Source organism: Oxyura jamaicensis, chromosome 1, assembly GCF_011077185.1.
Source record: "Oxyura jamaicensis isolate SHBP4307 breed ruddy duck chromosome 1, BPBGC_Ojam_1.0, whole genome shotgun sequence".
Classification (NCBI taxonomy): Eukaryota; Metazoa; Chordata; class Aves; order Anseriformes; family Anatidae; genus Oxyura; species Oxyura jamaicensis.
In genome coordinates, this window is record NC_048893.1 from 182,587,309 (window position 1) to 182,708,796 (window position 121,488).

General features: G+C 45.3%; 1 protein-coding gene and 2 long non-coding RNA genes across 4 annotated transcripts; 2 read left to right on the forward strand and 1 right to left on the reverse strand.

Annotated features, from left to right (window-relative positions):
* Window positions 1–39,001: 39,001 nt before the first annotated feature.
* On the reverse strand, window positions 39,002–45,950 carry LOC118166307. 2 transcript variants are annotated; one of them, XR_004750440.1, is made up of 3 exons: window positions 45,888–45,950; window positions 42,291–42,484; window positions 39,002–41,208 (listed from the first exon to the last, which is right to left on the reverse strand). It is a non-coding gene; the product is annotated as an uncharacterized LOC118166307 (long non-coding RNA). The 2 variants fall into 2 exon arrangements; XR_004750439.1 differs by having other exon boundaries at window positions 39,002–42,484.
* On the forward strand, window positions 45,950–102,606 carry UBL3 (ubiquitin like 3). Its single transcript, XM_035325112.1, has 5 exons — window positions 45,950–46,029; window positions 91,357–91,465; window positions 95,417–95,503; window positions 100,341–100,418; window positions 100,848–102,606. The coding sequence occupies exons 1-5, from the start codon at window positions 46,003–46,005 to the stop codon at window positions 100,898–100,900; spliced, it is 354 nt and encodes a 117-aa protein (XP_035181003.1). The 5' UTR covers window positions 45,950–46,002; the 3' UTR covers window positions 100,901–102,606.
* LOC118166314 lies at window positions 71,999–84,132 on the forward strand. The gene is made up of 3 exons (XR_004750441.1): window positions 71,999–72,147; window positions 75,331–75,336; window positions 84,120–84,132. It is a non-coding gene; the product is annotated as an uncharacterized LOC118166314 (long non-coding RNA).
* Window positions 102,607–121,488: the final 18,882 nt, after the last annotated feature.

Here is a 121,488-nt window from a genome sequence, read left to right on the forward strand (position 1 = left end):
AGGTGATTTTTAGCATGAGCAGCACAGACTTCATCCATGCAGACTTCAGCCCATCCCCAGCAGGGCCAGGACGAGGCCAGCATCCCCGCAGCCCCATTGCCCACCCGTGTGGATGCAGGGCTTCAGGAGGACACCCCCAGGGCCACATCAAGCTCCCAGCAGCAGGGCAGGGACACACAGATTGTCCCTCGCAGCCCCAGCGATGTGACAGACCCCAGCACAGATGGATGGATGGATGGATGGATGGATGGATGGGATGAGGAGCATCTTCCCAGCTCTTTTTTTTTTTTTTTTTTTTTTTTTTTTTTGGCTGCGAAATTGTCTGCCTCACCTTCTCATGCAGCATGCAAACAGCAGCTGCTTGCCCACAATATTTTGTGCGTTAGGCAGGGTGGAGCTGCCCTCTGCTGTCTCCGCTCCGTACTGTTTATTAGTTAGGATATAAAGGGGCCGGCACAGGCAAACTCCTCTGCGGCCAACCAGGCTTTCTGGAAATTAGTTGGTCTTCCCTGCAGCAAGGCATCTTCTCGTGGAAGGGTGCAAAAATGGTGTCTGGAGCTTCCCCAGGCTCAGCACTGCTGTATGATGAAGAAGGAAATTAAATCAGAGCCGTAAGCACCACAGCACCTGGATGGCACGGAGAGGATAGAGGGGCTCAGCTTGGGTGTCCCCAGATGTTTCTTCTGCTTTCAGGGTTTCCTGGTGGTCCTCTGTCATCCCCAGGGCGCTTCTGCTGCTGGCAAGGGAGAGCTGGCTGAGGGGTGGTATAGTGGGCAATAAATCCCTTGAATAAAATTTTAGAAATGAATTTAAATAGTAGCTTTTAAAACAAATCTCTTTTGACAGAAAGGAGGATTGGTGGTCGCATGCTGGTGCACTTGGCAGGCAGCGTGGCATTTTGGGTGACCAGAAAAGAAAGCAGAAGGCATGAATTCCCTGATGGTTACCCTGTGTCCCTGTTAGCAATTCTGGGGCGTGGGGGCTCTGTGCAGGAGGAGAACAACCACTGCAAGTCAGCGGTCCCATGTTTGGGATTTTCAGGGACCTGAGCCCATCGATGAAGCTGGGCATTTGCTTGAAGGCTTCAGCGCAGGGCTGTCCTCCTGAGAGTTGGAGATCTGCCCCCTCATCTCCAGACCTTCAGCCCTCCTTGGCTTGCAGGTACCTGGGGGATTAATGCTGGCTTCCTGAACCCACGCAGGGTGTACATCCACCCACACTGGCAGCGGCCGCTGCTCTGCTAGCATGCATTTTGGAAGCCAGCCCTCCTTGTGGCTACGCGTCTCGTCTCAGAGATAGCCCTGCCTCTGGCACCATTCCCACCGGGGCGGCTACATCGCAGTAGCAGAAGTGATGGACAAGCGAACAAAGATGCCATTATCACACCTTTGTTATCACAGCATCCATAAAGGTGGATGTTGGCAGTGATCTCACACCAGCCCCCCACGGGCAGCCCTGGCACACCTCGTGCCACGCTTTCTAACCACACCGACTTTTTCACCCGGCTGTGCTCCTGCAAAAGCCTCTCTCTTTCAGCTCTTTGCTCATGCTAGCGGCGCTGCGTAATGCTGCAGAGCCCACTGTGTGCATAATTACCCACACGGACGCCTGTGCCAGCGTAGGAAATTAGAGGACAGACGGCACATGGCAGCCTCTAATTGCGGCGCCAGCCTGGGTGCCCGCGCTGGGTGCTTCTCATGCCGGGTGCTGGAGAGGACAGCCCTGGGGACAGGATAATGGGAAGGGACGCGCTGTTCACCACCAGGGCTGGGTCTACCTTGCTATTTTTTTAATTTTCTCATTTTTTGGCTGGTTTGTACTGGCTAGGCATATGCTTGAGTTTCACTGCTCCAGCGCGGGCACCACTGCGCTTGACCTGCGCCTCTCTGCTCAGTGCATCTGGGGGCTCAAAGTCCATCTCTCCCTGCTCAGTGGGAGCACCCCTGCTCAGAGGATGCTTGGGGGGAGTTCTGCATCCCTGCTGCCCCCATACACAGGTATCAGGAGCCCCCAGGTGCCTGGCAGGGAGGCCACAGGGTGTTTCAATACAGACTGTGCCCGCTGATGGTGTCGGAAAATCTCCGCGTGGACACGCTCGGCACATCTTGCTGTGTCAGGGAGATTTTTTTTGCAGACATCCAGCCCGCATTTCTCCTTTCTGCATTTCAGTCCTAACGTTCCTTGCCGAAGCCCTGGGGGCAGTAAATAGGAGGCAGGTTAGCGGGAATGGCCCAGCAGCCGTGGTGAGGTTTCTGCTCGGGACGGTCTCGCCGCCCCGTTGGGCTGCGCAGTGCTGCTGCTGGCTGAGTCAGCATCCCCTTGGGACGCGCCGTCTGCCGAGGTCTTCCCCCAGGATTTATTTTTAGTTCTTTCCAGTCCGGACCAATTAGCTCCATACGCCTGCCTCTCAGTTTCTGCATTTCACCTGGGGCTGGCCGTAGGATTTTCAGGTCCTAGGAAAAGGCAAAGACCGTAGTCCATCCCAGCTCGAGCCCGTCCGTCCCTCAGTTACGGATGTGCCTCATGGTGTTGTGGTTTGCTGCAGCGTTTCTGAGTGTGGGAGTGTGGGCGATGATGTATTCGTTTTGGCATCTAGCTCTCACAGCCACGGAAGTGCTTTCGGAGAGCTCAGCCCTCCTTGCTGCTGTAACAGAGGCTCTGTCCTCTTTTTTTTTCCCAAGGATTCCTTTAGGACCCCTGTAGTTACTGTTTCCCAATCACTTTATTTATTTTTTCCCTTCCTTCTAGCCTTGCTCCAGGCTTAGTTTGCAGTGCTCCGAATTCCTGCCTGGCTCCTCCTCCCCTTTCACCCTCCCCGTTTCCTACCTGCAGCGAGTGGGACAGCCGCTGGGAAGGTCTGCAGAGACTTGCTGTTGGTATGACCCCCAGAATAAACCCCTAAAAGAGGGCTAAGATCCAGCTGGCCCCATTTTATCCCGACCTTAGGGCAAAGTACACTCAAAGAGCAATTCCCAGTAGTGCAGGGTGGGGAACGGCTGGGTGCAGGGACACTGGGGGGGGACACGGGGCCACCCTGTGCTGGTGGCACTAGCAGTGAAACATCCTAAGGCTCTGTGCTGGTGGGAGCTGGCTCCTTGTTTTCCACAACACTAAGCATTTTTCTATCGTTTCACACGATTTGGGCTGAGCTCAGGACCTGAGTGAGGCAGGCTGCCCCGGTCCCGCACCTAGCCTGACCTGTGGGTTGGTGGCACCAGCCCGGCCCCTGCATCGCTCTGGGGGCTGGGGATGCCCTCACTTCTGGGGTGGGAGCAAGAGCTGGAACTGACAGTAATAACAGCCTTGGAGAGCCCCTGGGACTAATGAGAGTCCGAGCAAAAGTTCAAGGAGTTTGCTTTCAGGAGGATGCCAACGCTTGCACCTCTGCACTAACAACTTGCTTGGCTTGCCCGCCACGATGGCCCACGTGGCACCAGCGCTGGTTTCCCCCCTCGCTGCCAAGCCAACCAACTCCCTTTGAGGACAGAGGGAGCACAAAGGGGGAAGCTTTGCCCCCCGAGCCTGGTGCTGTACCCCGGCAGCCCCTCTGCCATCAAGCCCTTTTACTGCACCCCAGGGCACACAAAACTCACCTGCGGTGCCACACTGAGGAAGCAGCACTGGCCGGCGATGACGCAGCCCTCTTGCTATTTCAGATGCTTTGAACTGGAAAACCACAGAAAAAAAAAACAAAACTACAATTACAACTAATGGCTGCGGGGCCATTGTGTGGGGCCCCAAGCCCAGGCCAGCTCTGGCACATGGGGATGGGATGGGGAGGGAGGTGGGTTACGGCTGGGGTGGGGTATGGATGGAGACTGGGATGGGGCTGAAGAGGCTTTGAAGAGGCTCGTGGAGGAGAGGGCTCCGAGCACTCTGAAATGGATTTTATTCAATATATCCCCTGCTATTGCAGGAGTTTTTGACATGGCAGGGTGCTCTAGCACAGCCTAGCTTTTTTTTTTTTTCTTTGCTTTTTTATTTTTTTAAATAGAGGTCTGAAATTTTTAAGATGCTGGAAGCTTCTTTTGGCCTGTGCTGTGCGGGGACACGTGAACGTGCCACCCTGGGGTCTCCGTAGCTCATGAGTGCGTGCCCTCCGATGGTTGCAGAGCCTTGCAGGTCCTTGCCTTTGCCAGCATGTTTCCAGCCTCCTCCCGTCGTGTTTATCACCTCTGGAAACACCCACAACACTTGAATCAGTCCCTTTGCCAGGTAATTGATGTTATCGGGTGTGTGTGTGTGTGTCAGAAGGAATTTGTCCCTGGAGCAATTAGGCCGGTTTGTCTTCCACGAGATCTCTCCTGATTTATATAAATTGCCGTAAATACAGGCCCGGCCTCCCATGAGTCAGGCCGCGACTGGCCCGACCGGGGTGATGAAAACCCTGGGGTGTAATGACCGAGCATTTTGTCGTGGGCGAGTTCCTATCTCTGCCGCCCGCGTGTTGGCAGGGATGGTCACTCGTGGTCCTCCCCAGGTCTTCTGTGTGGTGGCTGCAGCGAGGTGTAAAGCAGCCTCACGGCACTGCTCAAGAGCACAGGCATCACGTCTGTCCACACCAGGCCTGCTTGGTTCAATCCTTCCTCGGCGCCATCAGTGTTGGACACCCTGGGCCCCCCCAGCATTTTTCAGGGCAGGTTTCTCCTCCGTGGCAGGTTGCAACCACACGTTGTGAATCCCTCCTTGGCTGGCTGAGGATTTCCCCTCCTGCCGTGGGGACAGGCAGGCACTCAGAGAGCCCTGGCTCTGCCATCCCAATGGTTTCAAGAAATGGGAACCGACCAAAAAACGGAGCAGCACTGGAGGGCCTTGCCTGCCTGGGGCTGTGGGACAGCTCAGGAGCACACAACGTCCCCCGTGCTCATCAACCTCCGCCCTGACCTGCAGCGATGGTGACGGGACACCTCCTGTCCTGCCCTTAATGACTTCCTTCCTCCATCCCTGCCTCGTGTCCCCTGCCCACATCGCCAGCTCGTGATACCCACGGGCATGCTGTGGTCACAGATGGGGCACACGACCCGTGGCTGAGCTGGGGCACTAACCTACACGTGTGCCCTCGGCTTGCCCGGCAAAACGCTTTGGTTTAAGCAGATCCAGAAGCTCTGACCATCGCTGGCATCACCAGCAGGCACACATAACTTCCCGGGTTGAGGTGGTGTCCTTACCCGGGATGAGGAATTGCAATGTGTCCGGGGGGATAAATCCCAGCCCTGGCCAAGGGACACTGCCACTGCCTCAGTGGATGTTGCTGCTGGGGGTGCTCTCGTATCTCAGTGCATCTGAAGATAATTTTGAGCATCCTAAAATTCCTAAGAGATGAGAGACTGCAGAAGTAAATATCACAGGGGAATACTCATGCCTCCTGTAGGTGGAGGTACAAACAGGAGGTGACTACAGGGAGGGAAGCAAGGAGGACCTAAACGGTGGCTCCTGGGGCTTGCTCTGGGCTTGCACGGAGGCGATGCTCTGATTTTCGTTTCCTGATTTCACACGTTGCGCCCAGGTCCTGAGTCCTGTGCTGGGTGCTCCGGGGCAGGCTGGAGACAGGAGAGAAAATCTGAGCGTTTCTTACTGTGATGACTGAACGTGGGTATTTACTATTTGATATTTAATCAAAAAAAAAAAAAAAAAAACAACACAAATGCAATTATAGTAATAACGACAAAGAGCAACCCCAAGTGACGGAGCACAGGGAGACACCGAATGAGTCTGAAATTACTCAGGCTGCCAAAAATGAGAAAAATGCCAGCAGCGAGCGGAGCCCCGTCCCCACCCACCCCGCGCTGACACGTTTCGGCAGCCTCTAATCGCGCCGTGACGCACCGGGGCCGGGCGAGGACGTCCTGCAGCAGGGAGGTGCCAGGAGACACCAGCCTGGTGTCCCCTCCCCGGCCACCCCGGGGCTGTGTCTGGGACCTTCGCCTCCTTCTCACACCCACCTCCCGCTTTTGCTGTCTGCCTTCAGTGCATGGCTTGATTGTGGGCATCCCAGGAGATCCCTGATCAGGTGTTATGTTGATTATTTTCCTCCCAGGTGCTTCTTTAATGCTGTCACCGTGACACCCGGGTGATCTGCAGCCACCAACGAAGCCATCCCCCTGCTGGGGGGAAAGGCTACGGGTGACCCTCGTCACCCGAGCAGTGGTGCTCACCTTTGTTGGTCCCTCCGAAGCAGGGAGGAACACCACAGCTTCTGCCCTGCCTCCGGCTCTCCCGTGTGGTGGTTTCATGGCACGCCTCAGCAGCCCGTCAGTTTGGCAGGACAATTACAGGCTGCGTGATGACAGCTCCCAGGAGTGCTTCTGCACAGCCACTTTGCTTGCGGAGGGAGGACGGCCAGGGGCAGGTCGTGGGGATGCAGCTTTTCCAAAGGCAATGGGTAATGCCCTGCTGAAAGCCAGCAGATCTTATTTACCAGAGCCTCAGACCTGTTAGTGAGCGCTTGGATGGGGACCCCGGAATGATCCTGGGTGCAGATCCTGTGCTGCCAACGCCACCAGGTCCTGCCGCATGGCCAGAGCGTCCCCACCACCCCGCTGCCTGGTGTGAGGTTTTCCTGGCTAACGCACCCAACGCACAAATGGAGAATCATATTGAGGTGCTGGAGATGCTGTGTGAACCCCCCTGGTTTAAAAGCCCCCCATGCCTTTAGGGGCAGAGTGCTCTCATGTCTCTTGGTAGCTTTGAGAAGACCCTTAGCAGCAGTTAAGGGGCATAAACATATACAGGACAAATATGGAATTTATTTATGATGGGGACAGGTGAGTGGACATGAAAGAAAACCATGCTTGGATGGGGCTGGAGGAGCTGCTGTCACCCAGAGGCTCCAGCTGACCATCTTCTGGTGGGGGTCTCCTGCTCATATAGCAGCATTCAGACTTAACAACACATTGACCCAACATGATCCACTGTCACCTCACTCAGTCGGCTGCAATCACAGTGTCGGAGGAGCCTTTTCTGGAGCCAGTTCTCTCGTGGGGGTGCAGCTCCGTCGGGTACACAGGCACTGTTCTCTGTCTGCAGACGCTGGAGGCTGCACGGCAGCGGGAGACAACAGAGAGGTGGTGGTGGGAGGTGACCCCAGGGCAGTGCCAGCCTTGGAAACTGCAATACAAACAAAATGATGATCAAAACAAGAAATGAAATCTAGAGGGATTTTCCTGCCCCGGGTCTGAGCAGGGGCTGAAAGGGGAAGCAGCCGCAGCTGGTGCTGCTGTCCCTGCTCTCAGGAGCAGCTGCGGGCTGGCCCCGGGGCCAAACGCCTCGGAAACGCTGCAGGAGCAGCCCGGCCCTCTTTCTATTCTGAAATCACCAGCTGATAAATAGCTTCTGCTGCGTCTGTGGAAAGCTTTCGTGTAAGTATGCATTCACACCTGCACCCTGCGCCCACCCCAGCCCTGCCTGGCCAGGACACGGCTCCTCTTTCTCGGCACGAAGCACACCAACAAGAAGGACAGGGGATGAGGAGGATCACAGAATCATTGAGGTTGGACAAGCCCTCCAAGACCATCTGGTCCAACCATCCCTGTGCCACCAGTGCCACCCACTAACCCATGTCCCTGAGCGCCACGTCCAGCCTTGGGGAGGAAGCCTTGCACAGCGCTTTCGGCCGGGGATGCAAAGTGCCACGACCTGCATCTGATTACATGCGGCGTAGCGGGACGCAGCCCTGGGTTAGATCAGATAAGAGGCACATTTGGCTCCCACGGAGGTGTGGCAGCTGGCTGGGATCGTCTCTGCTCTCAGCCACCCATGAAAATGTCTAAAAGCGGGCGGTCACGAGTGCTCTGCGTAGCCCTGAGGCGTTTCTTATTTGCTTAGCGGTAACAAACGCTCCTATCTGACCAGAAAACATCCTCCCCGATGGTTTTCTCTTTTTTTTTTTTAGTAGCAAACCTTTAGCTTTTCCCAGGGGCTTTGGAAAAGCTACTTGTGAAATCCCATTTTTTGGGGGGTGAGAGGGGGTGTTTTGGGGCCTGCCCCTGCACAGCGTGGTGCTGCTGCCCCCAGATGTTTCCTTCCTTTTCCCGGTTTGGACCAGAGCCATCGTCCCCAGTGCTCTCCTGACTCACCTGGCCATCCTGCCCTGCTCCCCAGCCATGGTGGGGATGTGAAAACCCTGCCACCAGACACCTCCGGCATGCAATCAGGCCTTCACGGCCAGGGTGCTGCAGCCCTTGCCCCAAACGGATGGAGTCGGGGGATGCTGGGGTGACGGGGACCGCGCAGTGACATGGCAGCTGCCCCCTCCCAAAAGTGGATGCTAGCACAAGTCAGATGCCTGGCAGGCTCAAAGGAGAAAGCCCGGCTTGCCAGCCTGTTCCCTCTATTCACAGCCTACTAATAGATGCTAATCTGAGTTGTGTCTCCTTGTAGTGGACCCGTTCCAGAATGGTAGGAGACGTGAGGAAGAAAGCGCCTCCGTTTTAATAACTAATTAAAGAGGCCAGCTCAGCCAGGAGCTGCTGCCGCACACCGGAATCCAAAAACCTACACGAAACAGTGGCAGCCATCACCCGAAGCCTCTGCGGTGCATGAACGATGGAGCAGAAACATCTGCTCAACATGACAAGGTCAGGAAAGGCTGATAGCCCTCTGCCAAAGCCAGTCTAGACCAGAAAATTAAAAATGCCCCAGTGTCCCCTGGGTCACTCCAAACGGAGACTGTGCCGTGGGTGCCCTGCGCCCTCTGGGATGTGATGCAGGTGAGCCCGGAAATAAAACCAGATTGGTTTTATTTCCAGGACTGTGCAGCCAAGTCACCTGGGAAAAAAAAAAAAGACTCAGCAGGTGCACTGGGCAGAAAACTCATTTCTCGCTGGCAGGTTCCTCGGGTGAAGCTGGAACAACCCAGGAAGGATGAGTGGGGCGCAGTTTGTGCTTCGAGCAGGCAGGCATCTCGCCAGCGCCAGCGCATCGTTCCTCGCTGTGGGCATCGCTGCCAGGCAGAGCCATAAATCTGTCAGCTGCAAGTGGACCAAAATTTACCTTCCTCCCTGCAGCCCTCGGCGACTCTGCTCCCAGCCTGGTTATCCAACCACGGAGCCTCTTCAGCCGGCTAACTAAAGCATCTTTGACCCAAAAAGAGTCTGCTTGGTGTCCTGTCCTTTGATCTGCACACAAGATCTGGTGAAGGAAGACGGCTTCTTACTTTGAGCCCATCTCGGCGTCAACCACAACACTGGTCTCCATAAATCCGATTTTTAACTTCTGCTGCTTCCCGTGGGGGCCCAGGAGCTGGATACCCAGTGCACTTCCCTTTGTGGCTGCAGAAACAAGTCCCTGAGCCTTAGCCATGCGTACCCGTGCACCTTCCTTCTCCTGCCACTTGCCTACACGCTGGTGTTTTACTGAGCTCAGATGTTTGCCTGCACTCAATAATTCACCTTCTGTGCCCTGAATCTGGTCTCACATCATCTCCCGGGGGGACTGGGGCAGCTGAACTCGGAGCTGGGGCCAGGAGGGAGGCGCGGGGTGGTGGGGTGAGTCACGGGGCTCCTCCGCTCTCCTTAGGTTTTAAAATAAGGCGGTGAGTAAGCCGTGCAACACCCAGCTTAAAACACAACTCTGCAGTTAAAAAAACAAACAGCACAGATTGCAGGCTTGCTATACTGTATGCTTTCTTCTTATGGCTGTTGTTGTGTGTGCCGTAATCACTTAGTGTACGTGTCCGAGACAAGTGGGTGATAAATGAAAATATTTCGTTGGCTCCCCGAGCATACTCTGTGAAAGGCAGGTGCGGGAGGGGGAGAGGTGGACAATTTCACTCCTCATTACCTGCCTAATGATCAATAAAGTCTCGTACGATGCCGAGGCAATGCTCAAACTGAGCAAGTGGGCGGGCTAAGAGGGTTTTTCTGTTGCAAGGGGATTTTGGAGAGCTGCCTGCCAGCAGGACTCGGTGCTCTCCTATGAGCAAAGGCACGTCCCTGTGCCCAGGCTGCTGGGGCCAGGGGCTGGGCTGGAGCTGGTCAGCTCCTCCTGGGGGCTGCCAGTGCCACACGGAGACCTCCTGGGCACGGGTCGATTTAGATTTAGGTATATAAATGGATATGGATGTATCCCTCACGGTGTGTGGATCCTGCACAGGTTTCTCCCCAGTGCATCGCTTTGGTGAGATGTGGGCTGCGTTCCCTTGGTGCTGGCTTTGTTCTCGATATGGCAGGGGTAAAAATAGTAAAAGGGAAAGAAAAGGAGTGTGTGGGAACTGTCTCCCTCTGGCTGCGCGTCCCCCCTCACGCAGAGGCTGGAGGTGAACCCCGTGGTCCCGCCGCAGCATCCCACAGCTCCTCTGGTGGACCCCAGGGCCCCCATGGGTGCATCCTGGGGGAGAGGACACCAGCTCACAGAGCTGTGTGTGGCTGTGACAACGCTCCTGGGGCTGGCACCATGCCCATGGCACAGGGACAGGGCACAGACATGCTTCTGTAATTGCCCTCACAGTGACCCATCCAAACCTGTGATGGGGCCGTGACCTGGCCGGGCAATCTCGTTGCTATTTTTGCCTGACGGAGGCAGCATCCTTATCTGGATCTGCGCTGCAGGATGTCACATGAACACGGCTTGTCACCGTGATAGCTCTCTTCCTTCCTAATCTCTTGTCACCGCTGATGGTCACATCAGGAGAGCGACTCCCTTCCTGCGATGGAGAAGGACCATACCTGACGGATTAATTTCAGGCATCCCATGGGAGGTGCATCCCGGCAGACCCGTGTCACCCCTCTTACACCAGCCCTGTCACACCCCGTGGGCTCCCCAGCATCACCCACAAGAGATGCCCGCGCTCCCTGTTTGGCTTTCTCTGCTTCCCTTCAGGAGGTTCGGTGCCCAGCATCTCTGGGGGGCTGCAGAAGTCGGCAGCTGGTCTGTGGGACAGTCGCAGCAGGCACCGATGAAATCCTCAACCCCGGTGAAACCATTAGAAACGCCAGTAATAACACCAAAAACGGGGTCCTGAGCATCTCGCTGTCTGTAATATTTTTAGAGGTCCATGCTGAGAGTCAGCAGCAGGCTCCTTACCACCAGCTGATCGTCTCAGACCTTCCCAGCTCAAAAGCCTGATGTGAGCAGCATGCAGATGGCACGCATCAGGCGTGGCTGCTGCTGCGCCTGGTGGTGGGGAAACCACTGCCGGTGGGATGGGGAGGATTCCCTCGGCTTGCAGGAAGGCAGGGACCTCCTCCAGCAAATCAGAGATGCCACAGCCCCATGAAACAAGGAGCTTATCTAGAGAAACACAGCCTCCTGCTGGGAAATGGGTTTTTAGAAGCTCCTGCATGGGCTCTGCTTCCATACAGCAAAGCAAATTCGGGATGGGTGCAGCGAGGGAGGCAGGAGCTGCGTGTGTGAACTTGGAAAATAGTGAGGAAAAAAAAAGGGGGGGAAATCTTGCGTTAGGTTTAAAATAAACAACACTCAGCTATATTTTGCAGTTTTTGTTATTCCCAGGCAAAAGCAGCAGCAGACTCATCAGACTGAAATCATTTCAGAGCTGTAGTCAAGACTGCTGCTTTACTTTTTATTGCCGTCAAAAATGAAACAGAAACAACATGCTTACTCTTCTTTGTACTTCTGCAGTAATTTTTTTGATGTGAATAATGAAACTGCAGATCACAGAATAATTTAATCTGGGGCTAGCTTCAAAGTCAGAGCAGGCTGCCCAGGCCTTCGGTTTTGTACTTCGGCCACCGAGTAGGCTCCTGCCGAAGGTGACCCACGTGTGGCCAGCCCCCACCTCCTCAACAAAGCTCCCAACAAGCAGTGATGTGCTAGTCACAGAGCTGGGAGGGAAAAAGGCGTTTCTGGTAGGGCTGCTTCAATATTTGGCTTTTCAGGAAGCCTAAAGAGTGTATTTGCTGAGAATGAGATGAAGAGGGTGACTTGGGAAATGAGAAGGAAGGAAGAGGACATCAGCTATTGAAGATATTCAGCCTCAGGGAAAGGTATGGAGAAATATTCACTGGAGGTATCGAGAAACTTCAGTTTGCATTTGCACCAAGGATCTCCTAAGACTGAAGTGAAAAAACACTCTTGGACCCACTACCTGGCATTGCTCTGGCGCCGCTGGAAAGCCCTAGTTCCCATCCCATGCTCTTGGGCCGGCCGGCCACATCTCCATTGTGGCTGCTGGTGTTTGGTCGATGCTGATACGAGGGCTTGTGGATGTATCAGTGTCACTGCTGAACTGCAGACAGTTGCCATAGAAATCGAGGACATGTAAATCTGACTTCAGCAACTGATACCTTTGTTTTCTTTATTTATTTTTTTTTTTTTTTTTTTTTTTTCCTCTCTTTCTTTTCCTTCTCACTAAATAAGGCTAACTGAGGAGCTGGACCTGCTTTTCTGAGGAGCTGGACTGGGAACCTGTGGCTGTCAAGTTGGTGGTTTCGGATGTTGTGCTGCAAGTGGCCTTGGACGTGCTTACAGAGAACGGAGCTGGTGATGGAGAGAAGTTGGAGAAGGCTTTTGCTCAGCTGGGACCTCGCAAGGCTCCTGGTGACACAGAGCAGAGGGGAGAGCAGACCCTGCTCTTACCGAGCACCGTCTCTCTGCCCCCGAAATGCACGACCTCGTAACAGCAGGAATATTTCTTCCACATACTTCCACAACAAATACTGCTTGCGCACTACAGCTTGCTGTGACATGATCTGTAAGTATATCAATTCGATTCTTCCTGCAGAGTGTGGATAAAAGCAATATAAGGCCTTATTCACTTCCAATAACACCGACTGCTTGCTCATGGTGTATGCCCAAACACTGCTCTTTTAAAAATAATTATGCTGGTATTATTCTTGCTGCAGTTATATTTACAATGTGCCTGCTTCTTTTGCTTTGAAAGAGCGAGATCAGGGCACAAATCATTACACAGCAAGGAAATAGCTGCTATAACATTTTGCCAAATACCATATCAGAAGCATTTCAGAAAGTGCTGAAGTGTTCAGTGCTTAAAGCTTCCTGCACAGCCAGAGCCGTCCACCTGTGGTTTGTATGATGTCCTCCCAAAAGGGGGCTGCACCAGCACAGGGCTGCACCTGGCCGCGATGTTGAAATGTGAGACCCCACTGAGAGGGAAACCCCCAAGAAGAGGAATCCTTTTGCCACATTTCCCAGCTTTTCTCAAAGTTTTCTCCTCCCCACAGCGGGCTGCGGTGTGGAACTAGAAGCGAGGCTCAGCTCACCTTAGCAGGTCCTCGCTCATGTGAGTCCCGCCCTCAGTGTCAAAGGAAATGAGTGCGTGCCCGGCAGCATGGGAACACGTTGCACAGCCCGGCCTAAATACAAACCGGACATGGCAGATAAAGTCTCCACCACATATAATTGCAGTAGCTTCGGGGCCCAGCCAGCTCGCATTAATGTCAGCGGGCGGCGTGTCCGGGCGGCTGAGCCCTGCGAGCCGGCGTGGTGCTTGGGGGCACCCGAGCTCCACGGTGGGCACCGTGCCCAGCCCGGGGTGTCCGTGCGAGCCGGGAGGTGGAGCCCCTTTGGAGGGGGAGATTTGGGTAATTGCATCTCAGGGAGCCAGGCTTCCGGAGCGTGTAATTGAGCTCCAATTAAATTGCTCATCAGCAGGTAAGTATTTGCTAAGAGTCATGGCTGACGCTTTCCTGTGCTCGTGCTTTGTTCTTTGGCACGTTACTGAATTTAAGGTTAAGGTAGGGAGCAACCATCAGCCCCTTCCCAACACCACATCTTGGCTTCAAAATCCAGCCTCGCAAGATGTCGGAATGACTTTGGGCTGGAGGGTTCAAGCAAGGTTTCTCTGGCACATCGTTTTTCTGACTCTCCTCCAGTAGGACGCGTTGCTGGCCAGCGAGGACTCTGGACACCCCAGCCAGGATCTGGCAGACTCTGGCCGTTTGCGCAATATGCTGGAATGTGTGCGGCGGTGATGCTCGAACTTGCTTCAGGCTGGCCAGACTCTCAAAAAGCCCAGGCTTTACAACCACACCTCACTTTCAGACAAAGCCATGACACCGGGTGCTGGGCACAGCAGTTTAGGAAACGGTCCGATGTAAGGAGTGTCAAACAGGAGCTCTGAGGGGGTGAGCACATTTTGGGGAATAAAAACTCAGAGTTTTTTTTGGGCATGTATGCAGAGCCGTGGTGCAGTCACGACTGCATGTGCCATGGTCTGCTGCTGTGTCATTGTGTGTGTGCCTGTGTGTGTATACCTGAGCCTGAGCACTCACGGATGATGTTGAGCATGCCTAGATAATAATAAGCACTTTTCTTTGGTGATGGTTAGAGCTTATTCGTAAATATTACTAGAGGAATGCAATTTTCCTTGGAAAAATAAAGGATTTTTAATAAAGCTTTAATTACTATGTGTCACAGCTCTTTCTTAAACTGCAAATATTGAATTTCAGTGTGAATTGTGTTTTTAGGTGACTAATAGGGTATCGAAAAACTCACTTAGTGATTTTAAGGGATGCAGGAGAGAGAGTGCAAACAAGAGCCCGTCAGAAAAGCATTTGTAATCATTCAGTGCTGGCTGTGCAAAGAGATTAAAGCAGGAATCTGAAACGGAGCTCCTTTATAAACCAGCCTCGCCAGATTAAAGCATAAATCCAAAATTTTGTAGGCAGCCCACTTCAAGTTCCGAGTCACATGCTTGATCCGTTTTTAATGGTACTATTTTTGCTGTCAGAGAAACATCAGTCTCGACAGCCTATAAAATTAGCAAAATCCCTCTCATAAAGATAAAAGCTGGAGCCAGAGCTGCGTGGGGCACGGGTGGCCAGGCCACCACTGCACCGAGAGACAGGTCTCACCCTGGCTACGGCTGGAAGAGATGTCCTGTGTCACCATGGGGATGCTCCTGCCCTCTTCCCAGACCACCTTCAGGTGCGCTTCCCAATTTTCGGGCCCTGGACCAACCCATGGTCGTGTCTTGATGTTTTTGGGGGATAGGTTTTGGGTTGATGCCGACTTGATGGTCTGAGATACTGTTGTGCACAGGTCTGTTGTGCCTGTTTTGTCACTCAGGAGGCACAGTGCCAAAGAAGTGTGATGGTCGTGCATCACCTATGGACACACAATGCCCAGCGGAGAGGATGGGGACGCGGGGCAGGGGCAGGCAGCTCCGGGCTGGATCCGTGCCACGAGGCTGTGGGAAAGTGAGCAGTGATGCTGTTGTGAGAGAATGGAGAAAATAAAGGCCTGCCTTCACTGGGGAAGCAAAAATGCAAAAGGGTTGTTGTGGGAAAGCCCGTTATCAGCTTCTCAGCCTTCCCCAGACTTTCTGTCTGCTCATGAATCAGTGTCTGTGTAAGGGGCGCTCAGCATCCTCTCTGCCCTGGTCCCTGTGCCTCTCCACACATAGCCCCACCATGGTCCTGCAAACTTGTGTTACTGCAGTAAAAATATCAGGAAATAATGGAAAATGAAGCCTAGGTCAAAGGAACTGAATAGGAGGAGGAAGTTCAGCAAGGGCTGGTGCAAGGAAATGCAGCCAGGAGCTGGCGCTTCGTGAAGCATTCAGTGGAGAACCCTTTTATTTATTTATTTATTTATTTAATCTCCTTTTTTTATTTTTCTCTATATCTTTTTTATTGATCTGTGTGAGGAGAGAGTTGTGGACATGTGAGAACCAGCAGTATCCCCCTCCTTCACCTGCAGCCCCTGTCTCCATCATCATTTCTGACTTTGTGCTTTTCCTCACAGCTCCATTTGAGGCAGAGTGGTTACTGGACACAGAGCTCTGGCTCCTCTCCAAGCTTAAATGAACTTCCCCTCATTGGGAATATCACCTGCAATGGCACTTCAGCCATTCACATAGTGAATATATGGGAGGATGCTTTTCCAGGGGAGGTGCAGAGCTGCCCCAGGTGGACCCATGTCCTCAGGAGGTCTTCTGCAGCCCTGGATGGCCAGGGGAACCTCACGGCATGTCAATGGTGGGCTTTGGTGGAGATTTCCAAAGCAGTGGAAAAGGCCCGGGAGATGGAATGACCAGTCTCCCCCCATTTCACCTCAGCCAGTTTCGTGTGGGTATGTCATATTGCCATATTTTTGCTCAAAACAGACCCTCCTGGGACATGGCAAAGACTGCTCTGAGACAGAGTGTTGGGGAAGCAAAAGAAAACCCAACCAAATTAAGCTTGTTAAGTTTTACAGTAAACCACTACAAGTTTGAGGCATGACATAAAAGCTGGGGCTTTCAAAGAACCCTGAGGGAAGCAGACCGAGGGCTGACACTGAATTTAATTTGCTGTATGCTGAAGGAGGCAGCTTTGGAAAAATGCCCATATGTATACACTGCCCTCAAATAGAGGCTTTATCAGGTCTAGCAAAAATGATGTGTTCCAGAGCAGCCAGGGGGGCCTCATGCGGGATGGAGAGCAGCATCCTGAGATGGGGGCCCTCTGCCCTGAATTTCCCCACAAGGTGGGATGGGAATGATGGTGCTGTGCAAGCTGTGCACAGCTTTTACAAAGCCCTGAAGATGTGTGATTTGGAAGGAGTGGCCCCACTATGGGGCCGCACATTTCACTCTATGCTGAGAGGGGAAGAAGCACTGCATCTTATCTTTTAATTGAGATATTACTTTTTCTTGGGAGATGTAATGGGAATTTTCTCAGTGTACACAGAGAAGAGGAAACATTTTCAGAAAATTAAAAAAACCCTACACAACTCAACAAATTGCAGATGAAATCTATCTAGGAACAGGAAATGAATTTTCTGTTAATAATCCTCAAGGTTAGCAAATCCCTAAGAGCCATGGGGCGAGCTTGGCTCTGACATCTGCCCTCCAAAGCACATCTCACTTTATTTTATTTTTTTAATTGAAGGGATTTCTCTTTTTCTTTTCTTTGTGGGCGATGCGTTGGGTAACATAAAGAGGCACTGAGCCAAAATGAGCTGGAATTGAAAGAGAACTGAGGGAAGAGCAGAGCTTTGCTGGTTTGAGGATATTTCTTTTTAATGTGGGAAGAAGCAAACCAAACAGGCGGAGTTCCCTCAAAAAAAAAAAAAAAAAAAAAAAGAAAAAAAAAATCCTAATTCAAGTCCTGGCTTCAAAGCCTGGTTCCTTATCTAAGTGGCAGGATTTGTCATCACAACTATGGTCACATACAGAGAAATAGAATAATAAGAGTAAAAAAAAATGTATTTAGTGCTTTTAATACAAAGTTGTCAATCAAAGGATTTTTTTCCTTTTGAATTCTAGCATTTGAAGTTTTTGCTAATGACGGAGACGCTGCAGTTGTGCAGCCTTAGCAGCATCACAATTTTTCTTTCCAGCTTCTTCTTTCTCTCTTAAATGTGAAGGGAGAAAGCCTGAAACCCTAAGTCCTGAAGATTAGACTCCGAGAAGGCTGTGAACGGGGTGAACTGCTGTGTCCCAGCACAGGATACTCAGTACACAATTTTTTTCAGGATTTTAAGTTAACTTCATGATGGGAAGGAGATGGCGAAATGCTGGCAGTTGGCCATCCTGCTGGTACCTGGATTTCTCTTGAAAGCAGGATGACATGGAGATGTTGGAAGGACTCTTCAGCCTGTGGACAAAATGTTGCCTCTGCACTGACATCTGGATGCTGTTTGTAGTCTGCCCATTGAAAATGGTGCCTCTCCTGGGCCGTGCTGGTGATACCACTCTGCATGCAGCCAGGGCTTTTGAGCCACTTAAGGTCCCTCCTCTCTCCCAGGTAATTCTGCCTCAGTTTGTTTTGTGATTGGAGTTTTGATTTCTGCCACAATTCAATTTCATTATAAATTTGCTTGGAGATTAATCTAGTTCCTCTGAGTGCCAGCTATTTACAAAGAAAAAACTAAGTTGTGGGTTTGAGTAGCTCTGGGTCCAGTGATTAGATTGTCATCCTCGCCTCCAGTTGCAGACAACACAAGATGAACACAGCATTGCAATGTCAATATGCTTGGTACACTTCTCAAACCCACTGAGCAAACACGCGTGAGGAGCATGCTGCAGGTAGGTTTGCTTGCCAAGGGCTGTTGCTTCTTGCCTTGGCTGTGCTTTGTGAATGCATGGCTCTGTTTAAACAGGAAAACACATTAAGAGGCACTTCATCTCCAAGTGCTCCTGCCTACGGCTCCTGCATTCCTGGCCAGGTTGTTTAGCAAATATTAAGTGCAACTTGCTCATGGGACCATCTGAACCCAACACTGGCAGGCCAACAGGGCTGTGCTGACATCAACAGGGTGACTGCTGAACTAAGCCAAGGCCAGGCGTGTGCAGTATTTTGTCACATTTCTTTCTCCTTACTTCTTGTGTCTGTTGTTTGAAGGTCTGTAGGCTTACTATAGAGCCTCTGACGGTCACTGTGATAGAATTATAGGGTCTTAGAAGATCCCAGTTTGGAAGGGACCAAAAAAGACCAGCAATTCCAACTCCCAGCTCTACACAAGACTGCACAAAAACCAGACCCTATGTCTGAGAGCGTTGTCCAAACGTTCTCTTAACTCCAGCAGGCTCAGTGCTCTGACCACTGCCCTGGGGAGCCTGTCCCAGTGCCGACCACCCTCTGGGTGCAGAACCTTTCCCTAACACCCAGCCTGACCCTCCCCTGTCCCAGCTCCATGCCGTTCCCTCGGGTCCTGTCGCTGTCCCCAGAGAGCAGAGCTCAGCGCCTGCCCCTCCGCTCCATTCGTGAGGGAGCTGCAGGCCGCCATGAGGCCTCCCCTCAGCCTGCTCTGCTCGGGGCTGAGCAATCCAAAGGACTTCAGCCACTTCTAATATATCTTGCTCTCTATACCCTTCACCATCTTTGTAGCCCTCCTCTGGATGCTTTCTAACTGTTTTATGTCCTTCTTTCATTGTGTCACCCAGAACTGCACACAGTGCTGGAGGTGAGGCCGCACAGCATAGAGCAGAGCAGGACCATCCCTTCCCTCGCCCGGCTGGCAGTGCTGGGCCTGATGCACCCCAGGGTACAGTTGGTCTTTTGGGCTGTCAGGACACACAGCTGGCTCACATCGAGCTTACCATCAATCAAAACCCCCAGATCCTTCTCTGAAGTGGCACTCCAGCCACTTGTTTGCCAATCTCTTCTGGGGCTGGGTTCATTTAGGTTGGGCCATTTGAAAGCTGACACCTGTAGAAGTCGGGAGAGCCAATGCTCTCTCCGTGTCCATTTTTCTGCAGTCTGTGGACAGACACAGGACTGCTTACCAAGGAGATGCCTGCCATATGGAGGGGTAATGGTGCACAAAGTGAATCCCAGCTGAGGTCACTCTATTTTCAGATGCTCAAGCTGAGAGGGGTCAAGGTGCCCAGCCTTTGAGGGAGGCTCAGCTCTGTCCACAAATCTGGTGCCCTCACAGTGACTTGAGTTGAGTAAAGACACTCATCAGCAGAGAAGGCCCTCATCCTGACTAAATTTACAGTGGAAATCTAGTTTTACTCTTTTCTGTTCAATGGCATAACACAGAGTTAACATAATGCAAGGACTTGCTCAAATGTGAAAATGTACAGATGCTGCTATTCCAGGAGTATTATGCCAAAACCCGTTCTTGACTATTACTCAATAAAATGTAATCAAAAGACCTTTCCTCAAGGTTACTTTGAAACAGATAAGCTAGCTGAATGTAATCCTTACTTGACTGAATGAGTCCCAGATATCAGATCCACATTCCCACAAACATCTCAGTGTACAAAGTGAGAGCACAGCCGCTTACTTGGGCCTATTAGGCACATGTCCTGGGCACAAGGCTTCCATCTGCTCCTACAGAAACCCCTCTGCCCAGGGCCCAGTGACCACTGATGGTTCCAGACTCACCTAATATGAAGTAAAACTCTCCCAGGAGCTCTCACCACAAATGGTGTAGGAGCAGAAGTAGAAACTGGAGAAGGTCTCACATAGTTCTCTCTGAGTGTAGCTGCTGGAGATGGGGCACAGATCTTATCTGTTAAAAAAAATAATAATAGACAAACAAAAACCCACAGCCACTGATTCTTTCTAAACCCCCTTTCCTTTCCTCTCATGAGCCTGTTTCTGGGACAATTCAAACAATCACATTTTCCCACTTCTCTCCGCTGCTCTTTCATTCAGCCCAAGAGACTTCTCAACTACAATCACTTCTTTTTTTTATTTTTTTTTCTTCCCTAGTAACCAAAAGAAATCTATGTATAACAAAAAAAGTGGCTATTTTGACTCCTTCTCAGTAGATGATGTTGTCAAAGTGTGTTTCCATAAGAGGTAGTCTCCTTCACACCATACCCAGTGCCAAAACTAACAACTGCTCTTCATCCCTTAGCTTCTCCATAGCTAGCTGGGCTGCAGGTGCCAGTGACCTCGTCCTTCAGTCTGAACTCGATTTGGTTCCTCTTGAGACATCAGGGACATGGTGATCTGAGAGGCTCACCAGAAACCTAAGTTGTGCCTCAACACTTTCTCCAAAAGAGCACAGGATAAAAAGCAGATCAAAGTACAACAGGGGGAGAAAAAGACAGTACACTTGGAGATAAGCATACCTGTATTTATACCAAAATATATAATTGCAGTAGCTGAACAGAGTTGATTCTGCAGAAGATCTAGAATAACTTGCTGGGTACATTTCCATGAGGAGACAAATCAGGCCAACAAGGTCAATTTTCACATATTTTTAGGAGTGTAAGGAGAGGGTATGGAGTTAAGGAAGGGTCTATTGCTTGTCCTGGATAGAGGAATATTTTAGGGTTAGTGGCTCTGATTGTCAGTGTCTCACCAGAAAGACCGCACAGGGGCCCATTTACCAATAATAATGATTATGTTATGGGGTTACGAGTTCCTGCCATGAGAAAACCAAGCAAGAAAGACTGATGTTGTCCACTTTCTCTATATATGTCTGCTTGAGTGCTATGCGAATAGCTGTTGTTAGCTGCAAAAGCAAGTGTCCCACAAAGAAAGAGTACTGGGCAAATCAGTTGACCAAGGAAATGGAGACTGTCATAAGGAGAAACTCCAAGCTTGTGGTGTACCCAAAGCCAAAAGAAGCCATCACTGCCATCTGCAAATACCTTAGGGAGGCAGAAAAAAAAAATATAACCTTTCTGCAACCACTCAGGCTGCAGAGTGAAGATTTCTCACCATGGGGGCATGGTGTTCTGTGGAGTCCCTGAGCCTCTCAGGGTGGTAGCGGAGGCTGGAAACCCTTCAGTGATCTTCAGTTGTGAGTAGGTGTGGCCACTGCTGGCAGCTGCAGGCGCTGCCTTCAACAAGGGACCTGCAGAGCAGAGAAATGTCCACTCATGGATCCAAACAACGAGCCCTTGTCCTGGTTCTGGCAGCCCGCAGGGGTGCTTGAGATAAGCTCTGACAGAGCAGAGATCCTGGATGCTGATGATGCCTACAACATCCATCAGACAATAAAATCAATTGATCTCCTTATCACGGAAGAAAAAAAGTCCAGAGGGTTTAGGCTTGGGAATTAGACCCCAGTCACATCTCCACTCCAGGACAGTAATTGTCTGCCCAGCCTGCAGGATTACTTCGACTTTTCTCAGTTAAATCCGGTTTCATAAGGATAGCTGGTACAAACTGGTCTGCTAGTGACCCCATTAATTCCCTGGTTTGCAGTAGCAAGAATTGCATGCCCCTGACAGCTTGGCTGCACCCATCTCCTCTGACAATTTTTCCCTCTGGAGGAACCTAAATATCCCCTGTGAGGAGCTGGCTGGAGCCCATGGGGTCCTGCTGCAGGACCTCACGTCACAAAAACCTCACCACAAGAGCCTCACGTCCCAGGCAGCAGCCCCAGCCCCAGGGGACAACCAGGGCCTCCTCCACATGCAGATAGGCTGCGTGACACCTTCTACAGGGTGCCCGCAGGAAAGCTTTGCCCACGCACAGAGCATTGGGTGTGATGTTTGTTTCTCCCATCTACACTCATATAACACAAGGTATACTCAAGGCAATGTGTCATTTGGCCCAGGAGCAGTGGGGGCAGGCTCATTGCTTCTGTCACTGTCAGGGGCTTGAGCAGATGTTAAAAAAGTGAAGTAAAAGTCATTATTTGCATCCACAGTGATAACGTTGTACCACTAGATATATTTATAAATGGAGTAAAACACTGTGTTTTCTTTTAACTGAACTCAGACCTGCTCAGGAAGCAGGAGAGTTGAGGGCAGCAAATAATCAGAGAGAACTGACAGTAGTCAGAAGGGAGCAAGAGTCCTTCCAGCCACCCATTCAGATGAGCTGAGGGGAGGGTGATGGAGGGGAGGGTGACTGATGAAACACTGAGGAGTTAAATTAGTAGGGACTAAAGAATAGTTGAGATCTCATTGTTATTTATTTATTTTTTTTTCAGCAGCCATCTTTCCTCATGTAAAGATGCACAGTCTGGCCCCTGAGGTATGATGAAGTAGGTCACCAGGACTTGAGGGTTACACTCCTGGAGCTGCTGAGTTCAGAGTCAGGTTTTCCAGGCCTCTGACCCTGCGAGGAGGAGGGAGCTGTCAGAAGGAGATATACGAAACAAAAGGCTTCAAAGGGAGTGAGGCTGCAAGGGGCTCGCCTGGCTCCTTCAGGGCTGAGGGACGTTGCAGAAGACCCCACCACCAGCCTGTTGTCAGCAGGACTGCAGAGGTCCTGGGCACTGTGTTCAAATGCATAGGCAGGGTGTGTGGATTATGAAATCCAAGTAGGCCACCATGGAGTACAGGGAGGCAGGGGTGGTAGGACCAATCCATAGCCACAATGCAGGTTAGAGGAGAACTTGGAACTGAGCTCAGGTCCACTCAGCACCACATGTTCCTGCCACATGCAGTTAGGTGGGGCTGCTCTATGGCTAGGACTTTGACAGTGCTCTGTCTTTTTTGCCCCATTACTTCAGACTTCATCTCTGACTCTTCTAGCAAAGCCATGGCTCCCTCCAGCACGCAAGCAGGCAGCTCTTCCTCTCACTTCTTCTTTCCCCAGCTGCACACAGCCCCAGGCAAGCAGCCAAGAATGGCAAGTTCTTCTTTGTAGCTTCCTCAGTCACCTTACGCAAGCCATTAAACGGTTTATACCCACCCCACACCCCTGTTTTCTATCTTGTGACTCTGTGTTGGATATCATTCCATCAAAATTAAGGTGTCACCGCCCTCCAGGCCTGAACCTGGCTCAGACAATGTTTTGCCAGAGGCGCAGCTCGTGTGTGTGTGTGATGATGGCAGCAATGCTCAGGTGAGCGTCACTTCCAGGCAGGCTGGAAGAAGATGCCAGGGCTTTTCCATCACCACTCATGGCCACACAGCCCCTCTATAACCCTCTGTAGGGTTCTCTGTCTTGCCAGAGATATTCTGATTTCAGGAGATTTCCTTTATGCACTTTACCGTCTAATATTTTGTAGGATCACAGAATGGGTTCCTACGTTGGAGAGGACCTTAAAGCCCACCCAGTTCCAACCCCCTGCCATGGGCAGAGACACCTCCCACCAGACCAGGTTGCCCAAAGCCCCATCCAGCCTGGCCTTGAGCACCTCCAGGGATGGGGCATCCACAGCTTCCCTGGGCAGCCTGTGCCAGGGCCTTACCACCCTCTGAGGGAAGAACTTTTTCCTTATATCTAGCCTAAACCTACCCACTTTTAGTTTAAAGCTATTCCCCCTTGTCCTATCAGTCCACTCCCTGACAAAGAGTCCATCCCCAGCTTTCCTGCAGTCCCCTTTAGGTACTGGAAGGCCGCTCTAAGGTCTCCCCAGAGCCTTCTGTGGGCTGAACAACCCCAGCTCCCTCAGCCTGTCTCCATAAGAGAGGTGCTCCAGCCCTCTGACCATCCTCATGTCCCTTCTCTGGACTTGCTCTAACAGGTCCATGTCCTTCTGGGGGCCCCAGAGCTGAACACAGGGCTCCAGATGGGGTCTCACAAGAGCAGAGTAGAGGGGGAGAATCACCTCCCTCGCCCTGCTGGCCACGCTGCTTCTGATGCAGCCCTGGGTAGGGGTGGCTTTCTGGGCTGCAAGCACACATTGATGGCTCATGTTGGGCTTTTCTACAACCAACACCCCCAGGTCCTTCTCTTCAGGGCCTCTCTCCACCCCTTCTCCACCCAGTCTGTATTTGTACTTGCCCAAACCCAGCTGCAGGACCTTGCTCTTGCCCTTGTTGAATCTCATGATGTTCGCACAGCCCACCTCTCAAGCCTGTCAGGGTCTCTCTGGATGACATCCCTTCCCTCCAGTGTGTCAACTGCACCACACAGCTTGGTGTCATTGGCGAACTTGCTGAGGGTGCACTCGATCCCACTGTCCCCGTCACCCACAAAGATGTTAAATAGTGCTGGTCCCAGTACTGACCCCTGATGAGCACCTGTCATTACTGATCTCTACTTGGGCATTGAGCCTGTGGCTGCAACTTCTTGAGCGTGGCCATCCAGACAATTCCATACGCGCTGAGTGGTCCATCCATCATATCTATATTTCTCCAATTTAGAGACAAGGATATCATGTGGTTCTTTCAGAACTGTTGGCTCTGAATAAGCAGCTGCAATATTTGCCTTGCCAGAGTGTTCCTCACCCCTGAGCTACAGCTCCATGCGTCGCACCACCTTCAGCAAGACTGCGTGTAAGGTGTGTTGCAAACTGCATAGGATCAAAACTTCCTAATTCTGGAATTGCTGTGTCTTCCTACCTCCTCTGTGCCAACCCCAGCTGTGACCCTGCCTCCACATGAGGGTTTGGGCAGGTCACTTGCTGGTGGGCAAAGTCCTGTGGCAGCGGCTGCTTCTGGTCACAGCCCACCAGGTGGGTATGTTGTGTGGTCCCTGTGCTCTTTGGAGTCTGGAGGTGAAGGTGTGACCATCGTGCCCACGTGGCCCACATTCCCTTCCTGCTGATCTGAGAAGAAAGAGCATCTTCCCACCCCTGTTGCCCCCTTCCACCAAAAAACCATCCCTGCACCATGTCCCCTCACACCTGAAAGGAGCTCCGCTTCCCAAATACATATCAGCTCCCACTGGGATGACCCATGGCATAGCCGGGTGCACTGCAGCTCCCACCGCCCGGCTCACCCTGCCCGGCACCGTGATGCCCAGACAGCACTGCCAGAATCATCACGGCTGCGGGGATACCCTGTTCTGGGTGCCTGGTGTGCAACAAAATAGAATAATTAAGAGTGAAATGAAATAAAAAATAAAAATAAATGAGAAGAAATGGTATGATATGAAAAGAAATGGTATGAAACAAAAGGGTATGATATGAAATGAAATGAAATGAAATATTATAATAAAATAAAATAAAATAAAATAAAATTAAATTAAAATAAAATAAAGCAAAACGAACCTACCCAAGACACACGAGACAGCCACACACAGCCTAGCGAGCCCCTAGCCCCGAGCAGCCTGCGGCCAGCAGGTGGCACCGCCACTGTGAGAGCCGGGGGCTGGCCGCAGTCCCCACAGCACATCAGGCAAATCTAACTCCTTTTTTATTTATTATTATTTATTTATTATTTATTTTTTTTTTAAAGAGGAGCCCAGAGCTGCAAGGCACTTGATGGGAAAGCTGGTGGAACAGGATGCTCTCTGAAAGGTCTGTTGGCGCAAAAAACCTGACGAAGGAGTGCTGCCCCATTTATTGCTGGAAAATAAAGGGCGAGGTGTGCGAGGTGCCTCGCAGCCTTCCATCCCCTTAACCCTAGGAGCTGAAGGTACTCAGTGCGTTGGGAGGCCCAGGCAGGATGTCCCTCCGGTGGCATCTCCACGTGTGAGGACCAGGCTGAGGACCGGGCGGCCGCTGCCTGCGTCCTGCTCACCTGCCTGCTCCTCTGCTGAGCCCCGCGCTCGCCGTCCTCTGAAAGCAAAGTCAGTGAGTCAGCAAAAGAAGGCTGACTCAGCAGTTCCCCGCTGGAGAACCGTATCAATGACTCAGCATTTACGAGGCAGAGGTACAAGCGAGCAGCCTTGCAGTACCCGACTGCTGTCTTCCAAATGCAACCTCCTTCCTAGGGGCGAAGGGGATTTCAGCTTGCTGCTTCTCCCAGCGAGGCAGGTTTGTCGAGCCCATATGTAAGCCCATACGCCCTGCCAGCTCCACTTACATGCTCCTTCTAGCGCATCAAAGGGTCAAGTATGTTATGTTTTGCGCATACCATTAATGATTAACTGCTGTCTGTAGAGGAACTAGTTTTTCTCTTGGCTTTAAAAAAGCTCTTGAAAGATGAAACGGCAAACCAGCCTTGGGTTGGCTCCAGCAGGTATTTACAGCTACTGTATTGATGGTACAGAAGATTAGCAGGCATCTGGAATCTCAGGTATTTATTTATTTTTTTTTTCAGCTGATCTGTTCCTGGTAGGGTTGAAAATGGTTAGAAAAGCGTGTGAGAAAGGGCAGGCTTGTGGCTGGGGCACATCGCTTCCTGGTCTGGTTGCCAGCTTGGTGTCACCTTGCACAGGTCACTTGGAGAAGAAAAGGAGAGCCCATCCCTCCTCTTTCAAGGCATCTGCAAGCCCACATCCAGCTCCCACCAACAGCAAAACATTGGTGCTGGCCACAGTCATCCCCTGAGCTGTGGGGCTGGGCCCCATGGAAGCAGAGGGGTTGTGCAGGGTCTTCCTATGGCAGCTGGAGGGTGAATCCACCTGTTTTGGGAGGAGATGGATTGCTCTTCGGAGGAACCTACTAAGGAGACTTTTAAGAGAGGTTTTTGCCTTGGCTTTGCAGTTCAACCCTGAGATGGCTGAAGATGGGTAGGGTGAGTCCTGCCCTCAGCCTCCTCAGGATCCTGCCCTTGAAGTGGGAATATCACTACGCCCTTCTGTCGTACGCCTTTATATTTTAAGATATTCACAGAAAGGATCGATTCCTATGGTAATCTTGTAGGAAGGCTCTGGTAGGTACCTGCTGGGACTGCGAAGGTTTGGCCAGCACTGCATGAGTGCGGGAACAGGTGGTGATAGTGCTGGCAGGAGAGCAGCTATGGTGGTTGTAGGCAGGTACCTCAGCTGGCCAAAATCAGAGAGCTTCTCGCTGACTCCAGGAGGCTGGCACAGCTCTGCTGGGGCTGCAGAGACCCCTCCCAAAGGCCATCGGAAGGACCACGAAAGCAGCCACCTCCCGAGAGGTCCCAACTCTTCACAGCCCAGCTTTCATGTCGTAAGTACGGCCTGCTGATAAAGGAAAATAGAAGTAGCTCAGACCAAATTATTCTTTTAAGCACAGCCTCCGGTCATTGGGAGAGAAGTGGAAGCACAAATACGGATTCACAGATCTGTTGCGCACAGAGACGGTATTGATGGACATGTTAAAAATATCCACGTGGCCGTAAGCCATAAACCATTCTGTGTCTAAAATGGGTTTTCATTTCCTTTTCCTTTCTTTTGTTTTTGTTCCACTTTTTATGAAAAAGCCTTTGCCCAACTCTCCACTTTGGTGCTTTACATTTAGCTCTTCTGAGGCAGGGAGGGTTGTTTTTTATTTTTTTTCGTCTGCGGAGCTGCTTACAAAAAAAGCTTCTAAGGCTGCAATGCAGACAGACATTTTTCATTGTGTCTCTCGAGCTGGGGGGCACCAAAAGTGGCTGGGGCTGGCAAAATGTTGAGAAGAGCGCAGGAACCTGGGATGTCACCAGGAGGGGGCTGCTGGTGCTGCTCTGAGGTGGGTTGGGAGGCTGATCGCAGGGCCAGGTGTGTTGTAACAAGCTCGGGTCTCTCTGGGAGAGGATACACGCTGATTAGCTGACATACAGCCAGTAGAGCAGCCTACTATAATCTATGCTGGATGTAATCGGAGTGTTGCAGAAGAAACAGACGGATATTAAGGCCTTTTGCCCAGGAACCTCAAGTATTTAAAATCATCTCAGTTAAACCTTTCCCTCAGAGCAGCCGGTTGTATTTCAGCACATAACTACGGTGCATTCCTTGGACGACTGAAATAATCAGAAAGCTTTTACCGAAGGTCCCCAGTTAGCTTCTGGGTACAATTTCACATCACAAAATTTCAAGACACATTGTGCAGAGAGCAGGTAGGTCTTCTCCAGCGCAATGGTGGCCCTTTGTGAGACGTGACAGCTAACTCCCTAATTAATCTTCGAAATGTCAAAGCCTGCTGGAAGTAATTGGGCCTGACAGTTCAAGGGCTAATTAACTTCAAACCCTGCGTTTCCTCTCACTTCCTTCACAATTCTAGGTCACTTATTTATTTTCTTTTTACATGCTTTTTAATGTTCGGGAGTGTGTCCATTCATGCCTGTTTTTCTGGATGCTAAGGTCAAGACTAAAGGCATTAGGCAGGCTGTGTTGCGCCTTCTGGATTCTCCCGGAGCATCTTGACTTCAGAGGAGAAGGGAGCTGCTGCAGGCAGAGGGCTGGCTGCAGGGACACAGCAGGGGGCTCCTGGAGCACCAGGAGGTTTCAGCAGCATACGGGAGCGAGGTGCAGAGGCTGTTCCAAGGCTGGGCAGCCTGTGGAGCACAGCCAGCATCATTCATCATCATTGCCATCCCAGGGAGGCTGCAGGGAGCAGTTTTGCAGGCCCCAGAGCACCGCCGTTGCCTTGCCCAGCTGTACATGAGCAGCATTATGTGTGCTGCGACCCGATGTCTTGGGAAGCCTCCTGCAGCAGCTCTCCTGGGGACCATGTCCCATTCATCTTTCCCTCCCTGCAGTCTCGTGCAGCCCTCGGCTGACAAAAGATGAAGGACTTTTACAGCAGAGGATCCAAACCCCGTTCCCTGCTGCCCGCCCCCGTACAGAGTGACCTTGTGACTATTACTAGAAATGCATGAAAAGCCTTTTCTCCGGTTGACAGGCTCAGCTGCTGGCCAGGCACAGATATAGAGCAGGTCTTTGTGAGAGCAGCACGCGCCTGGGCTCCTGAGCTGCCCCCTGTGCCTCTTTGGCTTCCAATTTTCAAGGACGAGAGGGGTGAGTAGTTATCTGGGAGGCATCCCCCATAGGCACAGGGGGCTGCGGGGCTGCCCTCAGGCTCCCCTTTTATCCACCGGCTTCAGACACGGCTCATACCTGAGCAGGAGGATCATCTGCTCCGGAAAGAGGGGCTGGAAAAGCTGTATCTGATTTCCTCGCTCCTTTTCTCTCCTCATTTCCTCCCAGCTAGGGCTTTCTTCCAGCAGCCGCGTAACCCTCTCCAGACAATATCTAATCTGTCTGTCACAGACGTCCCGAGATGTCCCGTGAGCGTGGTACCTCGTGATGAGTGACAACTGCCATTAAGCGCTGCTCCTCAAACACCAAGGCTCATGTCATTAGCGGGATCGCACGGGCTCAGGCTGTCTCCTCGGAAGGAAAGGGATCGCCATATGTTCCCTCGGGATTTACATGTCTCCTTTCACAAGCAGTGTCTTTAGGAGCCCGACAAAATGAAGAACGTGCGATTGTACGAACTATATTTCATATCTTGTTGGTTTGCTTTTAAGAGTTCAGTCAAATAGAAGCATGTTTGATCTTATTCGGAGCACTTTCTTTGGCTAAATGTGTTCCAAGTCACTGCAGATTGTCAAGGCCAATAAAATAGAGGTGAAACATCAACAGAGAAGAGCTTTCTGACAAGTTACTGTCTTACTGTAAAGGGTGGAGGAGCGGGGGAAAGCAAATAAAGTGAACCAGAGAGCAAATGGCAGCGTGAATCCTTTCCATATAGACACTGCAATATCTCATCTGCAGCTACAGCTTTTTTTCTTTGTGCTCTTTTAGGAAGGCCATGTGAAAGCGCTATTACGTTCAGTTTTTCCCAGTCACCTTCCTATCCTGTGCTGAATGATACTGTGATGACAACAGCTCAACATGCCCACGATCAGGTCTGCTATGAATTACACCACTTATTCGAGTTAGAGAAGTCAAAGGTTTATCAGGCACAGGAATCCAGGGTCAGAGGCAATAAGTCCTTTGTTCAGGCTAGAAAGTGTAAGGATATGTTGCCTTCCTTGGCATCGTGAACACAGCACATGGTGATGGCAGGAGCCAGCAATGCTGAAGGAGGGGTGATGATTTGAGCAAGGGGTGCAGAGTTTCTCACCTGTGTTTGCATGGCTGAAGCATACATTTATCCTAGCTTCAAACTGAGCATCCTCCATCCCCTTGCCCTGGCTACCCTGCCTGGTGCTGGCTCCACGTGGGCAATGAGGAGGCCCCATACTGGTCGCACGCTGATCTTCTGCCCCATGGCTGTATCCTTTGTCTCCACACACAAGCGGTACCACATGTGGAGATGCCCTGATGGGAGTGCAGGAATGGCTGTGGACCTTCTGCTGCTGTCTCCAGAGAGATGGATGCTCACACTCACTTTCTAGCAAGACTTTTCCCAAGGCTAACACAGATTTCTCCTTCCTCTCTCCTGCTGCACCCCAAGGACAAGCCTGTAGGTGACCAGAGAAGGCTTCTGCCATCCAAGCCAGAAGGCATCTGGGGACAGAGCTAAGAGCCAAAGCCAGGCTGGGCGTATGGCTGCTCTGGATGTGAAATGTGGAGTTTGCTCCTCACGGGTTCCTGTGCTTGGGTCTCATGGCAAAATTAAGCAACTGCATTTTCTGTTTTGTGTGTGTTTAGATTGTTAAAAGGCATGAGTGTTTTCTGGCTTCAAAGTGAGAAGCAGTAAATACACGGGTACCAGAAGTGGCTTTTGAGTGTTTCTTACTGCCTGCATTTCTGAGCAGAATATTTTAGCTCTCTTTTTGCTCTCTTTGCTATAAAGGGTACACAAGCTACCCGGGGCTCTGCTCCATGGACCTTCCACTGACTTTGCCCTGTACAGATGCGACCATTATTTCCATAACGTACAAGTAAAAGCACATCGGTAGCGCGGGCGTTTCCAGTGATTAACGCCGCAAAGGTTAGGCATGGCTCTCCTGTTGAGGTATCACGGTGCTCCAGCAAGGATCACTTTGCTGCTGTGTCTTGTTGTGCTAGAAGCAGCAAAGTATTTTGCTGTTCTAATATTACAAAGGTTATTTTATTCAGATGCACTGGCCAAAATCTCTTGAGCACGCTGCTGCTCTCAACCCTAGGCTCCCCACTGATGGAGGGGGGAATTTTTCTTTTTTTTTTGCCTTTCAGCAGAGCAGGAATGTGCTGGCAGCAGCAATACTGTGGTACCACATCCCAGCCAAGAGGCCACCACTTTTTAAAACCATCTGGCAAGACATTAAGCATTTTTTTTTTTTTTTCTTGAAAAGCAACAATAGATTCTGCTGGGGGGTCAGATCTGCTCAGTTTGTCCAAAGATTAAAAATCTAAAGTTGGGATCCTTTCACCTAAATTTAGCTTTTCAGGAGGCAGGCGTCTAATCTAAGCCAGCCATGTTGGCTGCTTGTCTGGTCAGAGGAGAGATGGGTTGCCAAAACCTGGTTCATCCCTCTGAAGACAGCTGCCAGAGTAGATGGGTCAGCTGGCCCTCTGCTCTTGCCTTTCTTTCTCTGTAGTTCAGTGGAGGTGTTTGATCTGAGATGGGTTTTATTTTGGAAAAGGGTTGTACTGACACCTCAGGAAACAAATCTGGTTCCCCTTTGGGGCAGAGGGGGTTGTCACACGGCCAGGAGCAGGAGGGTAAAAGAATGGGGTTTTGATGTCTCCTCTCCCATTTGCTAACTAAGTGAGCCTACCCAATACTTAATTTGGTTGATTAACAAAAGAAGCTATCCCTGCAGAGCTGGAAACAAGCTTCATTATGCCATGTCTTTAAAATTGCCAACAAGTCTCTACAGGACCTAATTTAACACATTCATTTGCTCACAAAAGTGCCTGAAGAACAACAAACCTGTCCTGTACAAGGACAAAGAAACTCTATTAATGTACTTTGTCAAGTTGAACCTATCATAAAAGTAACTGTATACGTCTCTGCTTTATTTTGCACAATGTATATCTGATTCTGTACAAAGACTGAGAGCAGCTATAAAACTTCCCTGGGGCTCTGGAGGATTTTGGATTCTAACCAAACACCCCAAATGCTCTCCTTTCACTAGAAGACTCCACCAAACATGCCAAGTGCTTCTACAATGACCCCAACATGCCCAGATGGCCATGTATCATGAACTAGCTTTCACGGGTAGGGGATTTCAGGAAAAAGAAATAACCCTTTTTACTCATGCACACATACATTTTTTTAATGTATATTTCTGTATATATATATATATGTTGTGATTGTCTATCTGATTAGTACTTTTCTTCAGCTTCTCCGAGAGCTGATGTTCCCCAGCAAGAGGAAGGGCTCTCTACCTAGGAGTTACCTGGTCAATACACACTGATGACATCCATCACACGTTGCTCCACTTCACACAGATCCACCATCAATGAGCCAAGGTCCCAAGCAGGAAGAGACTGTCCCCGTGGGACTTGTGACTGATCCGGTCAGCTTCTGCAGGAGAGAAGTGACTGACAGTCCCTGTTCTCCACAGCTGCATGGACAGGAGAAGGAGAAACCAGCCCAAAGCTACCACACTACAGACCTCACAAGGAGAAACCTTGCTGAAACATCTAAGATGGAATTCAGCTGAGCACTTGGGTTTGGTATTTAGACCAGACCACCTGAAGAGCAAATTAATCTCGTGAATTTAGTCCTCATAACAGGTGCTTAAGCCTGACCTCCAGGGTCACAGCATGCACGGCTGCATGCCCATAGGGAAAAGATGTCCGTTCTCCATGCCCTTGGTTGGTGGACCAAGCCCTGCCACAGCACACAAAATATGGGCTTTCCTGGAGCAGATGGGATCCCCCAAGGTGTTGATTAGACCCGGCACAGGCTAACAAAGTACTTCAGGCTGTGCCTAGCTTCCACACGTGCACATCCTGGGATTAGGGATGATTTTGGGATTAAGCATGTGCTAAAATATTTTGCTGGATTATAGCCCTAGGAAGGAAAGAACAGGTATGAGGACAGAAGCTGATGATGAAGGGATGTGCATGCTCTTCCAGCGGCTTAATGCAAACTATTCAGTGCAGGATGAAACACACACTGCCCAAACTATTCAGCTACTTGTCTATAAGCCTGTAAATCATTGCATCAAATACTGTTAAACTAGTTGGAAGATATTTTTGAAGTGGGAAGACCACTCCCATCAAACTATCAGCCTGTATCTCATGCGAACTCACCTTTTTCATTTTCTCAATTTCCGAGTCTCTAGAGATCATGTCTCTACCAACATGTTCAGTGCTTCTGTACATTTGCTAGCACATAAATCCACTTTAAGAAAACACCTGTTTCTAGATTAGAGGATTCAGTGAAGGGCTTAAATGCAAAAGTCAGCACGTTCATTTATTTGTAGACATCCCCCAATACCGTGGTCCTGTGATGCGTCGCCCAGGTGCTCATTACCACAAAGGAATGGTGTTGCAGTCAGTGAAATGAAACTGAAGCTAATGATGCACACCAACATCAGGAAGAAGAAAAAAAAAAAAAAAGAGAGAGAGAGAGAAATACAGAAAGTACAAGGGTTGCTCTGCCACATCCTTGTGCAGTGTCAGGAGGCACATAGAGCTGTCACGTCTCGCCAGGCAGGGAAGGGATGCTTCATTGCCAGTACAGCTGCGACAAGCACATGATGCTGAGGTCTGGGCTGGGCTGTTATCTTCCCAGTCTGTACCTGCATCAGCACCTGGGCAGAGCATAAGAACAAAACAAAAAGCAGAGGCGAGAACAGGCAGGGTGGTGTTGGTGAATGGGTGTGTTTTAATGAGAAAGTAGAATCATAGAATCATAGAAAAATTAAGGTTGGAAAAGACCTTCAAGATCATCTGGTCCAACCATTCCCCTACCACCAATGCCACCCACTAAACCATGTCCCTAAGCACCACGTCCAGCCTTTCCTTGAGCACCCCCAGGGACGGTGACTCCAACACCTCCCTGGGCAACCTGTCCCAGTGCCTGACTGCTCTTTCTAAGGAATGTGTCCTAATTGTTTTAACTGTTGAAGAGTAGTGCTCTTTGTCCAATTCTTTAATTGTTGAAGAGTAGGGGCATGATGTTTCCATTTTTCCACTCACCACGGACATTGCCTGACTGCCAGGACTTTTCAGCTATGATGGAGAGAGGCTTGGCAACTCCATCAGCCAGTTCCCTCAGGGCCCTGGGATTCATGTCATCAGGTCCCACAGACTTGTACCTGTTTAGATTCATCAGGTGGTCTCAAATATGCTTGTCACTTACAGTGGGTGGGACTTTGATCCCCCAGCCTCCATCTACGGGTTCAGGGAAATGAAAGACTTGGGAAGCCCATCTACCAGTGCAGTCAGAGGCAAAGAAGTTGCTGAGTACCTCAGCCTTCTCCATGTCTGTCGTTACCAATTACTCAGATATAGAAACTCGCTCTTAATATAAGAAATTAGCCACCTATAATCACTTACACACTACTATTTTCACCCCTCAGTCTATTTTAACAAATGTTAAAGGTGCATGGTGGCCCTCGGGGACTCCTCCTGTCACCCCAGTGCAGCAGCCTGAAGGGAGCTGGGTCCTCTCTTGTGCTCTTCCTCGAGGCTCTATGCAGAAGGGATGTCACCTCTCGCGCAATGGCTGGGGGATGGGGAAGAAGCACTCACACAACCCCTGAGAATCGGCAAGAGTTCTTTATTGTCAGGTGTTTGGTGGCTCCAAGCTAATGCCTGGGATGGAGCCTGAAAGACGACGAGTAGGGAGCTCGCTGGACCCTGCTGCATAGCTGTTGGTGTTCTCTGATGGCACAGAGCAAAGACCTGCCGGGGTAGTCCCAGGTCTGATGTGGCTGAGGTGGATCCACGTGCATGGGTTCCTCCGCCTCTTCTTGTGGACCCAGCTCCATGGGCTCCACGGTGTTAGGCAGGAGGACAGCCAGTCCTTGCCTGGGACCACCCAGACGGGATGCCTTCCATCAGGTATGTTTTCAGGCCAGGATGCTGAACCAGGGGGTCGCCCAGTTCCACAGCCTGGTCCCATTCCACTCACCACTTGATTTGCATTCATGGGTTTCACGCTGCCGTCTGTTTTACGGCCATGGCTGGGTCCCACTCTGTATTCTGGCCGATAGGCACATCTCTGCTCCCCACGGCTGCCTGCCTCACGCTCCCGCCTTCTCTCCACACCACCACTGCACCACTGGTTAGGCCCAGGCCCCCTGTCACCGTACGTCTGAGGGCCCTCTGCCCATGACACATCTTCCTCTCATTAGCTGCCATCCTTCTTGGTGCTTCCTCAGGCCACTTCGCTGTCCTCACACCGAGGAGGGCTGCCGCTCGCCTTGCTCCTTCTCTAGCCTTCTTCCTGCCGCTGGCTCTCAGAGGACCGAGTAGCTGAGCAAGTGGTGGGCCAGCTGCAGGGGTCCTGTTTTATAGGGCCCGGGGCAAAGGCAGGGCAGTGGTGGCCACTGTGACCTCAGCAAGCCTCTGTGATGGAGTGGCCCACACGTGGCCAAAGGCGGCTGTGTTGGGAGCAGCCTGGAAGATGCCCTCACGTGGAGGAAGGAGGAGGGCTGGGGGGCTGAGGGCCCCTTTTCTGGGGCTGGCTCCCTCAGGCCATTTGGCTTGCCAGAGAGAAAGGCTGCCCCATGCAATCCTGCCTCAACCCATTTTTCTTAAGATCTCCAAGGGTTAGAATCTCATGTTAACAAAAGGAATTACACGTACTGGATTATTTTGTGTATTGTTTACAGACGTTGTGAATTTTCCTCTGGATCTATTAATATTCCCAACTTCAACTATGTAAGCATCTGCAAATTTCATCACAAAGCTGTTTTCCTTTCCTTTGCGTTAGGAGGCTACTCAAATTCAGCTCTATTGCTGTTCTTTCCAGTACTGCAGTCACTTTTCAATTGCATTTTGTTCTGCCATCTGCCCTAGTGTCTGAGCTCATGGACTGCTTAGCTACATGTTCCTCTTTGCTGCTCTTCCCCGTGCTGTGAGCTACTCTAACTTAATACTCTTGCTTTTCCATGCCCCCACTGTTATTCTCATGTCTTTTTTAACCTGACTCATGTTTGCGACATTCTACGCTTGGATGTGATTAAGAGTCACCAGATGGTATCGCTGGAGATGGTTTTGCTGATCTTATTTAAGCTGACTTATTTAAGACCAGTTCCTTCCTGAAGAAATGTGGCCAATTGTGATACACTTCCAGCCTCAGCTGTGGAGAGGATGCCGGGTAAAATCTATTTGGTCTAAATGGGGCTTCTTCAGTTCTGGTGTGTAGATTCTGCCTGCTGGTTACATCTACGCAAGCAAGCAATACATGGTGCCAGAAACTTTGTACGTCCACAATCGATCCACAGCAAAGTTTGCTTGTATTGTCAAATTTGCTGGGATCCCAGAAAGGTTCTAAAGGTCTGGTGCTCTTGGGAGCTGGAAAAGTCAAAGCAGTGTGAGAGCTCTGCTGGATGGCTGACAGAGTGCAGAAATGTGCTTCTTTCAAAATAAGTTCTTTATCAAGAGGTTTGCAGGCATAGATTGCCTGTGAAAGCGAGAATGGAAATGCATTTTTTGTTTCATCGTGCTGTATACAATAATCAGGAATAGAACAATTTAATCTGATGACAGTTTTCATTCCATTTCTTTTAGGGAAAAAAAAAAAAAAAACCAACAACACTGAATAGCTTTTTGTTTTACAGTACTTGGGTTGTTCCTCCACTCTAATGCAAACCTTTCTCATGCTTTTTCAGCTGCCACTTAGACACTTTTTAAAGCGCAGGAAAATTAGTTTTTCATACAAAAGGAAAGAGGTGTTTCATAAATAAGGAAAAGCAGGAGTTCAATTTTACTGCAGTCATTTGTCACAGAGAGGGCAGGAGAAACGAACAAGATCTCTGTTTGGTGGCACACTTAATGCTCTTGAAAATACTCTGTAATATTCTGTGCAACCAGTCTCTGTTTAAGACCTACCTTTAGCTGCGTCTACAAAGGAATTTGCAACAGTGAGCTAGAAAATGTACTTGTGTTAAATGCCCTATTAAAGGTAGGAAGAAGAGACCTCTACATGCTCTCTCCAAGCTTTCCCTTTCTGTTCTTGTTCTCCTTGACCAAGCCTTTAATGATCAAGTCCTGCACCGTGTCCTCAGCGTCGTAGATAACGACCCTTCGGGAAGGGGATGCAGTGGACTCTGCCCATGCAGTCTCAGAGCAGCAACGAGGACCCAGTGCCACAGACCCCAAAGGACACCACTTGAGCACTGAGCAGCCTGACACAGTGGGGCAGCCAGTCTATCACTTTCTCGCTTCTCCCAGCATTGCATTAAAGTGTTTTAAGTCGTGCCATGATTGTAACCTTTCCAATGTTACTTCATCAGTTTGAAAAGCAAGTTAATTAAGTGACAATAGCAAGTTTTGTTCTGCAAGGGAAATAAAAGAAGAACATTTTCTTGCCTCGAGGTGATCGTATTTAAGCCCTGATCCTGCCAAAGTTTTGCACTTGCTTAAGTACGTAACCAGTGTGCTTGCACGTGCTTACTGCTAGGAAATTCACTCAGCCTGCACCTACTGACTCCAGCCCTGCTTTCACGTTGAAGGTGCTGCATGATTGTGTGCAGCATCCCTGGCTTTGGATCTCAGCATTTTGGAGCATGAATTATGCCAAGGTCTGGTGGGTTGGTGCAGCACAGCACAAAATCATAGTTCCAGACAAACGGCGCGGGGAGCTGAAAACTGCCTGTTGTTGGGGAGAAGTGGAAGAGACTGGAGAGAGATTTACCTTGGTTGACTTCATCTGGCTAAAAATTAAGCATCTCATCTAGAATAATTGTGCTGGCTTGTCCAATAGTCAGGGAAGAAAAGTTAAGAGTCCCATCTAAGATGCCAAGGTGATGGATGTACCTTGTTCCATCAATGACAGAAGGAAGCTGGAAGCTGGACAAGTAGCCTAGAGTAAATATTCAGCATTTCTAGAAGACTTTACTTAGGTGAGTGGAATCTTGCTCTTAGTGGCTGGTAAAGGAAATCGGAAAATGTGGTGTTACTTGGACAAACTTTCCACTGTTGCCTCTCATGAACTTGCTGTGCCCACAGCTTGCACCCACAACGCCAGCCCGCTGCCAGTGATGGAGGCAATAGCTGTGAGACTGAAGTCTGGTGAATTCTCCTTTCCTTTAACTTCTAGCTAGAGTAATTTAAATAAATCAATAAAACTAAAATTAATAAAAACTAAGGAAGCCCTTTAGCAGAAGCAGGTGACTACAGATCCATATTACCAACTCAAACGTGGCAAAACTTTTCTGCTCAGTCTTTCGGATCCTGCTTCTCTCTTGCTGTCTCTAGCAAGTCTCTTGCTGACAGTAAACCAATTAGACGACTTTTAGTGCTGGCTATTTTGGGAGTATTCGGCTATACTACACAAACACCTATTACAGTACACGTTGGCCTGGGGACTGGAAAGAGAAAGGGAGGCTGGAATTAAATCAGGCCCTCTTGGGCTTTATGGTCATGATGAGAGAAAGTGAAAATAGAGAAAAAAATCAATCCCAACACTGGCAGCATTCAGGACCCAGATGACTGTGACCTTGTAAATAATGTGGAATTCATGCTCCTATTAATTTGCCCAATGCCTCTCTCACCTTATTGTAAAAGAGGAATAATTCAGATTACGTCAATGGAGTTAAACTCCTATAAAATTAAAGTAAGATCCCAGTGCAGCCAAAAATCTCTCCACTGGAAAACAAAATCTCCTATATGCGAGACTCCATTCCCCAGAGTTGTTTTTCCTGTATTTTCCCCTTTAAATCTGAAAGAAAGGGGACCATTCAGTAAAACAAAAAGCAGTTATTCAGTGTTTCATATACTGACAACATTCATCCTCAGGAAGTCTTTGTTGATTGTGCCTAGCATGTATAGTAATAAAGTAAAAGCAACACAAAACGGTGGTGTCTCCATATCCTATAGATGACATGAGGCTATTGTCCCGTTATATTTAGACGATGCCATGCTGCCCGTGGAGAGTCTCCCCAACAGCAGTGACCAGTTACCAAAGGTCAGGCAATCTCTTTAGCCAATTAAAAATAGTGCTTCTAGACAGTGGTTCATTCACATATTGATTCTGGTTTGGAGACCAATGAGTGATAGAAAATAAGTCAGATTAAATGTTATATTATGATGGCATAATGTATGTAAAAAACAATTATGTTCTCAGCACAAATGCCGAGACGGGTTTTTGTTTCAGTTAAAGTAGCACACAATCAGATTTGAGCGCAATTTATTTGAGTGCTACGCTTAACTTGAAAGATGTTCAGAGGTTTAATACGCATGTGCGCACATAGAGTCTATATAAACATATGCTTGTATATATATATATATACACACACACACACGCATATAATTAAGAGCCTTAGATTAGGGACATATGAAGATCCTTAAATTAAAAAACCCAAAGAATTCTAAAGTAGCGTTGACAACCGACTCGGAAATCACATGAGCAAGAACAATTTTGTGCTTCGATTTAGTATTTTTGGTACTAATTTTATAAATAGTAAATATGAGCTATAACGGGAGCTCACTAATGGTTAGCTTCCCACTGGAGACCCTTACAGAAAAAAATATATATAAATGAACATAACCTTCTGCATGTGCTAATGTAAAAAATAACCTGCTGGAGTCAGCAGGAAGCAGGGATGATAAAAGGCAGAGGTGCTCCAGGTCTCAGCTAATGGGCTGTGCTCCGCCGCAGGCTCGGCGGCTCCTGCAAGAGCAAGGGGAAGGCTGGGGGCCTGGTAGCACCAGCAGGCAGCACAAGCTTCAGCTGCCTTCTCTAACATTTTTACAAAGCCATTTTCCGTTTGCGTCCTTGGTTGGACCAAGTGTGATCTCTGGTGGTCTTTTGCTATCCTCTCTCCAATGTTTCTCCGTATTTATATGCACTCTGTGTATTTTTCTGTAATTCTTTTCCAGACAATTTCCGTTGCGAAGTTCATTTTTTTGCAACAGCCATTCCCCAAAGTCACAAATTCTTGTTCCTTTTTCTGAAAAACTTTCATTTACTTTCACATAGCACTTCTGGAGTTTCTTCACCCTCTCCTTCTTGTCCAGCAGATTTTAATAATATTTGCTGCCACCACTCTTCTGATTATTGGTATAGGAGTCTTTAATTTCCATACATTTGATTTCCAGGTATGAAATACCATTTTATTGCTATATCCTTTGCCAAATTCAAGTTTCTAGTTCAGAAGATGAGTGTTATTTCAATATTTCATTAGCTTCCCCCTGCTGTCGGGAAGTGGATCCAGGATGGATGCTTTTCTGCTACAATTTCTCCTTCCTGTTTTTTATCTATGACAAAAAAAGGAACTTCTTCCAGTTGTCTTCAGGGTTATTTTTCTGTATGGACTGGACGAAGTATCTGTTAATTTGTAGATTTATGTGTAGTTAAACCACCTCAGAATGCTGGTGATTTGAGCACTTTCTAATATACGCATGGGAACTTCTTGTTCTCATTCACGTTATTCTTCCTTCCTCTTCATTCCACCTTTGTACCTTCCTCTGTCAATCCTCACACCCTCTTAGGAGTTCCCCGGTGCTATTTATGGCATCAGTACCTGGAACGCTGTTACGTCCTATCTCCTTTTCTACTGCTACACCCATTACACTGATTCTGGTATTACCTGCTTGTTTCCTGTCATCTTGGATTTGTATATGGACACTACATCAAGAGGTGGGGGAATAAATCATTAAAGCATATTGCAGCATTCAGGGGTACAGCGCGAGTTAAAATAGCTCTGTGTTTTCATTTTCCAGCAAAATCAGCATGACAAGTAACTTACAAAGTAAATAAACAAACCACAATTATAGCCAGCAGTATTAGAAGCTCCACGAAACCTCAAAGGTCCTTTTTTTTTTTTTTTTTTTTGCTATCCATGCTGGCTTTGGGGCAGGTGACAACCACTAAATGCTATTCCCAGGAGTCTGCTGACATCAAGTGAGGGGCTCGTAGGACACCCACGCTGTTTTGGCTTGACACAGAAGAACCAAAGAGGCAGAAATCAATGGAAAAGGATCAATTTAGTAAGAAAAAAAAAATATTTGCAAACACAAAATCTACATTTTTTACAGAGGCACCAAGTTAAATGTGAGTTTGGCTTGGCAAGAATTAAAAAAAAAAGTCCACATGTTTATACAAAGGTATTAAAAATACCCTGCTGAGTAGCCCTGTGTGCTCCTTGCTGCCCTGGGTATCTTGCCTCTGTGGCTGCCAGAGAGGGAAGGAATCCTGATCTGTCCCATGGCCAAGTTGCGGAGAATTAAACCCTTTGTCTCAGGAGCCTTTCACCTTCTCAGGCTGCTTGAAAAACCTGCAGGGAAACGAGAAGCCATGGATATTCTTGCCTTGGAAGAAATTTCATTTCTGTCATCACTGCGTGCTCTTTCTCCTGAAGATGCTCCTGTTCGCAGCCTTCATCAAATGAAAAACACCGGAGTACATTATGGGGCTGAAAGCTTTTAATGTCAGTCTTGGAGCGTAGGCTCGACGTGTTCTCAAGCCCGGGCAGTAACAACTGACGGGAGATAGCACTGCTCTTTCGAAAAATGGCAATCATTTTTACATGTTATTGATGGGTTATTCTGCTATTAAGGACATAAAGGACAAGAAGTTTTGTGCTTCGGGGCATAAACCAGTCTCTCCTACATCCTTGGCAGCAGTGGAAACTTAACCAAATAAGCAGATTATAACGTGATTGTCCATTGTGGGGTTTTGTGTGTCTCTCTGAAGTATTTGATGCTGGCCACTGCTGGAGACAGGATATCACATTGGCTGGACTAGTAATCTGATTTAGAATAACAGACCTTTTATTCCTATTAAGCACGTCTCAGTACAGAGTCGGGTTTCAACTAGTACTGATGGCCATGAAACACTAAAATCGAGCCCCAACCCACCCGCAGAGACCGGGTACAAATCTTATCAACGCAAATACGGCATTGCAAAGTTCGACTCATCCAGTCATGCCATGCCATATTTTTCAAATGAGGAGCAAAATATAAGTTGTATACTCCATCATTTTCATCTGCGAATTGCCAAAGCAATGATGATGAAACATTTTGTGCCTGGCCAGCTAAATTCACATGCCAGTTCTGCAAGGGAGAGTTAATGGAAAGATTTGTGTGTTTGAGTACAGTGTTAGGTCCCCCAAACAGAATAGCCTTTTCAGCTCTCCATGTTGTTAGCACTTCTCTCAAACAGCACTTCCCTTTTTGCTCAATCCTTGGATGTGGGAAAGGTTTGTTTTCAGCTCTGTGTGCCTGCAGCGCTTGCTCAGTGTTGAGCTGCAAGCTGGTCCCATATGCAGGCTATAGCTGCGCTTTCGCAGGGTCCCTTGTTGCAGCCGACTGCTGCTGACCACAACTCTCATTTCCTCTCCGTGTGAACGTGAAATGAATGCTATCAGAACAGCCTTTCTTAATGCAAGCCAAAGAGAAAAAGATATCTTTTTTCTGTTTTATACTCAACCGCACTGTATTTCAAATACATTACCTCACCTCCACAAGTCCAGTGGGAATTCATCCCTTTTGTCATGTGCAGTACACGGACCTGCACTACTCCTACGAGGATCATTGTACAGCTTTTCTTTTTATTCATTTGCCCTGCACACAATCATCCTTAAACGATCTCCAGTGTGTACCAGCTGTGCTGGGTCCTCCGTTCGTTTGTGTTCTGTCATCTTAGCTGAGAGCTGGAAAAAAAAATCACACAAATGTGATACAAATGTCAACTGTAGAGTAAACACAGCACTGTGAACCTTTCAGGACAGAAACTCTGTTATGTGTTTGTACTGTGCGGTGCCTAATGTAGAGGCATTCTGGCCTGCGGTCATAATTGTGGATTCAAATTTGTAATAATAAGGAGAACAAAAAAAGTAGTTTTTCGTGCCATCTCTTGGGAAGCACAGCTGTGCGTCAAAGAGAGCGACCGATCCTCACTTGTATGATGCTAGGCAGAAAAGTTGGCCAACCTAACCGCATACACAGAGGGGCAATGGCAGTCCCCGATTCCTCATGTACAGCCCTGCTTCATCAGCACTAAAGGCCTGATCCTCCTTTTAGCAGATTGCTAAGCCAGAGATGGGAAAACAGAAAACACACAATCGTGCTGATTTGGGTTCTGCATCTTCTGCATTCTGTCCTGTGGTTCAGCCCTATGGATGTGCCTATCTTTATGGACCACAGATGAGCTCATCCGTGTAAATAATTCAAAAGAGCCATCTCCGATGGAGTGTATGTGCCTTGCTGCCTCCTCCTCGCCTGGCCAACCCCTCATCCAATCTGCCAGTGCTTGTTGGTGCCCTAGCTCTCCTGATGCGCTTGGGCACATGGACCTCTCCCTGCTCGATCGAAGGGTATTTCCATATAACCTTTGGCAGCTCACGCTGTGAGCTGTGCAAGATTACGCACCCCTGCTGTCTGCCCTGCCTCAGCTGTCACAGCAGGGACAAGGACATCATTCTGGGTTGCCACCAATTTCAGTTTACATGGGGAGACAGCTGGGAGCTGCAGCGCCTGAGAAGCAGACGTGGTGCCTATCCTCTTGCCCCTGCTATCCGAGGGCATGGGCAGGGCAACTCTACATCACCCTGAGATCATCTCAAGGCACCCGCATGGGGCTGCAGTCTTCTTGGAGTAACAGTAGGTCTGCAGGATGGCCTCGCAGCAGAGCTCAGGTGTCCACCTAAACTTAAGCTGTTGGGCATACAGTTAAACAAATCCATAAGGAATTTATATTGATAATGCTCTAAGTATAAACTCTGTTCAGCGAGACCTATTTATAATTCTTCAATCTGTCACTGACATAACCAGGAAGACGTATGTGCCCAGTGAGGCGAGGCATATTATGTCCGATGGGAGACATCCTTCAGAGCTCATCCCTTTGACCCTCATCTATGATGAGTATTATTATTTTGATGCCTTATGAAAAGATATGAAAAAAATGAGGAACCCTTACACTTTCTCAGTCCCTCAAGGATATCTGATTGGAGAAAAATGTAAGCAATGTTTCAACAATACGCTATTATTCCCACAAATGTAAGACTTACTGGTGGCTTGAAGAACTGACTGAAGTTGGGGACCATTATGTATGGTACCACAAAAGCATTTGTCAGGGGAGAGTCACCCAGACACTGTCGCAGAAGGGATGAGTTTGGAAGACGCAACTGGAGACCATGCTGTCCAACCCACATGCTCAGGCAGGGTCAGCCACAGCAGATTGTCCACAACCATGTCCAGTCGGGTTTCAATTGTCTCCACAGACAGCGACTCAACAACTTCTCTAAGCTGAGATCCTTGGGGACAAGCCCCAAGTCATGCAGCATGATAGTACAGGCCACTTCTGCTGACCCCCTAACTCTTTTCCTGGGCATTAAGCTGGGATGTTTGCTGTCAAATCTGCCTTTTATAGTCAATGGCCTCATGCTATTTTGTAGCTTTTCTTGAAGAAAAGAACGATAAATTTGATATATAGGGACAGTGAGGTTGCCTTTGTTGCATTCAGTAGGAAGTCATAAAGAGGAAAGACAGCTTCCAACTTTTAGTATTAAAGGGAACAACTCTGTCTTAATTTCCTGTGGTTTTACATGAGAACTGTCCCTGAAGGAACCAGACAGCATCTGCCACAAGCTCTGTCTACTTGATTTTTGTGATTTTTTTTTTTTCTTGGTCAATTTTAGAGTGCTGGAATATGAATGCATCTCCACATACCCCTCTCAAAAGGCCCACTAATTTCTTTGGTAGATCTGCATGTTGCATGGGATTTTATTTTGTATTTTTTTTGCCTGTGTGGAGAGCATTTTTCATCAGACACGGCCTTTATTTATTGCATACTGAGGAACGGCCTGGGATGAGGAAAAAAACACCGGCCACCAACAGCACTTCAGATCACTCGGTGCCTCAGCGAACACAGAGCTCTTCGGGGAGCACGAAAGCGTCTGCCGAGGGCATTTTAGAGGCTAAGTGCCCTTTCTCCAGATGTTTCCTACACCATGATTTCCACCGAGGAAACTACAGGAGCTTTATCACTAATAAAAGCATGCAGTTTTGGGGGGGAAAGAGGAAAAAAAGGCAATTCCGCCCTCCCCACAAGCAAAACCCTGGTATTATAAGCTTAAAAAAAATGGGGAAGAAATGATGAGGAATTTCTATAAAGGAATGCCGTGCAGGCTTCGAGTTGTGAATTTGGGGTGGAAAAAGATATATATATATAATAATGATGATGATTATTAATAATAATCATCTACCCCGCCGCCCTAGCAACGGTTGCTAAGGAGAGGGGCGGGGCCATGCGGCCGAGGCCACGCCCGCCGCCCGCCCGCCTACAAGCCCCATGATGCCGCGCGGCGCTGCGGCGCGTGACTGGGGGGGTGGTGGAGGAGGGGGGGAGGGGAGGGGGGTCCGTCTCTCCCCCGCCGCGTCCCCTGGCCGGGCTCGGCGGCCGCCATGTTGGCTTGAGGCGAAGATGGCGGGGGGCGGCCGCGGGCGGGCAGAGCGCTGAGGGAGCGGCACCCCCGGCTGCTGCGAGGGAGGGAGGAGGGAGGAAGGGGGGCGAGGCGGGGGACGGAGGGAGGGCTGAGGAGGAGGAGGAGGAAGAGGAGGAGGCGGCGATGCGAGCGGAGCGCTGAGGCTGCGGGAGGCGGCAGCCGTTGAACGCCCCCCAGGGTCCCCGCAGAGCGCTGAGGGGAGGCAGCGCCGGGCGCGGGCAGCGCCTGGGGAGATCCAGCCTGACCCCCCGGGATCCAGCCTGACCCCCGGGATCCAGCCCCAGCCCCCTGGGATCCAGCTTTACCCCCCGACCCCCCCCCCCCCGGGAGCCACCCCGAGCTGCCCGCCGGCCGGGTGTCCGCGGCGCTAATGAAGGAGGTGGCCGGGACGCAGCAGCCCTCGCCGTGAATCACCCCGTCGTTATTCGCCGAGGCCGGCGGAGGAGAAGGAAGAGAGAAGGGAGAGAAGGCGTGGGGGGGGGAGGGAGGGAGGGAGGGAAGGGAAGGGGGTGTGCGGGCAGAAAAAGCCCCGCACGCAGCCCCGAAGCCCGCAGGCGGCCCCCGGAGCCCGCGGGCAGCCCATGTCGCCGTGTGGTCCTGCCGGCCCTACCTGGCACCGCCGGTGGTGACAAGGACCTGCTGCGTGGCAGCCCGGGACCTGCTGCCTTTGCGTATTATTTTTTAATCTCTCGGTTTTTCGGGAACCGTCAGGGGGGAATCTCAAGATGTCCAGCGGCGTCCCGGCTGATATGGTGAGTCCTGGCGCTCCCCCTCGCCTCGCAGCGGTGCGGGGGGAACAGCGTTTGCTCAAGGCCTCTTTTGGCAGAGGGGATGGAAAGAAGAGGGGCGTGGGAAGGGGGGGGGGGGGGGGGAATCTCGGTGGCGTATTTAAGGAACAAAAAGTTCCCAGTTAATAATCCCCCTCCTCCCCCCTCCCCGATGCTGGTCCAGCTTTGATTTTGGGGAGCGGAGGGGAAATCTGCAATGTCGTCTCCCGTGTGGCCAGGCAAGTGTGGATGCCGCCCGGTCTCCTGGCTCTGGCAGTTCATCTCCGACTGCTCCTGCCAGCCTGCCCCAACAGGGCTCTTCAGCCTTGCCGACCACTGTTTTGGGGAAGAGAAATGCAGAGCAGAGCATTCAGAATGATTTACCTAAGCCATTTCTCTTTTTTTCCCCCCTCCCCTAAACCAGCTGTGAAATTGATTCTCAGCCTTCTTTCTCATCTCTCAAACTTTGCTCGTTTCTTACTGACACCGTGCCTTCTGATGCTAATGGGAAGTTAATTCCCTCACCTGATGCCGGGTCAAGAGCAAAAAAGAAATTCCCGTGCCCTGTTTGCACAGGGAGAGCCTTTGTGCACTAGCTGCAATCTGGACGTTTTTCAAGGGCACTCCTTGCACTTCTTATGGCGGACTGTACTTCAGCCTGTGTTGGTACATTTAAAATAGGCAGGTACGGCTAGGCGTGAAGGGAGGGCGATCGGGTCTGTTAGGTAACCTTTCTGTTCAGCAGGGCTGCACCGGTTTGCCTGTATTTCCATAAATCACTTAGCTGAGCGGAAGAAAAAAAAAAAGTTGTGGCAGTGGTTTGATATGCTGGCTCTTTTTTCTTATGGCAAAATATTTTCACTTCCCACCCTCCCGTGATTGTTTGTGTTTAAAGGTACTTTGACAGCAGCAGAGCGGTCTGTGCTTTTTATTTTCAGGATGCAATTCTGTTTTCTGAGTGTAAGCTGCCGTGGTAGTGGTGATATAAAAGCTGAGCCTCGTTACAGCCATCGATATACAATTAGTGGTGCATATGTAGGACAAACAGGCTATTGAAATCACGCTAGTTGCTTAATTTCATTGTTTAATTCACAGCTTTTCTACTGTGGGGGAAATGAGCGAATTTTGCCAAAAGAGCAGAAACAGTAAGATACAGAGGATGGTCAAGCACAGCTTTAAGATTCCCCACCCCCTCCCTAAATACAAAAAATATATTTTGTCTTTATGGGAGAAGAGGTGGTGACGAGACTGCTGCCCCCGTGTTTAAATCCTTTCAATTGTTTAGTTCCATGCATTTCTTTTTAGGGTCTCTGACTGTCAGAACACCCTGAAGCCCCTTCTCTTTTGCACTTGTCTGCCTCTGCATGGCAGAAGTCCCCTCCTTAGCTGCGGAGAGCTGGATGCACGTCTCCCAGAGCCGCCTCGAGTTGCCTGGAGGAGCCCCTTGGCTGTGACACGAAGCACTTCTCTGTCCTCTTACCCTGGGCTGAGCGCGGTGCCACCTCCACGGCTCTCCTCCGTCCTGCCTGCCGGGCAGTCGTGGTGCTGCCGCTACGCTTGTCATGTTTGAGGACTCCATTTTATAACAATATACAAATCTCGATAGGTGAAATAACAGCTCGTTCCTATTGCGACTCTTTCTTCCCGTAGTTGTGATGTAATGAGGATGCCGCTGACAGGGATACCTAGGCCTGGAGATGCTCTGCTTCCCCGGGTCAGGAAGAAGCTTGTTAGACATAGCGATGTTTAAATATTGAGTCATTACGAAGACATTTGGATGAAGATGTTACCAATGTCAGTATCATTTAACTGGATGGACGGATGTGTTCTGGTTTGCCTCTGGATCGTTTCGCTGAGTTACTGCGTTATTAGCTGCAGTTTCTTCAGGTCTGAAGTGTGTTGTAGGAATTCAAATCGCTAAATACAATCAATAATTTAATTTGTAGAAAGGGCACTTGAAAACTCATTTTGGGTCTCTTTTTATCACCATCCTCTGTATTTCAAAGGAGCTTGTTCAGGAAGGAAAGTGGTATTGTTATTTGATTCTTCTTTAAAGAGAAGCACTTACCAGGCTGTCACCTTGTTTATATATGTTTTTATTTACTGTATGATTTTGCAGTTTGCATTTCTCTTATCCACCCACTCTGTAATTTGCATCTACAAAAAAAGATAATATAATTCCCCATTTCTGTACGAGTTGGCATCGCTGTGGTGGGGTGTCATGTTACGAAGGCTCCATCACGTTTACTAAATCTGCTATGAATTACTTAAGTATTATAATGATTGCGTTTCAAAGTGTTTGTCAGATTCATGAACCAACCCTCTCATAATAATAGTAAAACTATTATAATTGATGCTTCTTAAAATACAGTCTTCCTGTCCTGCCTTTGAAGCATCAAGGACCTGCTACAGATAAACTCCTAGCGAATTATCAAATCTTCAGCAAGCTTTGTGCTGGTAGGTGGACAAAACTTGATCCGGCCTTCTTTCCGCTGATGCTTGGTTGACTTCTTCCCAGAGCTCCAGCAGATTTTACCTGCTAACCCTTTCAACATCACTTCTGAAGTAATTACCATAAGTACTTTATCATTTGCATTCCACTAATAAACTGGATGGTGACACACCACATTCCGGGCATTGTAAGTTTGTGTTGCGTTATTCCTTAGCAATCCATGCTACTTACAGGCTAAATCTCCGCTCCTGCTAATATCAACCTCTGTACTCGTGTAGGTTCATTGCTTACCGAGGACTAGGCATGTTTGGAGTAGTGCTCCAAGACCATTCTGCATATCTACAGCTTAATTTTATTTTTTTCATAATTACTGGCACTTGTGGCGGCCAGGATATTTGAATACGTTGAACGATTTCATCAGATAACTTGTTGGTTTTGCCATCTGGTAGCAGCTAGAGTTTGAGTGAATGACAGCAGAGCTGTTGGCAAGTTTTCTGTTTTAGCAGCGAGGAGACATGAGGTGCTTTATAGACTTGCAGTCAACGACACTGTATTTTTTAAGTTAATCAAATGAAAATGGTTTGCTATTTGTTTAAAAACTGTAGCTGACTATATCAAAGAAAGCTATTTCTTAAAAAATAAAATAGAAAAAACACGAAAAACCACCACCACCAGCTAGGCCCAGTCCAGCAGTTACTGCTCAGTTGAATAATCCCTTTTATTTCAATGGAGTTATCAGTACAATCTGGGAAGCTGAATCTCTTCATTGTGTGGTCCTACCATGCTTCCCCCTACACATATAATTCTTCAGGGGTCTTGTAATTTCGCAATAAGGGGCCTGTGTGACTAAAGACTATTATGCTGCCTGCTGTTTCCTGTATGGATATTTTATTTAGGTACAAGAAGGCTCTGCCAGCACTTTCTTCCTGTGCAGTTCTTCGCATGCCCTCTAGGATATCGAATTTCAAATTATTTTTGTATCGAGTAGTAATTGAGAGTAATGTATTTGGCTCATGGTAGGTGTTTTGTTTTTTTTGGGGTGGTGTTGAGTGCTCAAATCTATCCAACATTTGAAGGTTTTCACTTCTATTATGTACAACTATTGAATCCGTACGTTGAGTTTAAGAGATGTAGGTTTTATGTAAGAGATCTCTTCAGTAAAACTGAATGTTTGATGATAGACATCTGCAGACATGCGAGAGGATGGGGTTCATGGCCTGAAATCCTTGTGTACGTGAACAATCTTGGAAGAGGGCAATAGGTGGAGGAAGGCTAACAGAAAGGAACTGCTCAGTTCTTGTCTTATTAGTGTCACCACCTTTAGTGACAATGTGTGTATGCATGTTCTTTTTAGGAAGTTTAGTGCAAAATGGTGACAAACGGCGTAACTTGTATATATGACACATATTAATATGACAATAAAATCAATTTTAGAGGAGGCTAGCAGAGGAAGAGGATGGACTTCTACCTAATCCTACAAGCAGTAGGGCAGCGGTGGCATCGTAGAATAAGGCTCAGGCAGTAGGGGCTCAGAGGAGTAGCTGGTGGTATGGCAGCTGAATTCTATCGTCTTTCATCCAGTCTAAATAATTCTTTCATCTAAGAATAGTAAGTCCTTTATCATTACAATATGCTTTGAATATAGAAAGAAAATGCTTTGTTTGCTCTTAGTGTTTTAATGTATTGGAGCCAAATGTAAAAAGCCACGCATCTCGGTTCTGTTTTGACTGCTTTTCCTTCTGCCTTCAGTAGATACCTTTTCTTTGTTTTGAAAATTGTTATATCCCCAGTAGCCTTGCCACATCATGAAGAACTTAGGGGACTAACAGTGTTTGTATGGCCTGCACTTTGTTTTCCTCAGGGTTAGACAGCTGCAACCGCTGGGTGGGATGATGACTGATGCTCATGCTGGGGCTTGGTGTAGTGCTGTAGTTCAGGTAGAAGTGCAGGTCGGTGGTGTAAACTGCTGCTTCCTGCCCACTCCTGTTGTCATTACCTGAATTTGTTTGGCTCTGCTTTTGTTTAATTCCATGAAATAGCGGAGGAAACGGGTACTGAGGGACATTGAAGTTTTCCCTTGTTGGATTTCTAGAAGCTAGTAGTAGCTGCTGGCAGGTTGCAGCAGGACTAAAAGACAAAAAACAAACAAACAAACAAAAAAACCCTGAGTATCTGATTGTAGCAATAGGAGTGTTGAATTCTGCACATTTAAAAACAAAAAACAACACAGTTGCCAGACTTCATCTGAGGAATGCTGACAGCGTGCACGGGTCCTGGGTCGGGACAAGTTGGGAATGTGGAGTTAGGGACAACTTCAGGTACCAGTAGCCTGCATTTCACCTCAGTGTGTGTGTGTGCTGTTTGTGCATATCTAAAGTGAACTTTGCCCCATTGGTATTTTGTTTTAGATCTTTCAAGGCCCATGGCCCTCTTCCTTGGCTTGGCCTAAGGCTGTGGCAGGAGATAGCCAGCCTGGATACCGCCCTTGCAGCAGATTTGATAGGCAAGGCTTTTATGCTACTGTAAACAAAGTGACTAAGGGCAAGCTTCTCTGTGTTTAACTCCAAGTTCTTTCTAAGGATGACTTCTGTGAACGTCAGAAGCCGTGGTCACGGTGTATGCAATAAGCGGGATTTACTTGTTTGATATTTCTGGTCACTCGGCGTTGCTTCTGAGTAGAAGTCAAAATGTAAACTTCTGGTGATGTCCCTGCATATGCTTATGCAATCCTGAGCAGAATGGAGAGCTCAGTTGTGACTCAGCCTGAGTGCTACTCTACTTTGCAGGAATCCAGAAATATCTGGAATGTGACTAATCATTCTTGTGGTTTTATGTGAAAGAGATAGTAGGGCTTATTTTCAGCCTTTGCTTTGTACAGTGCTGGTTCCATTAACTTGGTTATTTCTCAGCCTAGGTGCAGTGCCAGGCAGAGCTGCAGATCAATACTCTTTTCAATGTTGCCTGTGTCTTGCAACAATTAACTGAGCCCAGGAAAGGAGCAAGCCTTCCCTGCCACAATTTTGCATGCATAAACTTTAGCTCCCCATAGTTATTAAAGGGCTGTGACTGAGTGAGATGCTTTCATTTTAGAAGCCGAAGGAGGTGAGCGGAATGTCAATGAGGAATTTTAATGTCACTGCTCTCATGTCAAATCTGAACTTCAAGACCCCAGCTCTTCACCAGTTTTAGCTTAATTTAGAGCTCTGGTTTTCAGTTAGCAGTTAACAATAACAATTGAATTATTGTTTAAAATTACCCTATGAACTCTGCTAGAAGGACAGCTTTATTAATTTTGATGGTTTCTGATATACATACTTTGCAGAACATCTTAAAGCAAGGAGTAAATCATTTTTCACTGGGTATATCTCCAGAGAAATACAAATTCACAGATGTGCCACTGACTATTGCAAGCAGCGATATTGAGGAAATGTTACTGGAAGAAAACGAAGAATCAACAACCCACAAAAATTAAAACATTAAAATAAGATTGAGACATCAGTTGAGGTTCTGCAAATACCTTTCTGCGCTTCAATACTATGTTTTTTGTATTTGAAAGGAAATTTGTTGGGTGTGATAACCCGTGAAATGGGCTTTTTTAAGAACGTAGAGACAATTGTTTAGGTATTTATTGTGGGGGGCAACATTTAAAGAACAAGTTAAGACTTTCTGACTTGTAGGATTACTGGCCCTAAAATGTATAGTACTGCAGAAATACTTGTATGTTGTTGCATCTGAATATTCTGACATATTTGTGGAAATTGGGGTATTTTGCAGTCAGTAATTGGGATTGTGGTTAGCTCCTTAACAGAGGCTGAATTAGTTGCTGCTTGTAAAGCAGCTGCCATGAAGACCCCCCTCTCTTTGTGTTAAGACTTCGAAAGTATGTTGAAATCTGGCTTGGAAGTGTGGTGTGTATTTTCCACAGCTAGAAACTTTGCAAAGTGCAGATTCAGCTGATTACAGAATTGTGACACTGCCAGCAGTGTCTCGTAACTTTTCTACTTTATGGTAAAGACATCTGAAAATAGCTTGCCAGTGGCAGGACCCACACTTGTGGGTTTGTGTGTGTGTTTTTTGTTGTTGTTGTCCATTTTTAAATTAAAACTATTTGTGTGATTGAGTTTACCATTAAAAGGAGACTTTGTGGCAGTGTTTAGCTGAGATTTTATTCCATAATACTGTTGTTATGGAGACAGAAGCAAGCAAGGAACTCCTTGAGTTCTGTGTATCCATACAAATTAGCCATGTAGATTCCTGCCTGTTTTGGTGGGTTTGTTCAACCACCAAAACAACAGGTCAGTTCCTTTGTGGGACGTGAGTACCAAATGGCCCCTCTTGTTTGACAGCATGGGGACGCAGTATGGAAAAGCCAGTGTTGGTGGTTGCCTTCTGTGCCAGTTCCAGCTTCTCTTGAAAACATCACTGTTCAGGCTGATCTGATTTCTGTCAATGGCTTGGACCACTGCTGAGAAGCCAAGGTGGCCTTAAGCTGGAGCACTCTTTAGCTGAAGCTGGGGATCTGGACTTTAATCTGCAAATCTATGGGCAGTTTGCATGGGAATGAATGCTTAGCTCCATTTTCTCCCCTCCCTTATTATTTATTTTTTATTTACCTTTCATAAAGTGGTGTCCTGAGCTCTTGTGGAAGCTTTTCTGTGATCTTCATTATGCAATATGCGTTGTTTCATGTTGCATAAGAAACTTGGAGCACTTGATAAAAGTGCAGTACCAATTTCAAAATAAACACAAGGAAACTAAATGTAATTTTTCTTTCAGGGACTGAAGAGAATGAAGTGTTTCATCTCAAAAATAATCGTACTTCAAAGTCCTGTATTGTAGCATTGGTTGGTATCTCCTCAGTGGAGTTACGATATGGTAATATTTCCTGGTCTGGCAGGGATCCACGTCATTATAATCTGTTTCTGATAATTAACGTATATTCTAGATGGTACTACTTAATCTGTCTCTGGAATCTGGCATACGTTTTTAATGCAAGGAAATAATGGACTAGTGATAAAATAGCGAAGTTCAGTGTTAATCAAAAATCTTCCATAGCTGGGGGTATAAATTTAAAAATCTACTTTTTAAAAGTGGATTAGCGTCAGTCTGCATGTGAATATATGTGGCGTATGTTAGTAAGCCTCAGGAAAGTTAAATTATATAACATAATTATTCAAAGATAGTTGTACTTTACCATATTTCCTTTAAGATAAAATGCTGTCAAACATTCTTCAGACATGCTTATCTTTAAGATACTGTAAGTGGCTGGCTAGAAGGCCATGTACCTTTTAAAAGCCTATAATACCTAGTTACAGTTTTATTTTATTTTTATTTTTTTTAGATTATAGAGGTCTTATGAACAATAACATGAACATAAAAATAAACTCTATTCTTGGAGTAGTGTTCTGTGGTTGTAATTGATGTACAACACATTACTTAGGACGTGTCTAATCTGAATATTTGTCACTTTGGCTGTCAATGAATACACTTTTAATCGGTACGAACGTGTTAGAACGGTTGTGGGGTATGATAACGAAGCTTAGAGCTCAGTGTTGAAGCTGATCCATTGATCTGCAATGGAAACGGACTTCATTGGGCTTGCTTGTTTCAGTGGTTTATGCTTGCAAAGGTATTTCTGGCAATAAACTCAAAGCTTTCAGAAAGCTTTATTGAAAGTTTTAAAGCTGGGGAAGGGGAAATCCCCATTCACTAGTTCAATATGATTCCCTAATACTCAAATTAACATAAAATCACACGTGTGATTAGTAGCTTCCAATAACTGTATTATAGCATGTAAGTGGTGATGAGGGTGTAATGTATTACTGCGTAGGATCGTAGCAGATCCTGAGTTGGAAGGGACCACAGGAGTCATGGGGTCTGAACTCCTGGCTCCACACAGGACCACCCCACAATCAAACCACGTGTTTGAGAGCGTTGTCCAAGCACTTCAACAAGTCCACCAGGCTCAGTGCCTTGACCACTGCCCTGGGGAGCCTGTTCCAGTGCCCGACCACCCTCTGGGTGCAGAACCTTTCCCTAACCCCCAGCCTGACCCTCCCCTGTCCCAGCTCCATGCCGTTCCCTCGGGTCCTGTCGCTGTCCCCAGAGAGCAGAGCTCAGCGCCTGCCCCTCCGCTCCCCTCGTGAGGGAGCTGCAGGCCGCCATGAGGCCTCCCCTCAGCCTGCTCTGCTCTGGGCTGAGCAAGCCAAGGGACCGCAGCTGCTCCTCATACACATTGCCCTCCAGACCCTTCACCATCTTTGCAGCCCTCCGTTGGGTGGTCTCTGATAGTTTTATGTCCTTTCACTGTGGCACCCAAAACTACACAGTGTGCTTGAAGTAAAGCTGTACCAGCGCAGGGCAGAGCAGGACAATTGTATGTTTATAACGATGATTAAGAAGCTGTTCTCTCAACAGAATGGTGTGCTGTCTGTTACGAAGGCCTCCTAAGTTCTCACTTGCTTTAATTTTCCGGCTTGCTAACTGTAGGTCTGCGCCAGCCCAGCAGGGGTGGGTCTGGCTGTTGGTTGCTCAACATGGGGAGCGCCGGGAGTAAAACTCTGTCAGAGGCTGTCTTGTTGCTGGTTGTCGTGGTGGGGTCAGTGGCTGAGCCCCTCTCCGGAACAGCTGCGGATGTGCCCTGCTTTCCCGATGACACAAATGGTTTGGCAATACTTCTTTGAATCCCTGTAGTTTGCCCGTACCCACAGTCAGGAAGCCCGTGCTCATAAGCTGGCGTTTGCCAGGCGTGTTACCTTAGGCCATAAAAACGAATCCTATTTGACTTGAATGTTCAAAGGTTTTCTACCAAAGTATGCTGTAATGTGTATTCTTTGTGCTGTCAGTTTCTAAGAAACGCTGTTTTAGCAACTGACTTTAAAGGTTTGGTAACTGTTTTAGGTGAGTGTCAGCTAGTTCTCTTCAAATGTGAAATACTGAGGAAGAGAAGGTTTTTTCCAAACGATGCTAATGAGTATTTCTAGCCATCTACCCACCAGAATTAAGTTTCAAGATGTATTATGTCAGATCCTGGCACCAAGAAAACAGCTTATTACTGAGCCATGTAGGATCCCAATTTCATAAGTAATGGCAAAATGACTAGGTGCTCTTGTCAGATTGAGAGTGTGACATTTCTGTCTGCTGGTTACTTCTGGCCAGTATAGTTTCATAAGAATCTGGGTTTCATACAGATCTGGAAATGGGGATTTTTCATTTCTAGTTCCATATGCTTGAAATTACTTAGTGGTTTAAAATACCCATTGCAGTGGGTGGAATGCTGGGTAAACTGAAGTGGGATCGCAATGAGGGGTCCGGGGAAGGTGGCAGTGGGTATTTGCAGAATTGTTTTAGCTTGGAGGTGGTTCCCTTATCAAGGGTAGAAGAGGAGTATGCTTCTCCAGTGATGGGCTTCATGCTGCTTTGCTAGCGGGGATCTCTATGAAGGGGGAGAGGGGGATGGACCTCCAAGCTTGCTTTTTCACCTTCGTTTCACCTTTGTTGTAAAAAGGAAGCTTGAAGCACACGGTTTTGCAGGGAACTCTCACCACTCAGGTCTGCTGCGGTGAAGGGACCTCTATGTGCCTATCTCTCCCTCAGTTGGCTATAATGGGTGTACAAATCTTTCTATGAGGAGACTAGCACGTCTAAGCTTTTTCAATACCAATTTGTGTTTTAAGCAAATAACACACTGGCAAAACGTTCATAATAAACTGTGAGTATGGTGTATTTACTATAGTGCTAATTATATCATACATGGAAAACTAACATTAGAAGAGAACTGTTCCACTTCTGAAATGAAATACAGAAACATACATAAATGCAAGGATCAAGATGGTAGAGCATGGCATGGTGGTGCTTAGCTGCCCATCAGCTGTTAAACCACCACATTTAACTATTTCTTTATCCTGTTGTATAAATGGATAATCACCTCTTCTTCAATAATCACCTCTTCTTCAAGAACCATGTGCATTTCTCCGTCGCAGTATCCCTTTCTTATTCAGCACCTACTCCTTGTTCAAAGACTGGATCAGTGCCTTGCTGTTTTGTACTGCTCTAACATGTTTTGAAAGAGAAGTCCTAATTCACCTTGAGACTTCTGTGATATGCAGCACCTCCTGTGTTCAAGGATATGGGAATTTAGTTTTATTCTTAATTTCTCCCTTGATTTCTGTAACTTCTTTTAGATAACAACTTGTAGGAAAGGCTGCTAGAGTTATCCGTGGAGAACGGATTGATTATCGGTCAATGCCTTTATCTGCAGATGTGCTGGTTGGTGCTTGCTTTTTGTTTTTTAGCTGGGTTTGAAATTTGCCTAAGTGAGTAGTTAAGAGTGCTGAGTAATGCCAGATAAGGTGGAGTGAAGGCAAATAGTTCCCTGCCTTTGCAGCTGATTCTGCTGCAGCATATCAATCCTGACTTTGATGCCTTTAAGAAAAAAAAATCCGAGGTTATGTATTTTATTTATAATAAGTGTGTGGTTAGGAGATATTTTGTTCCCCTTTGTTATCTTCTGCCAAAAAAAACCTAAAACCCCACTTCTGTTTTATCTTCTAGTTCTTAGCATATAGAGATGAAGCCCGGAGGGAAAGAAAATTATTGTGCTTAACGGCGTGATCATTTAAGGTTTTGGTCTTTTTTGCCATCAACAGTAAAGTTTCAGAGTTTTTATCTTTTGCTAAATGTTGTTCTGCAGGAGACGTAAGATACAGATTCTGCTTGAATAAATCCATCGCTTTCTGCACTCTTTGTATCAAATAATAGTTTTTCTCGTGAAATCAGATGTACAACATGTTCCAAAAACCGTGGTGCAGTTTTCAGGAGGAGCCATAGCTATTTGTTGAGGTAATTTAAAATTTCATCTACAAAAGTAATTTTTTTCAGAACCTTATAGTAACCTCCCATTTTTGTTCTGTCTTGGCACTCACTTTGTGTTGTAGGCATTTTGAACTGCCGCGGGGTAGCTTGGGATGGGTGGTGGTAGCAGCTGAGAGCAGCACAGAGAGGAGCCACATCACAACTACACAGTCTTCTAGCGGCAAGCATTGAGGCACTGCACACCGCGGTGTAAAAGCCTTCAGACTTGTTTATGGGCAATAGCTTGCCATACAAGCATGCAGGGCAGCAACAAACTCATGATTTTCATTCTTACAGTGCACAGGGTTGTACTCTTAGTGATTAAATTCCAGTATGCGTTGCTTTTAATGTGTCAGATGATAGTGGTTTTCTAATGGGCATCCTCACCCACCTGCTGCATGCCAAACACAGACAAATATACCCCAACCCCTCACTTAACTAGTACTTGCATTTTCAGTATTGGTGCTGAATGGAGCTAGGAGAGTAGAGCACATTACTTTGGGTGGAAAAATGTGTAAATGTTCTCCCACCTTTTGGTAAAAGTGAATCTAGCGTTACCAAATCCAGTCTCTAAAGCAGTAAGGTTTCCACCACTCGATGAAGTTGCCTCAACAAGGCATTGGTGCAGTTTAGCACATGGTGATGGATGTGTCCAGACAGCCCCATGAGTGTGGGAGACCCCCACCCTTGTGGAGGAGCAGCTACAGTGTATGGGGGAACGCTTCACAACACCTGAAAGCAGCACCAGAGGGGTGTGTTCGGGTGATTCGTTGGAGCTGTTGGGGCTCTGCAAAGCCCTGTTTGCAACAATTTCATACTGTTTGTTTGGTAGGCTGCCTTTTCCTATCTTAAGTCCATAAAGTAATGCTTCAGAATCTTTTTTTTTTTTTTACAGTAAATCACACTTCCACTGCTTCTGTTATTTCCTACAAAAAAACTTTTGTATCCATGGCTGTGAATACTGTGCTGGAAAGGAAGTTTTCCAGTATTCAAACTCCATTTCCTTCCTTTTAGTACAGAAGAAATTCTCCTAAAAAAGGAAGCTGAAACATGGTATTACAATGAATTTAAAAGTAATTTAAGTTATCAAACAAGAATTCGCACGCTACTCAATTAATTTTGAAAATCATCCGAAGTCTGATCCATCAGCTTTGTGATTTGTGGTATAAAATTGGACTTGAATGCTCTACGCTAAATACCACAGCAGAGATGCAGTATGTTTTCAGTCCATAAGTGTGTAATTGTGCTTGTGTAGCAGGAGAAAAAAAAATGCTGCCTGTATAAATTTGTTTTAATGATACTGAAGATTTTATAATGGGGTCTCAGAAAGAAATTCAGATATTTTTTTGATACTAGATTAAATGAAAGCAGCTTACTCTTCAGAGGTTGGCAGGTCTCTCTTGACATTTGGCCTGAAATGTTTGCAAGATATTTCATATCCTCAGAACAGAAGTGAAAGAGTAGCTTAAATTTATGCGTACATAGTTAAATAATGAAGGTTTTTCAGTGTTACAGAAGGTATGAATATGGAAAACTTTATCACTAGCAAGATTTCTATCCTGTACTAAACTTCTTTCCTATGACTTGAGAAGTACATTGTACATTTCTGTTTTGCAGGGATGCTTTTGATACTTGTGCATTGTGAAATTCAGTTGCCATTTGAGTGAAGCCTTTATGCTGTGTTTCATATTAGCACTTCGCTCTTGGCCCAATTCTTGAAACATTTGTTTACTTTTTTTATAAAACAGGTGCAGTAGAAACCTCATGATCATACATAAAGCCTTCCCAGCATAAGTTGTTGTAGTATTTGTAGAAGAAGAAAGCCTTGACGTAGCCAAGCTACGACATCAGTGCTGAAACAAGACGCATTGTTCTCCGCCTGCTAAAAGGCTGTGTCTAATATTTGCAGCGGCGCTTCGTTTTTGGAGGAATTTCGTGGGGAGTGGAGGAATCTTTATATAGTACCTAGCTAAATAGGCGTACATCTAAATATAGTCTCCATCCGTATGACAAGACTAATCTCTGTGCTTGGGCTTCTGGCAGACTTCTTTTGGATGGCTGGATTTCATTACCGGGGGATCAATCAAAAATTTGCGAATTAGAACTGCTATTTTGGGAACCCTGGAAATAATACTTGACCTGAAGAGCCAGAAGACTTTGCTAAAGTATTTACAGTATTCCTTTGAAAGCTCTAGCGTGCAGCATGGGTGGGAAGCAATGCTCTACCTGCTGTCTTGTGCCCAGAAGACCAAAGCAGAGGTAGCGGCCCACAGGCATGTCCTTTCCTTCAAGTCCATCTGTTTTCTGCTATGGATACGTGGGCTCTTACATTTGTCTTCTGTTTGGGGATGCATGTATCATGATTGTTGAATGCAGGCAGTTAATTCAGAAGACTTTTATTGTTCAAACTAAGCTGAAAATGATCTGTGGGATAAAGCTGTGACCTAGTTCCGGATTTTGGTGCTTTGGAAAGCATTGTATTGCCAAATCCACGCATGTGTTTCTTTGTTTGATTCCTTCCCTTCTTTTTGAAGATTGATGAATTATTTTTTACATTAGTGGTAGCATATTCGCTGAGTAGAACGTGCATAATACTCTATTCAATGTTAATTTTTAGGGCTTTATTTTTCTGAGAGGGGGATCTTTCACCCATTTTTTCAGTGTTGGAGTAGGTCAGCCTGCTGAGCTCGTGCTGGCTCCCAGCTAGGTACCGTGTATGTCCATGCTACGTGGGTAGGGAGCACGTTGCTAATCCGGAATGATAGCTACTTGGATCTTACAGGTTCAGGAATGCTTACGTTTATTTGTCTGCAATGGTTGGGGCTCGAAAATGGGCAAACTTAACACTGAAACACGCACAAATATTACAGATTTCTACAAGTGGACTGAAGAGTTGTATTTTGTTTTGCTTTGCTTCAGAGTTGGTGAAATACGGGGCTGTGCCACCTGTTGTAGTAGCCTGATCCCATGTTAAGTTTTTTTCTTTTCTTGTGGCATTCAAACTGCTGTAAGAGTTCATAGGACTCACAAAAGTTTACTTGTAACTTTAAGAAAATATTAAGAAAACTAAGAAAAATATACAAAGTAATATTACATAAGAAGGAGCTCATTTGACAATAGGGAGTTTCTATAGGTCTATCATCACCTACCTGGCAAGTGCTATTCCCCTGATTTCAATGTGGAAATGGAAGGGGTCTGATTTTAGAGACTGGGCTTTGGGCTTTCTCCCAGTAGTATGCTGCTGGTCGGGCAGCGGGGTGGGAAACCCCCTGTGGCCGTGGCACCCGTGGTGTTTGCTGGGCTGTGTCCAGGCTCCAAGCATTTCTCAGGTGGCCGCCAAGCAGGGGCTGTTCTGCTGAGATGCTTCAGATTTAATGGCTCTTTTTTTTTTTTTTTTTTTTTTCCTTTAGGAAAATAAAACAAGAATTAATGCCGTTTCTTCCTTCCTGGAGCTTTGTAATCAAGCAGATGAGCAGATTGCTTTCTTTAATGATTATAAGGGAAAATAACCATGGGAACCTCAGCACCAGAAGGATGTGGAGCTGTTAGAGCAGGTCCAGAGGAGGGCTGTGAGGATGGTCAGAGGGATGGAGCACCTCTCCTATGGAGACAGGCTGAGGGAGTTGGGGATGCTCAGCATGGAAAAGAGAGGGCTCTGGGGTGACCTCATTGCAGCTTTTCAATACTTAAAGGGAGCTTATAAAAAAAGATGGAGAGTGACTTTTTGCTTAGTCAGATAATGACAGGACAAGGGGGAATGGCTTTAAAATAAGAGGGTAGGTTTAGATTAGATATAAGGAAGAAATTCTTCCCTCAGGGGGTGGTGAGGCCCTGGCACAGGCTGCCCAGAGAAGCTGTGGCTGCCCCATCCCTGGAGGTGCTCAAGGCCAGGCTGGATGGGGCTTTGGGCAACCTGGTCTGGTGGGAGGTGTCCCTGCCCTTGCCAGGGGTGGAACTGGGTGGGCTTTAAGGTCCCTTCCAACCCAAACCCTTCTGTGATCCTATGAGAACCGATACCAGATTTCATCAAGTTACAACTCAGGGCCAGTTTTGAACCTTAGGAGGCAAATAACTTAGCATGGCATGTCACCAGTGTAAAGCAAAACTGTCAGTAAAGATGTGGGGGAAGAAGGTTGCTGTCCTCTCTAATGTGCATGTCTTCTCCAGACTACAGAAGCTGGAGTTGCTGTGGTTTTATATAATAAAGGTCTGCTTCTGTTAAAGGCATTTGTCGCCCAACTTATTAATTGCGGTTTGGATACTCAGTGTACATTTAAAAACATACAAAATGGCTTCTTAAGCCCAGATTTGGGTAGTAGTTTCTTGAGATTATCTTGCGGAGGATGTAGGTTGACTCAAAGTGTGGTTTTCCAAAGTGAAGGTCATGCAAGGTGTTATTGTAGCTAAGACACTCACAGGCACTTGTGTGGGTTTTCATCTGTTTTGAAGTGATTCTCTACTTTGTTAACTCACCTGTCATAGGTAGCTCGTTATAATATAGTTCTGCTTCAGGTGATGGAAAATAGCTAGGACTTTATTCTGCACACATTCAATTTGTCACATCAAAATATGAAATACAAAACTTTGTATGTACTCTGCAAGGCTTTGAGAAGTGCTGGAGAGGGGTGCGTTGGGGCAGATACCTTCGCTCTTCCCAATGCCGTGTGATAAAGATTTTTTGCAAAGTAGTTGCAGGGAATTCTTTTAAACAAACAAATCTCCTTCCCACTCCAAGCCCTGTGATGCAAAGATACTGGAATTAGTTTTTTCTCATTTGGCTGGAAGTACAAGATGGTAAACCCAAACTTTTCATTTTTCTGGGGGTGGAGATGACCTCAGATATAAGAAATGTAGATTAGGATATAATCTGTAGAAACACGGTGTTTATTCTCAGTATTAGTGTATGCACTGCAATACATGCTTAGCTCTGCTTCATTTGAGAAATATTCCGAGGCTATTTAAATATCGTAGCTTGGTTTAGTTAAAAGCCTATTTTCAGAGACTTGAAGCAAAGACCAATTTCATAACCTGTGCCACCATCTGTTAAATGCACGAGGAGCTTATTTTTTTTCTGGATGGGTTTTAGCCAGCTGTCCATTTTGCTCTGTTGCCTGGATGGAGGCGTGCATTTAAGAATAACACAGTAGGCTTTCTGTGAGTTGACACAAAAGCGTTTTTTTTTTTTTTTTCCCTTTCTTTTTAATCTAAGACTCCTTTAGCTTGTCTGACACTTCCTTAAATTTAGTCTTTGGCCGAGGAGTGTATTTGAAATCTTTCCTCTGTCTCACTGCTTTCATCTTCTGCTCTGTAGGGCTGGAGCTGCTCCCCTGGACAGGACGTGTGCCTTCTTGCTGGGCGCGCGTGCGTCCGCCTGCTAGCTGTAACCCAAAGGCCTTTCTAATCCTATTGACATCTAACCCAAGCAGCACCGAGTTAATCCGTCTGGCATCCCTCTTACTTCGTCTGACCCTGCGAGATGATGCAGCTTTTTGTAACTTTAGAGTCTTTTAGATGGGTGTTCCAGGATGGTAGTGGCAGACCGGTAGAGTTGACTGAGTTTTTTGGGTTTACTGACTGTTGTCTCTGTGATAAATAAGACCGAGACTCAATATTGCTGTCAGGTTGACCTGGCAGATTCCAGTATTGTGCTACTGCTATGTTTAATTGTAATTTATGGAAGGGCTAATTAGACAAGGAAAAAAAGTCGGTATTTGCCAAAATCTGGGAACACAATTGCTGCAGGTCAGTTAATCATTCTGTTTTGCTGAGCAGTTTGCAGCAAAATAAGCTGTATTGAGGCAAAAAATCATAAATTGCAGAAAATTACTTAAAATTAGAAACCAGTTCTTTGCTGACTGCAATTTAGAGCTGGCTTTAAAATGTAATTCTGGAAATTCATCCTCCTGACTCCCATAGGAGTTTTGCTCATTTAAAATTGCAAACTAAAGCTCAAGTAAAATCGAGCAGAGATTCTAGCGGGGAAACTACCTAAGGCAACAAGGCACTGTATTTCCTGGCTTGGATTTCCATCAGATACCTTGCGCGCTGTGTCTGATTATTTCCCCTTAGGATGACAAACCTCTTTTGGTTGGCCATCCATGAGCGGTCAGTTTGAGCCTGGGCTGGGAAAGGCTTTGGCTCCACTCAATGTGGGAATCCTTGTGTGCTTCTTCTTCCTTGCAGAGTTAGCAAGAGGTGTCTGCACTGCTGACAAGCACAAAACCCCTGAATTCGGTGTCATGTATGCATGCTTCAGCCTCTTCTCATCCTGTTGAGCTTTGTTTTCTGCTCTGTCTCAGGGCAGCTTGGCAAAGGGGTGGTGTTTTGCAGTGGCTCCAGTGTGTAGATACGAACAAGAAGTGAGAACAAGAATTTGAAGCTATTGTATGGAGGGCAGCTGGGATACTCATCAAGCTATCGTATCACAATACTCGAAATGCCTGCTCTTATATTCACGTTGGATAACCTGCGCTTGATTTAATCGCATCCAGCTTCAGCTGTTTGTATGTGGCTTGCTTTGGCTTAACTTTATTGGCCCAACTCATCAGAGGCTTACTCTAGGAAGATCAAGGACCTCAAATCTATGCTTTTAAAATCTCCTCTGCCCCAGCCGCTGTCTTCAAAGTCTCACTGGAAGCTTTGTAGCTAAAACCTGCCAATATAATGTCAGTGCAAGACAGCCCATTTATCTCTGTTCCTGGCAGGGGGGCAGCCCCGGCAAGCACTAATGTCTTCATTCAAACATTTTAATGAACCGGTGGACAAAATTGTGCTGTCAGCTCACACCCCACACGCTTTCCCATCTAGTCACTGCATAGACATGACTAGCCGTGTAACACCTGCCCTCCCATGGCCATGCTTCCACCGTGTCCGTAGTAGTAGGATTTAGTTGTTGGTCATGCAGCCAATAAAAAGAATCGGTCAGTGAATGATTTGATGGAGAAGCAATCTGGCAGAAATTCTCCCAAAGCTTTTCCATGTCTGGCTTAAAACCACTCATCCAATGATCCCAGGAAAGGGCAGGAAGTGGGACTGTCCCTTTTGTTGACAGCCTGCCGTCACGAGAGTGTGGATGTAAAAGATGCTCCCTATAGAAAGCCAAACTAGCTGAATGCTGCAGATCCCCACGTGCTTGCGTTTATGTAAGCACCGACGTACTGAGACAATACTAATTTCCAAGTAGGACAGCAACAGTGAACGTGGCTTAAAGGATTAGTTGCTTGTCAGGCAGAAAAGCATTTTGTTGGTGTTTTGTTCTGGATGTTAATAGTAAAGGCCCCCTGAATGCCTAAGTAGTTTTCATTTTAAAATAGTTATTGCTGTTTGTGGCAAATTTCAGATGGAATTGTATAACCGACAAAAGAATTAAGGAAATATTTAACCTTAATACCTTTCTGGTGCAGTTTTTACACGTAAATATGGCAGTCGGTCCTCTCACATTCCCGGTGCCATGGTTATCAGACTCACGTCTTCCTGCTGGTGCTGCTGGATGGAAGGATGGGGGATCGGGGGAACACTGGAAAAATCTGCGGTATTAAAAATATTTGGGTCTGACATAAGTTCTTTTTCCAGAAATTATTAGTTGGACTTAAACCTATTGGTGGAGCTGCCAGACAAGGTCTTTCAAGGTCTTCTGATTTAGCAGCGTCTTGATATACAGAATGTGTTTAATGAGTGATCTTCAAAAGTCAGGAAGTCCATATTTACAGGTTATAGAGCAATTTAGGTTGGAAGTGACCTCGGGAGGTCCTCTAGCCCGAAGCAGAGCTGTCCACAAGAGCAGCTCAAAGCAGGGCTGTCCTCAGGGGTTGGAAAGGTTGCTCAAGCCTCATCCACCTGAGTTCTGTGTGTCCAAGGATGCCAGTACCACTGCCTCTTGGGGCAACCTGTGCCAGAGCTTAAACCACTTCCGCCAGGAGACATCATCTGTGCGTGCAGCCAGAATTTCCCTTGCTGCAGCTTGTGAATATCAAGATGCTTCAGAACACTGGTATTTTAGCTCTTTGAGTAAGACCTTTCAACCAAACCACTTCAGGATTCCTTGCACATTAGTCTGTAAGTAATTAAATGATTTTAAATTCTTAGTAGAGAGCAAGTTTGCCTGTGCTTAGTGGTTTGAAGAGCGACCTGTGAAGTTTTATTAGAATAACCTAGCATTGCTGCATTCTGTTGTAGATGGAACATTTTGATTGTATAGATATTTATTGAAAAATTGGCTTAGCTGGACAATTTGTCTTTGTATTTCATCTCGTTTAGTTATTTAGGTGACAGTGGGAAGGATACATTTATTTTGGGGGTTAAGAGGCACTTAAAAATAGCAAGACATTTCAGCTAAAAATACATAGCTGAACAAGGGCAGAGTTCTCCCCAAATGCTGTCAGGCTCTTGTATGTCTGAAACTTTGGATAGGGGTGAGTGATGAGACTTTTATAAGGCAAAAACAATAAACAAGGACAAGATTGTTATTTTCTTGTTGCTCGTAGCAGGAAAAAAAGTAGTTTAACAATACATGCACAATGTTATGTTCTCCCTTTGGTCTTTTGGGGCCAGAAGTTAACCTTTAGTTCCTTGCATGTGTATTAACCTCTGTATTGTGACCTCGTATGCTCTGTTTAATTTGTTTTTGGTGTTCCTAACTTTATTTTAAGCATTCAGGCTGATGAAAGAAACAAACAGAAAAAAGGGAAATGCATAGGCACCATCAAAAAGTCCTGTACTTATGAAAAAAGGTGCAATTTCTCTTTAAGTTCTCTAAAAAAAACTATACTGTGTAATAAACTTCTGAAAATGTGTATTATGAGAGAGGTTCTCTAAAATATGCATCCCGGTGGGATTTGGTGGTAGTTGCTAGAAAGGAAGATGATCTTCTGGAACCAACTTTTGCATTTTGCTTTCGTTACAGGAGAGGAGATGGCATCACTTAGTGGGCTTGTCCCTGGCTGGACAAATGTTTGATTTGTGCTTCACTGTGGATGCTTTACATGGATGTGCAACCTATCATTATACCTCGCTATTTCTGTCTAACAAGTAATCTTTTATTTCAATATATGTTCCCCTGGCTTCGTTTTTATCAAAAACACTTCAATTTTTCTGAAGCATGGTGAAACACAACTGCCATTCTCTAGTTTCACCCTGAAAAGTCAGGCACCGAGACCTGTGATTCTCACATAAAGATAATGCCACATTAAATGTACTGTATCTGCATGTTCACAAGCAGTGTCATCCTTGCAGCAGGTTCTGAAATTACTGAGTAGTATTTTAGGTGATTTGATAGTATTTTAGGTCGTGTTCTTTGGTTTATAACTGCTTGCGTGCATCCCTTTTGCTTTGGTGTTCTGATACAAAGTGTAAGCATGCAATGAGTGAATGAAGAAAACCTGCTTATAGTACTTATGTGTTAAGGGAATGTCTATGACTGCTTATAACTGACTTTTTCAATCCTTGCAGATTTACTGAAAAAATTATCCACGCTTATTGCTCAAAGGTGGAATTTCAGTACTGGAAATAAAATTAAAATTACAACATAAACCACCCAGACCAACTGTAAAGCTTTATAGGCTCAATAAAGGGTTTGCGTAGTATTCATGGAAAGTAAAGCTTCAGAAGATGCACGTTGTAATGAAAACAGTATTATGCATTTATTATAAATATAAACTATGAGGAGGAAAGATGATGATTTAATGAGTTTCCAAAGTGACCTTTTAGTAATCTTATTAGTCACAGGAGCAAAATGATTTAAAACACACAAAAGCAAAACAGCAACAACAAAAACTTCCAACCCCGGATGATTTTCCGAACAGGTATTTATTCCCTGCAATGTGTTTCTCTTTCTAAACAGATCCAGGGGATGGTTTATTGAACTTATTAATTTCCATTGCTAAGGGATGACTGAGTAAAAGAAGAATTGTTTTTTGGGTGGTTTTATATACCAACTGTCGAAGACGTTCTGATAAGGCACGCCTTTCTTCCTTGTACTTTTGCCTGGCCTTAGAGTCTTAAAATCCATGGTCCAGCTGTGTTAAGAGCTGCATTAATTCAGGAGTGATGAAGACAGCCATGTGTTAGTAGAGAAACAGATGTACTTTTTTTGTTTTTTCTTAGATAATGGTGGAGATTCTGTAGATTACCACAATGCCAGCTGGAAATTGTGCTGTGCCCCTTGCCAAAGTGCTGAAGCTTCCCTTTGCAGAGCTTGATTCATCGGGGCTTTTGCAGGTTCCAGTTCTGCTAATCATGAGGCTGCTTCATCCTGGTGGTCAGGGACGTGAGTTGATGAGACAGGAGAATGACTTGGATACACAGGGGACTCACAGGTAGATCGCTGAGCTCAAGAGGTAGTGATGTTTGGGTTCTGCCTGGAGGCTGGCTCCAAGCAGACCCACAGGGGTCTGTAACAGGACCTGGCTCGTTTAATATCTTAATCAGTGACCTAGAGGAGGACACAGAGGCTCACTTGTCAAATCTGTGAACACCGAGCTGGAGGTGCTGTTGGCCTGCCCAGGGGCCCCTTGACTTGGCACTGGTATGCATCTGGAATAGTGCCCAGCTTTGGGCAGCTTGTCCTGCACCATGCTGGTGGGAGCTGTATTGATCATGCTCCATATTGATGGAGCATGGTCAGCAGAAGCCACCAGCATGGTCTGGAGGGGAGCATTTGCCCCCCAAGAAAAGGCTGAGGGAACTGGACTTGTGCAGCCTGGAGAAGAGATGGCTTTGGGGAGACCTACACCAGCCCCCTTGTACTTACGAGGAGGTTGTCTGAAAGATGAAGTGAGGCTCTTCACTAAGTAAAAAGGTGAGAGAATGAAGGGCAATGGTCGTAAATAGGAACATGAGAAACCTTGAATTAAGGAGAAGAAAATGCTGTAACAATAACTGGTGGCACTGTTTTTTTGTTCTTGCATTCATCTTCCATAGAAAACTTCTTTAATCCTTTAATCCTTTCATAAATTTGCAACGCATTTTGTGTTCAAGTTTATTTTCCTCTGTCTTGTTCCTTGCTTGGGAAGTTACCTTGCCAGAAGTCAGTGAAAGAGTTTCCTGCTTTTGCTGATGTGTTGTGAACCAAACCACCCAGTGCAACTTCAGTGAGGTTCGTATTTTAGCTCTGCTGGGTGGCCAGCAGAACATGCTGGAAAGGCAAGATGCTTGATAAATCTGCCCAATTCTTAAGCTGAAGGACCGCTTTGTTGTTAGTAAGTTACCTTGAAATAATCATCAGTTAAATCTAGGTTGAGGTAAAATTCAAAACCACATGATAATATTTCAAGTAGAAAATGTGATACGGAGAACATAAATGCAGAAACAAGGGAGGTTATAGTCCATTGATCTACAGTGAGATTGAATGTGGAAGACCTCCTTCTTGTGCCCGGATGGCTTGCTGTGTTTTATTTCTAGAAACCTGCCTTGATGGGGATCTTGTCTTTTTTTTGGTTACCTTCTAAATGTACTTGTTTCTCTTGGGACATCTCTTAAATCCTGGACTTTCTGAAAATCCTGGGAATCTGTGAACATATTTAATCTCTCACTTGAAACTTCTTTATTTACACTTAAGAGGATGTCTCTCACTGTGCTAACACAAGTATTGTCTTGCTTCTTTGAACATGTAAATGCTGTTTTGTTCGATAAAGTGTAATTTCCTATTATGTCTTTGTTCAGCTTTTCACAACGAAAGAAGACGCAAAACCTTTGTTCTTCATTCTGTGCCCTCTCAGGCCTGTAAATCTTTGAGAGAACTGTCCTCTTCAACTGCTACTTTTACTTTTGTCCAGCACTCGCTAAATAACACACTTGTTACTAACCTCTGAATGAGCTGAATGGGTATATTTCACTGCTGGTTGTAGGTCTGGGACCAGACATGGCAATAAATTACAGCTGTGGGATGATAATGGACTTGAGGTAGTCTGTCCTTCAGGGATGCTCTAACGTTGTTTTCTCTTTATTTCTTCTGCAGCATTTTTATTGCGTCCTCCTTTGACTCATGAACTCCTTTTCACTCCCAGCTTTCTTGGGGAGATTTCCCTACGCTGTGCTGGGTACTTTGCTCGGTCGTGTTTGTGCACACAGCTCTCTGCTCCATCTCTCCCTGCTATGACTTTACCGAACTCCTCCTTGCCCACAGGCAGAACAATCTGCTGCCTGCTTTGTACAAACACCTCTCCAGTCCAGGTTTTTCTCCTGGATTACATTCTCTTTACTTGTCCCTCCAGATGAGTTCCCCTCATCTCATCTTTCAGTCACTGCAGCATCCTTTTCTCTGGCCCCTCTTACAAGCTTCCAAACCAATCAGCAAAGATACAAATGTAATACTGGCATTCTTACCTTATCTATTCACTGTCACTTTCTTTCCTAGTTCATGGGGGAAGGAAAAAGGTTGCTCAGCTTCGTGTCATACGTTGTTTGGCTTTCAGTGGCAGCTGCTCCTGCATATGCACCTGATGATCCAGTGAGAACGTCTGACCTTTATCCCGTGCTGCCTGTTCTTTTCAGAAAGAGTACTGTGTACGCCAGCTGCAAGATTAACGTTTTCCATCCTGTATTTTTGTGGTATTTGCAAGAAATTTAACAGCACATAGGTGATGTTCTGTTACCACAATGAGTAATGAAAAGTTGGACAGAGTCCCTCTGTTTCAGAGGGGTTAAATATTCAAGGCAACCTGAAAATTGCAGGATGGATGTGAAAGATGAAAATTGGGTGAGCAGCTGCTCACAGCAGTGGGAAAAGGGAGAGGGCAAGAGTTTGAAGTAAAATACAAGCCTACTTTGGGTTGTGTTTGGACCAAGCTACCTGCAGGTGGAATGAGTAGTCAGATACGTAGGAGACTAAATTGATGGAAAGTGGTTTGGTGTATAATGTCAGGTAAGCGTATGAACATAAATGAGTCACCCAGGGCTGGGTGTTGGTAAGCAGAAAACGCCGCTAAAAGAGGAAAAAGTAAGAAAATAGATAAGAACACTGATAAGAGGCTCAAGTGTTGTAAGAGGCTGGAGGGCAGAGAGCACACAGGATCACAGCGTTTGAGAGGAGGCAAAGGATTAAATGGAGTCATCTGAGTGCTTTATTAGCAGTTCTTGCTCACCTTTCAGAAATAAATTAGTTTCTGGCTTCCTGACGAGTCACAGTGGTACAGAGGAGGTGATGTGATGTGTATTCTCTAGCGATCTGTGCTGTTCTACTCCCAAAGAGTGTGAATGTACCCACCTAGGGAGAAATGAAGTTAATGGTATGGGATGATTCACGAGGGAACCTGAATGCGATACGTAAAGCTCATACCGAGATTTCCTCGGCGTGGTATTCATCGCCGTGTTGCTGTGGGTGGCTGGTTGATTTCTTCAGTTGTTTTTACTTCTTTGTGTTGTTTGCATCTAATTCACGGCGAGCTGAAGTGGGAAATAAACCTTATCTGCAGACAGCAGCGTTGCCCGGTGAATTAATTATCGGAAACCTATCAGCTGAAATGCCATCCGCAAGGAGCGACTTGTGAAGCTTCCCTTTAAGATACAGCATCTTCAGGAAGGACTGAATGATGTGTTAAGCTTGGTCTAATGTGGCTGCCAAGATAATTGTAAATAGATGAATTTTCCTCTCACATTGGAAGGTGGCTGAGCATCTATAACCTGTAAATGTTGAACATTATGTCATTCAAGCCATCCCATTAGACCTTCTAGTTTTCTATTTCTATTTGGCTTGATACAATTATTTAAACTTTGTAAAAATGAGCCTCTTAGATTAGAATACATGGAAGTGGCTCCTTTCTCCATGTATTTTCACTGCTCTCAGAAGTGGTCGTTTTGTTCTGGTCTTGCTTTCAACAGCCAAAGCAAGCGCTAACTAAAGCGAGAGCCAGTGTAGGAAATGTCAGCTTCAGAGGTGGAAGTCTGAGTATTAAGTGTGATCAGTGGCAGAAGGCTTAAATGGGAAGCCTTGGCCAGGTTAACCATCACTTTCCTTGTAACACTGTATTTAGTAATGCAGAGAATCTGGGTCTGTCTTGCCTAGAAATGTTTTTCTGGACATGTCTGCATTGAATACAACCTGTGGTTTGAAACCCTGGAAATGCACTAATATTGTTTCAAGAGCAGCTGACATCATAGTGACAGTAAAAAATAAGATAAAATATAGTAACTCAGCTAACCCTTTATTGTACATAAAAACATCTAATCTGTGAAAAGCTATTAATTATTTATAGTTCACAAACTTAATGCCTGCTTTTATGGGACGGGAAGAAAGCGGTGTTATTTCAAGAAATTAAATATTTGTTCTGCCTTTGGTGCTGCTCTCATGTTGGATGTGTGCAAAGGGGAAAAAAAAAAGCATTTGGACTAGTAACACAGTGTGCTCTGACATAGAAATAAATGAATAAAAGGCTAGCACAGAAATATGTTCAAATTCTTGAAGTACCATTGAGTAACCAAAGGTTATTCTCTTGATCGGAAGCTGTAAGACCTTTGGACGTGTCTGAACTCAGAGTGCTTGTTGTGGCTCTCACTGGGTTGGTGCTTTGTAGCTGTTGATGGAAAATCTGTTAAATTTGGAAGTTGGTGGTTCAGTAGTTTTATACTCTGTGCAGTGAACCAGTGCCTGTGGTAGGAACCGGTGAAAAATATTTGTTTTTTGGAGCTCACACCAAGGGCTTTGTACCTAGAGCATCCTTCTGTACCTTCTGTGGTACGTCCAACTAAGTCTATTCTTCCTGCTGCTTTGCTTATAGGATAATATCTTTTCCCCGGTCGTACCTCATAGCATTTATCTGCCACTGGCTTCTGTGCAGGAGAAAAATTGTATGAAAGCTGGATGTGTTTGGAGAGACCGAGGGGAGTGTCAGGAGGTCCTTGTCATCACTGATATTTCCATTTGGTTCTCTTCTGACTGCCTTTCAGCAAAGCAGGAGCAGCTCTCGGAGGTTCTCTCGGAGGATCTATTTGCTCTCAGGCAGCAGCGGTCGGAGGGCTGGGTTCCCCATGAGAAGATGGGTGCTGCGGGGCTCTTCTGTCCTCAGCTCCATGGAACTGCTGTTGTACCCATCCCCAGCATAGCTGGTTGATTGAGGAGGGGAAAAGAATGAAGAATTCCTCTGACTGTGTGTCTTCTGCGGTTTGTGATGTCAGTTATGCTTCCTTCCTTGATGAAGCAACCAGTAATAACAGGGGAGTATTAATTACCGTTGTATTTTTGTTTGGAGACTTTGGAAGCCTTTAGCTGAGGAGCGTCTGCTCTCTCTCAAGGAGAGAAGCAGGCTAAAATACTCTTTTGATTTATGTCCTGCTACTCATTTAGCTTACCACAAGTACCATCCCTCTGTGAAAGTGCTGTTACCAAACCACAAAAGGAATAATTAGTAGGCAAGAGACATTTGGTTTTGTGTTGCAATTTGGACAGTCCTGAATAAACGTGTTTGTTCCTGCCTCCCTTCCTTATGTTTTGCTGTATTGATTATAAGTAATTTATTAAAGATCAAAGTTAGGTTCTTTCAAAAACTCCTGCAGCTTAGACTTAGTGCACTTTGATTTCAACTTTGTCTCTAATGGAAATATTTAATTGTGAATTATATTTACTGTTGAACGCTAGCTACTCGGAGCACATTATTTTCTACAAATCGTTATTAGCCATTAAATTCAAGAAGAAACAAGGAATTCAGATGTGTATATATATGCAAGGGTGAAAATACTGTGTTTTTTTTGGCTAAAATGACATTTTCTTGACTAAATGCGGTCTTTTAAAATAGATCAAATGTGCGTTGGCCACATGCTGAATTATTACCTTTTTGGACTTCTTTTTTTAAAGGCTTAATGCTTCATTAGAGGTAAGAAAAATGATGGGAAAATGCTGTAGGAGTTAACCTCTAAGAGCTTTTTAATCCTACAAAGCTTCACTGTACAAGGAAAGTTTAAAAAGATGTCAAGTTTTAAGTAGTTGGTAGAATTTACTGGTTTGTTTTAATGAGGCAAAAGATGTAATTTAATAAGAATCGTTGTGAAAATGATTGTCATGTCAGTGTCAAACAGAGCTGTTAATTTTCAAGAGCAAAAAATAGTCATTAAAGGCAGGAAAACATCCTCCAGTTGTGATAGTGTGGAACTGAGACACCCCGTCCAGGATTTATTCCTTTCTCTGAGGCATCCAGAAGAGGGTTGTGTTAAAATAAGACTGGCTGTGGTAGGTTCTTGGATTGACCTTCGATGGTATTTTGTATTTCTTCAGTTTAATGTAAAGAGCACAGAAAAGCTCTAAACTTCTGATCATATTCTCACCAGTTTTGTTTCTCTAACTTCATTTCTACACCGCAAAATGATGCGGTACTCTTCAATATATTGTTTTACTGTACTTTTAAAATCTGCATTAAAAGATAAGCCTAGCAAAACTGAAATTAATGGGAACTTTCTAATTTAGGGGAGGTTTGGTTGCATTGATTTGTTTTGCTGTATGGTAAAAGACATGGTATGAAGATCCACTGCAAGTTGGTCTCATCTGCAGGTAGCTTTTTACTGAGGTAGAAGTAATATTGTAATTAAGAATTATGGAAGTGTTTGATAATGTATGACCATTCCCTTTTTATTTTTATGCATTTTTAATATTAGTTTGCAGAGGCTTTAATGAGGAAAGGCAGAGGTATAATTTGCAAAGGAGGCATCTCAACAGCCTCAGAAGTCTAAACTGTGAGCTGACAGGCAAGCTAGAATGTAGGACTGAAGTACTGTCTCAGCTTTCTTCTCCTTTTAGGACACTGCAAATTACTAATATTGTAGGTAGAATCACTTAATAAAATTGAGTTCTACGGGTAGTGTGTCTAAATTTTTCATTGGGGTGTTGAACATGAATTATTTTTCTGTAATGAATATGCAGTCTGACTAAATATATGTATTCCAGGTAACACTTAAAAAGTAGTGTTAGAACTAGTTGCTCTTCCACTACTTAATCTATTTTCTTACAAGCACCTGTGTTCAATTCCTGTTTTGAAGTTTCAGGTCATCTGCCCTTCTCTTGCTCTGGTTTTTATAAAAGACTTTCCAGAGGCCTGTTCTTGTTTCGATACTGAGCGCGTTGAGGATTGTTCTGTTCCGTCTGTTACTTATCCCACTGTAGTTCGTGTAAGTGTTTGCAAAGTAAGTAATAAAATGAAATCCTTACATTCCTTAATGTAATATTCTTTACTATGGATGATGCCTTTCTCTTTGCATCTAAAGAAAGGAAGATGGATTATGGGGCACGGAAGTGTTCTCTGTTCCAGAATTTGGAAGGGTGAAGGCGGTGAGGTTGATGCTGTTTAACAGAGGAGCACACATGCAGTCTTTCCCATTTGGTTTTAAGAACATGACACCGAGGCTTTTGTGATTTGGGAATTTGCAGGTAATCACAGTAATGGTCTCTCCTTTGGAGTGCAAATAGCACCCCGATGACTTCACTGACGCACTTGGGGAGGAAGGTGAAGATGCTTCAGGACTTGCATGAATAGCTAATTAAACTTCTTAATCCCACCTTTGAGGCGTGCAGCAGAAAGGTCTGAGATACCATGGGTTTTGAAAACAAGCTGTGCTTGCTATCTCTGCAGTTCTCTGCTGCAGTTCTTAAAATACAAAACTCCTTTTCGTAGTTTGATAAAGTTTCTTTGATGTTTGATAAAGTTTCAAAACCTTTGGCCCAGGGGCATTTTAGGGTAGCTTTTAATTGGGGCATGGTGTATTTTATATATTCAATTAATATTTCTGTGAAAGGTCTGCAACTCCAGAGGCTGAGGTGATTGGAACCTTGGCTTTATTTATAACCGATTGGCCATGATTTAGAGCCTTGCAGGCTTTCCTAAACTTTACAAAGCTTATAGCCAACTGCCATCAGTCTCGTGTCATGTTCATCACCAGTGGAGTTCATTTTCTTCTGTTTGCTGTGATTCCCGCGCTCCTGTGGTCTTCACAGACTGGATCTGTTTCTGTTGGTTTCCTCTTGGTTTTTGTTCTTTGAGGGAGACACTTTCCAGGCTCCACAGGTTTTTGTAGCCTGTCATCTTGTGCTACTTCTACTGGTTTAATTTGTCTTTCTTCTCTGGGCTGCCTTGTTTAGCTTCTTACTTTTTTGTAGTGGTTTCAAACTTTCTATTAGTGTCTTCAATTAACAACATTAATTGTTGCATACTGGTTACAGTTATTAGACCAAGTCAGAACTGAACTATGCCAGGTGGTGCTCAGGGTTGATCTGCCTTGTAACATGGGGATGTTCAGATTCCAGACAATATCTGGCACAGCATAGGCTTATCCAGCATACAAATCCTTGACTTGTAATATAAATGCTGCACAGTATTCATGCAACACTTACTTTGTATAATTTGAGAGGCTGTTTATTTAAGTAAACAGTCTTGCCTGTTGAGGTAATCAATGAAATACAGTTATATGCACATGAGAATTCATTATGTTATTTGAAAACTAATTTATGAGGGAGGATGTTGATACGAAAAGCAGATGATGCCACGGTTGACTCTGGCACCACTACGTGACAGTATCACTAGTCGCAGGTTGATGCAGATTGACTCTTCAGCTGAATAGTTGCCCAGGCCGAGGGTGGCCTAAGACAATAGTGGTCTTGATAGCTGTCTTGTCTGACAAACGCACTTTTCTTCTAAATGCCAGATCCTCCTTTCAGCTTTGTGTAAGGATTTGTCTCCCAAACTATTGGAAGAATGAAATAGTTCTGACTGCGTAGACTTGCGTTCTCTTTGTGTAGAGAAGCTGTATTTTCTATGCTGTCCTGTGAGTATGTTCTTGACCCTTTGTAAGAAATAGTTATATCTACAATTCTGCTACTGTGCTGTAATTGTGACTTAGTAAATAGCAAGATGGCTGATAACTAGAAACGTTTGAGCTACGTTAGTGTTAACATCAGGTTGTGTACACAGCGTTGTCATTCAGTCAATAATACCTACGTGCTTATTGCCCTGAAAGATTCATGCTAAAGGGTGTTGCATATCCTGGCAGAGAGCTTGCTAAAGCCTTGTTTCTCCAAAGACAGCTGAACCAACCTTCATAGGGTCGTGACAGCAACTGTGAAGACATGGCATCTTTCTTTGCTGTAATGAAAAGTACAGATTTTTTTTCCGAATCCTTTTTGTTAAGGATTAGTTTTGTTAAGGATTAGTCATCGTAGCTGAAACACTCATCTGTCCACAGCTCTGCACAGAGTCCCAGTAAGAAAAGAGATTTTGGCTTGTTTGTTTTTGGGGGTGTGTGTGCTCTCTCTTGTAACATCAAAGTAATGTTTTATTTCAAATAATTACGAAAGTTTAGTAACTGTCTGGGGCAGTAATTCTCCATTAACTGTAGTTAGTCATAACCAGTGAGGTTTTTCATAACGTGGTCCATCATTGATTCTATCTTGCCAGACAGTCATGCCTTTTGCCTTAATGAAATAAGGGGTGAGAGGGTCTTCGAGAACCCATCATAGAGTTTGTGAAACTATTAATAAAACACCCTTAATTTTGAAGCATTTGCTCTGTAAATGAGCTATAGCTTAGAAGTGTTAGAAACCAAAGGGAAAGAGAGACGGGTCATCTCCTTACCTCAGGGAACCTGTGGAGGCCAAGTGACCTGCTGTGGCAAAAGGCCAGGAAATGTTCTTCTGGCTTAGGTGAGCACAGAATGTTTTGCAACTAGTCCTCATCTGGCGAGTAGTATCTGCTGGCGGTATTGACCACAAAAGCATGGAGGGGAGGGCTAAGGGTTTGTAATACGACTTGTGTCTGAAATGATTTTATCTTCATAGTGTATGAGGAAAGAAGCCTATTAAATTCTCCTGGTGCCTGTGTATTTAAATTCAGACCAATTAGTTCAGGGAAGCAATAGTATATATTTTTTAAAAGTAAGAAGCATAGATACTTGGGGGAGCTCTCAATAACATGCCTCTGTAGTTGTCCATATAGAGGGTTTTGCAAGCCATAATTAAGATGCAAGCTAGAACACATGTTGCCCCAGATTCACAGAAACCAACCTTACTCACTGCTTTGACACAGAGCAGATGGCTTGTTATAATGTAGTTGTTGATGCAGTAAGAACAAAGAGCCCTGACTGGTGTTGCTTATAATCGCTTCCAATTAAGACTGTAATGTCTTCAAGAAGGCATCGCTATTTTCCCCTCATGCTAAGGGTTTAGTGAGATCCTAGACCAGAATGACACTCGTGCTTAGAAGATGCCTGAATATCAGTTGGTTCTTGAATTTAGTGGGTTTTATAGATTTTTTTTTTTTTTTTTTTCTGGAGAGCTGGAACGAAGCTTTTTTGTGTGATAAGATGCTTTTTGCATAGACTGTGGTTAAAAAAGACAAACGGAGAAAGGAAGAAGATGCTAAGAAGATATTGAATGCGTGCTTTAAAAAGCTTTTATTTTCTTATTTCCCTCACTAAAATCTAACTATCTTTGGGTGAAAAGTCTTCTCCCAGCTGGCAAAGGTTGGTTTAGACCTACCATGACTTCACAGCACCTGGCCAAGGCAGATCCAGTTCCCTTTGGATGTCCTTGGCCGCCGTGGTGGGCAGAGCTTCCCAGAGCCGCGCAGGAGTACTGCATCTGGAACTGGATCTACCAAGGAAGTTGAGCAATAAGTTTACAGCTGGTGAACTGTGCAGTTCTTACTCCATAGAAGGCGTAACTATACTGGAGGAGGAGGCCAAAATGCAGGGGCAGCTCTAACTGTCCAGTCACTAGTAGATAGTCCGGACTAGCAAGTGCTCTGCACGATGGAAACAGGCTAAGAATTACTACTAGACTGCCGGCTGGTTGGGAGGGCACATGCATATGACTACTGTGCAGTAACAGCAAGGTGGACAAGCTGTGCTTTTTAGTGGTCAACACAATAAATAACTGGATCAAACCTGACTTGCATTATCTTCCATTAACTTCAATCCATTGACTTCAGCAGGCTTAGCTTGGGGACAGATTTTTGCTGCCATGTTAAAATGGAACAACGTTATTTAAGCTATATATAACCAAGTTTTAAGTTTTTGTTGAACGTTAAGGGTAATTCCTTGAGGAGGGAAAAATCTGAGGTAAAGAGTATTTGTTATTCTGAGCTGAAAAGTGCAGACATAGGTCAAGGTCAAGCTGTTTGCTGCTGAAGAGTTTTATTCTGAATAAATTGGCACCAGCATCACAATCCGTGATCTCTTACCACATGATTCAGTGTTTTCTCTGGGCTATTTTAGGACAAAAACAATTAGAAAAGGTTGTGTTCTCATTCATATCAAAGTTGATTGCTTTTGCAAGAATAAACAAGATACATAGTCAGTGCAACATCCATTTTGATTAAAATTTAAACTATCTTTTGCATCAGAGAGAAATATATATATATATATATATATATAATGCTCTATCTCTTGCCTTAAATTGTCCCAGCTCAGTGATTTAGATAGTGCTTTGGAATGACAAAACTTTGGCTGACTGCCACGATACACAGCCCAGAGAAAGTAGGAATCAGTAGCTAATAATAAAAATTTAATTTTATGGTATTTCCACACGAGTGAGCTGCAATACGTCTCTAATTCAAGGTGCAACTCTTCACCTCTGTCCTGTCTTAAAAATACTGAAGACTTTTTCCATTTTATTTTTGATACTGCCAAGGCTTGAAAAATTTAGTAGTTGCATGCTGTCCAAAATGCAGAATCACACAAGGAGGAGTCGGCAGAATCCCCAGATGACCCTACAGTGACAAACTGCAAACTTGTCTCCTGTTGCTGGCGTTTTTATTGGGATGTAGGTCCTGATAGTCTTAGGGATGGTTTTTGTTGATTCATTGGTCTTATTAATAACTTAGAGCTGGTGTGTGGGAATGGTATTTGACTGGACTTCCAGGGGACCACGTCACTGTTTATTTGTCTTTAGGGAGTGATGTTTTTTTCCTCAAACTTTTCAAGCTGTAGCATCTATATCAGCTGTAATTCCTGTGTTTAGTCACAGTGTGTTCTGTACAGTACAGTGAACTGCATTAAAACCATGTAATGCAACGGGTATTACGAGACAAAATACAACAGGAAACAGAACTGGATTCAGAAGGTTGTTTTCTAGCTTTTTTCTTTTTGCTATAGTCTGATTTGGAACAGATTTGCACTTGGTTGTCACTATCCTTTTCTTTGTTTTTGAGGCCTGAAGAGAAGCAAATCTTATTAGGCTTTGCGTGGAGATTGCGTTGTTTCCAAGGAGAACTATCACGGCAGGAATCTTTATGCTTGTGTAGGGAACTACGGGGTGGTCCCCTCCTTCTCTTTTTCAATAAATTGATTTTTTTTTCCTCTTATATTTTTACAAGGAATTTTGTAAATTGGTTAGTTATTTGTGTCTTTTTGTGAGAACTTAAAAGCTATGGGATACACTAATTGCGAAGTAATCCTTAATTGCTGTTGGTGCTGTTGCTGTCTTGCATAGTAGTTGGGGGGGGGGGAGTAGTAGTAGGGGGAAGAGCAAGGTTTAGGCGTTCTGCAATAATGATTAATCAAGATGTGTTTATTTAAAGTTTAAATATCTTTGGAAATTAAAATTCATTTTCCTCTTGCAATACCTGATGTATTAACATGGCTTATTGTACGTAAAAACACACTGTGTGTACAAGTCCATGGGGCCTGATGCCATGCATCCCAGGGTCCTGAAGGAGCTGGCTGATGGAGTTGGCAAGCCTCTCCCCATCATATCTGAAAAGTTCTGGCAGTCAGGTGAAGTCCCTGGTGCTGCACAAGTCCAAGTGCAAGGTGCTGCACCTGGGTCAGGACAGTCCCAGCCATGAACTCACTGAGAGCAGCCCTGTGAGAAGTGCTTGGAGGTTCTGGAGATTTAGATGAGATAAAAGGAAGAAATTCTTCCCTCAGAGGATGGTGAGGCCCTGGCACAGGCTGCCCAGAGAAGCTGTGGCTGCCCCATCCCTGGAGGTGCTCAAGGCCAGGCTGGATGGGGCTTTGGGCAACCTGGTCTGGTGGGAGGTGTCCCTGCCCATGGCAGGGGGGTGGGACTGGGTGGGCTTTAAGGTCCCTTCCAACCCAAACCGTTCTGGGATTAAGTACAGGGTTCGTAGTCAATATACTATACCCATTTGAACTGCATCTAGGGAGAGAAGTACAAAACCAATAACTTAATTTCCTGATTTGTGGCAGTCTTCAATATACACATCCATACTTACTCCAGCATGTAGTGCAAAAATCAGTGGGGTGTTATAGGAAATTTGAATACTGCCTTTTACTGATAAATTGCCTGCCTACCTCCTTTGGTTATTATTTTTGTCAATCTGTCTTCCTGATACTGAATTCAGAGGAGTGAGTGTTCCTCTCAGAAATAATGAAGTTGGCTGGGGAGAGCTTCACTTTTCTCTCTTGAAAATTAGCATGTAGCACTAGACAATGTCCATGGCCGTGTGCTGCTTGCTATTATCGTTGTTTTGATTGCCTCTAGTTAATAGCATTTCCCATGAAATGTCCAGTTTATTTCTGGGGGCATTTTTGAATGATTTCTTTATGTTGACTGTTTTGTTGAACTTAAATTCTGGTCAAACTGTGGCTGACTGTAACTGAAAGATTACTTTGAGCTTTGTGCGTTGGCTCATTGACCCATCTGGTTGTAACATCCTCATACCTCCAAATCCAGTTATGGTGTGCATGGTTTTGTCAAATTCCCATTATGCAGCAGCAGGAAACTCAGATTTCTGCCTCTGTTTTCTCACAGTGCACAAACAGACCATTCAATATGCTTTCCCCAGCCCATCATTAGTTTTTCTTTATTCTTTGTAACCATGGAACAGCTGCATCTGAAACTTCTAGCAACGTGAGTTAAATTGAAATTTAGACCCACAAAATTGGTTAAAGATAGGAAAAGATAATGGATTGAGAAGGGGTGGAAGGTACCCATCTGCCCCCTGGACTTGAAAAAGCAGCTGTCTTTGGGGCTTTCCTTTGAAGCGTGTTTCTTCCTTTCTTAGCAGCAGTATTTGTTTTCAAATCTGAGCTGTTAGTTCACAAAAAAAGCATTCAGACTTGATGGACTTAGATCTCTTCTTAAAGATGAGATTGACCTGTCCTAGATTATATTTAAACGTTCCATGTAAATATTCTCTCTATAGAATAAATCAGACCAAATGTTGAATTATATGAGAATTAAATCCAAACTTAAGTGTCTAGTGTTATAATTATTCACCTGTAGTGAACTTGTAAGCTTCAAATGCCAGCTGATAGGAGAAGGTGAAAGCAAGGTGATGGCCTTATCCAGTGGCAGCTCTTGAGAAAACACGGCAGGAAGGTAACACAGATGGCATGCACTGATTCCACTTCTGAAGCCTGGAGTCAAATGCCAGGATGCGTGTCACTAGGAGGCGTTTTTAGGGAGATAAAGATGGGGAAAAAAAGAAAAGAGCATCTTGTCTTCTTGCTCCGACTCACCAGCTTCTCACGTATGCATCGTGACAGGATGCGCAGTATTATTACTTCCAGTGTTTTGAAATGACTGGCTCACTGTGGTGTAGGGATTGCTAAAGTGCTAAAGTGATCTCTACCAGAATTTCATGTTAATTTTTACTGCGTTGGTTTCCCCGTTTTGTGTTTTAGTCAGTTTATTTCAAAGTGAATGTGTTTATTCCAACAGAGCCCTGAAAGGATGAGCTCTGAAAACAGCAGCCTTGGATGCCATGTGGTTAACTCTCTGTGCCTGTTTTTCTACCTCTTTATACTAAAGCCTAATTCTAAGACATGGTCTTTTGTATCTTGTAAGCACATCTTATCACTGCAGTGGAATTAGGCAATTCTGTCATAACACGATAGAAATCTGTTTTGCTTGAGCACGATGAAATTGCCCTGTCTCTGGCTGATGAGTTATCAGAGTATGTCGTTATCTGAATCTTTGCTGTACAAGTGGATCATGCAGACAGGCAGAGAGCTGGGGTTGTTCAGCCTGGAGAAGAAAAGGCTCTGAGGAGACCTTAGAGAGGCCTTTCAGTATCCAAAGGGGCCAACAGGAAAGGTGGGGAGGGATTCTTTGTCAGGGGGTGGAGTGAAAGGACAAGGGTAGTGGTTTTAAATTAGAAAAGGGTAGTCTTAGATTAGGTATAAGGAAGAAATTCTTCCCTCAGAGGGTGGTGAGGCCCTGGCACAGGCTGCCCAGAGAAGCTGTGGATGCCCCATCCCTGGAGGTGCTCAAGGCCAGGCTGGATGGGGCTTTGGGCAACCTGGTCTGGTGGGAGGTGTCCTCCTGCCCATGGCAGGGGGTTGGAACCAGATGGTGTTTAAAGTCCCTTCCAACCCAAACCATCCTGTGATCCTATGAAATACGAGGTGGTAAAATGCACATAGGAAGTCTCCTGCAATCCAGCTGCCGGTCCTCTGGCAAGACAGAGAACCCTAGAGAGGATTATAGAGGGGCCGTGCGGCCATGGGGGGTATTGGAAAGACCATGGCTCTTTTGTCGAGCCAGGGCTGGTTGGGAGAAGCAAATGTAGCCTTGTCCCAGGAATGCTTGTAGGCAGGGTAGTAAGGGAAAAACAATATATGAACTCCACTTTAATCTATTGCATTCTACTGTTTATTTTTGGTGGTATCCACATTAACTTAATTTGAAGAACAATTAATGTTTCCTAGATATTTTCTCTTAAAAGGTAGCTCTTGAACTCACTGGGGGAAACTGGTTAACGTATTGCCGCTGTTCCAGTGTTACCTGAGCTGAAGTGAGGGAATGGATGAAGTGTGTCCGAGCACTATGATTTTCAAGTTCAAGAATATTATGGTTTCTATAGAAACAGCTTGCTCTACCAGAGCTACCGAGGTAAATGGTTATAGGATTTTGCTTTTTCCTCCTTTAAATAAAATTTGATTATGCTTCAGTTTGGTTTTCTTTCCCATCATTTCATCATTCTCTGAAATTTGCTTAGTTCTTAGCAGTGCAAAGTTGTCTTAGTCAACGCCTATTTGATGTGAAACTGTTTACACATAAAAATGTATTTGCTTCTCTTTGTAGTGACCTAAAGATGAGTGTGTCACTGGGACTGGTAATGAAGTTCACATTAATCTTGAATAGGATGATGCAGGGTATTATCACACTTCTATGCCCCGTGTTGGAGCCGTCGTGCTGTCACAAGTGGTGCGGCTTTGGATGAGTTACACGGGTCTGTCTGCCAGCTGGCAATGAAACCTCAGAGTTTTGTTCTGCCACATTGACAATTTATGTCAATTTCCATAACGTATGTCTTTTTTTTTGCCCTGATACGAAGTAAACTTATTATAGGTGCAGGGTAATAATTGTAAGGGTAGAGTAAAGCCCCTTTGTCCAACCAAAAGTGAAGGGACTCTGAGCGTTACAAGACTGAAATTGTAGGTGTTCAGTTGAGGACATTGAATTAGAAATCACCTCTATTCCCTATGTACTATCTGGTGAAAATAGGTGTCTATAATTGCGATTTATAGTTGTTCATTTTACACAGAGGCCCTTCAAGTTGAGTCCAGAATCAAGGATCTCTTGTTCCTTTCATGAGAGTTCTTGCATCGCTGGGCAGCACATTCTTTCTTACTCCTCCTTGCTATTGTACTTACTTCTCACTTCGTGCCCCTGTATGGCAGTCTAACAGCCAAGCAGTTTCTTAGCCAAACATTATTATTCTAGATGTCTGTCTCTTAAAATTACCAAAAAGCTCTGGAAATCTTCAGAAGACTGCTTGGGAAAGTGACATTAGATCCAACAAATAGGAGCTGATACCGTTTATATCAAATGGAAGAATAAACAAAGTAGGAGCAAATATATCTATGATACACAAAGGCTTTGGATTCCAAGGGTGTAAGCGCTGACTAGGCTAAGCGTGTGGGGTTAGCATAAGGAGCATTATCTGAAGAGTTTGCAGGCTAGGTGTTTCTTCAAGTCAAAGCCGTTAAAGGTATAAAATAGCTGCATGCAAAAGGAGTAAAAGGATGTGGGAGAGTCTTTGAAGTTGACAGGTAAATAACCACTTCAAGCAGGACATTGAGGAGCAGAGAAGTGTAAAGAAACAACTGAAATTCACAATGGATATTTACCAAAGTTTGATGATGACAGGTTGATTATCCAGTTTTCTTTGGAAAGATTGTTTTTCAGATGAGGAAAATGCAGAAGAGGTAATCTGTCTGGAATTCAGTGAGTAGCTGAAGTTGTGTAGGAGAGGATTCGTTTGGAAAGACAGATTGATGGAGTAAGTGACTTGGGTGAAGATGGTAAGATGGAGTTTACCAGCTTTCTTTCTGATGTTTTCATTTCAGCCACTGGCACAAGCAAAGTCAGTATGCTGATGAAATCTGAGGATGAAAACTTGGAGGCATCAGTAGCACAGAGAGGATCATGCCATCGTATGGAAAAGATTGGGTTATCTCAAAGGCTGAATTAATAGGAACAAAATTAATTGCATTAATATCAAAATATCCTGTACGTAATGGGTGGTTAACGTGGTGTAATGCAGATTTGAAGTTCTATGTCACAGTATTGTCTGGACTGGAGAAGAACATTGCAAAGTTACTGAAATGCAAACGTGAGGCAGTTGTGGTCTTCCTGCGGAAAACGGAGAGGCATTTGCAATAGATTTAGGAAGGTTTTAGTATCACTTTATAAATTCTTGATGATATTCTCTGAAACACTGTGTACAGTTCTAATTGTACATATTTAAGGAAGATGAATCAAAACTGAAGCAGATGCAGATTAAAGTGAATTGTAGAATTGTTCTGTTTGGAAAGGACCTTGAGAGGTTTCCAGCTCAGCCTACTGCTGGAAGCAAGGTCACCTCTGAAATTGGACTGAATTTGGAGGAGGTCACCTGGGGTTTTGTCCTTTCAGGTCTAGAAAATCCCCAAGACAGCTTCCAGAGCATCTCCAGGTTACCTGTTTCACTGCTTCGATGTCCTCAGGGCAATTTTTTTTTCATTATCTCATTTGAAAACCTGTTGTCCCCAAGACTGTTGTCTTTTGATCTTCTGTTTTGTACCTCAGTCAAAGGGTCATCACGTTGGTGATTTCCCCATAGGTAACTGAAGGCTGCTAATAGGTGCCCGCCAAGCCTCCAGGCTAACCGAGCCCTGTTTCCGTAACCTCTGTTGATGTGCTTCAGAGCCCTGAAGGCAGTGATCACACCAAGCTAGCCTGGTAATGAGGAAAGCCTTTGCTTGTTTGTTTTAGCCAGGTGTCCTCACCTGCAGATGGAGAATAAACCATCAAAACCCTAAGGGGACAAAACCCCGCCATTCTAACTGAAGCCCAAAGTAGGTCTGACAGCAGTGGTGCTACCCTGTCCAAGAATAAATGTATGCTGGGAACTGAAAGGAAGTTTCACTCAGTAGGACGGTCAGGATCTGGAGCAGCCTTCTAGTGAGCGTAAAAACTGAAATTCTCACTTTATGGCTGGGGTTACATGAGATGGTATCTACCTTACAAGTCAACAGGAGTCTAGAACCTGCAGGTTCCTGCTGACGCAGCCTGTGTAACGCTGCTGTTTCATGCAGGCTCTTGCTCAGGCTTGGTTCAGCCTCTGCAGTGAATGGGGTGGAATTCAGTAAGCGGTGCTACGTGGTAGGGAACTAGCAGGCATCTTTTTGGGCTACAATCATTAAGAAACTTTGGTATGCCTTTGGAGAACAAGCTTCTTCTGTGCAATTATGAACTTGAGCTAGGAAGTAAATGTGTTGGGTTCTGAAAAGTGAAGCTTCTATTAAAAAAAAAAAAAAAGGAGAAAAAAATGTCTCGTGTATGTATTTTAATCTTAAAAACAGCTGAACAAAAGCAATTAGTTTAAACTTGGGGTTGTATAGCATGTGGTGATACGATGCTCTTCCTCTTCTGTGTTTTAATTGTAAGATGGGAGGAATCTTAACCTGCTGCTGCAGCGTAAAATTGATAAGAAAAAACTATTTAACTGCCTAGATGGAAACCACTGAATCATCAAGAAATACTCTGTTGGCTGTAAATCCATCATTTCTTGATGTTTAAGAGTCTTTCCATTTATTAACTTGGGCTGTGAAGTTAGAAGCACGGTGACATGAATAAACTCAGTTGCAAATGCCTGTAACGCAAAACACAACTTCTATCTACATCTACATGTACATGACCCAAATTTTGTTCCAAAAGGTGCAGTTGCACGGCGTTTGTTAATGCATTCTTCTGTGCATAACCATTTTTATTACTATTATTTTAGCTTGTAGCATATAATCCCGCACCTCAGTTCTTTCCTGTGTCTGTAATGCAACTGATGTGGTGGCTGCTGGAGCTGTAACGATGAAATTGGTGCTGGTTGTGGTGTGTGGGGGGAGAAGGTGAGGTTTGCATGCTTGAGATCACAAACAGAATGAGCTATTGTGTAACCCTGAGAGGGCTGTCATCTGCAAGCTGTAGTTCATCTGACTTCTGCTACTCTTCTGAACTGCTTTCATCGCTAGCATTGCCGTTGGTGCTGTAAGGTGGAAATGTGAGTTTATGACCCTTACGCAGTTTGCTATAGCAAAAGGTTGGTATTCCCTTTGGTGTCCTAAAAAAATAATAACAAAAAAATCAGGCCAGTTACTGTTACATCCCCTGTAGAGAAGAAACTCGTCAGGGCCATGGGAATCAGATGAGTATCTCGGCCCAAGACTCTTGTAGCGAGGAAGGCAGAGGGGCTGTAAGCATCTGATCTCAGATAATGCAGGCACAAGTTCCTTGCAAACTTTTAACATACGAAATAGTGGTTTGAGCTACTCTGTATCCCAAGAGTCATTTTGGAACTTGAAAATTTTAAATTGGCTGCTTCTGCATCAGAACTTCTCTGCCAAACCAAGACTTCTCTCTTCTTTCCTTCCATTGTATGCACATACGCTCTTTTTTTTTCCTTTTAGATATGGACTTTCATCAGGGGCCTTTTGCCAAAAGGTTTGTTTCAGATCCCTTATAGTTTGTTTGAAGTGGGATTCTCAGGCGTACAGAATGAGAAGTGCAGCAGTTGCAAGCAATTAACTTCGCAGTGCTCTTGGGGGGGAAATAGGATTAGGCTCTAAATTTAAAGGCAAGTTTTGGGATTCTTTGTTTCAGACCCTTTGAGGTAACGTGATGTTCAACTGAAGATTAAGATTCCTTCAAGCCAAGATTAAGAAATATAAATACAGAGATATATTTATCTTATATATATGCACATATATATAGACAAACATTCAAACGAAATGTCAGTGGCATGCTGTACTATAAATAAGAAAATACTTTAACCTTTTATTAGAGCAGCTGTTTCCTTGCACTTGGTGCAACATCTGCGTGACTGATTTAAGGATTTATTTTGGGCTTCTGCTAATATTTGGTGATACTTCTTGTTTGTTTTAATGTATGTATTCTTTCCTTGGTTTAGACATACTTAGTTGTCTATCCTGTGAAATTATTAGTTCATATTGATATTTGCCTTTATATTTGATAAAAAGACTATACGAACTAGTCTGCAGCAACAAAAAAAAAATCAGCACTCTTGGGTTATCCATCTTGTGGGGCTGGGAAAGAACTAACATTTTTCACTTTTTTCCTGGTCCTTATATTGATTTCTGCATTGTTTATTAACTGCGGAGATATGATTTAATCAAACTTCGCAGGAAGCAACGTTAGTTTGGGCTAGTTCTCTGTGAGATACTTTTCCTTTCTGTATTTACTTTAGTGTGCCTGCCAGTTTCAAAACACAGCAGTGAGAATAAAAAGAAACGAGTCTCCTTAATGTTGTGCTAGCTGAAGAATAACTTCAGTTCTGTATCAGTGCTCTGCTGTAATTATAAGTGTTGAGCATTACTAATATTCTTTTTCTTTTAATCATCTCCTTGTAGGATGCAGATCCCACAGTTCTAAGGAGCTGATAGTTTGGTGATAGAAATTCTCACTGCCTAGGAAAGTGTTCTCATCTTCAAAACATGTAATCCCCACCACAGATGAAATACACACTGATAAATGAGAATAAATCCTCAGGTAGCCTGCATGAAATCAGAGCTGGGGGACTGCTGGGCTACAGGGAGCAAGCTGAGGGGCATCAGGAGCTAGTTAGAGTAGGGGGCATAGATGTGGGGGGAGGCAAGGAAGAGGAAGGCCAGCTGCTGGAGAAGAAAGCTCCTCATTTTATTCCCGGCTGCGTACAGCAGACGCTGCTGCTGAATATTTGGGGTTGGTTTGTTTGTTTGTTAAACAGGCAGCCCATTCCCAAGTACAATAACAGCTTGTGACGCAGTCTAAACCTCCTAAATTTTTGGCAGTATAGTGGAGTTGTAATGAGATGCATTGACGCTTAAAGGATAATTAAAGATAATGAGGTATAGAGAAAGTGAAGTGGAAGGCAGCGCACTGCACTTCTGAAAGCCAGATGATGGCAAACTGACTTTCGATGAAAAGAACTGATTTTCTACATAGAAATTTTTATAGTTTCATCTGAGAATGTACAGAGCAACTGATGTGGTGCCAGATTGCAGACTGTTGGTTAAATAGGAGAAACTAGGACTTAATAGAGAAAATGCGAGCGTATAAGGGCCTAACATAAATGGCCTAACTGAGGGGGGGGACCTGGATTGGGGGAGCTCGTTCTTGGAGTCACTGTGGGTCAGTTCTCTGACTCTTGCTTCATCTGACTCAATGGCAAAGGTAAACATAAAGGGATGTTGCTGCTAAAATTTGTGGATGATGCGAAGTTCAAAAAATGCTTATTATAGAAAGAAAAGCGTGATGCAGAAATGTCTGAGTGATTTTGTGGGGTTCAGGCCCAGACACGAGGGAGATCCCAACCGTTCTTGTGGTGCTGCAGCATTAAGGTTTTTCCAGCTTTCCACCTGGACTCCTTCCTCCTTCCCCTGGGGGATATGGAGCGATAGGAGTGGGGTGAAATTTGGAGCTTTAGGGTGTTAAAACCAAAATGTCAGTTATAGGCTCAGAGGCTAAATAATGGTATGGATGAAGGTAGGTCAGGGTACAAAGTAGCCAAGTTAATGGTGTGGTGCAGCTCTGAAGGAGGTGTATGTACCCCTGGGACACAGTCACAGAGGATGTTTCCAGTAGATGGAGGAAATTGCTGGTGGTGGTATAACAAGCAGCTGCTGAGACATCGTTCAGTATGCTTCCGAAACAGTCATCTGTTTTGAGGAGGAAAAAAAAAGACTGAAACATGCAGAGACAGGCAGCTCGGGTGAATGGGGAAATGGATATCTCGTTAGACAAAGCTTGAAGAGCTCGTCTTGTGTACTCCGACCAAAGAAATTGTCTGCGTAAGTGTTGGCTATAAATACGCAGGTGGGAACTGCTGAGGGGTGGGGGGAAGCTATTTCAGCTGAAAGACAATATAAGCAAAACAACAAGTGGGCATTGTTTGGCCACCACTAAATTTAGGTGTAAAAGTTGAAGTTGCAGTTGGTTTTTTTGGAGTTGATGGGAATAGTGGAACTTAGTCTGCTTTTTCTGCTGACTCTTGGGGAGATTTGGAAATAATTCCTTAATCGCTCTGGAATTGTCAGAGAAAATGGAGCCTTAAGGTTTCCAGCCAGGTGTGTTCCGAATTTTCTGAATAAGCTTCTGTGACCAAACAGCATTCCTGCAGCTTCAGTCCTTTGAGGCTTCTTGTGACTTCCTGTGTTACACGCAGGCAGGGATAACACGGTGGGGCTGTGTGGTGGTGGTGTTTCCTCCAAAAAAGCAGCCACCCACCATCTTCCCTGGGCTAACGGCACAACTTCTGTTTTCCGATCGATGTTAACAGGGGCAGGGGAGGGGAACCGAGCCCTTTCATGTGGATTTGCCCGTGTTACATTATGAAATAGATGCCGAATTGTTTTTTGGAGGGATTGTTCTCTTCATTTTCCTTGATGAAATGTGCAGTATGATGGAGACCTTAAATTTGGATTCCTCAACTAGTATGCTTAAAGGCTGGTGGGATGAACCCAAGCCAAAGCATTTAAGAGGGAATAAATGCCTTGGATGTGGATATGAAGCACCAAAGTATTTGACCCTGAAGAAGTCTAGAAAATTTGTTCATCGCTGTACATTTTTCCTCTTGTATTTGACCAGAAAAAGTTTTCTAGAATGAGGGACACTTCTTTTTTTTTCCAGCCTGATCTAGAAAAAAATAAAGCATCCAAGCAGTTGGGTTGCCCAAGTCTTGCTAAAAGTTGATGGGATTTAGGCTTGTAGGCCCAAACACAAGGTAGGTAGATTCCTCATCACTGGGAAGTGCTGGCTACCCAAATACATTTTGTGACCTTGTTAGTAGTTGCTTGAGAACCAAAATTTAATCTCTTTTGCACTGTAAGTAGTGTCATGGTAAGCTCTTTATACAGATCATTTTCATGCTATAAGGAAAAAAGTACTCAGTAACTTGCAAATAGAAGGGAAGAAAATTGTAACTGAAGATGCTGATGGTTAGATAAAGGAAATCAATTATTTAAAAAAATACAAAACACAACTATGATGCATTATTATTGTATTGCGTGTGGATCTCAACAGTTTCACTTGTAGCATCATGGCAGTGGTAGAATAAAGTTTGGGTTTCTGTGGCAGCTGGGACCGAGGAGGGATGCTGTTTGATTCCGTGGTGTTTTGTAGGAGGTGCGGTGGGTAAGATCTGGGCTGCTAAATATCATACTGATGGGAGACTGGTAGGGCGCACAGGCTATTCAAATGCAGATTTTTATATTTTTCAGTGCTGTGTGTAAAGGTTAATTATTCATGTTTGTTTTTATTCAAGGTGATATGTTGCTAGTACTTCTGGCTGGAATTTCTTTATACTTCACTGAAAGCTTTTTAATGTTGCAGTTGATTTGATCAGTATTGGAATCTTCTGGTTGTTACTATCAAAAATGTCAGCCGTAAGAATTGTATCTTAATCTTCCTAGATTGCATAAACAAACAAAATTTTATTGACCTCTTTGTCCCTATATTTAATGCCATCTTAAATTGTGTTGTCAGATCACTTTAGAAAAATATTTTTCCAAAAGATGACAGCTTTTAATAATGTTAAAAAAAGAAAAGGCAAATAGTCTTTTCCAGTTACTTTCCTAATAATGCATTTTCTTCATAGATAAATTTGCGCCTCATCTTGGTGAGCGGGAAGACGAAAGAGTTCTTGTTCTCACCAAATGACTCCGCTGCAGATATTGCGAAGCACGTGTATGACAACTGGCCGATGGGTGAGTAGTTGGATGCCTTTGGCATTTTACTGGTGAATTTGAAGCTTCCCTGTGCTTTCAGACTGAAGTCCTAATAAACCTACCTCTGTTATCAATGTTCAGATTACGTATGCTCATTGTATACGTGGGCAGAGATTTATATAGAAATACAACTGTCATCTTGCCTTCTTCCTCTTTCTGAGGTTGGTTAGACTTTTAGGTGTCTCGACTATTTCCCGTTTTTTTTTTTTTTGTTTTTTTCTTTTGTAAAACTTGCTTTCTCAGAATGATGTTACTACTTTCTCTCCATCTTTAGATACTTTTCTTGGTTAGTTTTGGTAGTGAGTGGTAGTGGAAGACCTTGAAGTGTTGGAGATATAAAGCCTTTTATGTGAGAATAGCTAGTGGAAAACATGGTGTGTCACAGGAATACATTAATGGTATTCAGTCTCAAGTTCTTCTCACTTAGTACCTTATCTTGGAAAACTATCTGTATTAATGATATTTTCCCAGGAGAAAGTGTTATATAAAAATTTTAAGAGGCATTAAAGGATGGGAAACTGAAATTTTTTGTATAAATATTATTTGGTGTTACGTAGGAATACCAAACCAGGAAAATGGAATTGAAAACTAAGATGTTTATTCACATATGTGAATAGTTCCACAAAAACAAAGTCCTTCTGTTTTCCCTGAGTATGATTTCGTGGGAAAATAGCCAAAGCACAGGCATAGCCTTATATATGATGAAAGAAAATGCTTCCTTTGGTAGAAGACTTCATCTGGGTTACTATTTTGATGTGAAAAAGACTATTTACACAAACTACAACACTGCAATATCTGTTTCTGTGGTGAGTTCCTCAAAGAGGTAGGACAGATAATAATCTATGCCATAAAGTTGGTGCTGATAATCTGTATTTTAGGCCTTAAACTTGCCATCTTTGAAGTCAGGAAGAACAGGGGTTCGGGCGACTTGTTAGTTTGTTTTGGTGGGATGCAGTGTTACGTGTTTAATAAAATATGTAATGAATGAAGAAGTTGGTAGTCTTAAGTATTATAGATGTACAGCACTTTTGCAGCAAGAAATGTGGTTGATGTAGGATTTTATTGTAGCTCCTGCACATATTTTAATGCAAGCCTGAAAAGTAATTGGCATGATTACTTGTTCTTTGGTTACTTTTATTTGAATTAGTAAAGACAGAACTGTTTTTCTCATACCCAAGTTCATTCCTGAGCATGTGATCTTGCAATCTGACGTCTGTATTCTACCTCTCCATATGCAGAGCATCAGAAGCAAGAAGTTATTTTATGTGTTTGATTTGTGTTGGGGCATGTGATGAGGAAGCCTTTGTCAAGCTCGATAGTTTAGGCTTGTGATGCGATAGATAAAGTAATACTGAATAATGGAAGAAGTAGTAATAATAAAGGTGATTTCATCTCACTATAGCAAAACAGATGTATTGAGTAGTTGTAGCGCTGGAAGAAACATGCATTATGGGCTCGGTTCATCTCTCCTTTAAGCTAGAAAAGATCTAAAGCCGGTAAAGTCACTGATTTTGGTGGACATAATACAGGTTGACAGAACAGCACCAGAGATGAAAGTATTGCCACGTTAGTGTTCTGTTATTTGAGCTTGTTTCTAATATGGTCTACTCCTACTGCAACCTGAAGAGCTTGAAGCTTGCAGATGGAATTTATATCTGTGAGGAAACCCAGTCTTTAAAGTCTCATCTTTAAAGAAAACAAAAAACAGAGCTGGACATAGAAGCATTGGTTCAAATACCTGGTATCCCACGGGAGTGCTCTGAATCTTCTTGATGAATATTTAATTGCCTGTGCAAAGAAGAATAACGTCAATTTAAAAGACACAGGAAGAAAAACTACTTGAGAAAAGTATGTAGGTTTTCACATGTTATTTACCTACAGGCTATTTCCAGAGTAAGAGCACTCTTCTGTACCACAGGACTGAAAAATCCCGCTGAGGACAAAAGTTTGTGTGAAACAGAGGAAATGATTGTTTTTAGTGTCATTTTGACTTGTCATGATCTTGTGAGGAAGAAAATTCATGAAAAATTCATGAAATATTCTCAGTCATATGCCTAGCAAGCTTAAAGCAAAACTCTCCTCCTATTTTTGTAATGCAACTGTTAATTAAGGATTTCCTGACTGGTAGTGGGGGATGCTGTGTTAATGTCATATATAAATCTAGGTAGGGTTCCTGTTCCCTGCCTTCCTTTCTTCTAGACGGTGTTAAAAGATCATTTTTGTACAGTGGTTATCTGCTATATTTTTTAAAATAACAAAAAAATTGTAAAGCCTAGGTAAGTATTTTTTCCTTTAGTCATCAGTGGAATTTGAAAATGGAAATGGTGTCAGAAAGAACTGTTTCGGTCTGTGAGCCAAGAAGCAAAAATTAAAAGAATGGGTAAATTGGCAGGTTAAGTGAGGAAATACCTGTGCCAAAATACAGTCTGTTGTCTTCTGGTTGCTGTTTTGTATCACTGTGGTCCTGTAAATTGGCTTCTGTTTACAACAGTAGTCTCTGTGGAGTTCAGATGCTATAAAGATAAATAAATAAACCCATACCTTCCAAAAAAATAAATAGTTTGTCCTAGCAGTGTGATAATTCCGATCCTTGGTCTTCTTCCCAGTGCGGCAAAAATGGCTCGTGCAAAACAGTCGCATCAGATAGATGACAAGTGGAAATAATTGAAATTCAGATAGCTTTGGCTGCTGAATTTTACCCCAGCTGGTAACCCAGGCCCATTGCAACAGCCTCATGCCCCTGGCCTTTTCTTGGCCTCCCCCATGCTCTCCTTTGCACCAGGGGCCTTTTCCTATGCTCCCCATGGCAGTGATTTCTATTTTAAAGGCTTCCCCGTCTCCCCTTTTCAGTTCTTCTCCTTTTGTGGGGCCAGTTGCCACTGTCCGTGTATGTTCCCAGTGAGCAGGTTGGTGTCTGTTGTCTGGCGTGATCCCTTGCTGAATATTCATTTTCATACAAAAATGATACAAAAGCAGCAAAAGAGCACGTCTGTGAACAGCTGTTACCAGATATCTGGTCAGCTACAGAGCAGAAGACACTACTCCCAGAGAGAGGCAATTTAAATTCAGCGTTTAAAGGTTTTATGGTACTTATTCTGAAAGCAAAGTGCAGATGTATTTGTTTTTCACATTGTGACAGGGAACAGTGAAGGAGTAGGAAGTGATCATCTCAGCTTATAAATGATTTATTACAGCTGAGGCGTTACGGGAAACACATTATAGGAAAATGCAGGCTTGTTTTTCCCAAATCACTGTTTGCTCCATAAAACCATATCCAGCTTGTTCTTGGAGAAGTTCCTTAAAATACACCCGTAAATGCCTCCTCTGTTCGGTCTCCCCGCAGTCACCGTTGGGGGCTGCTCAGTTCACTGCCGCCTCTGGACATGGAGCTGGCTGAATCTGGTCGGCATCGAGCACCGCCGGGCTGCCCACGCCAGGCTTGCAGCGCTGTGATCTGGGAATCCTCTTTCAAATGACCGATCACATGCGCTTTGGCTCTGCGTGTGGCTGCAGAAAGGCTCGAGTTAGACAATGAACTGGGGAGGAGGAGTATGGCTCAAGAATCAATCCCCTGGACTGGAAGAAATCAAGGCAATTTTAGCTAAGTGGGTATTAAGCCTCAATGTAAACAGGAAGCAATTTGCCCTTAAAAGTATCTTGTGCGGGGCTTTTATGTATGTTAAATAGCTCATGTGATCTGTGAGTGCACAATATTTATAGGCATAAAATTAGGGGATTTCAATGCTCAATGTCAAATAATAAATGTAAGAATAACTTCCAGGAGTGAATTGTCTTTCTATATCTTTAGTCTATGCTCTCTTCAGTGTTTCATGCAAGAGAATCCTCTTCCAAGTTTTCTTCAGAAGTAAAGGTGAGAAATAACAAAAGATGTTATTACAACCTAACTGTGGAAATTCTCTTACTTTTCAGACTGGGAAGAAGAGCAAGTCAGCAGTCCAAATATCTTGCGGCTTATTTATCAAGGGAGGTTTCTTCATGGCAATGTGACACTAGGAGGTATGAAAATAATTTCCATTATCCATGTTACAGCCAGGCATAGGAGATTTTTTTTACAATGCAGTAAATACTACTGTGGTGTTCTAGTTCACAGTATGTCTTGCTGTATGCTCTTCCTCTTTGGCATAGAATGACATTGCATTTTTATCATGCATATTTTTCCATCTTGTTATGTATGACTAGTTAAACTTTGGGATGTACCAATTGGCGAGTTAAGTCTCCTCTTCCATAAAGAAGCAGTAATGTTGCTTTTATGTGTTGTCTTTCTAAATAGAATATTTTTTCCACTTCTCTTACGCGGCATTGGAGGGCAAGTTACTACGTAAATGTCTCAAGTACTTTAAAATATTTTCTAAAGATTATGATAATTGGCTAAACAATACTTTAAACCTTAGTGCAATGAAGAAAGACACCCTATGAATGAGAATGAGGGTAAGCATTCTTGATGTCCAGTGCTCTCCCAGGGATACAATTGCATAGTTATGTGAAAACAAAAGTAAATGGCTTTGCTTCATATGCTAAGGAAATACAATTCAATTATGCCCCCTTGTGGCAAGTTTTTTCATGCAATTACACTTTTTTGGTGGGTCTCTTGGATGGAAATATGACACAAATTTGTAACGATCTTTCCTTTTATCAAAAAAATGCTGCCTCTTTGAGCAATTTCAAAAACAAATAATTCAAAGGGACCTGGACAACCTTGAGAAGTGGGCCCATGTGAACTGATGAGATTCAACAAGTGCAAGGTGCTGCACCGTGGTCGGGGCAATCCCAGCCGTAAGCACAGACTGGGAGAAGAACCTATTGAGAGCAGCCCTATGGAGAAGGACTTCTGGGGGTTCTGGTGGATGAAAAGCTCAACGTGAGGCAGCAGTGAGCACTTGCAGCCCAGAAGGCCAACTGCATCCTGGGCTGCACCAACAGAGGGGTGGGCAGCAGGTGGAGGGAGGGGATTGTGCCCCTCTGCTCTGCCCTCACAAGGCCCCACCTGGAGTGCTGTGTCCAGGGCTGGGGGCCCGAGCACAAGAACGAAGTTGACCTGTTAGAGCAGGTCCAGAGGAGGGCCACAAAGACAATCAGAGGGCTGGAGCACCTCTCCTATGGAGAAAGGCTGAGAGAGCTGGGAATGTTCAGCCTGGAGAAGAGGAGGCTCTGGGGAGACCTCATTGCAGCTTTTTAGTACTTAAAGGGAGCTTATAAAAAAGATGGAGAGTATATTTTTTCTCGGTCAGATAATGACAGGACAAGGGGGAATGGCTTTAAACTTGAAGAGGACTTAGAGATGAGATTAGATAAAAGGAAGAAATCATTCCCTCAGAGGGTGGTGAGGCCCTGGCACAGGTTTCCCAGAGAAGCTGTGGCTGCCCCATCCCTGGAGGTGCTCAAGGCCAGGCTGGATGGGGCTTTGGGCAACCTGGTCTGGTGGGAGGTGTCCCTGCCCATGGCAGGGGGGGTTGGAATTAGAGGATCTTTAAGGACCCTTCCAACCCAAACCATTCTGTGATTCTGTGAAATTAATACTCTCAGCTTCTTTTTATGTTGGTGCTTGAGTGCACTATAGAGAGCTTTATATAATATAGGATTGCTAATGAATTGTTTCTGAAGTCCAACTGAACCTGAAAGGAGTATTTTTTTTTTTTTTTTGACTGCTTATGGTGGCCTTTCCCTTAAGGAATGGCTGGGATGATTCAGCCCTTGATTTTCTTTCTGCTGTTACTGGTGTTGGCTGGTGATACATTTTTTCAAATGGGTTTACTCTTCACATAAATCAATTTTTAATCCTGCTGTGTATACTGACAAGATCATTGTCAATTCAGCTGAGAGAACTATGTAATTTTTATTCATTCTTTAATTTCTGTATTTACGTGGTGCCAATGAGTACAGCAAGTATTTAAGGAAGTAGTTGAGACAAATGTTAAATTTTGGTTCACCTCTGGGATTACAGACATGAGTCTTACCTTACATTTTTCCAGGCAAGTACAGCTAAATGGGATTTTCTTTACTAGTCATCTCTAGGTGTTGTTCTTGACTGCCAGTGCTTGTTGCCTTTGCTTCAGATTTAGACAGGTAACAGTAATCTTGAATGTTTGGTTAACAAGTTAGGCTGAAAAATAATCTCTGCGTGCTGTTGACTCTTGCATTAGCTCAGATCCCTGCATTTTGGACACTTACTTGAGTTCAGGGCTTTTTAGCTCATTGTTAATCATTCATGCGTTGCAATTTAATCATCATGATTTTACCCCCGAGGATCAGACATGTATGTTAACGTTTTTCAAAGATCTTTTTGTTGCTGTGTGGCTTTAATAAAAAATTCCTAAAACACTGGCTTCAGTTTGAACAAATTTATCTGGAGTAAGATAACACAGCTGAAAGGGCAACAGAGATTCATGAAGCTGCCTGAAAAGACTAACTTTGGGACTTCAAAGTTACTGCCAATAACCCCAAGTGAACTGGCTATTTTTAAAGAAAGGGGAAAAAAACCTTTCTTGTTAAATACAATATTTAGTTTCTTGTGCTGCCATAATACAGTTCCATTATGCTTTTCTATTTGCAGCTCTGTATAACTGCTGTGGCACATAGTGTTGTATTTGCTTTGGGTGATTAGGAAATATTGACTGGAATTTGGACTTACTGTGTACTGAACGTCGCTTTATCAACCAGTGAAACAAGAGTTTCCAAGGAAACAGTTTGTTGTGCGTTTTTTTTAAAGGGGAGACCATTTTCAATCCCATTTAAAATGATGTTGTAATGTTCTAGTTGTAACCTTACACGTGGATAAGATTTGAGACCCCTTTAAAGGGAGAAGCCTCAAAAAATGGCAAGTAGATAGGAAAGACTGGCTTTTGAGTGGAAAAATGTACTTCAAATAAGCCATTTCTTTTGCCACCTTTCTGAATGGACTGTCACTACAGGAACAGTTGAGCTAATGGCATTGCAAGTGGTAAGGGAATTGAGATGTCTGTGCAGAGCTTGCTGTGCTTCTCTGCCTGGTGTGCTTGAGCACTGCTGTTTTGTGCCTTCCTGCCTGTGTGAAGGGCTGGGGAGGTAGCAGGGCAGAGTCTGTTGCTCAGCCTCCAACAGGAAATTTTATCCTTCAGTTAAATGGTTTGCAGGTTGTGTTTGAAGTGATATATTTGAAATAGTTAGGGAGGTGACAGCCCTATTTGTCTTGTTAGATAATGGCAGTAGGCAATGTTTTACTTGCATGGTATGAGCCATACACATACCAAAAGGGGGTGAAAAGGAAATTCTGACAGAAAAAAATCTGGAATAAAAGCAGAATTACACAGATGAGAAAGAAATAAAGGTTTACTTTAAGCAAGGCAAAGGGATGAAAGAGCAGAGATGAGAGCAGGAAAGGGTTACTGAGCATAGGTTAGGGTGCTCTGTTTCTTTCATGGTGCTCCAAAGAAAGCATCTGTTGGAAATTGCTAATAAGAACTTGTGTGAACTATGCAAACTATTAGCTGAAATGAATTAATTAAAATATTAGCATACTTTTACTTGATTACTGTAAACAATTAATCTCCACAGCTCACTAATCAAGTCTTCTCAAGTGTCTTGATATTATATAAGATGTCCCTAATGTGATTAGTTCGTAAAATCTTGGTCTGTCTTGGGTCTAAGAGTTCATGTAATGAAAATAATACTTTTTACATAGAGTTTAACAGGCTCTTAACATATTCTTTTCAGAGTTTTCATTGTATCACACAATCGAGTACCCGAAATACTTCATCCTTGCCAAACTTTAAACTATCAATAGCTTCTAGTTGCAGGCACAGGCATTCCTTCTAGTAAACTAAGCAACTTTCAGATCTGATTTTTTTTTTTCCCTAGACAGCTCTTCCCCCAGCACAGCTACTTCAGAGAAGTTTATCTGTGCATCCCTCTGTATGTTTACGCCAGTATTGTAATCATGACTTGATTTTTGTCAAAGACATAGACAATAAAAATGAGTTAGTAGCACTGTTGCAGCTGGACTCGCATTGAACATATGAAGTAAGGAAATATTACGTTGTATATTTTACTACTGAAGTGTGGATCTATGCTGTAGTGATTAAAATGAATAAAAGCATTTTCTCTTCAGTTACCTTCAGGTTTATTGGACGTTCATTATTCGTTTAAAATGATTTGGTGCGCTGTATGTGAAAATATTAGTTGTAAATTGAATTTAAGAGGAAAAATTGTAGTCGAGTCAAAATGATTTGTGTGCTTAGGCTTATGTTCTTATTACATTTATCATTTTTTTCCCTTTATAAATGGGGGAACAAACTTCAAAGAATGCATCTTCACATTGTGTTTCTCAGAAAAATAATCAAGAAAGTTGTTTAGTCTTAGGATAAGGCATGAGGAAATGTAACAAAAATAAAGAACTTGTAAAAACAGACATTTAGAAATCCCCATCATGGTCTAAGTATATTTTAGGAGAATCTTTTTTTCAGCAGTGGTTTTTATGTTTTGAATGTCTTAGAGCTAACAATTTGGTGGTCGACTTAGCTGTTTTTTTTTTTTTCCATCCTTATGAATAAAGGGCACTTTAAAGCATCTGATTCCTGGCCTTCCACTTTTACTCAGAAGAAGAAGGTTCAACTTCATAATAGGGATATCAGACCTCCAAGAACACCATGTTTCAAGTGATTATCATCAAGTTCTAAGACTATAATCTACAAAGCTTTAGTCAGAATGCCTTTATAGATTTATTTAATAAGCAGTTCAAACCGAACAGTGTGAACTTCTTGAACAGATGCTAATCCAATCAATATTAGTTTCAATTGGGTGTTTTGAAGAAAGAAGTCTACCGTAACGTATTAGTAAATCTCCCTTTCTCCTTTTGCAGCATTAAAACTTCCTTTTGGCAAAACAACAGTGATGCATTTGGTGGCTAGAGAGACATTGCCAGAACCAAATTCTCAAGGTACGCTGTGCAACAGAGTTACTTATTATTCCATTACGTGGCAAAGTAGTCAAATATCTTACAGGCTTTATGAGTATTTCATAGTGGAGAAAAGTCCTCATGGTCTTGTGAAGCAAGTAATAGAATGCTTTTGTACATGTTCCTTATAGAAGACTAAGAAATTATTTTATTTTTTAGCATTTCTGTAAAAAAAAAAAAAAAAAAAAAAAATTACCCAAACCTTAAATGCTTCTGTTTTTGTTAAAAAAATATTCTTGATTTATTTTCATAATCTTGTTATTTTATGTATGCATGGGGATAATAACGATAAACACATAAATATCTTCACTAAAAATAGCAAGACATTTTTCTATCAAGTCTATTCATGCACAAAACAACCTAATCATTTTAGAAACGGCTTCTAAGCAAAACTTTCTTCTCGTTTTGCAGGTCAAAGAAACCGTGAAAAAACTGGAGAAAGCAATTGCTGTGTAATCCTGTAAACCTTGTTAGCTTTACCTGCTAAGTGTGATGTAATATAGTCTTTGTCTTTCATGCTGCTGGAATAGAAGAGGCCCTACCTTGCTTCAAACACCTGTAGGAAGAGCCTGTCTGTAAATCCATGGAACTGAAATATTACACGAACACTGTCTCATTAGTCTTTTTTTTAAAGAGAAAGATCTATGAACACTTTCGTTGTTGTTGTTGTTTTTTTTTAATTCCTGCTTTTTGTTTGTTGAATAATCCTACAGAACGGCAGTTCTTGAACAAATTTGATCTCCAGAAAAAATGTGTTCTTTTCCATAGCAGGAATCATTTTGCTACCACAAAAATGTCCATTAACCGGGTCTAACTATAGTCAAGCTTTCTAGATGCAATTTGCACTAAATATGGTTGACAGTATATTTCTCATCAACAACCTTTAACAATATTTGGGATACATAGTAATAACCTACCATGTATAATGCAACACTGGAAAATAGTGTATTGATAATTAAAGTAAATCTCACTCATGGCCAAATCAAAGGAAAAACTGTTAAGTCCATTCTACCTGAGTCAACCGTGGTGGCCGAACTGGCACAGAATACTAACTAAAGTAAGTCTAACTATATATATTTTCACTACGACAAACAAAAATCTACGTGCCTGTAATTTAAAAGCACTCTGTAGAGGGCTGATGAAACTAATTTTTTTCGTTACTGCGTGCACTCTTTATCTCGTACGTTAGGTGAGTGCTTAATTCAGACAGCACAAACAAGTGCAGAGAGTGCATTTCCTAGCCTTAATATGGGAGGGGTAATTTCCTGTAGTTCATAGGCTTTTATTATTGTGCATAAATGTTAGAAAACATCATTTACTAATCAATTTTATGTATTTGAATATTGGCAATTGGTGTTTTTCAGTCACTTTCTCATCTGTACCTGAGTGTCCAGTGTCATGCTTACTCATTAGAGACTTCAAAAGAATTATTAAAGTTTAAAAAGCAAAAAGAAAAACCTCTGCCATAGTACTAGTTTTGTTTCTTTACGTAATCTGCATTTGGTATTAGTGCTTGCAATTGTATTAAAATCAAAAGCTGAGTTTTGAAGGCATAGTTAAAAAAGGATGCCATTCTTTTATTTCATATCAATAATTTAAACATTGATATGCTAAAGAAATTTGCACAGCACTAAAGCATGAGCTAGTTTCATCTAAACCTGTAAAAATAATAATAAAAAAATAAAAAAAATAAAAGATTTTATATTTTTTTCACTGGGGAGGAATTCTTCCTGGCTGAAATTACAAATATGTGTAGAATATATTTAATAAAAATCTTATAAAATACATAACTATAGAAGTTAAATATAGATTGGCGTGTAGTATAATAGAACAATATTCCATATAAATAGCTTTAGCCTTTAAAGAAAGTCACAGGTTGACATTGTGTTCTGTACTTAAGTGTCCACAACTCCTACAGATGTTCCGTGTAATTGTTTTTTCGAATGATTGGCATCATTCAAATGTAATCAGGTTATTTTATCCATTGTTACTGCTTTGATGAAATGCTTTATATGCAGTAGATTTACAAAAATATTGTTCATACTGATCAGAATTAAATTTGTATAGAGCAGAGTTTTAAAACAAATTGTAAATAGCACTAAACATTTTCTTTCTGCAACCTGTACTGATAGACTCCTCTGTAAACTAAATAAAAGAATATTGTAGTGCATCTTGGTGGTGTTTTAAGGGTTGTGATTGGGTCTGTAACTAGTTTTAATAATACTTCTTAATTTGGAAGCTAAATAAGGACTCCATTTTACTTAAAAAATAAAGGGGGAAGGGTGGGGTAAAAACTCCTAGTGGGATTTATCACTTCAGTTTTGATTCACTAGCATGTTGACTTCAGATTTTGAGCACTTCAAACCAGTGCACAATGACTACTCCTCAGCCCTTCTGAGAAGGATGCAGTGGTCTGTACAAAATACTTAAAAGGAAAGTGGAAGAGTTCTTGGAGTGCGATCACAGAAACGTGTGTGGGGCCCTGGGTGTGCTCTCATGGTAAGCACGAGGTAACTCATGCACCTCCATTTCCTCTACGCTGTGAAAATAAGTGGCTTAAGGTGTTGGTTTTTTCTTCTTTTTCTGTCTTGCTAAGTTGATAAATAGGCAACTATAGTGAAACAAAATTATTTTATTAAAATGTTTGAAAAACATCAACTTAAGGCAGCTATGAGGAATGTATTATCTTTATTCATGAAATGAAGCTTCCCTCTTTCCAAAACGCTGGCCACTTGAGTAATGCAGGCTCAGATGGGGAATGGTTACGACAATACAAGAAAAAGAAATGGGCTGAGGCAGGACTCCTTTTATTGGTTAAACGAGTCTAAGGTGCATTTGATCTGTTTGGAAAAAGAACGCTTTAAATGTAAGCATATTTTCTAAAAGCAGGTAGGTACTTAATACTGTATGAATATATGAAAATCCAGTAGCTTCTGGTTAAAATACTTGGCAAGCTTGAATAGTGATGGAGAGTTCCCTCTTGTTGAGATGAATAAAGTACACGTATGTGCTTGTCCAAGCAAATCTGTGAATGCTGCTTGACGTTTAAAATGTGAACTTGTCAAAATGCTAGTCCTGCAGAAACCAAGCAGAACTGCTGCCTTAATTTCCATGCGAATTCTTGGAGCTCAGTCCATTCCAGGACATTTCTGTTGGCGTAGTGGAAAACTGCAGAGAATTGCTGAAGCATCTCTGCATTTTCCTGGAGTGCCTTGTCTCACGGATTGTATGTAGTGCATATTAGTCAAAAACAAATGCAGTATTTCTTAATCCCAGATTCCTCAGCCTTGCTGAAGTTCATGTGTGCGTTTCTCTTTTCTGCTGATTGGAGTCAAGAGAATGCTTGCAGACCATAAAGATGAAGGCTGAATCTTTGCAGGGTCAGGCTGCTGGGCAGTGTGCTAATACATTGGAGAGCCTGACATTTGATTTTCACTGTTAGGCAGAAATGGTATTTTCTCTCAGAGGTAATAGATGGCCCAGAGGACGAGAGCAGCAGGTGAATCAGAACCCTTCATGTTCTGAAACAGCACAAAGGGACCGCCTCCGTCTCCCACACCACGGTGTGTGCTATCGGTTGTAAGTTAATATTAGCACATGTGAGGGATCCTATCTGATGGTAATGAAAGCACTGCGAGTTGTGCTTAAATGATAGAATAAATACAGCTGTTTCAACAGTCTGAGGGACTTGTTTCGCTGATGGAGGAAGAAAGCATCGCCACTGTTTATTTAAAATAAATTCTTGACTAATATGCAGCATTAATATTAACCCAGTGGTGGTCTCCACAGGCTGAATACATTTCCTTTGTACCCCGCATTTACAACAGGAGGTGCAGTGATTTAATTTAGACGAAAAATACATATAGCACTCCGAGAAAGCTTTCTTCCTCCCTTACAGGTAGAAAGGCAGGCTGAAAGTCAGGAGTTGCTGCTGCTGGTCTTTGGGGGAGTGAATCCCGGGTGCCTCGTGCTCTGATGGGATCCATTTTACAAATCTTACTTGGAGAAGTGAAAAGGAAGCCGGATATACTTCTCGATCTAAACTTGTCAGTAGAATTATACTAACAAAATGGATAAGCTTAAGCAGATTTTAGGCTGTATGTCCTATCAAAATTTATGTATAGGCCATTAACAGCTGCACCACTGAAACTGATGGGGCTTCTGTGCGTAAATCAGAGGAAATACCAAGATCTTTCAGGAGTGTTAAAGAATTCCTATCCTTTTTTTCTTCTGAAGTAGCTATATTCTAGATGCTGTGTTTTGGCTGTTACTTGTGAGTATCAAGCTTATTTTCAGAGCACAATAAAAGGCCTTTGTTATTCGAGAGGCTGACAACAATACGTGGTTCGTGGTATATTATTAAAGTCCTCGTACTGTAGTAGCATATTTGCAAGGAACAGCCCTGTGCCACATGCTTTTGAAGAAGTTTACAAAGCAATAGCTAATTTGATTACCAATTGATTATACTATACTAAAACCTGGAGGAAAAAAAAAAACAAACAAAAAAACCACCTTTCTGCTGTTTTTCTCTAGTTATGATTGATTTTTTTCTAATTTTTTAAATGATAAAGGAGCGACCAGTGAAGTGGAAAATCGCAAAGGTGATTAATGTGAAGCTTACACAAAATTTGGAAGTTGGGCTGTGTCTGGTCGAGCATGTTGAATGGATTGCAATGAGAAATGAAGTTTGGTTCTTAATGTAGAGGAAGGTATAGTTCAAGTTTCACAGTTCAAGTTTCACAGAATCACCTAGGTTGGAAGAGACCTCCAAGATCACAGAGTCCAACCTCTGACCTAACACTAACAAGTCCTCCACTAAACCATATCACTAAGCTCTACATCTAAACGTCTTTTAAGTTGGAGAAGGCAAAGCGCTTGTACAACTTGTAAGTCTTAAAATCACCTAGATCCGTCGGGAACTGAGTTCTGGGCATCGCAGCAAATGCTTTGTACTGCAAGTTCCTTAGGGTTAGGAAAATGATAACAAAAATGATTAGACAGCAGAAATATTAGATTGAAGAGAATGAGGGATTAAAATATCTACAGTGATGAAGAGCACAGAGAAAAAATGGATGGAGAGCTTTTGCTTTTGTGTCAAATTTAAATTCCCCTTTAAAGCAGAGGTGACATTCAAATCTGATAGAAATATTTTTCCTGAAAACAATTGAAGAGATTTCCACCTGCAATAATTTGAGGAGAAAAGCTGAGTGAGATTTAAAAGGATGGATCGTTTATAAGGATAGAAAGAAATTTCAGAATAGTCATGATTATCGTTAAGCCTTTTTTTCAACAGGGTATTAATTCTTGTCCTTCAGACATTGCGCTAGCTTTTAATGAGAGCCCAGCTCTTGTGGGGCGACTGTTTCTGGCACGTTATCACCTCTGTTATGGACAAGTGACAGCAAAATGTGAGCCCTAGCCTGTACCAGCCCAAGGTATCGCATGCCCCGCTGAGAGTTCATCTTGCTGTGTCCTGAGAAGAACCTCTGGTCAGAGCTAAGGTGAATTTTGTGCTTTCCTGGAGCAAGTCTGAAGGAGTAAGTTACTGTGTTTAGATGATGAAGAACCTGAACTGCAGTTTTTTAGGGCAGAGATTAATGCCTCTTCTGAGCCTGCACAGGGCAAGATCGAAGTACCCTGCTGTTAGCAGAGGCCTCTGACTTTATAGGTAGTAAATATTTTGATTCTTCTACCAGAAAATACTTTGCAGCTGTTTGGATAGAGGCAGGGTAATGGGATGGAACATGGAACAATTTTCCTTTCCTTTCCTTTTTTTTTTTTATTTTTTTATTTTTTTTTTATCTGTTCCCTGAACTAAAGATCGTGAAGAAATAATGGGAGAGTTTTCAGGTGGCTCTTGGATCCTACAGTCAATCATGAAAAAGCCAGTCCAAATTCAGCTGCCAGCAGCTCTCCGTGCAAGAAGAGCTGTGGGAAGGAGGTGACGACTGCCTGTCGTGTGGCAATGCTGATGGACAGGACAAAGTAGCTACGGTTGTGAAAGAGGGGCAGGAGGGGCTGAAGGGGGGGGATTAATGAATGAATGGAGTGGAACTGCATGTAGATGTTAGATTTAATAATAATAAAAAACTCTTATTGTGCTGAAAGTCAGCTGTGTGCTTGCTGGGTGATGCTGCCCTCCCAAACCAAGACGGGGAAGTATGTGGGTTACCTACGTCTGTTGGCTGCGCTGTCTGAACTAAGGAGCGGTTGGCTTTCGGTTCCTTAATTTCCACCACTCAGGCCTGTCCCTCAGTGAAAGCTGCTAATCCCCGCGGCTGCCAAGGTCACGGCTCTGGCTGCAGCAGGAAGAGGAGCGGGGGGAGCTGGCACCCAGCAGCCTTGCCCATGAAAAGCCAGGGCCACCGCGGTGCACAGCGGTGTGGGATTAACAGCGCGCAGCTCCTGAGCGCGATGAAATGTCACCGAGGCAAGGCAACAAGGATCCGGCAAGGGGAACGCTCCCAACCCCCTGTGGGTGTACCAGCAGCCGTGTTTCCTGCCTTTCGGTGGAGTAAGCACCTGTGGGTGCTCTTCTGTGAAGCAAATAGGCAACAGCTTTATCGTGCACCCTCATGTTGACAAAGAAATATCATACAAATCTTCTGGTTCCTGACTGTCCACACCTCAGGGAAAGGTCTTCCCTCAACTAACAGACATGAGGTCTGCCTCAAACTTTATTTTTCTTGTCCTCTGGCAATCTGTTACTTTGCCACCAAAGTCTTCGAGCTCCCCTTCATCCTGATTTTCCACTGGCCTGGTGCTTCTGCATGCGGACCGCAGCCATCGCCACTGGACATGTGGCCGTCACCCGCAGGATCGAGGTCACTCGGGCCCCCAGGGGCTTCATGTGGTGGTGCAGCTCCAGAGAGCACAGCCAGGCACCACGAAGCGCCTCGTTGCCTCTGGGAATGAAGGTGTTTGGAAGGAGTGATGACTTGCTGTGTGTGTACGTGCCAAGCAGCCTCCCTGCCCTCAGGGAGCTCTGTCCTGCCAGCGGTGCACGCTCGTGATCTCTGCGGGTACGGGAGGATCCGACTGCGGAAAGACGTGCTTGCATGGGTGGCTTAAGAAAATGTGGTCTTGAAAATATTGGTTGGTGTCGTGGGATGTGAGCCTTTAGCTCTGCTTTGGTCTAACAAAGACCTTTCCTCTCTTCCTCTTGGCAAGAGCTTCCTTGCACCCTCATCAGTAGGCAGTTGCTGCCCAGGGAAGCCTGGAGGGTTCCTCTGGTCCCCGCAGGCTGGTGCCAAAGCCTGGAGAGCCTCCCCTCCTTCCTCAGGCGGAAAAATGGAAACAGAAGTCATTTTCCTGTTGGTGAGCCAGAGAAAATGCAAGAGCCTTGACATGGTGAAGCTTCTGAAGCACAGCATCATCGGCACCTAATGCACAGCTCACCTCCTCGGCTGCTGGTAGGTACTTAAATGTGAGTGCTTCTGTCCTTGTGCCTCTGAGACCATAACGTTAGGACTGGGTGTGTGAGAGAGAAAAGGGGAGAGAGGAGGTGATAACTTACGAGAAACCCCGGGGGCACAAAAACTCTGTGGGCCCTGGTGGCTTTGTACACCCCCTGCCTTGCCAGGTCTTCTCTCAAGGACAGGTGGTGGGAGCTGCAGACGGTGGATGAAGCTCACTACCTGCTGAGGGAGAGGAGGACGAAATTTGATAGTCCTTACATGCTGCTCGCCCTGCATCAGCCCCAGACATGCTGGAACCAGCGCGGGACACAGCCAGGGGCTGGGCAGCTGCCTCGTACAGCTCTCCGCACACACCCGCCTGCGTGATGAGGCTTAGATTAGAGGTGTACCAAATCCCTGATTGTGCGGCTTGGCCAAATATCTCAAAAGGGTTTGCAGCCAGAACTAAGGAGAAGTATTCATGGAATAATAGAAAGGCTGTGCCTCTAGCTGCCGTGAAGATGAATGGCAGCGAGATCCCGCTTTGCCATGCAGAAGGCAGCACGGTTAATGGAGGGGGAGGAAAAACGTCTGAGCATGATTTGTGTTAAGGAACTCTATGAGGGAGCAGAGCTGGTTTTGTTAGGAAGTGCAGAGGTGGCTGGTGTCGCTAGCAGAGGCGGTGGCTTTTGGTCTGACCTCGCCAGATGCCAACGAGCTGCTTACGGCGCCTGCAGGTCAGGAATTCCCCTCCTGTACCTGCTGCTGCTTCTGCTTCTGAGCACCTGTGGTTAGCAGGGGTTTCTTAAATGCAAAAACAAGTTCTCACTAGATAATATATACTGAAGCAGGCCCTTTTAATCGGCTTAGAGCAGCAAGTGTCTGCTCTCATTCACAGCAGTCTCACAGCCTTATTCTGCCTCCTCTCCCTGTGCATCTTCTCGCATGGGTCCCTTGCGTTATGCCAAGATGCAGGACGACACTCAGATGGGATGAGGAGGGAACGGAGATTGTCCCAGCAGCCTGTGAATACAAGTCTAACCTGATAAAATATCCCTGTAAGAAAAAGGCAGGTGGACAAGGAGGCTGCACTGATTTTGCCCTGTTTAGCTTCACTCCTTGTGTTGGTTCCTTTGCTTTGTCTTAAAAACTCTTCAATACAGGGTGGGTCCTTCAGTAACTACGTGAAGCTCACATTACACGATGCTGGCACGCGAAGGGGACTGCTGCATCTGTGCAAACACACCTGGCTGCTGAACTGCTTGGGAGCTGTGGCTGCCAGCTGGATTTCATTCTGTCCTTCTCAGCCCAGACGACCTTGGGACTTATCAGCAAACTGGAAATTGCCATACAATTTCCTTTCTGGCCTGTTAAAGACATAAACTGTGACAGGGCTGCTCTGGTCAACCCATGTGAACGATTCAGCTTGTTAGCCCTGAGCAGGCATCTGCTCCGCCAAAAATGTGTTGGAAACCAGAGGGGCTGGTTCTTGTTTCTGTTCTGGACCACGTATTATAGGAGGGATGGCCTAGGGAGGTTTTGGTGTTAGCAGGTGGGAAATTTCCACGTGGATGGAACCAGCTTTGAGCTGCTGGTGGTGGAAGGGGGGCTCAGTGCACCAAGTCGAGAGCACACTTGGTTGCCTCAGACGAAGGGTTCCCTGGCAGTAGTCGGGTTCTCTGATCCTTGTGGGTCCCTCCCAGCTCGGGATATTCCATGGCAACACTAGCGGATGGGGGCAGCTTCCTGAGCACGAGGTGAATCGCCGAGCACCACTGCCAAAGGCCCGACCAAAGGCCCAAGGCCTTCAGAGCCTCCTCCAGAAGAAATGGCCCTGAAAAGCCCTGCAGGGTGCTGGAGACCCAGCCTCAACACATCCGCTTTTCCAATGGCAATTAGCCGAAACTTCGTTTTGTCCAGATATCCCCGTTACAGGAAATGACAACGCACTGGCAGAAGTGCAAGGATATTGATTTGTAGGAGTGTGCTGATAAATGAGCAGAATGGGAGGCAGACCTGGCCTGTCTCCAAGGATCATCACCGGGCAGGAGCAGTACAAAGAAAAAGGCACCGAGAAGCAGGGCCCAGCCTGACCCCCACCGTAGCTCATGTAAAGGTTTCTGCTGACCCCAGCCGCTTTGGGCTGTACCAAGTGTGGTGAGAGCTCTGAGGGAAGTTTCCCTCTGAAATGCTTTGTGTCTGTGGGCTGTGGTTGGTGTGGGGTATGGATAAACTCTAAGTGAGTGTAGGGTGTGGGTGAAGAGCTCCTCTGTTGATGAAAGCTGGCCACCTCTCAGAGCAAGGCTGTAAGGGAGCAAAATGTGGGCACCGATCTGCCCTGCTTGCAGGGGCAGAAGGGTTTAGTTGTTCTGGTTGTTTGAACCTACACCTTGATATCTTTCAATAGATGCAGTCATACACATGTCTCTTCTTCAAAAACCCATTAATATTCACTTTGAAACATATTCCCTCTCATAGAGAGGGCTTTGCGAAATTGCCATCATCTTACTCTCTGTCATTGTTAAGTCTGAAGAGAACAAGGTAAGAGGTTTGGAGGATTTGCCACCATGCCCACCTGACTGTAATGCCCTGAGTCTGTTAAGTGTGGTTTGGAGGTGATGACTGTGCTCTGGAAGGGGATGGAGGTTGTGTGAGGTTACAGACGCTGGGAGAAAAGCAGGCAATAAAACAGGCCCAAAGGATGAGCTGGGGGACCAAAGGCTGGTCACCCTGCTCTGGTCCCTGGAAAATCATGGAGTGACCTCTCTGGGGTCACTTTTCTGGGTGTACAAAGGAGAAGATGGCAGACAGCAGTCAGCAGGGCTTTCCCAAGGGGAACTCATGCCTGGTTGCCTTCTTGGCAATGGCTGGATTTGTGGATGAAGGTGGAACAAGGGATATCATTTACCTCAATTTCAGCAGGGTTTTTGATGCCATGTCCCACGTATTCTCATATCCAAACTAGGACACTGCTCTGGATGGCTGGGTGAGCAGCCATAAAACCAGTTGTGTTCAAAGCCCCTGAGCTTGACAAGCTTTCACCTTCTAGTTTGGAGCATGAGGCAGTGACCAGCATTAAGATAAAGGTGGGAAAAGTGAGTATGAAAATATATAATTTATCTTTGTTGTGGTTGGCAGCGTCTCCAATTCAGATGATTCCACTAAAAAGTACATGGTTACTGAGATAAAAGCACATGCCCAAGCTCAGCCCTGTTTGTAGGCATTCTCCTCTTTATCCCCATCTCAGAAGATGCAGCTCCTGCTGATGCAGCCCCTTGCATGGCAGTTCCTAATGAGTCAGACCTCCTCTGCACGTGCCTGTTTTGCTACAGGACTACCCCCTGTTAATTCATGAAGGCTTGAGCAGGGGCAGCTCTGGATCCCTGTCCTGCTCCCTTCTTTTGCCTTGCTGCGTCTCCATCCTCCAGCAGGCAGCAGAGATGCTTTTACTCCCTCCAGCAAGTTTTGGCTACCCCTTACCTTGTTTTGAAGCTGTCAGAAGCCTTCAGATTATACCATAACATAACGTTCATGGTGTCCTCAGGGAAAACCCTCCTGAGCTCCATCCATTTCCCCCTGGGTGTGTGCCCCAGGGGTGAATCTCGTCCCTGATGCAGAAGGCTTCCCAGGCTGTAGGTGTCTGTGCCATGAACAGTTGGCTCCAGGAGGCCACACTGACACCTACAAGCTTGAGAGGTTTCCCTCACCCTCATAATTGGCATAATTACGCAGTTAAGGGTGTGAGGAGCTGACCAAGATTCGTGTCCAAGGGGAGCCAGGATGGTGTCTGGGTGCTGGGCACGGCCCCGTCCTGCAGGCAGAGCAGGGACCTTGTGTAGAGAGTTTCAGAGCAGGGTTTCATCTCTTGAACACGATGATGAGGAGGAAATCCACCCCAGTGATCTATCATGCTTGCATGAAATATTTTCTTTTATGCTGAATTAATGCTGGCAGAGACTGCTCCACATCAGGTGCTGGGTGCTCGTGCTGGGTGTGACGGCTGGTGGGACACATCCCTGCTGCTCCTCACAAAACGTGTGTGTCTCCTCAGCTCCAGAAAGCTGCAATGAGGAACAAAAGCTGGTGAAACCCATGGGCAGTGCCCTGTGTTTGTCAGCCGCAGGGAAGCCGAGGAGCCAGTGCCATCTCAGCCTAACAGCTCCTGGCCACTTGAAAAGGAATAAAAGGGTAAAACAGGATTGTGCTGCCAGATACGAGCAGCACTTGACTTCATGCTCTCAGTTATCAGAGATCTGCAGCAAGCCCAAAGCTCCCTTTTCACATCACCGCAGAAATCATTGCTGCTGTAGCACAGAAACCTAATTTTAACCCAGATTTTAAAGGAAATGAGGCGTGCGAGCTCACACTAGCTGTCTGTCCATCTGCCTTGCCAGCCAGCCATCTGCGTCTGCCTGTCCCCTGCTTACTACAGCTTCTGATGTCACCGATCAACTCTGATTAATTGGGTGGGTGGGCAGTGGTCTGAGGGGTGGAGGTTTGGGGCCAAGCTTGGTGAGAGATTGGGCTTTGGTCCCTCTGCCATTCCATTAGCTATTTTGAATAGCTAACAGTAAATCCTATTTTTCTAGTCCTTTAAACATGCAAGCTTGCTTTAAAATATCTTCCTGAGATATCCTGAGGTAATTCCCACTCTCATATAGTAAAATGCTCTGTATGTTCAGGCTTCAAGCACCATAAGCCCCACAGTGAGGCTGCAAGGGGGAACACACCTAAATGTCACCATGGACTTGCTTTGCTACGTTGCTGGTTTTATGGGGATAAGAAACACTTAATAATGGGCAGTCACATTTTTATTTAAAAATGACCTTGGGCAAGGCTTACGCTACCTCAAAGTGAGCTGCACTCTGCAAGTGAGCAAGAGCAGGGGCTCTGCTGAGTGCAGCCAGAAGCAGCAGCTCCACCACTTACCCCGTGTGTGCCCAGTCCTCTGCCTGGGCCTCATGCTGATGTTGCAAGGAAGGAGCTCACGTCCGTGTAAACCTGGTGCAGTTATGCCCCCAAACCCAGCTTTGCCACCCTAAAAGGCCTTTGGACTCCAGCTCGGCATGCAGCTGGTTGCATGATGTGCCCGGGCACCGGGCCCTTCTGGCCCCTCGCCTGCCAGCTCTTTCAGGAGCCTTTTTCCCTTCCTGAGCCCTCCCCAGAATTGGAGCAGGGTGAAACCTGTCCCATGCACTCAGGGGAGTTTAATTACCATTTAATCACCCCGCTGCACCCACGTCACGGGGCCTGTTACAGGAAGGAGCTCCTGGAGACGCCCTCCCCTTCCCACCTTCCCAGCCCAAATATTTCCTGGGCGGCTGCGCTGCTGTCGGCTCTGCCGTGCTGCCGGAGGAAGGGCTGGGTGAAATCGATGAGCAGCTTCCATTTCCCGTAATGGGCTTAGCTTTGGGTCAATGGGTTTCTTCCTCCCGTTAATCATCACTTCAATCCGCTGTGCAGGTGGCACGGGGAGCTGGGAGGGGGATTGCCCAGTCGGTCCCTGCAGGGAAGGAGGACGACCCATTAGTGATGCACAGAGTGCTCTCTGGCTTGCATTCGCTCCCTCTGCCTGTCTTTTAATTGTGACCGGGGTTACGGGTGGAGGAAGGGCTGGGATTAGTTTATATAACCATTTTTCATTAAAAGGATTACTCGGAAGCAAGTGTCCCGCGCGCAGGTTTCCCCTGATTAATCCCTGACATTTCTGAGAGTCAGAGCCTTTCAGCTCCCTGACAGCCTTTCCTACTCACTCAGCCGATGCTGAAATTGGATTTTAAAATTACCTGTGAGCCCACGCTGCTCCTCATCAAGAATCCTGTGTAAGGCGTTCACCCCGTGATGGGAACCCCAGCAGAGCCCATCACCACGATGCGCCCTCGCAAGGAGCGTCACCCAGCCACCAGCAAGGGAGCCGGTGGCCAACCGGGCTTGGGGACACCCAGGTTGGACCTCTTTGGGGTTTGGCTTCCCCCGGGCTGGTGAGCCTGTGGTAATGAAGCTGGTGGTGATGAGCAGGCTCCTTGAATGTGGCTGGGGCTTGGATGGAGGCCAGGGAGACACGAGGTGTTCACGGCTCTGCCATGGCGCACAAAGGAGCTGTGCCAGTCAGATACATTATTCATCGTGGTTTTCCCTGCACAGCTCTCTTCTTGGCCTCCTGTCACTGGTGGAGAAAGGTCTGTAGTGAATAACTGATGAGGTGGGTGCGAGAGAACAGAAAGTTTGGAAAGAGAACCAGTGTAAAGGTAGACATCATGTCAAGAAGAAAACAGGAAGAGGCAAAGACTGAAGCATAGGAACACAGAATGATTTGGGTTGGAAAAGGCCTTAAAGACCACCCAGTTCCACCCCCCTGCCATGAACAGTCCACCCGTCAGATACTTCTCTCTCCAGTTAAGAGAGATGAAAAATGTTCCATGTCTCATCAGGAAACCTTGCAGACTCTGGAGAACATACAAGGCTGTAAAACTGGCACCAGGAGAAGCACCGGGCTAGAAACTTTGCAAGGACTGGGAGATGGTCCCAAAGTTTTGCTGAAGCCAGGAATCCCCAAACCTGAGACAAGGGTGCTGAACGGGGCAGGGTGCAGCAGAAAAGGCGCGATGGGGAGCATGGTAGTGAGCTGTCCGGAAAGAGCTCTGAGGGCCAGGGCTGCAGAAAATAAAAGATGATGTGATGAGGGAAACAGCTAAGACAAGGAACTGCCCTGTGAGTGAAGAGTCGAGAAGGACAGCTGTGATGGCTTGGACGTGTGTCAGGAATGGCCTCTAAAGGATTCCCTACATGGCCACACATCACAGCGCGAGGCACTAGAAATAGAAGGATGCTGAGCACTGGACAGACAGAGTCAAGAGTAAAACCAAGTTAAACCAACAGGAGAAAAAGGAACCTTTTTACTGACCTGATGGACTATGAATAAAAGTAATAATAATAATAAAAATCCATGTCACTTTCCTAGGTTCTACTACTTCGTAGAAGGCTTTAACCATGACGTGGCTCTACCAAAGATCTCGGAGCAGGCTGAGGTCAGGCACTGGAGAAACCACGGGGCATTGTGGTTGCCTGCCGGGAGGGATGACATTCTGGGAGGCTTTTCTGTGCCGCTCCTTGATGGCTTTCTGAAATTCCTCTTTGCTTTGATTTGTATCGAAATTTGTATGCACCCGGCTCATGTTTGGGAGCTTTGAAGTGTACTTCAGGTAGCAGCAAAGAGGAGGCAGATATTAAATCAATAATGAAACAAGCAGAAGCAGTTAGTGCCAACACAAAATGGAAAACATGGGTGTACAAAGAAGGGATCCCATCACCATTCTCATAAAGATAAAACACATTCTTTATGCGGGTCAGAAGAACGGCTTTCAGGAATCCAGATGGGTCTGGCTTAGTAGAAATAACAAACCTGGGCAAGAAAGAAGGCAAGAGCTTTGGTTTACGTGGTTGAAGGTGTGTTCTTCCTATGGCAGGGCATCCTGCACTGTGTTGGGTCTTGTGTCCACAAACCCCGGGGAGACCTTACCTCAGGGCAGAGACAGAAAGGTGCAGCTGTCGTGGACAAACGGAGGGAAATAAATCTGTCGAGTGAGAGCACGGCTGTTTAAAATTCACCAGACCGAAGCAGCAATTTGCAACCCTTGGTGCAGGCTGTGCATCTCCCTCTAGCAGTTGCCTTTGGGAGACACCCCAAAACCACGAACCTCCTCCTGTGCTACCACCAGAGGTGCATCTTGCATCCTCCTCATCACAGGAGGGCTATGACGTACAGAAAACTGAGGGCATGGATAAAGTGTGCGCGTATTTCTTGCTGATAAAAACCTGTAGCCATAAATACACACACAGAGCTGCTCTGACTGATGGAGCCATCGGGGCTCGCTCGTCCCCAGGACTTAGCTGTCTGTCAAAGGCAGCTGCTCGGAGGCTGAATTCTGTCATTATTAAATTTTGAGTCAATCCCAGCCTGAATGGCTGCTGCGGTCCCTCACCACCTTTCCCTTGGTAAGGAAGCTGGGGCAGGTGCACGAAGGCTGCTCAGCGCCCAGCTGGGACTAATTGTGACCGAATGAAGCACATCTTCTGCCTTGCAAATCACCTCATCTTGCTTCAGCACTCAGGAAAACCTGGGAGAAAGGAAAAAGGGCTTTTGGAGTTTCATGGAGTTATTTTGCAAGCATTCAGGGTGTGCTGTGGGTGGGCTTGTGGCTGCAGAGACGATAAAATTGCTTAGGTTTCTTAGCAGTAGTAATGCTGCTGATGGGCCACTCTTTTTTTTCCAGGAAAAGTGTGATTTCCCCATAAAGGGAATATTTTCAAGGGAAAAACTAAATGAAAAATAAGCTAAAAAAAAAAAAAAAAAAAAAAAAAAAAAAAAAAAAAAAGGATTAAAAAAAAAAATGAATAAGATCCTGGAAGTCAGGAAGGAAGGGTTGCACAAAAGCAATAAAATACTTTGCTTCAGCCCTTCCAAAGCGAAATGCTTGGCTTAGCGTTTTGTAAGGCAGTGTGTTGTTTTGAAATTCATTTAATGTAAAAAAAACCTGTCAGTTGTTGAAATGACAACAAACACTTTGACAGGCATCAAAGGATCTGCTTGTCTTTCGAAAGTTGAGTTTCGTAGGAATTGCCAAAACTTGCTGGTTTTGATCCAGCATAGACTAAAAGCCCATTGCAAAACTGGGGAATTCCCTGCAAGATGGAAATTCCAGCTCCCACACGGCACTTGGTTCTTGCATGAGCTTTGTGCTCTTGCCTGCACTGTCCCTGTTTCACCAGGACTCCCTGAAGTGAGGCCGCAGAGGCCGTGCCTCCTGCTGGGTGCAGAGAGGACAGAGCCAGGCTCTGCTCAGTGGTGCCCAGTGCCAGGACAGGAGGCCATGGGCACAGCCGGGCACCCAGGAGGCTCCCTCTGAGCACCAGGCAGCACTTCTGTGCTGGGCGGGTGACGGAGCCCTGGCACAGGCTGCCCAGAGAGGCTGTGGGGTCTCCTCCTTGGGGGTCTCCAAAAGCCGCCTGGACGTGGTCCTGGGCAGCCTGCTCTGGGTGTCCCTGCTTGGGCAGGGGTGGCACCAGGGAACTCCAGGGGTCTTGCCAACCTCAGCCCTTTGGTTCTGTTTCTATGATTCTTCTTCTCTACCTGTACATCTGTGTCTAGCAAATGGCCAGGACTGCTCCCACCCCAGGTACCTCGCCCTGCGTGGGTTGGACAGACAGAAGTTGGAGCACTTGTGGGCAAACCCTTCTGGGCAGTGCTGCAACACGTGGGAGAGCAGAGCGGGTCATGCCCTTTGGGAGCACCCTGCTGGTCCTGCATGCAGGCCTTCTTCTGCGCTGCACTGAGTCACAGCACCCAGGGAGGAGGGGAAGGCACCAGCACCCACACCTGGGGCAGGATGTGCTCCAGTTGGGTCAAATAAGAGCTAGGAGAGGGATGAGGGAAAATAATGAACTAAAGGAATAAATTCATTTGATTTGTCAGAAAAATGATTGTACGTGGTTGCAAAAGAACAGTTGACTTTGGTTTCTAGTTTTATCTCCTGTGATTCACAGACTGACTCATATCAGGCCATTGCCAGTTATACGAAGCGATATATTCTTGAAGATACATGATGTCCTGAAATTTTCATAATGAGTGAAATTCAGATTAGGGTCTGTATTGTTACACTGCTGGATCATAGTGACATGGTATGGAAAGAAGCACGAACAAGCTGGCAGGGCTGAAGTCACACAAACCTGTGCTTTAATTAGGAACTCATAAAGTTTGTCCCAGACAGGGGCTCCCGTGTAAGATACGTACGCAGTACTCGGCCTCTGGCAGCAAGGCAACGAGTCTGGATTCAGATGGGTATAAATAAGGCTGGGCTAATGAGCCCTACCTCTGCTCCCTCATAGAAATGATCAGGGAAACTGAGGGCTGTAGGACTGCTCTGGATCACCACATCTGCCTTCCTTTTGCCCTCAGCTCCTTGCCATTGAGTGCTGCTTGTAAAGCTTCTGTGCTTTAGCTTGGCTGGATTTGGGTCCCTTTAAGCGTGCCCAGAGGCTGCTCTGAGCCCCTTGTGTCCCTCAGTGACCGAGGTATTTGGAGAGCACTCCCAGCCCTCCAGGCCCTTCTCATCAGGCTGAAAACACCAGTCTGTCCCCCAAGAATGGATGTTCTTTGGTGCCTGCAGGTAGCCCCTTGCTTTATATCCAGCTCCATTCAGCACATGGACCCTGAAAGTCTTTGGAGACATGGGCTTTCTCTGAGAGGATCAGGGCACAAAATGCTCATGAACTGATGAAGCTTTTAGTGCTCAGCGAAGACCTGTCACTTGTTGGGGCCGATGCTGCTGTAGGTCCATCTTCCTCGTGGATTGCTGCTGTGATGGGGGCTTCATGCTTAAATTAAGTCTTTTCATTACAAGAGTAGCTTCTTCATCTATTTTTTCATTTTGTTTTTCCATGTATAAGACACACCTATGATCAGCACCTGGGATATTTAAAGCGAGCAATTAGGATAATTACTTTTGCTGGGATAACACCAGCTCCGTGAGGGAGGGCCAGGATGCTGTGATTTCACATGTTGTTCAAAGGCAGGGCAGAGGCTGCTTCTGCTCCGGCTGCCCTGCAGGCTGCCTCTTGCTTGTTATTTATTACTGTAAACAGCAGTCAATCCCTCAAACAAGCCCAGAACAGAGATGGAGCAGGGCTGAGGACGTGGCCCACCGCTGTTGCTGCACAGGCAGAGGCAATGCCATAAAACTGCCCACCAAGCTCGTGGCTTCCCTCTAGAAGAGAAGCCCAGGGAGAAGCGAGGGGCTTTGTAGTGTCCCATTGAGATGGCAGGGGCCATCCTGGGGTCCTTTCATGGCCTCTCTTTGCTGACCATGGCAGAAGGATGGATAACTGTGGCTTGAGTTGCTCCCTCCTCTCAAGCTGTGACTCCACTGGAGGCACGGAGGCCTGTCGTCAGCGCCAGATGACCTGTGAATCCTCTCGGTCTCTTCCTGAGACGTTTCTCCAACTCTGGGCACTGCTGATCTGGATAGAGGGTCTTAAAGGATGATTTTCTCCAAAAGGAATTCCAAATAAAATTCCACGATTAAAAACCTTAATTATTGCCTAAATAACTTGAGCTAAATTACCAGCTGCAGCTGAGCAGACCCGTTGGGACATTAGGGGATTATAGCTAATGCAAACAGAACTGAGATGTATTTCTTCACAGTAATGTGTTAAGTAAAATCCTCAAATTCCTCCAGTGTTATTTTAAAGAACTGCGTGTGATAAGTCAACTTGGTTATGTGCTGTGTGAAAAATTGCCAAATATCCCACAGGGCAAATATGAAAAAGCAGCAGAGAAGACATTCGTAAGAAATGAGACTTTATTGACTTTTTTTATTCTGCCTTCAAAGGCCATCAATCAAATATTGTTGAAGGCTGATTTTGCAATTTCATTGCAATTCCAGAGGGTGGGTAGTAAAGTGAATCTCGTGTTGGCATACCACTGATGGTGTGATTTTTCTTTTTCGAACCAAAAAAGAAACAAAGAGAGAGAACAGTGATGGAGAGCAAGGAAACGACGTGAGCCCTTGGTTCAGTCCCTCCTGATAGCAACAGCGGCTGGTGCTGGTCTGTCATAGGCAGGATTCACCCAGAAGAGGACTAAGATGGAAGAGCAAAACTCATCGTCGGGGAAAAGACTTATGAGCAGACCAAAAAAAAAAATCTGAATCCTGTACTTGGCTTGTTGTTTTTAAACAGAGAAACAATGAGTAGTGTCACAGGTATCCGACGCAGCCTACAGTATATGTTTCTTGATCTTTTTTCCTTTGCAGTTGCCAAACACTGATGTTCCAGCAGATTAAAACTGAATAATGGCTTTTACTCTGTGCCATATTGCGTTTCTGCTTTGCAAGTGGTATGTCTTGAGCAGCAAAAGCAGCAGACGACAAACCCATCAGCTCGTGAAGGATCACATGGTGCCGCAGCCATGATCCAGCGCACACAAGAGCATCTGTCCTTCCCCTCCCTCTGACGCTTGTGTTGGCCTCTCTCTGCCTGTCGGCCACAGAGATGCTTCCCTTTACTTCTGCCATCTTCTGCAAGCCTTTAAAAAAACCAAATCACACACTCCATTACCACACTCCGTTACCAGGGGCCACAATTGATTATCTTCCTAGTCTTGAGTCTCGTATTTCAAGGGCCAATAGCTTTCACTTTCCTCCTAAATGTTTAGACTGTCTATAGCCTCTACCAACACCTTTTCATCTATTTAGATGTGTTTTTCCTACTGCTGGTGTAGTCCTTATCTCAAAGAACTTACACTATGAGAACAACAGTTCGTACCCTCCAGGACCTTAAGTGGTTTTAGAGCTATTAATTTTAAAGAACTACTACAGATGACACCAAGTGAGGCCCTGACACCGATAATTTACAGAAGCAATATGTTTTTAATGCAGTTTCCTAAGTGAGTTTGTGATGTGAACAGCAACAGAAGAAGAGGACCTGTGGAAAGCTGCTGAGGAGGGAACAAGAGGCACAAAGGCTAAACAAAACTGCAGGTGGAAGGGTAAAGCCAAGGAGGGACCAGGCAATAAATGGCCTGAGGTAGCTTGCAGAAGTTTTCTTGCAATCTTGCTTCCAGATGTTGCTTCTCAAGGTTTGGATCCAGCTGGAGATGGGACGCCGTGAGCTCAGCTGCTGCCAGTCACTGATGCTTCTTCCTGGAAGGCTGCGAGGGGCTGTTTTTCTCTAAATCTTAAATGAGATGTCCTTGAGACGTCGGTAAGTATGACAGTGTGATGGAAGGGATTTACAGCAGAGCTGTCTGCAATGTGTATGAGGAGAACAAGACAAGCCAGGAAAGGAAAAAGAGCAAGCAAGCAGAATTATAAATGTGTGAAAATGTAAGGTTTATCTATTAACACTGAATTTAACATCCCAGTAACAACCCCGTTGTTCACCATTACACCTTATTATGTGTTATGCACCAGTGTCTCCTGCAAGGCTGTTTCTCTTAGCAGTGGTAGCCTTTCTTTCCTGATAGACTTTGAATTTGATTTCCAGATTATCTTAATTATTTTCAAACTGAGTCAAGATATTGGAATGTTTCTTTTGGAGTCATCTAGAATGAGCTTTTTCTTCTTTTCTGCGAGCTTCGTTTCTATTTCTGTATAGAGTTCATGAAGTGCCTTGTTTTAAAATCTTCTGCAGCTGACAAGTTTCCATGGGAGCTTTGCACACAAAAGGCTTTGTCCGAACAAATCCTTGGTGCTGCTGTTGCAGATGAAAGGCATGAAATGATATATGTGAAACTGCCTGATCGGACAAACATTTCCTGGCAAAATTAAAGGGAGGAAAGTATCCAAGGTCCCTGGACAACTTTGAACAATTTTGCAGATGTCTCCATTGTGACAGAGGGCAATGAGAAAAGTAGGGAACAACGGGCAGATGCATTGAGCTGCTTACCTCTGTCGTGTCTTGATTAACACACCTGAAGGGTAGCAGCTGTGATTGAACACAAGGTCCTGTGCTGAAGGCACTGACAGAAACACATTTTGACGGGAGGAAAGCAGATAGCTGAAGCTGGATTTTCTATTTATGTGAATATTGCTATGAATGTTTATCTGAACTTGGAAGGAAGGAAGGAAGGAAGGAAGGAAGGAAGGAAGGAAGGAAGG

Coding starts and splice junctions, on each gene's coding strand:
- UBL3 (XM_035325112.1), top strand. CDS start 46,003: ATGTCCAGCGGCGTCCCGGCTGATATG. Junction 46,030..91,356: donor GCGGCGTCCCGGCTGATATG/GTGAGTCCTGGC, acceptor TTTTCTTCATAG/ATAAATTTGCGCCTCATCTT. Junction 95,504..100,340: donor TGGCAATGTGACACTAGGAG/GTATGAAAATAA, acceptor CTCCTTTTGCAG/CATTAAAACTTCCTTTTGGC.